General features: G+C 36.9%; 1 protein-coding gene across 7 annotated transcripts; it reads left to right on the forward strand.

Moving 5' to 3' along the window:
- The first annotated feature begins 17245 nt into the window (after positions 1 to 17245).
- On the forward strand, positions 17246 to 113822 carry LOC133527226 (limbic system-associated membrane protein-like). Of its 7 annotated transcripts, none has more exons than XM_061864132.1 (10): positions 17246 to 17824; positions 18262 to 18559; positions 47684 to 47811; positions 65483 to 65690; positions 92163 to 92336; positions 98609 to 98737; positions 104239 to 104377; positions 108971 to 109119; positions 110434 to 110490; positions 113562 to 113822. In XM_061864132.1, exons 2-10 carry the CDS (start codon positions 18487 to 18489, stop codon positions 113666 to 113668), a joined length of 1164 nt encoding a protein of 387 aa, XP_061720116.1. In that variant the 5' UTR covers positions 17246 to 17824; positions 18262 to 18486; the 3' UTR covers positions 113669 to 113822. The 7 variants fall into 7 exon arrangements, with proteins under 7 accessions (XP_061720116.1, XP_061720118.1, XP_061720119.1 ...); XM_061864134.1 differs by having other exon boundaries at positions 18307 to 18559; XM_061864135.1 differs by having other exon boundaries at positions 18358 to 18559.
- Positions 113823 to 144179: the final 30357 nt, after the last annotated feature.

Consider the following 144179-nt stretch of genomic DNA (forward strand, 5'->3'; position numbering starts at 1 on the left):
ACATGGGCGTTGCCGACCCTAAACCCACCCCCCCCTCGTTGAGCTCTGGCAACTTTACTCACCGGCAGGAACACAACACTATGAGTAGGGTCTAGTGTTATTTGGCTGCTGTTTTCTGTAAGGTGGAGTTACTTCCCCAGTTGGGCTCTGCTCTAGATCTGGAATAACATTCACTGGCTGTGCCCTACCACACAAAGCGAGATGACATTCGCAATGCCCATACCTCTCTGTTTCACAATGTCCAACTAAAGTATTGGATAGCTAATTAACAAATAAATTAACTGTCAAATAAAACTTTGAACATTGAAGATGAACTTTATGCCTATTTTCATTAGGTACAATCGAGCACATTCGCGGTGAACCACCTTAAGGGCTAATACTTGCAGGCGGTGAGGCGATAACATAAAAGTGATGACCAATAGCATGGCACTTAAAAAAGTGGGTGTCAAAAAAAAGATTAGCTCGGGTAAAATTTATTGTCGTCCATTGTCTTTGTGACGGCCGTAATTCGCAAACTAAGATAATAAATCCTATATGCATCCTTATAGGTTATTTTTATGGGGAGGCGAAGTTTAGCCTAAACAACAACTAATAAACCTATCCTTACTACCTATTTTTTGTCTCATTACTTGCTTGTACCCTTCATTATTAAGATAACTAACTAACTAACTGCTTTGGCTCAGCGATCCAAAACGAATCTTGGCCTCCGAAACGAGAGAACGCCACCTGTCCCGATCCAGCGCGGTTTCCTGCCATGAATTGGCATTCAGCCGACGCAGGTCCGCCTCCACGACATCACACCAGCGGTACCTGGGGCGCCCGATCGGTCGACGGCCGGTTGATAAAGAATTCTAAATGCATCGTAATCGGTTATCTCAATGGGAGGCGGAGTTTAGCTCGCTCCTAAGGATCGAGGCAAAAAATCCTGAAATAGTTCACCGCGAATGTCCCGATTGTAAGTACTTCTTAGCTATCATAATGTCTCCCTCAAGGATTTTTGATGCAGTGGAGACAAAGATTTTCAATGAAGATGACCCGTGAATGTAGCTACAGTCAGCTGCAGAGAATAGTAATCCCCCCCCCCACTATAATTTTGTATGCAAAGGTGCTAAGCGAATAGTATTGCGAAATACCCTGCTCTTTCAGGTTCAAGGTTACCGCTCTAAGTATTAAAACCTTACTATTTCAACGAACATTGACGATAGCATACGAACAGAGAACCTACCTGAATAAAAAATAAATATGTTAATGTTTTATTTAATATTTTAGGCGGCTGTAAATTGAAGTAACATAGCTGTTCTACTCTGTTTTAATTCCAATGTATCACACATATATGATATCGTTCAAATTATCAACGCTTATATTTGGCGGTAAGTTTGTAATCCCGATAAAATATTTGTTTTATTGGCTGTTGAACAGACGAATACTCTCCCAAAACATATTATTTTAGGTTACTTTTAATAATATCTCATAGGTAGTAACAAAAACGTAAATCACTCAAGTCTTCAAACGTCGCAAAATTAATCAACTCAATCAATATTACGGCTTTCTTCACAAAACAGGCAAAAAGAAAATGCATACAGTTTCCCCTTCCCGAAGGAAATATAAATACAGTATTGAAATATCGTATAATGTGTATCGGAATAACCTCCCAAGCATATATAACGGTCCAATTTACGTAGACCTGCCTCGTCCCTCAAGATCCCTTCAGATATGATATAATAGCGGTATTTGTATTGGTGTCGGGAGCTCTGATTAGAATGGTGGCAGTAAACGTTCGATAGGTTGGAAGCTACTTATGACTATGAATATTTATAACGTATTAGCAGAACGTCGCTGTTGCTACCGTGAATGTTAAGGCGCTTTGGGTGTAAAAAAATGAAACTTGATAGAAGTTAAACTATTAAATCCCAGGTGGATTAGCTGATGTTAAATAGTAGATTATAATTATAAGTACCTGGGCGACCGAGCTTTGCTCGGTTATAACTATTTATTGTAATATGGTGGTGATAATCTTAACTAAATTTTGTTACTAAATTAAACTTGTCTAAAACAATAAAAATTAAAAAATTATATATAAACTTGAACATATTATAAAAAAAAACAAAAGTTAGTCACCGGGCGAGATTCGAACCCGTAACACTCGTTTCTAGCCGTCGGCGTCTTAACCCGCTGGACCAGACGGACAGTGGCCGGCAACACGAAATTAGCGACCATATTCTGCGTCGAAAGAAAAACGCATGAAAACTCGAAAACACGCGTTTTCCCTAAACATAAGACTAATCTAGATCGATTGTATACCCCCAAAAACCCCCATATACCAAATTTGAGCGAAATCGTTAGAGCCGTTTCCGAGATCACAGAAATATATATATATATATATATATATATATATATATATATATATATATGTATATATACAAGAATTGCTCGTTTAAAGGTATAAGATAAGGGCATTTAATAACCTCGACCCATATTAGCGCTCGTTTACGCTCAAATAAAATGTGCATTTCTGCCAGAGTTATATGTACTGTGCTTTTAACTGAGATCACGAGAAGAATATACAGAAATATCGAATATTATACCGTTGTTTTACACTCTTTATTTAATACTAAGGAAATGAGTACTCAGGCACGCGCAATGCATCGTGTAGATGCAGCAGTGGTAGTTTGTTCGGCAGATTTTTAACTTTATTGCTAAGTAAATAAGAGTAGTAATAAATAATTTTAATGTATGCATTAGAGCATAAAAAGTAACTTTACGTCGCATAACCGTGACTTAAACACCAACTTTACAAGCATGAGAACTTGAAAAGTGATAAAGTGTTTTTGGACTTTATTGCTAAGTCAATAAGAATCTTAATAGATTATTTTAATTTATGTACTAGAGCAAAAAAAGCAACTTTACGTCGCTTAACCGGGTCGTAAACACCAATGTTACAAGCATAAGAATTTGAGGAGTGAAAGAGTTAGGTATACCTATTCTGTTTTTGGTCGACATCGAATGGACACTTACATTGAAATACAGGAAAGACACTGATAAGCGAAGCAAATAACACATTATTTTATTTATTACTATTTCACTTATCATTGTCGGGTTCCTGCCGGTCTTCATTATAATTAAAATTCATTTAATTGCTCTAAATTCAAGAACAAGTTTCTTTATTGTTACCACGTCAATGGCAAACAGGCATATGGCCAGCTAATGGTAAGCAATCACCGTAGTCTAGGACGCAACTCCAGGTTACATGCGTGTTGCCTTTTAAAAAGTAAGTATCGTAAGTGCTTTGTATGTGCTCTTTATTATACTTACTTAAGTATTCAGAATCACAAAAGAATTTCAATTTAATGTTGGTATTAATAACTTGAAGCCTCTTTTTAATAAAGTAGGTTCGCATGAGAGATTTTTTTTTGCCACGAATAAAACAATTTTCTGACATAAACTCGAAATTTAACTTAATAATACAAAAATATGAAAGATATTTTAAAAATATATTCAATAAAGGTCATTTTTCACTCCCTCTTTACATATCAGACACTATTTATTAACTCTGAATTTCAACGCAAAGTTTTCAGTCCATATTTCACCAGCTCGCGCCAGCTGCCCCTTAAATGCAAATTATAAATGTTTATAAAGAGTTCAATTTATATTCTAATTCGATGGGCTCCCGCTAGAGGGCGCGGATTCCTTGGCTAAATAAAGCCGTTAAATCTAAACCCGGGAGCTTTCTATGCGTGTAACTTTGTTACTGTTGGAATATCAATTTTCTAATTAAGATATTTAACCACGGTAAGAGACGATACGGTACAATTTCGGTAGAAGGCTGGATGACAAGTTTTTAGTAAGAGGGAAGAATAGCTTTGCTACCCTAACGAAATAACGGTAGGTACTTTATGTATTTAATTCCATTTCGGAAGAAAACGGTTCCCAATACCTAAATCTTAATAAATCACCTTGATTTTGATGTCGACTGCTTCAGCATAATATATTCAAAGTATAAAGGCTTCGCTTTTTTGAAAAAAAAAAAAAATATTTTTTGTAAATAAAAAAAACCTAAAAACCTAGTTTTTCATTGTGTTAATAACATACCCAAAAATCATGGAGAATGGAAAATATTTAGAAGTGGAAAAACATTATATCTTTTTCTATGGACGAATACGTGCTATTATATCCTTCTTGAAGGTATCAGACGTTCAAGGTCGTTTTGAAGATCAAATGTCTTTAAGGGATCCATTGAATTAAAATAATACAATACTCAAAAATGATAGTCAAAGTCTTACAATCGTACAACTCACTAGCAAAACGGCAAGTGATCGTGACATTTCGATGGTTTGAGAAGCCTCTCGAAGTATCAAAATCAAGGAAATTGCGATTGTGATGGTGAAATATTGCATTTATGTATACTATAGGTAGTTGCTGTACAAATAACGAATAGAATCAGGCGTTATTAATTAAAACACAAAATATTACTTTGCTCATCCGCGATAAGATCACGTGCTAGTCAATCTGTGCTAATCCGTTATACTTACTTGCGTATTTTACAAGCAATTAATGTTCCAACCCGGGAGGGAACCGTAAAAATAAATACGCAAATAAAATAAATATAACAATCCACCACCGAAAGTACAAAACTCGACACGTGTTTCGCCTCTCTGCGAGGCATCCTCAGGAGATGTTGCCGGTCCGAAGTCCGATCAGTCGTCGGACTTCAGAAATCTCCTTTAAATGTAAGGATTCGAATGGTACCTTTCTTTTTAACGTACACTTTGACATCAAAATAATAGGTATACAGAGTGAAATTTTAACCACACTCTGCGTTGTCACTTTACAGGTCATACTGAACAACTTTTTTAATGGGTACCTAAATGCCGAAATCCCGAAAAAAAAAAATTGGCTGTCCCATAGAAATTGTTGTCGGCGCAGCTTGTATTTTTCCTCCATACCTCTCTGTCGTTCGTCATTTCACCATTCACCTGTTTCCTTTCCATATCATGCCCAGTACGTTCAACTGTGCTCGATAAACGGTCGCAATAGAAGCCCCAAAGTAGTTTACACTTGCAGACTGTCGGAAATGTTTCGAGGAAGTGTTAGGGGTAAATGCAGTGACGAGTTGATGATGGAGACTGTAGTCTCTTAAATAGTCTCTAAAATTTGGAGGTAACCGTGGTAAAGGAAAATAAGGATAAACTACAAGAGACTGTCCAGAATGTTATTTTTTGTCAATGGACAACAGATAAAAATAAAGCTAATAATAAGAAAAGATTGAATGCTGCATGGCCTATGCTAAGTTTAGACGAAACTTAGCATAGGCCATGAGACGAGTGAAAAACAATAAAGCAATAGGAGAGTAAAGTCAGCGATTCTAGGCAGGACAAATTAAATGAGCTTCAGCGATATAATTGGTTTTTAATTCATTTACTCATAAAAAAAAGTACACAGAAATATTTAATAAACTTACTTTTTCGCCAAATTGTATTACAGTTTGTTAGCGAACGGTACCACTCAAGTTCAACATTCTTTCTTAATCTACTGTATAAGTGTAGTTACTAAAAGCAACACACTTACCCGACCAGTTGTTAGCCCTTATCTCATTGCAACAAGGTTCAAAATTGGTCAGAAAACTGTGACACAGATAGAATATTTGTTTCTGGGAACATGCTTAAAATACTCATATCTAACATTATTCTATATTATGATAATATGTATATATTATTTTCATAAGCTACTTAAACTAATAACAATTAAACTGTGTGTAATATCAGCCTATGCAGAATCACGTAACATTTTTGGTTATTCACGTTTATGATTGGAATGTCAACAAGACTACCTACAGAGCTATTGAAGAGAGTTAGTTTGGTTCTTTGCAAAGGTAAATTGCCTTTACAAGCATAGAGGATGCCATACATAAAAGACAAAAAAAAATCGAGCCAAATAATTTGTATGAAATGTTAGAAACGCTAACCTTGGTTAGTGTCAATGTTTACCAGAGTATGTACTGCGATTTCTTTACTTACCCCCACCATGCACTTCGCACAGTGCGTGCCAATAACGCTAGTTAATATATTAGGTATCCGTCTTTATTTTGTATGTATCTTTCATGTCTGGTGGAAAGTAACAGGTGAAGCACAAAGATATTTACTTAAGTAGTTCCACATTGTAAGCTTAAAAGAAAGTAGGTAAACATTTTAGTATTTATGCAAAGAATAATAAATAAGAAAAGAGGGAATTTTGGGGCCCGCAAAATATATGTAATATTAAGAAAATATATAAAACAGGTTTTTCATAGAAACGGGATTAAGAAATAAATATAAAATGAGTTTGCGCCAGTAAAAAAATAAGTTTTAAGTCAACATCATTACGTTTTTACGTAAAATTTGTTCTTTGTAAGTAACAACATTCTGGGTATTCTAGGAAAACGTTAAAATAACATAACATTCTAGGTATTTAAATAAATAAATAGTATAGGACATTATTACACAAATTGACTAAGTCCCACAGTGAGCTCAATAAGGCTTGTGTTGAGGGTACATAGACAACGATATTTATAAATACTTAAATACATAGAAAACACCCATGACTCAGGAACAAATATCCATGCTCATCACACGAATAAATGCCCTTACCAGGATTTGAACCCGGGACCATCAGCTTTGTAGGCAGGGTCACTACCCACTAGGCCAAACCGGTCGTCAAATATATATATTTGTTTAGGGACTTATTGCTTTTCATTATTAAACGGACAATCTCTTTAGTGATATACCAATATACAATCGAACAAACTGATTTGTGACTAGCAATGGGCAATTTCCGAAACATTTCACACATTTCCTTAACGGTGACATATTTCAACTGTTGAAAATTACATCATTGAGAGGAAAGGATTATCATAGAAATGTTACCGAATTTTCACTTAAATTTACAATACAATAGTACATTACGATACAAGTGCGAAAAATAGGAAATTCGAAACGATTGGCGATAAATTAAAACACGACCGAAGGGAGTGTTTTAGATCGACACGAGTTGCGAATTACCTATTCGCACATGTATCGTACAACGTTTTACAGTACATATGGCTCTTTAAATGTTCGACACAGTAACGTAATATGCTAATTTTCGCACTAGTGCGGTAAAGTAGCACCATATGTACTGTAAATACTCTTTTTTCTTGGTGGTGGTAGTATTATTGTAATGTAATTATATTAATTACATTTTTATATTTTTATTTATTATAAGAAATTATTATGGAATTGCTATTGAATTAATTTCGTGTGTTCAATTGTTTATTAAATGTTTTTAAATGACTAGTATGTAAGCGCTTTGGTACAATACTGTAATGCTTATGTATGCTGAAATAAAATGAAATGAATGTACTTCCTATTTTACCCACATCCCTTATATTATTATGACCCATAAAACAAATACAAAATTCATAACTTAGACTAATGTACAGTTACATCTAGAGAAAAACATCCAATAAAGTGCTTGTTTCCAGGTTTATATGTCATTTCATGTTGCGAGTGTGGTCTTAAAAATAAGGCACGTACTACACTGCAGTAAACAGGCAGTCGCAGGAGACAGGAGACGAGTAACAAGCCCTTTAGCGTTTAAGGGATAAGTTGGGAGCGGAAATAACTAATTCTATCAACGTCTGTATGTTCCGCTACTGTTAGCGGCAAAAAACTTAATGATACTGGTATTTTTTTGCAGGAATTAGAATAATTCATTCTTAAAGATTGGAAGAAACAAACAATGAAATTCTTGCAATCGCGACCACGCGACCAAAATATTGTAAGCGCCGTAAAATTCATGGCGCTTACGCGTTTAGGTCGCGAGATTCACGCTCCACTTCTATAGTTTGTTGTCAGTCGACAACAACTCGTGGCACACAATACTGGCTCTCTGTGCCGGTTCTATACCTATTAATAATAGTTGAATGTTCTTACAAGGTCTAATTAGTTTCCTTTCCGTGTTTTCTAATGGTGAATTGGCGATGTCCATAAACGTTTGTCAAATCCAATAGACCGTTGATAATCGTTTGTCCCTTCCATCATTTTGACATTTCTATTTGTTTTAGAACGACTCAAAATTTAACACAGGTTTATAATAGGTTTCGGTCATTTGGAACTTCAAATGACGCCCTCCAGACTGCACGATCTTCCCCCATCCGGACTACGTGCCTGAGCCAAGCCCTAGGTACTGCTGGAGAGACGAAGTGCAAAAAGACCTACCTATGCGAACTCGGCGCCGTCGATTGGACAGAAACGGCTTTGGACAGAGAAGCATGGCGGTCTTTGGTATCGGAGGCCAAGATTGACTTCGGGTCGCTGCGCCAGTGCAGTAAGTAAGTAAGTTATAATAAATAAAGGTTGCAAAGTTTTATAAATAAAGGTGTAAATCTGTATTACCGGGACAGTTGGCTACTTGACAGTTTTTTCTAAATAATGTCAAACGATCTTGATTTTCCTGAGGATCAAATGTCTATATGGGACTCATGGCATTTAAGTAACACAAAGGTCAGAAATGAGAATTAAAGTCTGACGCTAACGCCTCTAACAAAATGATAATGTGATGTGACGTCACATTATATAAGTCTGTCCTAAATGTATGGAAGATCAAAGAAATTGCCATTTTGACTCTGAAATATTGCGTTTATGTTTATAGTTGTTATACAATTTATTTGTCAATAAAATGTAAGGAATCGAATGGTACCATTTCTTTTTCTATTTTTGAAAGACAAAAAAAAATTTGGAGCCTTGTATTTTTTTATAAACTCAATATAATTTTTTAAATTCCACTTTTTATAATAGATGGCTCATTTTCTATCCATTTAACAAAATGTTATAATATTCATCATATGTCAAGTACCCAAGTAGAGTAATCGGTGGATTGGTGTCGTTCCTTAATATTTCATTTTCATCGTAAACCGCCCTAAGTTCATATTATTGTGATATCACATTGGGCCCCACCTGCTTGTCATTTGCGGCCGTAACGGTCTCTCCGCACTTAGAGAGTTGCCCTGCGCTAATGACTAAAGTTTCAACTTGATACATGTGGAATTACCCTAACAGGGCTTGTTGTTGCAGGGGCTTTATGAAGGACTTGTTATATGTTTAAAGTGGATGTATGGTCAGGTTTATAAAAACTAATTAATTTTGTTTTTCGTTTTGCATGGGTCTTAAACATTATGCATGCTTATCTCGTTTGCGTCTTTCCAGTAGACATCGCAAAGTTAAAGGAACTTACTTACTTAATGGTGCAGAAACCCAAAACGCCAGTTGTCTCGATCCTGTGCCATCTTCCACCAGTTATCGCCTTAGAGATCATGCAAATCCGCTTCAACAACATCAACATAGCGATACTTGGGACGTCCTTAGGAGACCTCCACCCTACCGGGCGCCCCAGGTATACCCTTTTCGCGCCGCGATCACCCTCCATTCTCAAAACGTGTCCGAGCAACGCATGATACAAGTGCAAAAAGTAGGAAATTCGCAACGAGTGGTGATGAATTAATACACGACCGAAGAGAGTGTTAAATCGATACGAGTTGCGAATTATCTATGTATTCGCACGTCTATCGGTACATATGGCCCTTGTTACGACTTGTTACATTTAAGGCATACGGCCCGCCTAATGGTAAGCAGTCACCGTAGCCTATGGACGCCTGCGACAGCAAAGATGCGTTGCCGACGCTTTAAAAACCTGTTGTTGTTGTGTTTTGAACTGGTTTTGACATGACCTTGATGACGGTTGACGATTGGGTTAAAATTATTTACGTTACTTGTTTCTTGTCCTCAAAAAATGTGACAGAGTGTAGCTTTTTGTATGATATGAATTTTAGTTTTTGATTTTTCTCATGGTAAATGTAATCTACAGCTAAAATAAATGCAATATTACTTGTTTTTTTATTTATTTAAATAACAAATATTATAGGACATTCTTACACATATTAACTAAGTCCCATAGTAAGCTCAATAAGGCTTGTGTTGTGGGTACTTAGACAACGATACGAGTATATATAATATATAAATATTTATAAATACTTAAATCCACAGAAAACACCCATGACTCAGGAACAAATATCTATGCTCATCAGTCTCATCACACAAATAAATGCACTTACCAGGATTTGAACCCGGGACCATCGCCTTCATAGGCAGGGTCACTACCCACTAGGCTAGATAGGATATTTGATAAAATACAGAAATACAAACGTGACAGAGTGTTCAAAAACAAGACAACAAAATTAATTTCGATCTGATTAAGGGGGTCCCGAACGCCAATGACCTTCGATCAGAATCAATTAACAGCAACGGCTGTAAGCAATATAGTATATCATATATACTTCAGTTCACTGTCTTCGAGATATTTGGCATCAAAGTAGAACAATTTTAGGCCAAATAACTGGTTTACTGGCCATAACTTTTGTGTTAATTAGTTTAAAATTAAAATCTCTGGTTTAGTTTAGAGACGTCAAAGATGCACCCAAATGTGTAGATTTCGTGCATGTAAAATCCTTCACAGCAATCTAGTAATGGAAAAAGTGTTTTTTAGACAAAATATATAAAAAAATTGTTCATTTCTTTCAAAATCCGGCAGACCAGAATGGAGATAAAATATTGAAGAGCCGATAGCCGTTTGTCTTAAAATTCTATCTATAGTGCAAATGTAGGAGTAACGACTCAAAACTAGTCAAAAATTGATGAAAACCGCGTTTTAATCTGATTTTATAGATAACGATACTTTATTTACCAATTTCAATATCATAAATGTAACGATTCCCTTAATTTTAAATAATTAATATAAACTAAAGCAATTTGTGTTAATTACTACCGATCAATTACATTAAATCAATTACTTTGATTAATAGATATCAATTATGGAAATTACATTCTATAGCTATGTCTTTTATTGGAATTGATAATCAATATGTGTTATTACGGCGCCGTGAGTTCAGGGTGCGTAGCCAACATGCCAATCGTTTTCGCTCCGTAGCGAATGAAATGCAACTGTCGCTAACGCTCCGTAGCGTGGCGTAGTCATCTCTTTCTATTGTTTATTGTTTATTGTTTATTCATGCAACACACAAGCTTACAGTTCAGGCACCAAAGCGCTTACATGTTAAATAATAATATTAATAATTAGAATTATTTACAATATCCACAAATAGTTAAACATTACAAACTAGGTACAATCACTCAAAAACATATATAAAGCTGTGGAGAACGATCCTGGGGAGTCATAAAAGACATCAACATCAGGTCTTTGGATTGATAGTTCGTTTAGGAGTGAGAGTGCCCGATTGGTGGGAGCATTGTTGGTTTGACGCGTACGCACCCCGCCCACGGCGAACAGTCTTCTCCGGCGTCGCGGAGGCAAAGCGCCGCCCTCACTGGCGCCTACTACGCACGTCCTCGGCGCTGGAGCGAGCAATCCTATCCGCTCAAGCACCTTAACATTACTGATTCTGTTTCGCAACAAGTTATAGTAATGGATCACTAATAATATTTTACGTCGCAGTTCTAGCGTATCCAATCCCACCATTCTATCACTCTTTCATATTAGTGCGACTGTGACAGTTGCGTTTCCTTCGCCACGGAGCGTGAACGATATGCACGTTGGCTACGCGGACTGATAAAGAAGAGTGATAGAAAGACTTAAAGCGTTTCGTTATCGTAGCGCCAACAATTGTCACCTTGGGCATAGGCACCCAGGTTCTTCTCTCACTCTCACTGAGCGTGAGTGTGAGTGAGACGGCTGTGCGTGCCCGGGATAGCATTATTTAAAAAAATAATAATTTAAGGTTAAAAACAAGTAATCGAAGAGTTCCGTCAGTAATAAAATTGCGTATCCCTAGAAGCAATTTTCATATTATTAACTTTTGTAAAAATCGAAAAATTTTACGAAGGGGCATAGCAATTAATTAAGTCATTTTAATATTCGCTGTACTGTACTAACACTATATGGATCTCCCTAGATTCGACACAAATAAATAATTGAATTGAATTGACTTGAATTGAATAGCTATTGTAGAACCCGCGACCACGATCAGTGAAACGTTCGTAAATATAAAGTTATAAATATACGCGATAGTAAAAAAAATATACGCGTCGACTTGAGAACCTCCTTCGTTTATTTCGTCGGTTAAAAATAATTTCTCTATTTTTTTTTAATGCTACGTCGGTGGCAAACAAGCATACGGCCCGCCTGATGGTAAGCAGTCTCTATAGTATGTACGCCTGCAACTCCAGAGGAGTTACATGCGCGTTGCCGACTCTAAACCCGCCCCCCCTCGTTGAGCTCTGGCAACCTTACTCACATGAACTCACCCAGCTACACCCAGCTCACTCGCTATTTTTTTTTACATATGTGATTTAATATTTATTCAAAACTCTAAAGTTTTTTTTTAATACCACGTTAGTGGCAAACAAGCATACAGCCCGCCTGGTGGTAAGCAGTCACCATAGCCTATTAACGCCTGCAACAACAGAGATATTAAATGTGCGTTGCCGACCAAAGGGTCGCCAACTCGGTAAGGACCTCTCGGGGTAAGGGCCTTTTAAAAATCGGACAAGTGCGAGTCGGACTCGGCCACCAAGGGTTCCGTACGTTATTATAGTCAGTATAGTAGTGTTGTTATAGCGGCAACAGAAATACATCATCTGTGAAAATTTCAACTGTCTAGCTATCAAGGTTCATAAGATACAGCCTGGTGACAGACGGACGAACGGGCGGACAGACAGACAGTGGAGTCTTAGTAATAGTGTCCCGTTTTACCCTTTGGGTACGGAACCCTAAAAACTAACTAAACTTAGGTTTTTTTTTTACTTTTCAAATGTTATAATTAACATCCAGTTTTATAAAAATATTTTCCATAATGTCAATGGAAAATATTTATACGGAGAACCGGTCATACCCTTTCATTTTAACTATTTGCTTTTAAATATCTTCATTAAACAGATTTTCGCATCCTTTGTTTATTCAATCAATATTATTAAAGTTAGAGTTAGATGTGAACAAAAAGTTGTACATCTCGTTATATACGCGTATATCATAAATATATGTGTACGTCACGTAATTTAATCAGGCACATTACGAGGTAAAGTAATGTCTAAAACATAGCTCCGCAGGCGTGTAATGGATACGACAAGTAACGCCACAGATATACATGGTAAATAGACGTCGCATGTAAAGGAAATTTTGTGATGTGTGTGCAACGTATACGCCATCGACATTTCATTTGTATGAATGATGGGTTAAACTAGACGTACCGTAAAAATTAGGCTAATTGAAATACATGCTAATGTTTGAAAACAAAAAAAAAGTTTTAATGCATACATTTTCTTTAATAGTTGTGGTAAATAAATAAATAATAAATATTATAGGACATTATTACACAAATTGACTTGAACGTTAGAAACGTTTATTTTTGTCTGACAATAATGTATGTGAAGTTGGTTAATGGTTGCAGTAACGCCGAGGAATTCACACTCACGCGTCAAAAATCAAGATTGATTCACTTGAAGACTAGTGCAATTTAACTCTGTCCTATTTCTATTCAGATTTTGGTTAATTGTAGGATAAGGAAGTAGGAAGGCAAGTAGGTCTTTTTTAAATCCATGTTTTTCAAGCTATATAACATAGTTTTAGGCCTTTGTTTTGCATGAAATTTAGATTTAGGGTTTTCGGGGTTAATCGATTTCTAGTAACAAATACCCTCCTTGCATATATCTATGAAGGTAAAATTTTCATTATTTATTTTTATTACGACGATGCTGTAAAATACAGATATACGGTGTATAGTAGTGCCCAAGGGACAAAAATCTACCTTACACGTCATATACCTAGAAATAGAATATAGAAGCATTAGTTACGTTTCATTTGTTTTAAGCAAAATGTAACAAAGAGTTAATTTGTGAAATTTAGGACTGTTATTGACACTTTTATTCATGCCTGTCCGCGTTACCAACATGCCAATCGTTAACGCTCCGTAGCGAACAAAACGCTACTGCCACTTTCGCACTAATATGGACTAATAATAGAGAGAAATGACTACGCTACGCTACGGATATTTAAAACCATATATATACCTACAGAGTATTTTTTACATCACCTGCAATCATTTATGGGGTAAATATATAGGTCATTGTGAGCAACTTTTACTATGGGAATAATACCGAAATCGTGAATAAAAATTTACTTTCCTATAAAGGCCTCTACCGAAAAAAAACTGTAAATATCAAACGACTGTAATTTTGTTTCCAAGCAAGATGACTATGACGTTCTTACCGCAACGCAATCAAAAGTCTTATTATTATAATATACATTCCAATAAAAATAATTCTGGTTTTACGCTGTGGGACGTTACACCGGTAAATAGAAAAGATTACTGAAAATTGGTCTTTTCCAAAAAGTAAGAAAATTTGTAACATCCTATGTGCTTGATTTTGGAACACTTGAAATTACATTGAAGTTTCGTGCATTTCATAATTTTGAACAAAGGCCTCGAAGCGGCAGACCTCTAGGAGCAAGTGACCCTATTGACCCTAGTGGCCCATCAGAAATATTGCTAATAGAATTTGCAAAAACGAAGCAAGTCTGTCATATTTATCGTAAAAACTGAAGTACATATGCAGCTAAAGTCGAACAAACTACGACGAAAGTCAGTTCAGTTCTTCGTACGAAGGTTAGGATAGCTAAAAAGCAATCGAAAATTTACGTTATTTAATTCTAGACCTGGTCAAAAATGATATATGTAATTTCCTTCGTAAAAAAAAATCGCGTTTGGTAATTGTCGAAGAGCAGAGTAAGATCACCAAATGTCCTGCAGTGCCGTTTTCTCAATGATTATTAGATTCAAATCAAAAGTGTATCAAAGGAGAAGAATGAAACAGTCAAAAAACATTAACAATTCCAGCAGATGATGAACTGATGCAGGAAAATATAAAAAACGGGTCCGTAAATAGCTGCCACTGAATGCGCTAGGAAGAAGCTGCCTATCACACCTACAGAAAAAAATGTAATAAAAAAAACTGTCAATTATCTAAATTAAAAGTCGTTTTTTATCTAAATTAAAAGTCGTTTTTTATTGTAGTTATTTTAATAACCTTAGTTTGATCACAATCGAATTAGTTTTTTTTCTTTTGAAGTTTACAGTTTTATTTCGGTGCACACCTTATACAAACTATCAACATCAGATCAGCCAACATGTATGAAACAGCCAATTGTTTTTCGCGATTTTGGGGTTGCGCCTTAAGTAAAAGTTGCTCAGTATGATCTATATATTTACTCCTTAAATTATTGTCAAACTGAGCTACCAAAGCTTACCAAAAGCGTGGGATTTTTTCTATTCCTTCCTTTCAGTTATACGCCTTAAGAGAAGTTTACTACGTACCGTACTCGTCCATACAAAAATAGAAAATATTTTTCCACTTCTATATATTTCCATTCTCCATGATTTTATAGTATGTTATTGCTACAATGAAAAATTAAGTTATAGGTTTTGAAGAAAGCGAAACCTATTAATCTAGAATATATGTATTATGCTGAAGCGATCGACATTAAGATCAAAGTGATTTATTAAGATTTAGTTTGTGGAAACCGTTTTCTCCCGAGATGGAATTCCATAGAAAAAACACCATTATTTCGTTAGGATCGCAAATATATTCTTATGTCTTAAGGAGGTACAAAGCGCCCACACTAAACTATTTTAAGCCCTTAGGTATTCTAGATAGAACAACAATTAAATTACATTCTTATCTATTTCATTATTTGTAGTATTCAATAAAGCTGTACAATACAAAAAACTAATAATCATAAACTAATCTACATGAACATACATTACTAGCTGAAAAATAAAATAAACGGCTAACAATGTCAAATAAATAAATAATTCAAACAAAATATATAAGTAAAAAAAAAGGATTTAAATTACTCCTACTTCTACACTAGAAAGTCACCCCGCGACCCCCCCCCCAAATTGCAAAAGTACCCATGACACTCACTCGATTATTTATTCAATTGAATTATAACATAAATGATTGATAATATTACGTCAATCATGCTTTGAGCACAAGAATTAGGTTCCTTTGTCTGGTCTACTTAGATATGTCTGTGGAGAAAGCAGATATACGCGTAAATATTGTGCACAAACAATCATCCATCATGCTAACTCTTTTACTTGGGAATGTTCCGTACGAATATTATTTATTTATATTTTATCACTGTTAATGTAAAGGATTCGATCCATTCGGATCTAATTTTGATTTTACGTTGGTAATTAGTTTAATAAAACGAACTTAATCGTAAACTGTATTCAGCTTTTTAAATTTGTTACTTTTGGATGGATCTGATCAGAACATTGTTTTTTATACCACGTCAGTGGCAAACTAGCATACGGCTCGCCTGATGGTAAGCAGTCGCCGTAACCTATGTATGCCTGCAACACCTGAGATATTGCATGCGCGTTATCGACACTTTAAAAATCAGTACACTGCTCTTTTGAAGAACCCCATACTACAGCCCCTCGGGAAAACCTCGGCGGGGAGCTCATTCCATAGCCGTAGGAGAAAATTTCTATTTGACCGCACAGTACGCGACCTTTTAGGATCTTATTATATTTGTAGCAAAGGTTTATGGTTGAAGTTCAACCAGAAACCAATATCACTGTTGACACCTGATAGATCATATCCATGACCGTTTCATGACAAGAAATTATTATCTGAATAGGGCCCCATGGGTTCACACATTTTTCCTCTTTATTTTACACGACGTGTCTGACCGGCCTGGCAGAGCGGGTGCAATCTGTGTAAGAATGTCTTTTATTATTTTTATATAAGTATGAATATTTGTCACGTTGACTAATAACACACAAATGCTGCGTATTCATCGATAGTAGAGGAAAATTAAATTTTGTCTCAATAAAAATAAACTGGTTACTAATGTATATGACCGGTTCCCGGTTAAAATACAGTACAGTTATAATCATAGAGAAATAAGTATGCTTATAGCGATTACTCCATATATAGATAAAAACCCGTTGCGAAAACGTATTATAATAAGGTTAAATCTTAATAAGTATAAGTTTTAAGAAAGTTTAAAACTTATTAATAATACATTTTACCAAACAACTTATTATTAAGGAACGAAACTTATGGATGGAGTGAGCACTCTACGCTTACTTAATTTATTTATATGGTAATATGTAGCAACGATTGTAGGGAAACTTACAAACTGCACTTGCAGTTAAAAGTTACAAATTAAACATTTTCACACCCCTCTGTTCGCATTGGAGATTGGAGAGCCTCTAAAAGAATCCTCAGAATAAAAACGATCGCTTCTTCATCTAACAAAACGTTAACAAGAGCCTTTCACACTCCCAAGTTCCATAAACACGACGACGTATCAACGGGAATCCAAACACGTTCTTTTGTTCCACAAAAATGGAACACCGGGGAAAGGAAACAAAAATACAGTCGTATTCGTATTCATGCAAAAAGGCGCCTTCTAAACGTTTGAGTGGCAACCTTTTCATGACGTAACGTGTCTACGCCACTGTGTGCTACGAGTGCTACGAGCTGGCCCGTAGCGGATCAGTGTGCCCGTAGAACCGCTACGGAACGGTCGTGCGGCGCTGCTAACTTAGCGACTTGTTGCCGATGCCGCGATTTTTTGTGTGAATTCGATTTTTGAAATTTTGAATGTGCCAGTGTTAATAAAGTAACGTTGTGATCTTTAACGTATGTTTTCGAAAATTGCTCTACGGAAAACAATGTAGTTGTTAATTGGAAATCAGTCTATAATAATATTAATAATAAAACTATTCGTAAGTGATTCTGAATAGGAATACCAAGCGGATTTGATTTCTTACTGAGATTTTGCTTATATTCTGAGGAATAAGGTGTTGTTCTGAATGAAGATGATTATTATGTTTTAGTTTAATTTTTGTTGTTCATGATTGTGTTATTTTCCATATGTTGATTTATTAATATAAATTCAAACATAAAAGATAATTCATGTTTTTATAAGAATGGTATTAAAATTTGGTAATCCACCATATTACCACAAACCCATTTTTTTGATTTATGCGAAAAGGAATGAATTTTCAAATTTTAATTAGATTGAAAAACAAAGGGAAATTATATAAATATTTAACTTTAAACCCTACTAGCAAAATTTAAGTAAATCTATAATTTTAAATGTTACATCTCTAATTAATATAATCAAATGAATATTGAATACGAGCAAAGCTTGAATTTCTAGCGATTCAATAAATTATGTACATGAAAACATTAAAATAATACCCAGAGAGAAAAGAAAAAGATACTGGCACATTACAAATGTACACAAAATTAAAAGCGCGATGAAAAATAAGTGAGACGGAAAAAAAAACAAAAGAGCGCTGAGTCTCAAGCGAAAATGACTGTTGAGTACTTTTGATGAGGGAAAATGTACTGTTTTTGCGTGAAATAGTGAATAGTTGGCGGGATGAGGATCGAGAGGACTTGCTTTTGGTCGATGCTGCAGGCGTTGGCGTTGTTGCCTACTATGGCTTTGAAAGGTGAGTTAAGTACAATTAAAACACGTGATTTATTAAAAGATTTCAATAAAAGTTTAAAGGATTTATGGATACATGGCACCACGTACCAAACTGTAACCTGCATTGCATATAAAGTTACTTTTTTATTATTAATATAGGACATTATTACACAAATTGACTAAGTCCCACAGTAAGCTCAATAAGGCTTGTGTTGAGGGTACTTAGACAACGATATATATAATATATAAATATTTTATAAATACTTAAATACATAGAAAACACCCATGACTCAGGAACAAATATCCATCAATCTCATCACACAAATACATGCCCTTGCCAGGATTGGAACCCGGGACCATCGGGAGCTTCGTAGGCAGGGTCACTACCCACTAGGCCAAAGCGGTCGTCAGTTACTGTTACTACAGTAACTTTATACATTTAGCGTTTGCATCAAATCCGGTAGTTCTGATTTCTTGTAGACTTGTTTATAATGTTGACTTGTAAAAGAACCCTTGAGGCCTACTTGCAGAATTTTATGAATTTTGACCCTATGATTAATCCAAGTTTGTGACCTCGAACGCCGAACGCAACTTTGCCAAAAATTGAGATATACGCGAAAATTTCGTTTTTATTTCATTTTATTTTAAGACTAGGTTTTCATGGTATATTTTCACGGCAATTTTAAAAAAGACTAAATTTGCTACGATAGGAGACTAGAATTGTCTCTGTAGATCTAATAGTTTCCAAGATAAAGCCTTTCAAAATTTAAATTTTTTGGATCTTGAATTCGTAGGCTAGATAAGAATATGCACTTTTGTCTCAGGGGACGCCGCTTGATACAATTGTTCCTCGTCACCACGTCACGTCAAAGCTAATTTGGCCCAGTAGACACGAGATCTTACCGTGCCTACTCTCCAAAAAAAGGGGGGCACATTACAGGTCTTGTTTGGACTCGTGTAACTTGTGAACTGTTTTAATTAGGGCTATCATTTTGATGTCAACTTTTAGCTGATATCCTGTTCTATCATTTAACAATAAAAAATGCAAGTCAATGACGTTGTTTTCGAAAAAAAGATAAAATGTAAAAAAAAGAAAATTTTTGAACACGTTATTTATTTTTGTTATTAATTATCGAGTAATTGTGGAAAATTCTTTATGACATTTATGCTTCAAATTTATGCCTTAATTCATAAGCTATCAGATGATTATTATTTTTTAGATGTGCGATAGGTAAATAGGCAGATTGGTACATTAACCAAGTGCCATAGTGTATGGCACCATCAAACTTTGAAATGGTGCAGTTTTAAAATGGTTGAGAAAAACCTAGACATGGGTGGTGATTTGTCGATAAAAATTATAGTACTATACATGGTTAACGGCTCCACTATACGTGGACAAACACATTGTAGAAACTAGCAATTCAGAGATTATAATTATATTCAGACCTAGGCTAGCTACAGTCAGAGCCGCAATAGTTATAAATACCATCAAAGTTAAACCATGTCCCGGGTGTCCCCCTTTAGGACAGTGGTTCCCAAAGTTAAAGGCAAACTAGGTTCCTCTGAAGATTAAACAATCGAGAACGTTCCGAATTCCGATTCAACTCCTACACGAACTAGGTTCACAAATAGTGATTCAAGTCTAAGTTCTACTATTAATATAGTGTTATTAAGGATTTACTTCATCGCTTGGCAATGATTATCGCTTATGGTTTCTGGCAAGTAATGTAATCTGTGACTTTCGCGGATTGAGTAAAAGGCAAATTTGAAGTTAGTAGTAGTAGGTAGTATAGTTGTTGACGTCTTCAAAATAATTTATATCGTTGGCTAAGAGTGTAAGTGTCTGCAAAATCCATTATTGAAAATAGTTATTTTTACCTATTTTTGTAGACAAGTTAGAAATAAATTTGAAAAATGGATTTAGTAGGTGTACACACTTTACCGACGATATAGTTTTAAATAATATATTTGCATTCCATTCTGCGGGGGAATGTTTCGCTCAACGGCTAAGTCTAGCAATCCAACGCAACGGGAAAATGTAGCAAGCGTCCTGGGGACGATGCCCCAGACAATTCTATTAGGTTTTAGAGACAAAAACTGTATATAATAAGTATAATACATTTTGCAATAAACTTTTTATTTACAATAACAATATACATAATGGATATGACCTTGAGACATTGTACCAAGGATGCTGGTGTATTGCAATGCTGATACGTTGTGCGAGGAAGCCGCCAGCTCTTCGGTCACCAGTAACGTCAACTAGACGTTTTGCAATTTCTGCAAAAAAAGTTGTGCGCGCTGGGACCCCATGGACCCCATAATTTTTTCATTCTAACGAGTGTAAAAATCCTAGATATATTCATAATTATACATATACCAGTATCGTATCAGTATTGCGATACAACGAGGAAATGCCGCCAGCATCCTTGGTACAATGCCTCAAGGGCCTATTTTAGATATAAGCTAGTTATAGTATTCATCTGTATATATCCATTATGTATATTGTTATTGTCAATAAATAGAATTACATAATTTGTGAGTAGGTTTAATAATATTATATTAGTAAATAATACTATAATAGTACGTATTACAATTATTTAAAGTTCTACATATACCTACTAATAATGTTTATTTACTTAGATTATAAATTGCACTTGCACTTTATGTAGAAAGGCTACGATACTTTTTTTTGTAAAATGTATGAAGGTCTTTTTATTTATTTACGCCATGTTTATCAGTTTCTAAAGTGAAAACAGTGTCATGTAGATAATTAAAATAAAATAAATATTTGGTGATTAAATATATAAAATAGATAGACGTATGGCCCAATTCGAAGTTTAAGATACGTCAAATATTTGGTCTAGATACGATACGGATCGGATATACATATGTTAGTGTCAAAAGTGACGTTTCTTAAAAAAACCTTACTTTTGACATTGACATACCTATCCATATCGTATCTAGACCAAATATTTGACGTATCTTAAACTTCGCATCAGGCCGCTAGCCCCAAACTAAGCATAGCTTTGGCTGTGGGTACTAGTCGACGATATAAACACTATATTACTACATAGATAACATCCATAAATCAGGGACAAATATTCGTGATAAACATATATAAAAATGCCCTTTACTGGGATTCGAACCCAGTAGGGCTAAGATGATCAGCTCTTTATCATTTGTCACCATGCCTGTCACGTTCTAACAAATTTGTAAACGCGAAAGTGACAGGCATAGTGACAAGTGATAAACATGGAATCATGCTGCCACTGCAGAACCGCCTGCTTTGTAGGCAGGGTCACCACTCACTAGGCTAGGATTATTAAGCTAAAATGTTGTTAAATGTACAGTTTCTATTTACGTTAGTGTGCCATTAAAAGCCAGTAATCTTATATTATAAAAAACCGGCCAAGAGCATGTCGGGCCACGCTCAGTGTAGGGTTCCGTAGTTACTCTTCCGTCACAATAAGCTAAACTGGAGTTTAAAGTATAGTAAATTGTTAACCAAGGGATGAAACGGTACCTTTCACCCGAGCTAAACAAATAGGCAAATTTGCATAATCAGTACCTAATGAAAGTAAGTCTTTTTACTATGAAGGGAAAACTTTTTGCGATAACTCAAAAACAGCTACACTGATCATGTCCGCTATAGTTTTCAATTAATGTCTTTCTTAAGCTCTACTTCCACGATTTTTTTCATATTTTTTGGACCTATGGTTCAAAAGTTAGAGGGGGGGGGACACCCTCTTTCGGAGCGATTATCTCCGAATATATTCACTATATCAAAAAATGTTTCTTGAAAACCCCTATTAGTTTTGAAAGACCTTTCTAACGATAGCCCACACTCTAGGGTTGAAGCGAAAAAAAAAATTCACCCCCACTTTACGTGTAGGGGAGGTACCCTAAAAAAAAGTAAATTTTTAGATTTTATTGTACGACTTTGTCGGCTTTATGGATTTATATATCCATGAAAAATTTTAGCTTTCTAGCACTAACGACCACGGAGCAAAGCCTTGGACAGACAGACAGACAGACAGACGGACATGGCGAAACTATAAGGGTTCCTAGTTGACTACGGAACCCTAAAAAATAAAGAAATATCTGTCAAAGTACTGAATCATCCATCGACTGTCGAAACTCACCGCAACATGCTGAGTATAAAATATGCAGACCAGTAAAACATTTTGTATTATGACAAGGAGTATTTGTTTCGGAAGCTTGTACATTTAGGTACTATTTATTTGTGCTTAACACAAATATGTGTGAGTAATTAAATGTTTGCTTAAATGTTAACTCATGTATTTGTATTTCATCATACTCACGAGTTACATACCAAAAGGCAACAGTGGCATATTCATTACTAAAAGGCACCTACGCATTCATCGCGAGCGCGAGCGACGCTCTACGCTATAGGAAGTATAGGTACCTACAAAAAACGTTTTTAAGGTTCCGTAGCCAAAATGGCAAAAACGATCCTTATACTTTCATCATGTCTGTCTGTCTGTCGATAGGTATATAATTAAATTTTTTTGCAACTAATAGGTTCATTTTGTGAGCCACTGCTTAGTTTAAAAGTTAAAATACATGTAATAATGAAATGTAAAAACATTTTTTCTATAAAAATCAACGTGTAGCACATCATTCAATTTTTTTAGTAAGTCATTAATACGTTTGAAAATAATCGCGATGATAGTCCAAAAAATATCCCACTAACTTTAAACCGGTCGTACAGTCAGCATCAAAAGTAGCGGATGAAACAACGCGCCAAAAGTATCTGATATTCCGGATAACTTTTCCAAATATAGATAAATTTCTAAAATTCGCGCTCAAAAGTATATCTTTTACAGTCTTAGTTGTTCTATATCAAAGATATCACTTTTTGTTAAGCCGTTACAGAATGGTAGATACTTATGAAACGTTATTTGATCCGCTACTTTTGATGCTGACTGTACAAAAAAAAATATTAACGAACGTAAGTGAAAAAGCCATACAAGATCGGAACCCTACATTATGCGTGGCCTGACACGCACTTGTTTTTTTACTGTTATTTTTGTAGCTCCATATCACCTATATACCAAAATTCACGCAAATATACCCAAAAAACGAAATCCGCTCATAAAATTCCTCGTGTACTGTGACGTGACTTATTAAACCCAAACTTTTTTCAAGTCAAGTTATTAACGGCATTTTCTTAGTCGTGAAATTAAGCTACATTCGTGACGGATCCCGAACCACCTAAAACAGCAATAAAATTGTTATAAAAAATAAGCCTTAGCATTGGCAAAGAGAAGTAAAGAAACAGAGTGATAACCACTATATAACGCGTGCCTTTTGCGTTGAAGCTTTGTACGAATGAAAAATTGCATTCGTTGCTATTTATAATTATTAGCTGATGGCTGTCTCAAATACAACATTACAATAAACATAATATAGTATTTTGTGCAACAGGTACATAATAAAGGTTTTTAAAATTGAAGGGCCGACCATCGAAGCTAAAAAACGAAACGAAGTTGAGTTTTATAAAGACAGAGCCGAGAATCTTAAGAACGAATTTACCTTACATGAAATAGTGAAAAAATATTTTACTGTACATATTATGGTGCTACTTTTCCACACTAGTGCGTAAATTAGCACATTATGTAACTATGTCGAAAAAAAGGGTCATATGTACTGTAAAACGTGGTGCGATACATGTGCGAATAGGTAATTAGCAACTCGCGGTGATTTTTAAACACTCCCTTCGGTCGTGTTTTAATCTATCGCCACTCGTTACGAATTTCCTATTTTTCGCACTTGTATCGCAAATAACTGTTTTATGTTAATATCCAGAGAGAATAGTCGGGAAAACGTTTATATGAAAAGACAGTTTCACGCGTTCGTCCACTGTCGTTTTAACACTCTTTATTAATTTAACTTCTCCCTGGTATTGTCGAACAAAAATATAAGTTATATAAGGGTCGGTACGGTACCGATCGCACCTGTCACCGAATGCTAATGCTCACACAGAAACGGCGTTTCTTTCGCTTTTCGTACGGTTTTATGTGCCATGAGAAATGGGCCTGAATTGCATTAGAAGTGCGAGGTTCCGTGTTATAGAAAAATTAAAAATAGTTAATAGTGGTGGGAAGGGTGTGTTTTCGGTTTTGTATTGATATCGTTAGATTTTTACTTTTTGTCTCGCTTAATATGAGATGAAAACTTATTTAAAGAGTCGATTTGACCGCATCAACGAGATTTTTTTTATTATCTGCGGCCAAGTCATACAACATTAACTATAATAATAATAAAGAAATCGCAGTAAGCAACCTTAGACTTGGCACGACTTTGTCTAGATTTCATTACTTTTTAGAGATAAACAAGCAGTTCCATCGAGACTTGGCTAGTTTTTTACAGAATGTTTTTGGTGGGTTATTGATTAGAGAAACAAAGAGTATATATATTTCTTATAGCCTAAGAGAGGCTCTATTTGTTAACCATTAGAACAGTTGTATGTTAAATCTGGTTAATATGTAGAAAATACAATTAATTTTTCTCGTGGGCATGTTCGACATTTATTTTTTGAATAATCAAGTTAAGTCTGTAGCTTAAATAAAAACAATACAATTTAATAATAAATATCATTTCTATAATACTTAGTACTATTATTATACATTTTAGGATTATATTGACTTAGTACAGAAAAAGAACGGAGAGATGGGGGGTTTTAAAACTTGTGTCATTGTTCGCGTCCACACTTCCGTCAATTACTTTAATATAAACTCTTCTTCCTCGCGTTGTCCCGGCATTTTGCCACGGCTCATAGGAGCCTGGGGTCCGCTTGACAACTAATCCCAAGATTTGGCGTAGGCACTAGTTTTTACGAAAGCGACTGCCATCTGACCTTCCAACCCAGAGGGTAAACTAGGCCTTGAATGAATGAATGAATGAATGAATGAATGAATGAATGAATGATCGTTTATTTGCGTTAAACAAGCGATTATTATTATTATTATTCTTTTTATCTTTTTTTTTTCTCGGTTTTCACCGGCGTACTGCTATGCACGGGCCGAAGCCAAGTGCATCTCAGGTAACTCTATGGTACACCTTCATTTGTTTGTTGTGTAGCTGGTTGTGCAGACGTAGGGATATTTGAGGTTTCATGTGTCGGTATCGTTGAGGCAGCGGTTGATTGATCAGTTTGCAAAAATTTCCTTACTAATCTGCATGTATTAAGAATGACTGTTTTTTGGAGGAGGTTGTATATGTTCCCCGGGAGTTTTAAAGTCTTTAAAGATTGGTGGAGTTGTTTTGGTATCACGCCTGTTGTAGATAGGACAATCGGTACTATTGTTACTTTCTGTAAATGCCATATGCGGGATATCTCGTCTTTTAGTTCAATATATTTTGTTAGTTTTTCAGCAATAGTGCTTTGTAAATTGTGTGTATTAGGGACGGCTATGTCTATGAGGAATCCGGTTTTAGTAGTTTTGTCTATCAGCGTAATGTCGGGCCTGTTATGATGGGTGGTTCGGTCGGTGAGGATGGTTCTATCAAAGTAAAGCTTGGTTGAAGAGTTGTCTAGTACACTTTCAGGTCTATACTTATAGTGGGGTTCTATAGCAGTAATAAAGTGATGTTGGTGAGCGAGTTTTTGGTGAATAATATTTGTCACTTGGTCATGTCTGTGTTTATAGTCAGTCTGGGCTATTGTTTTACACGCACCTGTAATATGCTGAATAGTTTCCGGGCAGCTATTGCATTTTCTACATGAGTCGTTGGTCAGGGTTTTTGTTATGTATCTCTGGTAGTTTCTGGTTTCTATTACCTGGTCTTGTATCGCCGACATGAACCCTTCAGTCTCCGGGAACAGTTCGCCACGCCTCAGCCACGCGTTCGACGCCTCCTTGTCGACATTAGGTTGGCAAAGGTCATGACGATGTCTGCCATGGAGAGACTTCCTAGTCCATTCAGCGATTTTTGTCTTGTCGTCTGTAAGGTTTTCATTTTTTTGCGTTGTACTATCTTGTAGGTTTAGTGGCGTTAACTTGCGATCATTCTGTAATGTTGCTTTGTGTAGTGTGGAACATTCGGCTTTAGTAAAAAAATAATGTCTTAATGTTGTTATCTGTCTGTTGTGTAAGTTTGTTATGTCGATAAGTCCTCTTCCACCTTCTTTCCTCGGTAGCGTCAATCTCTGAACACATGACCTTGGGTGATGTTTTCGAAATCTGGTCATTGTGGTGTGAATGGTACGTTGTAATGCTTTGAGCTTATTATTATTATATATATATTACGCTTATTAGCGATTTGTTAGGATTAGTCCGGTTTCCTCACGATGTTTTCCATCACCGAAAAGCGTCTGGTAAATATCGAATGATATTTCGAACATAAGTTCCGAAAAACTCATTGGTACAGTCAGCATCAAAAGTAGCGGATCAAATAACGTTTCATAAGTAACTACCATTCTGTAACAGCTTAACAAAAACTGATGTCTTTAATATAGTACAACTATGACTGTAAAAGATATACTTTTGAACGCGAATTTTAGAAATTTATCTATATATGGAGAAGTTATCCGGAATATCAGATACTTTTGGCGCGTTGTTTCATCCGCTACTTTTGATGCTGACTGTACGAGCCGGGGTTTGAACCCGCGACCTCCGGACCGCTAGGCCACCAGCGCATTTTTACCAAATATCACGCGAGATGGCGCTGTACCGGGAGCGGCGATTTCTACACCACGTTATTGAAGTGTTTATAGGGATTATATATAACGGTTTGGGATTATTTTTAATATATATTGGCTTTATTTGTGACTGGTTGTTTATTTTCATAGTCAATCCTCCTAAAGTAAAGAGCGCCCTTTTTTAAGAGTTAGAGGAGTGCATACAGTCATAATGAAAAATATACCTTAATTATTAAACTGTTCCAATCTATAGGCTTTAGTCTTGTAATAGACACATTGTGTTTCTACCTATCGGCATATTCGTCAATCGTCCAAAACGTCACTTTTGACATTGACATATCTAATCCGTATTTTTAGCAAATATTTGACGTATCTTAAAGTTCGAATCGGGCCGTATAAGTATTAATGCCATTCAGTGCTAATCACGACACGTTGTCGTTTTGCCTCTAAGAAGCATTTCCTCTACATACCGGGAAACCTATGTTATCGGCTACGACGTAGCGCTATAACCTTAGGTTAGCAGTGAATGTATTAACGGTCTTAAAGGCACCCTAGCCTAGACGGTAGCCTAGTCGGTAACCCCTCACAAAGCAGATGGTCCTGGGTTAAATCCTGCTAAGGGATTTTATTTTGTATGATCTTGGTATATGTGATATATTTTTAGTATAACTTACGTTAAACGTAGCGTTTAACTACAAATACTTATAGAAAACGTGTCTAGTGTAAAACTGATCCCCACTAATTGACTTAATCCTATCTGGATTCCATTGAAATTTGCTCAGTGTTAAATTTTCGGTTTTATCCAATAAGTCTCCTGACAGGATCACTTTATTGAGTAACCGCAGCCGATCTTTACGGATTGCATTCAAGAGTAAAACTCGTTGACGGTTCAATTTACTCTACCATTTGAGATAATAGCTGAACGATTATTTTGCCCAGAAAATACCCCGCAGCAAACGTAGGAAAAGAATGGTTTCAGTCAAATCTCACGAAATTTTAGTATGATGTATATAGATTGAAATCTCCTGAGACTGCAACCTTCTTCCTCGGTCCCTCACTGCTGAAGATATATGCTCCTTCACCATAGTGTGCGGTCAAAGGCCATATCCATATGGGACATGCAATACATGTTGCCACCAACCAACCCTCTTCACAGCATCAGACTATCTCGCGCACGATTGCCGTTCATTTGACTCAAGATAATCTGCCGTTAGAGGTCATGCTTCTTAGACCGCATAATATCATCAAAAAAGCTGAGATCAAAGAAGCATTTTTGACATATTGTAGAGAGCCGTGTGATGCTTTTCAACTCCTCTAGGATGGACTTAATAGTTCTCATAGCCGTCTAGGGTATGCGTAGGAGTCTTTGCCAACACCACATCTCACAAGCGTCGATTTTTACCCAGTAGTGACTTTTCAAGCTCCATGTCTCGGCACCGTATACAAAGATCGAGAAGACCAGAGATTGAGTCAAGCGCACCTAGATTGAAAGACGAATGATTCTGTTCCTCCAGATCTTGTCGAGGTTCGCCATAGCATTCTTGGCCATGCCAGATCTACGGCGTATTTCGCCAGTGCAGACTGCAACCATCTTTTTCTATCTTTGCTGCGGGGTCAGCGGGGTGCGAGTACCTACTTAAGGACTTGAAATCTTAACTCGCTTTAAACGGCATGTTTTAATGGTCAGTTGTACCTACTAAACTGTTTGTAATCGTAAAAGCGTTTTCTAAAATTTATTGAATCGGAAATTTCATTGTATACTTTCTAGAGCTACGTTAGTCACTGTCAATTGTGCGTAGTGCAAACCGCACTAAATCTATCACAGCGTTGTTCTTGTTACAATGTACAGCGATCTGCAAAATTGCATTGACACAATTTTATGAATAAAATCTTTAGGGCATTTAATTTCTATTTTCGGTTACCTTCAAAGAAACGTCTAGTTTATTTGAAGGTGCAGTAATAGAATATAACAAACTAAAGTTTGTCAATACCAAAATTTATCTTATTGCTTTTGTGGTTTATGCGTGAAGAGTATGACAACATACAGATATACATAATAACTTTCATATTTATATTAAATAGAAGGGATGTTTGTAACTTATGTATGAGACTGTAAATTTGAAATAACTAGAATTAAATTTACAGTCGTCAAATACTCCACTGCCGACATACTGCATACATGAGTCATACATTCTGGGGCGCACAAGAACTGCATCTTCCTCTTTCCATCATCGGAAGTCCAGGCGCGGGAAACGTTGTAAACATTCCATTTGTCAGCATGAAACGATTTTCCTCGTATTTTTTGGTGCGGACTGCGTTATGCGTTATGGTCAAAATCAAATTTAAAAAAATTCAAACCATTATAGCCGTGTTTTAGCAGACGGGAAATTATTACTATATTGTATTTTACTTTTAAAAAACATGTATCCACTAAGAAAATCGCAAACAGTCAATTAATATAGCCGCGGGCTGCATCTACACGACCCTCTCAGCATCATTTCAAGCTATATGATAGAGTCGTGATAGACTGTCGGTTAAGATCGTGCGAATACTGCTTAATAAAATCAAAGACTATATAACCTTTATCTATTTTTCAAGGATCTCATGCGTGCAAATACAGCTTATATTGTACAATTATATTGAATGGTACTGAATGGCTGAATACTTTAACTTTAAAAAAATAAAGAGGGAAATTGTTTTTGACCTTTTTGATGTGAAGTTTCGATTTGAGTGCTGGTTGACGCTTAAATTATGATTATTTTACCTCGGCAGGAACAAAAATTCGTGGATTCGTCTTCTTTGTCCGACTCCGCTTCGCGTCGTCCGACAAAATTCAAACTCATCCACGAATTGCCCTTTCCCGGCCTCTGCAATAATATACTATTGCGTTGTGGCGACAGGTATTCAACCAAATTGCAAAGCCGAACAGAACCCTAAAAACGTCATTCCGCGTAGCCGTTCAGTATGAGCCATTTATTTGCCTTGCTGTTTGCCGATTCGGAAATCGCTGAGCCATCATTGTGAACGTTTTAGTTTAGCTTTGAATGTTTTGGAAAACATTCTGTCGTTCAAATGTATGAATAGATGGCCTGGAACAAAATTCGAACTTTTGAATTCCAACTCGATTTGTTATTGTTGTGATTTTGACATGACTTATCAGTGCTTGCGTGCACTAATGAGGGGTCATTTTGATATCTCTTAAGTATATTGAGGCAAGTGAAAAATCCGGATTTTACAGGAGAGTGGTCCAAAGTTATAACTGCACGTAACTTGAAGGCGTACATAGGCTACGGAGACTGCTTACCATCAGGCGGACCGTATGTTTGTTTGCCACCAACGTAGTATTTAAAAAAAAAATTACGTAGTTCCATACAGTTTTGGATTTACGTAATCTACAAAAGTTCTTCAATATCAGCATCTCAGTATCCTTGGGATAGGAGGTATCGAATTAACTGCGACTTTAGAATTTGTGACGGTAATTTGTGGCGATGATATAGTCTTTCTTGATTTGATTTGAAATTTGTATGGAATCATTGAAAATCGTTCACACGGCGTCTATGCGTGTTCGATACATATTTTTCACCGTATACCGTGGAGTTTTGCCATCGAGGATATGAGATTTTCTAGATAATTTTATCGAACGCGATTCTCAATGGTGCTTGTATTTTATTGTGTGTGGGGCGTGAAAGGAGAACTATCTGGTCTTGAGTATACGTTTAATTACGTCTTAAATAACAAGTACATGCCATTGTATACTAAGCTATGCACGTGTGTAGGTAAGGCGTAGTTAGTACACATACTACAAGTTGTTTTGTTCGCACGATTCTCCTATACGAGACGCGCGCGGGTCTGTACCCGCCTGCCTGTGCAGTTGCTACTATTCGGGCTATGGTGGAGTATGCTTGATCCCATGGCGCTCTCGCAAACGGCAAAGAGGGCGAATGGCAGGAGAGAGGGGACAGGAGCGGCGCGTCTCACACATCTCCCATCATGGCCTTCCCGTGGCCGGGGGGACGATGCGTAAACGCATTTGCCCACTCCATGATCAAAATAAAAAGTTGCTTGTATACGGGAAGACCGCATACGTGAAAAAAATCGTGCCGTGTGAAGGATCGTCTCGTATACGGTGATATTGAATCGAATAGTCATCGTGTTTGGCTATATTGCTGTTTTAAACATTGGTATGTGTCACAAGTTAAGCTGGTTTGAGAGCGTTTAGTCGCCTACCTTAGACGCACCAATAGAGATCAGACAGCTATTCTGTTAGAATTCTGTATTAGTTCATAATGAATCTTATTCCGTGCTCAATAGAGTAGTAATTCAATAAACGCTACCTATGCGGCCTGCCCATTTTTTCATAGTGGCACGCGCCTTTGCGGTTTTTAAACAATAGATAAGACGATAACCCGTAGAAGCTCACGGAGGAAAATAGAAACTATAACAAACATGATTGCGCTCAAATGCGGGTCGTGGCTAATTTAATTGCACTGTGACTTGATTCACAATATGATTACATACCTACTTAATTTAGATTCTCAATAATCGTCTATTTATGTTGACATGGAATTACTTATATACATCTTTGTAATATATACGTGGACCAAAAGCGCCTTCAACGGAAGTCTCGACCTAAGCCGTCCTACGCATACACATATAACGACCAGGGGCAGCTTTATTGTGCACAGTGCGACCGGGCATTTAAGACTAAGATCGGTTTTGCGAGCCATACACGTGCTCATCATAGGAAATTATAAAGGTCGCCGTTGTCAGACGCGACATAAAGGACTATACCTATATGTTATATTATTTAAGCTGCCTTTTGCTAAAAGTAACACGTTTTTTCCCGTAATTAATGAAATTAGCACAACAGCTAAGAACCATCAAGTAGGTACAGTTAGTTATTAACACGTTCACAGACACAGCGCCATTCTCGTAATTTCCTATTGTGGCACAGGTAAATCCCATACAAGATGTTTTCCCGTCTATGGACGTTACAGCCGTGGCCACATATTGACCGCTCAGTTTACATCTTCATACATGTCAGAGACTCGTGATACGGCATCTCGTCTATAGCCATAACGTCCTCATCAGCAGCGTCGCGTCATGGCCTTATACTGATGATGCATTAACGTCGATAAGTCACTTTGAAGATGTTGCTGTGATACTCGAAAGCCTTTTGATGTGTTTAAAACAGCACAAGATACTTGTCTTCATTATACTCCTATGAAAAGTCGTCGTCTGTGTATGGGATAGCGGTTTTATCAAAGTAAAAATTATCGGCTACAGACGTGGTGCCATATCATGAGGCTCTCCATTTACGTTTCTCGGCGGACTGTCCGTGAACGTCTTAAATAATGCTCCAAAAGTATCTGCCATCCAGGATTTTTTTTATAAAATAGAGATTTTTCTCTACAGGTCACAGTCATTTTTATTGTTTGACATACAGGGATTTATATATTTTTGTTAAGCTACTAGAGAATTTTAGATACTTCTGACGCGTAGTCTGATCCATTACTTTTGATGCTGCCTGTTAGTACAGGCACAATTATTCTAGTGAATACGTAGTATTGTGGCTTTGTGCATTTGTAACCTAATTAGGACTTAGTATTACTAAGTCCTTATTTTAGGTTACAAATTCATATTAGCCTCAATTCGACAGCAGCCAAAATGTATTCCATTCCTAATTGCTACATAATTAAATGAGTTTATTTCAAGACTTGACTCAAAGGAGCCAAATTAAAATAAATGAATGTAATTAAAATATAGGTTAGTAAGGAACCAGCGGCATAGGTAATGAATTCCAAGTGAAAAGAGAAAGGCCTTTAACGGAAATTGAGTCTTAAATGTTACAGATTAGAGTATATATTCAGTTGACGTTGATGTAGAAACTTGTACATGTGAAGTTGACGGTTTTAATTATATTTTTATAACTGTAAGGCTGTTATCACACTGCTCCGCACTTCGGACCGACGTCAGGTGCTGCGATTTTTAACTTTGTACTGTAGAATCTTGATTTGTATGCAAAAGCCTTCGAGCAACACCGGTTTCAAACACGTGGAAACTAGTGGAAAGGGAGGAGCCACATACATCGTTCTGCCATGTTTTGCGGGAGAAACCTGCACACAGTCGCACTTCACACTCACCATGACACACATATATATATAAAATCACACGTCAAAGACAAATCTTGCACACCTCAATTCTCTTCTCGTGTACGGACGAGTCAAAACACGCACCGCGCTGTGCCCATTTGGGCATGTGCTTCGGCAGAGGGGAAATAGCGCAAATGCCGACTCCCTTCCTGGTGTTGCTCGAAGGCAACACATTTGCCCGTTACACCTGGTGTAACACATTTGCTCTGTAACACTCTAATTATAATTATTTAGTAAATAAGCGTGGGCTGACTAAGTTACTCGTATCGATTTGAGTATACCCCACTTTTACTTCAAACATCAAAGTAGGTATGAAACAATAGTAGATTGTTAACCAAGGGATGAAAGTAGGCATTACAGATGAGGTTAGTTCGGCGCTCGAACGCAGTGAAAGCACTAATAGTCCGAGACTAAAATGGTGCCTTTCACTCTTTTTAAACACTCTTTTTAAACTTTTAATTTCGCATAAAAAATTCAGGTTTAGTTAATATGGTTATTTTTATTTTTTTAACACTAAATGGGCTTCAGTTAAAGATTGAATCTGCATCTAAATTTGTCAACAATGTTCAACGAATGCACATATATACGGCCCGATTCGAAGAATGAGATACGATAACGATAAGTTCTGGTTTAGATAAGTTCTCATTTAGATATCGTTTGTATGTCGTAAAATTGACAGAAGCAGCTCGATTCGGGCAACCAATGTCACTTTGACGCTAGAAATATCGTAGATAGATCTTATTGGGATCACAGCGGAATCGAAATAAAGGTCAATTTCGATATGTCGTTTAGTTATCGATCTTTTACAGATCTTTCAAAAATCTTAAACGTGTCTTAATCATTCTTCGAATCGGGCTGTTACCTCAGCAAACACTTCATTTCTTTTCATTACCTGTTTGTTATATAAGGCATGACGTAATTAACATAGCATACCTTTTTTCCCCTGTTTAAATAAGCATCTACAAAGAATAATTAACTGTTATTTTTCGAAGCATATGTTCCTTGGCTGTGCATTACGTTAATTTTAATTGTACTATTAAATGTAACATTATATTGTATAGTTGTTTATTATCCCTAAAATAAATAAATAAAAATAAAAACCAAATTTTAAATGCTTGTTGTATTATATTTTTTTAATTATTATTTTTTTGTATGTTTGTATTTTTTTTTAAAGAAAAATGTCTACATCAAGTTCTGCGTATATCCAACATATACAAGCAAAAAATGAAATTAAATGCTATAGTGCCAAAACTAACGAATAAAACTTGCGCAAGGTTTGTATGGAGAATGCCTTGCCCTACCCTGCGCCTTATATAAGTGAAAAAACCTATTAAGATTTTTTTAATACTTTGATTTTAATTTATTTCAGTGGACATATACACAATATATCAGCCACGTACGTCGATTTCTGAACCACTACTATAACTATAAGCCGAAACGGACTAAAAGTGACTAAAAGCTTCAAGCTTTTTAGCGATAAGACTCCCTGTTGTTTACCTCTGCTTTTGTTTGTTTTCTTATATTGAGCTGTGCAATAAAGAATATTATTTTGTATTTTATTGTATAACATTTTAAAGTAAAGCAACAAAATTCTAGTCACAGCCAAGGCGGCTACATATTTGTGAACTCATTTTAAAATTCCATCACGGCGCTAGTAAAAATTACGATGCCGTAGAGTCGAGGCATTGCGCATGTATGATCAATCAAAATTCACCGGCGGAACTATGCAATAACTGAACTCGTACCAACTTTACGCATATTTATAGAGGTCGCTGACGTGGAAACGTGATTAATTTATACATGCTAAGTTTTTAACACTATGATAAATGGATAGGTACGTTAATAGACGAAATTCTTCAATGTCACGAACCTGGAAATAGCCAAAAAACGTGATAGTTTCGTAGAAAATATGATAAGTTGAAATATATGATTTTTTATGCAATTTCGGGTTTGGTCTCAAAGGAAAATGTACGTTGGTATTACTTACAGGTCATATGAACGTAAAATACAATGGATTTGCCTATGGGATACATTCCGTATAAGAAGTATACTTAGTATACATATAGGTATAGGTATTCTTCGTATAGTGTAGCCACCAACTCGAAGCCAAAATGAGCGTAAGCCCAGGGACCCAGGAGGGCTAAGATGGTCGGCTTTTTATCATTTGTCACCATGCCTGTCACGTTCTAACAAGTATGTAAGCGCGAAAGTGACGGGCATAGTGACAAGTGAAAATAGTGAAAAATGGAACCATACTGCCACCACAGGTGGAGTTGGTTTGACTTAAACATCTTTTGCAACTGGCCGGAGAAGCAAACAACCAGAAGCTACGTAGGTTAAAAGAATAATAGACTTATACACGTACAAAGGTATATATGTCAAATATGTGACAAAACTAATTGTGGTATAAAGCCGTAGTAAACAGTAATTTTAGAAATGGGAATATCGATAGCAATAGGTGATTCAGATTGACATAGTTTGGCTTATCGTTTTTGCTGGTCCCCTTGCAGCAGCTGCTAGTGCTAATTACTCGTTCCGTATTTCTAATTATGCAATACACCTTTTAGCTTCTTCTTTCCTTAGCTTTTTTTTCTTTTTGTTTTTTTTTTTTACCTTTTTACCGATAAAACGTACTCCCGTTGTCACCTGGTTTCCTTTAAAAAATATTTGTAGTTTTACATGTATGTAAAATGTATAATTGTCACGAACGAATTGTGTTGTAACGGGGGGAGGGGGGGGGGGGGTTAGGATCGGCAACGCGCATGTAACTCCTCTGGAGTTGCAGGCGTACATAGGCTACGGACACTGCTTACGGCGGACCGAAATTTTGGTGCAATAAAGAATATTTACTTACACTTAATGTTTCTTTCATGAGATTAACATTGAACTGTAAAGTATTGTTTCTTTAAACGAATACGATGACACTGGTTGTTTAGCAGTTTATTCATCCTTTTAGATGATAGATACTAAACACTAAAAGTCGTCGACTGACTTCAAAAGTCTCTTTCTAGGATCTCCATGTGATTTTTGTGTAAACTTTTCTCAAACTCTAAACCGCTCAAAAGTCCCTATAAGATCCAAAGCTCTCATCGTCTCATCCCCTCTCCCGAAGACGCCAACACACTTCGGCTATCAGGCGGTGAGCCTCAGAGCCCCTTGGCCCCGCGGTCTCTATTGCCACCGGTACGAAAACCATATCTTGACTCCAGGGCGGAGTATTTAGTATGGAGTATGTGGGTGGATTCCGCCGTTGAACCAGCACACCGCGTGGTTCGCCTCAAGTTTCGGCACTGCGGGGTAGCGTAATACATCGCAAGCATAATGTGATTTCTAGTGTTTACTACTTACTTACTCCGTTGGCTCAGCGACCCAAAATGAGACTTGGCCTCCGACACAAGACAGCGCCACTTTTCTCGGTCCTGTGCAACCTCTCGCCAATTGTCGACTCGAAGCTCGCGCAGATCCGCCTCCACCATGTCGCTCCAGCGATACCAAGGGCGTCCGATAGGACGTCCTCCTGCTAGGCGACCCAGGTACGCTCTTTTTACGTTCCGATCTTCGTCCATTCTCTCAAGGTGGCCCAACCAACGGAGTCTAGTGTTTAGTTTTAAAATATATTGTTATGATATGTATGTTACTTTTAAAGTATTTATTTATGGGCCACTAGTTGCCTGAAATAAAGATTTTAATTTCAAGTTTCAAAGGACGCAGCACAGGTGCTTACACAAGTCGCGTCCCACAAGAGACAGCGTCCTCTTCGCCATGGAATCGAGGCCAGTCGGTTCGGTCTTTTCCCGTCCGCACGACTTCTGCCAGGTGGCTGTAGTACGCACGGCTAGCAGCCGTGTTTACCCTCCCCATGTTTATTTTGAGATACCGATCAATAATAACTATTATAACACGCGTATTAACAGATGCTCTAAACTAGGATACATCATTCATAATTAATAGGATAATAATAGGTTATTAATATTGTATTACCCTGATTAGTGACGCTTCAAAATACGGGTAAGCTGGGGTGTAGATATTCTGCTTAAATCGGAAAAGCCGCTCTAGCAAACCAGTATAAAATACGCTCTCATTATGGACTTTTTGCCTTGTAATGAATGAATCACATTGACTACGAATTTCAAATTTTACTGCTCCCACGTTTGCTGTTATAAAATGTTATATACTTAACACCGCGTGACAGGGACAACATAATAAAATACTATCAATATTATAATGTTGTCCCTGTCACACGATGTTATAAACATTTAATAACAGCCAATGTAGGAGCGCCATTAATTGAGCAAGATCAATATATGTAGATGAATAAGATTCCTCAACATCTACAACACCTACCTTTTTTAATTAAATGCTTTGTTTCCGCTATCCAAAGGTTGTTTGGAAGGTTGTCTGTCTCTAAAAGGACAAGACCGCCTGTTGCCTCTACAAATTGTTTTTTCTTTAAGCTGTATTTTTACTGAGCTGTGCCAATAAAGAGTATTATATATTCTTCGATTGTCAAAGTCGAATTATTGGCTATTGTAAATGTGAACTTTATATTCTATCATTGCCCCAAATTAAAATTTAATTTAATTTATACTTACATATATAAAATGGCAACTTAAGGCAGAGATAGAAAATATAATTTCGGCTGATTAGAGTATGCGTGCCAACGCAAGAGTAATAAATAAAACAGCTCGTTGACGATCTTTCCTGATAGACGGTCTTTGCCACATTTACCTTAATTAAAAGGCCAATTCCAACAATACAATGTGATACTGAGTTAACATGGATCTGACATCATTCCAATATGAGATGGTTCCAATCTCTTTAGAGGAACTGCTGAATTGCGAATTTTATCAATCTTCAACAAAAAAACGTTACTTTTCACCCTGAGAAATCAGTATCATATTGGAATGAGAATTATTATCTAAAAATCGAATTGGCCTGTATGTCTTAAAGTATTATTTATTTATCTATTGCTACAAATATCGCAACTTATACTGGAGTAGGTTTAAAATACTCGCCTATGCTCTGTTCGCAACCGAAATGAGTTCGAATATTACACAGCAGTTAACCATCTATAATGTTTGTGTACGATTTATAACATGCTCTTTGATGTTACGCTAAATTTGTGAAAATTCAGTGAATTTTATTTATGTGTATAATTTACTATATGGATACTTAATTTATTCTACACGGATTCCAAAATCTAACTAGTTTTCCAAAACACAGGTTTAAACATTCACGATTTTTATACATTATTATTCACTTGGACGGGATTTAACTGCATATACCTTATTAAGTTTTCAAAGCGCAAACGCTACCAACATTCGCAAGTCAACACTGGTAATCAAATCCATCTATTAATCCATCTGTGCTATTTGTAAAGACTAAGTACCTACCACTTATCTAAAAGTAACTCTTTGGACATTGGCTAATTCATTATAAAGATGAAAGTCATTTCTTAAACGAAGATGTGAAATAGTCAGTCTTTCAAGATCAATGCCACGAGAATGATATCTTCCAAACGTTAAAGGCAAGTTTAAAGCTAGATTACAGTTTCCAATAAGCTCTTACGGCTGTTATATGATACTACTACGTAATCATTCCACATATTTACATTGACTGAAATATCCACATTTGCATCAGTTCCGGACGTAACGTTATTGTTAACTATGACGGATAGGAGGAAATCGCATTTGACTTGCTAATTACCTTTCCACACATGTTGATGACCTCTATATTGTGTGAGAAATGAATAAGACAGTGTGTTTTAGTACTTATAATACCTCCAATGCCAACTGTATTCCAAACTATAGATATAACGAGTGTGGCCTGTAACAGGAGAAATAAAGTAAACTGTAGGCTGGATCCGCAAACTGTACCCCTAGTGTAAATTTATTCGATAGGGAAACGTGACGTATGCGTTTGCGTTAAGTCTCATTTAGTATGGGATTTAGAAATAGCGCGCCAAGCGGAACGTTTTGGAAACTCAAAATCGCATACAAAATGAGACTTAACGCAAACGCGTACGTCACGTTACGCCATCGATACATACATATTTGGGGCAATAAAGTTTAATTAAATAAATACACTTGAAAGTTTATTCTAAGACGAAATATATTACGTTTTTTTTATGTAAAGCGTGACATGCAATTACACTGATGATAGCGTAAATTGAAATTAATCTTTAATATGTATGAAAAAGAAAAAATCTTAAAAAATATTTTTTTCAAACTTTTTAATAAATATTTTATCGTTTCAGGGGTACAATCTACGTTTTATTTATTTGTTCGTGTTGTAGGGAGACATAGTATATCCAAAATCTTATATATGAACACTATCCCTTATTAGTGAAAGCGTTTTATTTTGTCTCTTTCAAACAAACACAGATTTCAATATGACAGATAGGGACAATACAGACGATTATAAATGGCTCGATTTGACAGACTTTTAATAGGCGTATGGCGTATACTATATTTGTATGTTCGTTTGATTCAGATGGTAAATGTAAGTAAGTTTTCATAAAAAATATGATTTTAACGATATACTTAGCGATAATTTCAATAAATACTTGCATCTGTTGGATACTCCCGCTATTTTTTGTATTAATTTATACTTCCAATAGGACTCGTGCAAAGATAAGCTCTCTATAGTTCTATTCATATCCTCAAATCGATAGTCAGTACCAAGTACTAATTTATCACTTCCAAAAGAGCTGTGGAATTGCAAATTCATTCATTTGGTTTAATTTGGTACCTGCTTTGCCGTATTCTGGCGTAAAGTCAAACATTGGCGTTCTTTTTTAACTGCCTTGTAGCCTAGTCGGAAGGTAATTTACTGAAGGTAGCAGTCCCGGCTTCGAACCCTGGTAAGGGCATTTTTTTGTGTGTTCATCACATTTTTTTTAAATAAATGTATATTATAGGGATGTTCTTACACAAATTGACTAAGTCTTACGGTAAGCCAAGAAGGCTTGTGTTGTGGGTACTCAGACAACAATATATATAATACGAGTATACAAATACTTAAATACATAGAAAACATCCATGACTCAGGAACACATAATCTTTTGTCATCATAAATAAATGCCCTTACCGGGATTCGAACCAGGACCATCGGTTTCATAAGCAGGGTCGCTACCAATAAGGCTAGACCGGTCGTCTAATATATTTGTTCCTGAATTATGGTTGTTTTATATTTATTTGTATTATATTGATATCGTCGTTTAGTGCCCGCAACACCACAATACAGGTCTTATTAAGCTTACTTTGGGGCAAGATCGATTTGTGTAATATTGTCCCATATTTTATTTTTTAGTTTTTTATTAACATGGTACTAAATTTATGTACTGGTGTTTTTGAATTGGTATTCCCTGACAACATTTTATTTGGGCTTCGCGATGTTGTGGATTTTCATTGGTACAATTTTTATTACGGACAAGGAGATTTTTTTAAAACAGACGTTGAACGTCATAGTATTTCACCATTGTTAACAAGAAGAAAATATTTCGTAATTACCTACAAACGATTATAGAACAAAAAAACCGAAAAGATTGTCAGAGATGCAAGAAAAAAAAATACTACAGTAAATCATTTACATAAATAAAAAGGACGAAGGATTGCTTAGCACAGTCCTATCAATGTGTTGAAATTAGTCATAGAGATGACCGGTTTTGACATTTTTTTTACTAAATATACGACGTACTTACCCACATTTATTGCCTTATATGTAAGGTAGAAGTACTAGTGTTCGACGCTGCACTAGTACTCGACATGGGCACTTTATGTCAAAGTGACAAGCATTAAGTTCGAATACAGAAAAATCTTCGTTGTTCAAATTTAACCTATATTTCCATGAAATAAAGTGCCCATGTCGGTGACTAGTGCAGCGTCGAGTACTAGTACTTCTACCTTCTATCAGATACTGTTGCGACACTAACTCAGGGCCAAATAGAGTCTTCGGGCTTTCATTTCTCACTCGACTACTGTAAAGTAAAGCGGGCCACTCACACACCTGCCGCAGGGGCAATATTGGAATTGGACCCTTAATTGCCTCCTTAATAGTGATGTGTGCAGAGAAGCAGGGGCAATTTTTAGATTGGGCCTGCAGCAGGGCGGCAGGGGCGCAAGACCTTCCTAGCTCCCTAGATTGTATCTACCGCCCTGCTAGGTTGTTACATGTGTAGTACGATTGGGGCAATTCCAGTCAGTTCATTGGCGACTACTGAACCAAACGGAGGTCACTTGTCACAATGAATAAAGAACGTGAAATTTTGACACGGAAAGTGCACGGTAGCACAGAAAGTGCCAAGGCGATACCAATCCTTTGGTGCTTTGATAACACAGGAGTCATTCTCGTCAAAGTGCGTTCAGCGGGACTATCACTTACACACTGAGTGGCAGGCTAGTGTGTAGAAAACAGTCTAAAATTGCTCCGACCGCCGTGCGACCGGTATTGCCCCTGCGGCAGGTGTGTGAGTGGCCCGCTTTACAGGAGGGTTATGATTCTGCCTTCTTAAACTTGTATCTACGTATATGGGTAGGTATGTATGTATACTCCTTCATATTTGACGTAGTAGGTACATACAAAAGTTAATTTCTCCAACATTCTCAACAACCCGGAATTAAAAACTAAATATTTCTTTACAAATTAAACGTTAGAAATTGCCAGTAAAATTTGTAAAAAACAGTCATCAATATAAACAGAAAACAAAGTTCTTTATGAAGTCAATTTTTCATTGTTAATTTTTCTTAAAGGCCGGCAACGCACTTACAACCCCTCTGGTGCTCCAGGTGTCCATGAGCGGCGGTAATCGCTTACCATCAGGTGATCCGTCTGCTCGTTTGCCTCCTCTAACATAAAAAAAAACTAAACAGACGAAAAAGTAAAGTATTGTAGAGTAACTAGAGACTATTGCGTTTCAAAGAAACTTTAGAATTAATTACCTATACACTCTAGTAGAATATCATATTTAATTAGGTAATTATAAATACGCAGTGTACTTTAAACCGAAAGTTTTAACTTCAGTCAAAAAACGTAACGTTAATACAGCCTGAAAGCGGCTGCCAGCCAAGCTTTAGAATGAGACAATTTAGAAAAGTTCATTTTGGTGCCAACGGGGAATACTTGTAGCTCTGAGCTTTTGCACAATAAAGCTCTAGAGAAATATTAGCGACTACGTACCCTGTAAACGAGCTTTACTCACATAATGAAGCTGACACGCGAAAATAACTTCTCGTCTCGGATTCTTTTGTCGCTGGAAATGTCAATGATAGTGTTAATTTTCTATAGCTAAATGCAAACAAGTATAACTACAGACAAAGATATATATATATAACTCCTAAAAAAGATGGTATGGAATGGTGGACTGTAACTAATATAAAGGGAGGAATATACCTTCGATATTATTTTAATAAATACTTACAATAATCAGAAAATCACATCAACGACACAACCAATCAATATAAATATGTAAGCTGAAGTAATCAAAATGACAATTTCTTTTTTAAGTCAATTTTGAATTTGAATTTACAATAGACTAATAAGAAAAATAAGCCTGATGCTGCAAAGAGTGTGCATCAACTCCGTATAAGATAAATAATTGTAAGAAAAAAACGTGCCTCGAAAAATTAAATAAAATTTATGTTCCAATAGATGGCGATGTACCTTTGATCTATACTCGAGTAGATGGCGACACCCTTTGATATTTAACAACTGTGTCGAAAGATGGCAGTATATATAGTTGACTACAAGATTTACACACACACAAAATTCACAAAGGAGGAGTTTTGGCCGAAGGGTGTCAAGTTTCGGCGGTTCCGCGGCCGGCTCCCTGACACAACTGGGTTGCGAAATGCATCGCAGCCAAAGTGTATGTTATAGTTTTTAAGATACATTTTATGATATGTATGCTAGTTTTAAGGTATTTATCTATGGGCCCATAGTTGCCTGAAAATAAAGATTTTCATTCATTCAAAATTTACTTTGACAATATGAGGCGTATACTAAATTACGAGGGTGGGAGGGGGTTAGGGTCGGCAACGCGCATGTAACTCCTCTGGAGTTGCAGGCGTACATAGGCTACGGATACTGCTTACCATCAGGCAGGCCGTATGCTTGTTTGCCACCGACATAGTATAATTCTATTTGCTTAACGTGTGTGCCCGCGAGGAACAGAACATAGGTACAGTCACGGACGTTAATCGTTGAGCCATTTAGGCTTTAATTTACATTGGGGATGTCATTGCGTTAGTATTGAGAACCAAATTAGCTTGAAGCATAAGTGGGTCAGCAATTAAAGTGTCTGACCGTACGCAATGCGACGAAATTCTTCATCTTCTTCCTCGCGTTTTCCGGCATTTTTGCTACGGCTCATGTCACCCTGGGGTCCGCTTGACAACTTATCCCCAGAATTGGCGTAGGTTGCAGCTATGTGACGAAATTAAACGTTTAAAAATTTCTGAGCAAAAACAATTTAAGCAATCTAGTCGGGTTCGTTGTTGCCCGCCAAGCTTTGGTGGGGAACAACTAGACATGTACTGTTTTGACGTGATACGTAGGAATTTTTAGTGGTAGGAAAAAATTAGAAGAAAAATTACGACAAGTGTAAACGATAACAGCGTTTTCTCTGCTACACCTGTTGAAAACTTCATAAGACTATCCCGTTGGTTATTATGTAGTCATATTTATATTATACTTGCTGTTGGATACAATCATGCCCCTGCCGCAGGAAATGTCGTTTATCAAGGAGATTGATAAAACAATTGAATTGCCGGCAGCAATGCGGCATGGCTATGTGTCGAAGTCTAGTCAAAGGTCAAAGGTTGTCGCTTACCAAAAGGATGAGATGTTCTTGTATATTTATAGGAAGAAAGACTACTGACTAGGGAATGCTAACCGGTTAACCGGTTAACCGGTTACCCGGTAATTTGACCAATATTACAGTCGGTAAAATACCGGTAATTTCCAGCCGTAACCGGGAATTTACCGAACGTTGTATAGGCAAATAAAAATGTAACAACCTGTTGAATTAGCCCATCTATGTCTTCGTACTTACAAAAAAAAAACAATTACTACGGTTTACGATTACGAAGAGACACCTAAAATACTTACTTTTCTGCATCTTATGATCTCGTCGGAGTAGGAACTAGGAAGCAATGTTTTGTGACAAATGAGTGGTCGCTAATCCCTCGCCCTTTCCCTTCTCGCCACCCCTACCCGATCCGCCTTACTATGTTCAGTATCCTTTGTTTTAGTCTGTAGTGTCAGACAAGTGTGGAATGCGAAAGAACATTTTCTACCGCTGGTTACTTGTGTTCAAGATATCGTTCACGAATGTCTAAGCAACGTTCTATATTTTATATATAATTAACAGAATGATTTGATGATGACATGTTCTTGATTCCAACTCCTATCTTAAGAGCCCGGTAATGATTTTAGAGCAAAAATTTTAAATTGAAAGATTTAGTCGTTGGAATTGTACACCTTTTGTTACGTAATATCTAAATAACAAGTATTGGTTTCTATTAGCACGTTTTTTCATCTTGCCTTTTAATAATGAGGTCGCAAGCGTGCGTCCCCGGTAATAGGTGACGAGAAGGGATAGTTTTTAAAAATTCATATAAATTATGGTAGTAAATTATACAAAATGATGTATAAGAACAGTTTCAGCAAATGTTGTAGATTGTTTAAGTATCAAAATTACGTTGAAATTAAGTCAATTTTCAGAGAAATTGTTACTTGTTTTGAAGTAATTTCTGGAGAAAATTGATTTCGTCTAACTTTCATTTACACTACTTCAAATTTGTAGTAACAAAAATGTAGTTTATTAAAGTTGAAGTAGGTACAGGATATGTGTAATACAAAATTACCATTTTTAGCAGTCCAAACTTAACGAAATTTACAAATAAGATCGACAAAATCACTGCTTTTCGCGCGTTTACCTAAACGTCCATCAGAAAAAAAATAATTACTAATTAAGTGAGTCTATTTAAAAAAAAATAATATTATAATGAAAGATAACAAGACGTGCTAATAGAAACCAGTACTTGTTATTTTTAATAGTTAGACATTTTTGCGACTAAAATCGATAACGGCCTCTTAAAGTGCAATTTTAAAGTAACTAGTGTTAAAATGATATGAAACTAATCTGTTAAATATTTTTTTTCTTATATTTACTAGATTTTAATGAATGTTGATTACGGTTTTAGTTACTTTAATAACAATATTATATTGATAGATGTGTAAATGCAAACGTGTATGACATTTAAATGACGACTGTCACTTTTTTGTTACCCTTTGATTACTGCGATTTTTAAAGAATTAAATTTTTTAATGTTGCTTATTTAATGTACAAGTTCATTTCGCTTTGAAATGATACATGTTTGATTTTTTATTCAATATGATTAGTAAATATATCTTGTTTAATGTTTATAGTTTATTTTCATTATTTTGTTTTGTCGATGTTTCTATAAAGTGCTGTTGATTACTTTTAAAGGTTACTGACGAAAATAAGGACACAATCAATAATAATGCAAAATCAATGTTTTTTATTTCATAAACGTATAACCGGTAATTTACCGGTTAACCGGTTAGTGGGACCTCGCGTCGGTAAATTACCGGTAATGAAAAACGCCCGGTTATTGCATTCCCTACTACTGACAAAGTAGTCTTATGGAAAGCAATAAAGTGGGACTTTAGCTTGGAAACGTCATATATAGTCACAATTGGAAATTTATCTTATAAGTGAACTGCTTCCTAATTTCTTATCTCTGACGACCGGTCTGGCCTAGTGGGTAGTGACCCTGCCTATGAAGCTGATGGTCCCGGGTTCAAATCCTGGTAAGAGCATATATTTGTGTGATGAACACGGATATTTGTTTCTGAGTCATGGGTGTTTTCTATGTATTTAAGTATTTATAATTATATATTATATATATCGTTGTCTAGGTACCTACAAGACAAGCCTTATTGAGCTTACTGTGGGACTTAGTCAATTTGTGTAATAATGTCCTATATTATTTATTTATTATTATTTATTTATTATTATTTATTATTATTATCAAAATTATTTTAATATGTTATGTGGGCTAGAAGTAATAGAATAGAAATAATTTTTCACTTGGGCTGGTGTTGTGAAAAAAGTTCACCTTATATTAGCTCGGCTTCATATTACTTTTTTTTATATAGGTATATACTCAATAAAAAAATACACAACATAATTCATTATACATATTTTTTCACCAAACTGCATGACAGTTTGTTGGCGAACGGTAGCACTCAACATTCTTCCTTAATCTACTATGTAAGGTGTAGGTACTAACAGCCACACATCTGACTAGTCATTAGGCCTTATCTCATTGCAATAAGGTTCAAAATTGGTCAGAGAACTGTGACACTGATGGAATATTTGTTTCAGGCAACATACTTAAAATACAATCTTAAACCTATACTCTGTATCTTTAGGTATTTAAGTAAAAGTAAATAAAACAATCGTACATTTTCGGGTAGTTTTAACATTTTACTGGTTAACCAACCAAATAAAAAACTGCCTGGATCTATTACTGAACGACCTTACTTTAACCTACATTATTTGATCATGTAATGTTTTCATTTACCCTCAACTAGCTAGAGCCATTTTGTTCACTTTTATTAAATATCTAAAGATACAAAGTATGGTACTATACTATAACTATGTTGATTCTAAGGACATAAATGTTAAACGATAGCCCTCGGTGTATTATCTGAGTGGAAATGCGCCATATTTACTTCATTAACCTTATGTCGGCTTTTGCGTCCCATCGGGTCAAGGCTGACATGTCTTTCGTAAGCTTAATAATGTTGACATTGTTTTATATTTGTGTGCTCATAATATAAAGATCGAAAAGAATAATATACGGTAACGTTAGTATCTGTTATTATTCTTCTTGAAGCAAAATAGTTATTTGTTTTGCAAGGGGGCAAAGTTTTTGTTTAACTGCTCCTGCTAATATTGATACTCGTTAAGCAAAATATTCCAAAATTGAACCACGAGCGTATCGAGGGGGTTGAAAACTGAAATCTTGAGCGTTGCCAGGGTTTCAAGGCACGTACGTAGGTTAAACAAATTTGGCCACCAAGTGAAACAAATTTTTTTACCACACTGACGCGAGGAAAATACTACATAAATATGAAATAAAAACATCTGCATTATAAAACCACTTTCTTATTCCTGCCGCATTCCTGACAAACGGCCAAAATTCCTGACGTCTGGTAACCCTAACCGCAAGTCTAGTTAAGTTATTGCAGTGCATTTAAAACAGACTAATAATGCTTTCTATTTGTCCTTTTTCAGATGCTCAAACAACCACAAAGAAATTTCCCGATGACCCGGAGTTTGAACGGCCGATTGGCAATCACACGTTCTTCCTAGGACGTGAAGCAGTGCTAGGATGCGCTGTAACCAACCTGGGCAAGCATAAAGTAAGTTTGTACAATAAGTACCCACTGTCTTCTTCTTAGTCGTTTCACTCTTGACAGTGTGGTCATGGTCATCAGCGGATGGTGACGTGCTTCATATCACGCCGCTATTCTTCTCTGATGGCTGCCTTCCTGGCAGCTTTGTGTGTCAATTCATTCAGAGTAGCTTTGACGTGGCCCATCCATTTTATTGGTGTTTTTTTTCGTGGGCTGGTGCGACTCCCCTGGACCACACGTTGCTCAACAGCCGCATCCCCCTGACGGCATACATGTATTGTATCCTAACTGAACATGAAGAACATGCTGTGAAGTACATGAGTGTATTCTCAAGTACTGTAACCTTTCATGTATGTGGTGGTGTGTTCAAATCTAGTTTGCGCTGTACAGAGATGAAAAAATCGTTCTTGAAAAAATTTTTTTTATATACTACGTCTATGGCAAACAAGTATACGGCCCGCCTGATGCCAAGCAGTTCCGGCAACTTCAGAGAAGTTACACGCGCGTTGCTGACCCTAACACTCCGCACCTTCGTTGCGCTCTGGCAACCTTATTCACCGGCAGGAAAACAACACTATGAGTAGGGTCTAGTGTTATTTGGCTGCGGTTTTCTGTCAGGTGGAGGTGTTGAACCCCCAGTTGGGCTCTGCGCTAGATCTGGAATGACATCTGCTGTGCTATGTCCTACTGCACATAGCGTGATGGCATTCACAGCCCATACCACTTCGTATTTTAACGGTCCAAATCGAACAATGATTCTAAGAAGTTACAGTGATACTCCGTTGGCTCAGCGACCCAAAATGAGACTTGGCCTCCGAAACAAGACAGTGCCACCTTTCTCGGTCCTGTGCGACTTTTCGCCAATTATTGTCCCGAAGTTCGCGCAGATCGGCCTCCACCATGATGCTCCAGCAAGCGGGGCGTCCTCCTGCTAGGCGACCCAGGTATGATAGTAACAAAGTGACATTTCTTCAACCATCACGTCACTTTTAACACTGAAAAATGGTTATCGTATCGCTGTGACTTCAGAATCATTGTTCGAATCGGGCCGTAGGCTCTAGTTTAACATTCGTTTAACACCAATACTGTGTCAGGGTCGTGTCGGGCGGCGCTATCTCCGTTCTTGTACAAAATGTGACGGTTTCTTAACCGTCAGCGTTTATTCAAGGTAATAGTTTAACAATCTAGTGTCGATACGAACCCGACAGGGTTTCACGGCAGTTTTCTGTTACTTTGAATGTATGATTATAATAAAGAATGAAAAATTTGGACATGTGCGAGAGTCGGACTCGCCCACCGAGGGTACTTTTTAGTATTTGTTGTTATAGTGGCAACAAAAATACATCATCTGTGAAAATTTCAACTGTCTAACTATCACGGTTCATGAGATACAGCCTGGTGACAGACGGGCAGACGGATAGCGGAATCTTAGTAATAGAGTCCGGTTATGTTATAGGACTTGAATGAAACGCGCATATAATGCTCAATAATTCTGTTTATATTCTAAACTATAACTTAGTGTACAGCCTCCATATTTTCATAAAACAAAAAGCCATCACCCACAAACAATAGACCTGTGGTCATAGACAATACTAGACTTGATAGTAAAATACTTTATTGCTCACAACACCACCCCTCAATAAAATATTTTACATTTTACACTTCACATTAATAAACAGTTATAAGTCTATGACACTCAACAATAGACAGTTAAAGAAAAAATAACTCTAATCAAACATTGTCTTTAAACAATTACACAGCAACAAGTAAACAATCGTTAACATGGTACAATTAAATTAAACACCTTGACTAAACAATAAATGTCTCAACTTCTTAAAAGCTATTCCACCCAGAGCTTTGGTAAAAATGTCCGCTACTTGCTCAGTAGTGTTAATGTACTTTAACACAATAATACCTTTATTTATCTTTTCTTTAACAAAGCTTTGTTTGATATCAAGATGCTTCACTCTAGTAAGACACCTCGTCATCTGAGCCATCTTAATTGCTGATTGATTGTCTTCATACAATACAATAGGTCCTACATGAAAACCAAAGAATGCTAAAATATCTTTCAGCCAGCATGCCTCACTTGTTGCATGACTCAAAGCACAAAATTCAGCTTCGGTTGAAGACAGACTCACAGATTGTTGTTTCCTTGTGAACCACATAACTGTGCAACCCCACAATTTGAAGCAACAACCTGTAGTTGACCTTCGATCATCACTTCCTCCCCAGTCGCTGTCAACATAGCCCACTACACTTTCGCTACATTCATACTTCAAACAGTAATCTCTAGTACCTGAAAGGTACCTTAGAATATTACACAACAGTCTGTACAACAGCATAGACGCACAACTCTGGTATCTGCTGAGTATAGCCACAACTGCAGTAATGTCAGGTCGTGTACCAGCAGCTAAATAAGCCAAGCTTCCAACCAGGGTTCTGCACCTGCTTTCCAAGCTTACACTCTCTGGAGACTCTCTGTTAAGTACACTAAAGTCAAAGTTTTTGTCTATAGGCAAAGATAAAGGTTTACAGTCATTCATACCATAGTTAATTAACAACTTATTTAAATATTCTTTCTGAGATAAAAAAGTACACTGTTTCTCCAAATCCTGATTTACTTCAAAACCTAAGTATTTATTTATCTTACCCATATCCTTCATTTTAAAGGATTTGCTTAACATGTCTCTCAGACTTACAATCTCATTTGGACAGCTACTAAAAAAGAGTATGTCATCTACATACAATAGCAACCATGTTTTGGACCTTTCATTACACTTTGAGAACAAACAATAGTCCTTTTCTGACTGTACAAAACCCTTGGACTTTATTACATTATTAAAAGTTTCATACCAATATCTGGGTGCTCCTTTGAGCCCATACAAAGATTTATTAAGTTTAACAAACTTAGCACTACAACCTTCAGGCAATCTCAAATACAGCTCCTCATCCAAGTTAGCATTCAGAAACGCTCCACAAACATCCATCTGATTAATTTCCAGGTTCATTTTTGTAGCTACTGCAACAAATATACGAAAAGTATTAAGTTTAGCAACAGGGGCATACACATTATAGTAATCATCACAATCTTGCTCAAAACCTCTCGCTACTAACCTTGCTTTAAAAACATCTTCACCTTTCTTCTTGAATACCCATTTTGAACTCACTGCGCTTGCAGAGTCTGGTATTGTTTGGACCTCAGTCCAAGTGTTATACTCTTTCATTTGTGCAAGCTCCGCTTTGATTGCTCCTTCCCACTTGTCCTTGTCTTTTGATCTCATAGCTTCACCATAACTTTTTGGATCACTTTCTTGTCCAATTGCTAATACCATGTCATCAAATCTCTGTGGCCTTTTGACTTGCCTACCAGATCTGGAGTATTGACCCTCCTGTGCATTGTCTATTGGGATATTTGGGACTAAGTGACCTCCCTCATCTTGAGGTTCTGGTATTATCACCTCATCTGTAGAGCCATTACCTTCACCTTGCGCTTCAGACATGGCCACTTCATCTGCACTCTGGTATTCATCTGGTTGCAATTCATCATCCTCTTTACTTGTATTTTGCACCTCTGGATCATATTGTGTCTCTTGTGATTTAGCCCTATCCTCTCTGGCAGGATGAGAATCCAAAAGAATCACCACCTCTTCCTTTTCTTTATCATGGGCGGGAACACAGGAGCCTTTATTTGACAGTACAACCACATCTCTTCTTATGTCAACAAACCTTTCTTCTGGATAATAAATCCTGTACCCTTTTGAGCTTTCATAGCCTACAAATATGCCCTTCTTTCCTTTAGGGTCCCATTTCAACCTCTTCTGTTTAGGGATATGGACTGCCACGTCACTGCCAAATATCATTTTTAAATTACTCAGATCAAACTCTTTTCCTTCCCATACCTCATAAGGCGTTTTTCCTTCAACACGACTCTTGCCAGTTCGGTTAATGACATAGACTGCCATATTAATGGCTTCTGACCAGAGTTCCTTCCCGAAGCCATTAATCATGGAACGTGCAGCCTCCACCAGTGTCCTCATCTCGCGTTCTGCCCTAGAGTTCTGTTCGGGTGTGTATGGGATTGTGGTTTGATGTATGATGCCCTTGGCTCCCAGTATCTCCTTAAGTTCTCTATTTACGAACTCTGTCCCATTGTCAGATTTCAAAATTTTCAATTTCTTGCAGGTGTATCTCTCGGAGGTTAGAATATAATGTTTGATTTTCTCTGGTACCTCTGATTTGTGCTTTAGAAAATACACTACCCTGTAATTTGACAAATCATCTTTGAGAAGAAGGAAATATCTTGCTCCTCCCACAGATGCAACCTCCATAGGGCCCGCAACATCAGCATGAACCACACCAAGAACTTCACTGGCTATATTTGAGTTATTTGTAAAGGGCATTCTAGTTATTTTGTTCAGCACACAGTTGTCACACTTCTTCTCACTGTCCACAAACTTTATGTTCTTTCTGTTAAGCACGTCTTTGACATATCTCTTATTTTGGTGACAAAATCTTTCATGCCAGACATCCAGTGAACATATTAACGCACCCACGCCTTCCTTGTTATTATTTTTCACGTTTAGCAAATAGTAATTTCCTGCACGATTTCCCAAACCACATAAGTTATCGTCTTTTGTAATAATACATTCGGTATCCGTAAAAGTCACAACATACCCATTGTCAACAATTTTCTTCACCGAAAACAAATTCCATTTAATGTCCGGCACATACAGGACATCACTAACAGTTGATTTAATGTATTTAGTCCCATCATAGACCTCCAGTTCCGTATCACCAACCCCAACAACGGGCAAACACCGTCCATCTCCAACAAGAACAAAATGGTTTAAGTTTGACACTTCTTTATAATTTGTCAGATTTGACATGTCTCGCATAATGTGCTCACTCGTGCCGCTATCAATCAACCATTCATCTCCATTGAATGATAGTTCTTCTTTTTCACTCCCAGACATCATAGCTGTCACAATAAAAGCATTATTTGGCCGACCTGAATCTGGATTTTTCCACGATTTATAATGCTGCTTATTTTTCAGTTTGGGGCAGTCTGCTTTTAAATGTCCAGCCTTATCACATGTCCAACACTTTCGATTGTTTTTATCTGTGTCCCTACACTCTTGAGCGAAATGTCCACCTCGGCCACATTTATAACATTTCTTATTAGAATTTCTATTCTTGAAGTTTGTAAAGAGTGCTACGTTTTCATTTTCCGTTCCCCTGGCTTTCACTCTCTCCTCCTCTACCAGTAGCCTAGCTACCAAGTCTTCATAGTTTTGTTTACTTGTTTCCACAGATTCCCAAGCCGATATAAAATGACTGTATCTGTCTGGTAATGACATTAGAACCTTTGTCATCAAAAACTTGTCAGATATTTCTTCACCACTTTGTTTCAACTGACTTCTCATTTCTTGAAGCTTTGACAAAAATACCGATAGGTCACCTCCTTCATACTTGAACTGTAGAAACTGCTGTTGTAGCATCAGTGTTGTAGTAGCCGACTTTGGCTCGTATACTGCTTTTAGTTTTGACCAAATCTCTTCAGCTGTTTCACAGGTTAAAACATGAACTAGAACTGCTTCGCTCAACCTTGACACTATCATTGACTGCGCCTTAGCGTCACTCTTTTGCCACACCACCTTGTTCGTTTCTGTCTTTGTTTCTTCTCCATTAACTACCTTAAACAGATCAGCACCTTTTAGAGCTACTGTCACTTGAAACTTCCAAGTACTCCAATTCCTGGGCCCATAACCTGTTATAGGACTTGAATGAAACGCGCATATAATGCTCAATAATTCTGTTTATATTCTAAACTATAACTTAGTGTACAGCCTCCATATTTTCATAAAACAAAAAGCCATCACCCACAAACAATAGACCTGTGGTCATAGACAATACTAGACTTGATAGTAAAATACTTTATTGCTCACAACAGGTTATACCCTTTGGGTACGGAAGCCTAACCCGGGCGTAAAGTCCTTAAGTTAGAAGGAAACAAAAGATATAGCTTGCTACGCAAACTTGTGAAGGAAGATTTGAACATCGCACGGGTTTATATCTCTCAGCTCAATTACTTACTCTGAACATATACTTCTGCTTAACATTTTGCTCGTCAGACATGTCTTTATTATACAAGGTGCTAATTGTTAGAACCTTATATATTAATTTATATATAAATTTCTCTATTGCGTGTAAGAATACAGAGAACACTATTCTAAAGGTATTTTTAAATAAAAATTTATTATTCATATACACATGGGCCGTTTGGCAATTAACTAAATAATTACCGATAATTAAGTTTTACTTTTTATACCACTTTTAATAATAGTTATCATCCACAATGCTATTAAGTCAACGTAATTTTTATGTCTTTGTTCCTTATGTAGGCAATAACCATTAGCATTCAAAAATAACATTAAAACTTACATTCCTGCTTAATGACCAATACCGTAATAGTGGCCATTACTGGGTATCAGAAAACTATTCCAGTTTTCAGCGTAAAAGGCTCGTTTGGACGGAACGATTTGCTCGACTAACGCTAGGGAAATGGAACTAGTCAAAATATTTTAAGTAACAAGCTGTAAAAAAACCGACTGCTTAAATACGAGTACGTACAATGAAAAAGTGTTTGATATGATACTCGTAAAAATATATTTTATTTGTCACTTACTTTTATTTCATATCCACCCACATTGATAGCAATATGGGTGCCATAGAGTAAGAAAAATAAAACTAACCCCCCTTCTCCCTTTTTTCATTTGCGGCCGCTATTTTCAAAATGTTTATAGCCTAAGTCACTATCGCATTCTGACGAATTCAACGACCTTTTATATATCAAAAACTTTCCAGCCGATTGGGCTGTAGGGCGTGCCAAAGAAATGGACATACATACATTAATTTAGCTCGAAAAACATTACCCTCCTGACTGCGTAGGGAAAAATATGCTGGAACTAGTCCCAAGTATCTCGAAAACGTCGTAATGTAACCTCAACTTGCGACCACTGGTTTGCGATTGCCATTTATAAACCGCCCTGCCCTAGCTGACGACAGCTCTATTGCCACTTAAGGCAAATTTATACGACTCCATTCCTGTATAAATATATACAAGATTGGAGGAGTATAAATGTAAACAAATACAGGTTATGGGAAAGTTTTACACAAAATCACATTTTAGATCCACGACACTATTTAATCATACGACTAATTTAAATTCCTCTATCATTGACTCAGTCAGTCATTCCAGTAACTCGCACTACCACTAAACGGGGCACGAACTTTGCCACTTCACGTAAAATACGAGCGCGTCTAATTCCCAAGATGACCCAAGTTGCTCCAAGTCCGAAATTCACGCCAATTTATACGCCAGGTGCCAACATTTATAACGAATTTTGTTAAGAAAAATTTAAATTGAAGCTAACTAAACTAAAAATTTAAAATAAATCCCCAAGAAAGAAAAGGAATTTAATAAAATGGTATCCTACGTAATGAGATTAAAGGTTATATGTATATAGATATGCTCACCGTTAAATTATGTCAGAATACTTAAATCAACATACGAGTACGTCAACGTTTCAGGCTTAATTAACACAAGTTCGTAATTCTTGTACCGGCCGTGGTACACACAATTATTTTCATCACACTGAGAAAAAAACTAATTTTTAAGCGAAATAATACTTAAATACGGTGATATTTCAAACGTACGTCAGCCGTTTTGTCATTTTTGACAGGTTAGGCATCGAAGGCGCAGACAAATATTTTAAGTGGCTATTAAATTAATCAAATTAAATATTTATAAAAATACACAAAAAATAAGTTATAAACGTCAGTATTTTAAAAGTAAAACTCATGCCCAATATGCCCATGACCTAATGATTAAAAAAATATATTACGGCCGTGGGCATAATATAGATCATTCTATCTCAGTATGCTGGCATAAAATAACATCGTTTACAAGTAAGTGTGATAAAAAGTAGTGTGTATGTGATCAATACTTATGTTCTTTTATTTCAGTACCCCTAGTGTAAATAAATTCGATTTTGAAACGTGACGTACGCGTTTGCGTTTAGTCTCATTTTGTATTGGATTTAGAAAGAGCGCGCCAAGCGGGACGTTTTGGAAACTCAAAATCCTATACAAAATGAGACTTAACGCAAACGCGTTCGTCACGTTGTGATGTCGATAAAATTTACACTAGGGGTACAGTACTTTATGTCATACTGTAAATATTTATGTAAAACAAGTCAACGTTTTAGGAAATAACTATACGTTATCATTGATTATACACTTAATTGAATAACGGTCAGCGGCACCAAGATCTTGCTTCGTTATCCCGTTGACCCCATCTTGTGCCCATAGGGTGCATGCACACCACAGTTAATATTTGTGGATCAACATGGTAAGGGCGTCCACTAGGTGGCGCTGGCGATGAGCGGGTTAACTAAGCATAGGATGAGTAACGCTAACTGGCGCGAACCCGTGTGACGGATTGCATCTAAAATGACACTAGAATGACCAGATCTGATTTCTAGCTTTACGGGAAACCTGCATTGAAAATACGGGATTCGAGTTTAAAATCCGGGACAGGACGTTTTTTTTACCAAAAAAATTTACACTAAATTTTGTAACCTATATTACAGTTTCTAAATTTCTTAATGTAAGACTTTAAAAACAATATTTAATCGGACCGCGCCGTGTTCGCTGCTGTGTGCGAGAATATAAATATTGTTCGAATACCTAGATTTTTTTTATACCACGTCGGTGGCAAACAATCATACGGCCCGCCTGATGGTAAGCAGTCACCGTAGCCTGTAGACGCCTGCAACTACAGAGGTGTTACATGCGCGTTGCGGCCCTTTAAAAGCCTATACACTCCTTTTTTGAAGAACCCCATACTGTATTTATATCCTCTTGAAAACCTTGGTAGGGAGCTCATTCCACAGCCGGAGCGTCCGCGGGAGGAAATTCCTCTTAAACCGCACAGTGTGCGACCATTTAGGCTCTAGGGTATGAGGATGAACACCCTACCGATCGCGAGCGGTGTGGTGATAGAAAGTGGTCATTAATTGCCATTAAATCATAAAATTACGAGACAATTTACTTTCCCGTATTGATTTCGCCAAATTACAACACTGAAAAATCGTACCTGAAATACGGGACATTTGGTCAAACTAAATGGCACCCACGTACGTGCGCCCGCTCCATGCACCCGCACCAGTTAGCGGACGCCCTAACATTAGGTATCTTACCTAGTTATAATGACTGCTATAGTTATTGGCCACTCTTAATAATAAGACTTAAAATAGGTTCTTTCTTTCTGATTCGTTAGAAAGACCCTACGCTAGCGTCTTTTAAGCGTCGGCGTCTAGTCTGCGCTATAAAAAAAGGCGTCGCTGCGCCAACGTTGCATCGAGCAGCAGCCATAGAGATGGTTAGACGCCGACGCTCCGGAGACGCTAGTGTGTGGTGGCCCTTAGGAGGGACCAATTACTATGTAGTGGCCAATAACTATGGTAGTCATTACATGTTGTTGCATTGTGTCACTCAACGTTTCCCCACACAAGGCATCTGGTGGTGTGGAAGCACATTTAGCTTATTGATAAATCGTTTTATGGAGAAGTTATTGAATTACAATAAAACACTTATTGCTATGAAATTATTGCTTACGCGTAGCAATGAAGACTGAATTCTCACCTTGCCTCAAGCCTTGGTTGTTTATTCAGCAATTTTTCTACTCTTCAGAGGTTGTCTGAAGGAGATTTATTATAGTCGCAAATGTTTCGTCGAAAAAAAAAGGATGTCAGAATTTAACGCTTATTTAATTATTACAAGTATTCAATTATTTTAGGTCCCTATAGGGTTGTTTTTTATTTAGGCTCAAATTGCTGTCTTGATACTCAAGCTACACAAGTTTTTTAAATGTACTTTTTGCGCGCGTAGTTAGTGCGCAATTTAACCTCGTTCTGCCCAAGATTTTGAAGATCTTCTATATTCTGCCTTATAGTGATTAAGGACACTTTTGTTCCATTTTTGGAATTCCTGGGCGGCAATCGTAAAAAAATAATTCGAAATGAATCGTTGCCAAAACGAAAACTTCTTAATACGTTTGTATACAGGGTGATTCAGGAGACGTGAGCAGGATCAAGCTTGAGCATTCAGTAAGTTATAAGCAACTGTTTCGTACCAGTATTTGTGAGATTAACGTTATTTTATTTTGTACTGTTCAAAAAAAATGTTATAATTTATTTACGCCATGTATGGTCACCCTATTTGTTTTATCCATAACAAGTGACAAATTGAATGTCATCGGAGTCTGGTTACTTTTGAAAAATCGTATCTCACTCAAGTGTGACATTTTGTTTTCTTCATAATCAAACTGCTGTCATAACGGTTAAAGAGGTTTTATCTTTCTTAATTAAGTGTTGTAGGGTGTCCATGATTGTAGATTATCAAATTTGTCCTTCCCAAAAAGTTAAATAACAGAAATAAAGCGAGATTGTTTTACTTAAATATGATGATGAACGGTTCATTAACATTTACTGATTGTGTAGGCTTAGTCCTACTCACGTCTCATGAATCACCCTGTATAAATGAAAATTTTCCATTCACGCAGAGAAGTTTTTGGAAACTTTCCGCAACTTAAACAATTGTAGTTGTTGGTGAGTTTTACGATATGAAAAAGCATTATGAAATCGCTTTCTATATATGAAAAGTCTAAGTGTAAGTCAATTTGCATTGTGTATTCCACCTCAAAGATTTTTATGAATATAATTTCAGGTTTCATATAGGTTATTTATTTATTTATTTAAACTTTATTACACACTTAACAATATACAGTGACAAAAGGCGGACTTAATGCCACGCGGCTTTCTCTACCAGTCAACCTTTAGGCTAAACAGAGAAGCATAGTTTACACATATTTAATTTTCAAAAGTTAATGACCGGCTACTCTTCACTCCATTGATAAACAGTCGACAGATGAGCATCTAGTAATAAGTATACAAACTACTTGTAACAAGTGTTTTTCGTTTGTCTCACTTAACTAGCATGGAATCACCTTTGATTTGAATATTTAGTACGAACCATAATATACTGTTCTACCTTAGAGTTTGCCAATGGTCGATTAAGGGATCAGGATTTCAAATACTTGAGAAAATTCTATCCAAGAACTGGGTGAGCTGGCTGAGCGGTTTTAGCGAATGCAGAAGACGCTGGTTCCATTCGAGGTCTCGGTACTGAAAGCCTTGGTCACTGTTTCTTTCATATAGTATGACATCTATTGCAGTTTGGATTTGTAGAAACCTAATTAGAATAATTTATTATTTTCTCTATCGTCTAACACATTAAATCAACCATATTATTATATTTGGTTGTCTTTTCTGGTACAGTCAGCGACGTGTATAGCGTAATTCCAGTGTTTATGACACAGTTGAATAAGACGAGGAAAACACAAAACTACAAATCGAAAAAAAAACAATAGACAAAATGGCATATCGAATAGGTACAGTCATCATCAAAAGTAGCGGGTCAAATAACGCTTCATAAGTATCTACCATTCTGTAAAAGCTTAACAAATAGTGAGGTTTTTAATATAGAACAACTAATACTGTTAAAGATATACTTTTGAAAGCGTATTTTATAAATTTATCTATATTTGGAAAAGTTATCCGGAATATCAGATACTTTTAGCGCGTTGTTTCATCCGCTACTTTTGATGCTGACTGTACCTACCTATTATTATAAAATAAAGTAAAAAAGCCATTTAATCCTTAATATCGTTGCAATATGCAAATGTGAATGCATGCATTATTAACATTATTAATTTTAATTCATAGATAATTTACTTATGAATATATTCTAAAATTCTAAAATTGTTTACATTATGTCATTAATTTGTTATTTAATTTGATTGAAATATAATTTGAATAACTTAATAAATATTAATTGTCTAATGAATATATAACTTACGTCTCGGATATTAAGGACCTCTCTCGAGTATAGGCCTCCTCCAACTCTTTCCATTTATATCTCTTATTTTGCCTTTTTCCATCCATTGTTGTCCTGCTTTAATAATTTCATCTGACCATCTTTCTAATAGTTTTCCTTGCCTGCGTTTTCCCGCTGGACCCGGCCATGTTGTCACCGACTTTGTCCACTTGTTGTCGTTCATTCTTGTGACATGACCAGCCCATCGCCATTTCAATTTTTTGCAATATGTCAGAGCGTCAATTACTTTTGTTTTTTGTCTTATTTCTATGTTTTTCTTCTTATCGACACGTTTTATATTTAGAATACTCCGCTCCATGCTTCTTTGGCACGTGTTGATTTTATTTTTTGTGTACGAATTGAAAATACACATTCTATCCATCTAGGTTTCTTGACTATGTTGAAACCTACATCTACCTATTATTAAGTAACTGTATTTATTATTTTGTACCTGGTATTCGATAATTAATGTTGTTATAGGGATACACGTATTTAACTATGTACCTAAAGTAAGATTAATTAATCAGAATAATTGTACAGGAAAAAACGTACCCCCTTTATTTTGAAGAGAAAATTACTTCATTTTACTTTTAGAGAGTACGTACTTTATTAAAATTTGCAAAGCAAACTATTTACTTTAATAACGATGAAAAAAAAATATGCGCAAGTTCGCCCCTTTAGAAAAAACGTAATCTAAAAAATAAACACGTTATTCGCGAATTTACTTACCTTTAATTTTTTTCTTATGTAGCTTTAATATAAATAATATGAGTAGCAGTAGAAAATATTTACTGAATTTTCAAACAAGTATTTGGACCACCGCTGCACATTAAAATTCATGCCACGCTGCAAGGTGCAGGCTGATTCCTGTGCATTGTTGTAACGTAGGCATGGAGCCAAAACTAGCTCCCAAACCCAAAACATCACAACTTGTATACAACTTCCTTGGACTTACATCCTTTTGACTTTGATGACTCGTAGAGTAAAAGGGTGACAAGTCTCACGTAATTTCTCAGGACATACGTCCGTTCGGTTTAAAATTTAGAACGCGTGCTTCTAGAGAATTCTAAAAACGAAACTGTAATTAAGTGTAATCTGTGTGAATTTTTGTGGTTTGAGACTGGGCTTCCATTGTGAAAGGAAACTAAGGTACACTACAAATTGTTAGCTCGTGCAGTTTGTTTGGGATGTAATGAGCTTTGTTTCAGATAGAACAAATTGAAATGTAAAGGAATTTGAGCATAGTAGCAGTCTAGCAGTAAAGTTGTCCAACAAGATGCATCTAATGATATTGTCATTGAACTACGTATAGTACCGGCACAGAGAACCAGTATTTTGTGCCATGAGTTGTTGTTTTGCCAACAAACCATAGAAGCGGACCGCAAATCTCGCGAGTCGCGACCTTACGCGTAAGCGCCATGAATTTTTCCGGCGTTTACGACGTTTTGGTCACGTGCCACAGGTTGCGATTGCGATAATTTGATTGTTTGATATGCTCTAATAGCAATAAAAACTCATGTATAGAGGAACACCGCCATCTATCACTATTACGACGAGCCGTATGGGTTTCTCATAACGTCTCTGCTCGTCAGTATTTCACAGAATACATTATACTAACACTACCCTGTGTACTTATTTAACAAACAGCGATATTTACCCACACAAACACAAACAAATTTACCGTGAAACAGGTAAATTCAAATCGCCATCTGCGTAGTAACAAGAATGAGGGCTGCCTCGCATCTGTGCCACATAAAGTTAGCGAAAAACGAACGATCAGCCTATGGCATGTATACACAACCTATTTACACACTGTAGGTAGTCTATCTAAAAGTATCAAGGATGCACCTTTCATAGTTTAAAAATTTGATTAAAATATTGGTTACTTAAATCACCGTTTTATGACATAGATGTTTTTTTTAGCCAAATTGTTTGTGTACCTAGACTAGTTGTTCGCCCCAACCTGAGAACTCGCAGTTTGCCAAAAACTATATAGAGTAGATTCAGACACCTATTTTTTGAAATAACAGGATAAGTTAGATTCTAGCGAAATAACGGTATTTTTTCTATGAAATTCCATTTTGGGATAAAACGTTTTCCACTAACTAAATCTTAACAAATCACTTTGATTTTGATGTCGATCGCTTCAGCATAATATATTATAGGTTTATAGATTTCGTTTAAAAAAAATTGTTTTGCAAATTTTGTAAAAAAAGGGGAAACTTTAAAACTTGTTATTTATTGTGTCAATAACACACTAAAAGATCATGGAGGATGGAAAATATTTAGAAGTGGAAAATCATTTTCTCTTTTTGGTTGGACGATTGCATGGTATACTTCCCTCTTAATCGACTTTGGCCGATCCAAAATATACCCACAGTGTGTAAATTAAATACGGGCTAATATTTAAAAGGTGGTTACCATAGTACCCAAGTAGAAAAAATAATAATTGAAAAAAAAATTGAAATTGAATTGATATTGAAATTGAGAAACATTTTGTCTAGAAATACAATGAAAACATTAACTGTACAAATTAATTCGGCCCGCAATGTAAAGCAACACACAAGTTACAAGATATGAGCTTTTTTAAGTAACTGTCAACGCTTGTTGGTTACTATAAAAAAGCTCGTATCCCGTAATGTCATGTAATGTTTACAGTACATTGCTGCTCGGTAATTTTCCAAAAAGTAATTACAGGGTCATAATTTATTGTATCTAAACTTAAAACATGTAATATAAGATATTCATACTGTATACTGTAAAAGTGATTCGTCTAATGGTGGTGGAGAAATAGAAACACTCGTTGTAGTTTTCTGATTTCATATATTATTTTTTCAATCAGCAAGATGACACAGTCATATCGACTACCCTTAATGACTGCCACCTTCGGAATGCTCGCCTGCAGATATTTTATTCATCTGGCAGGGCGATAGTTCTGAATTCAAAGACATAATTGTTGCCAGTTATCTTCAAAAAGACTGCGAAGGTTTCCAACCTTCACGATACCTACCTAATGGAAAATGTTCAATGAAGATTTACGAGTATCTACCTATTTTCTAAATGCGAAGTAATTTTACATAATTTAGGAATTGCCACACCTAGAACCCGAAAATATATCCTAATTCATTCAACGTTTATTCAGCGTATTAGCTTGTTAATGCTGCCTTTCTTGCAGAAATTGGCAGGCAAGTTTAGGACTACAACACACCGAGTCTTTAATAAGTTGAAACTGAAAACGAGTGCATAAGCGTATACAGTGTATATTTTAATTACGACCACAAAATAAAACGAGACGTAAATTCAGTGTTATGAAATGGTTTTAACAAAAAAAAAACACCTTAATTAGAAGCACGTAGTTAATTTTTGAAATTGTTTATAGCGGCAACGTATTGCGTTTTCATCAGTTCAGACAGTTGAGACCTACTGATGACAGATGGCGTGCTGGATTATTTCGGAAATAAAACTCCCAAATAGGTAATAAAACATAACTGTATTAATTATTTCTATTTTTTTTTCTTATGAATACTTACAGCTAGAGTAACAAAATAGGTTGCAAAATAGAAACAGTAAGCCAATTACAAGTTCCCACAGTTAAAAACTGCTTAAAATATATGACGTAAAATTTCAAAATGTATAATATATCTACGTACCTATTTATTATGACTATAGTTATGTTGCTTGACAGTGAGAATTAGTTCAAACAGTTTTAAATCCTTAACGATAAGAACAAAAGAGAAATAAACCAGATAGAATTACATAAAAGTTAACAGTGGGAGAAATCGTGGCTCATTAGTTTTTATTGAACTAAAGCTATCGCAAAACAGGTCGATGAGGTCATGATGGTTGCAAACCTGATTAATGGACCTCGCAGGCCTTAGAAGAAAAGTTTTTTTCTATAATTTGTATGAACGAAGGGAATATGGAACGTTCGTTTGATGTGAAAGGATATGCGTGAGGGGACTGACAATCATAAGTTCTCTAGCAGATCAGGACAGTCTACATGGTCCTGAGCAATTTTGGTGGTCTGGTGGTGGTCTTAAAAATACAGCTAGTATAAAAAAGCGGCCAAGTGCGAGTCGGACTCACCCATGAAGGGTTCCGTACCATTTATGACGTATTTAAAAAATTACTTACTAGATCTCGTTCAAACCAATTTTCGGTGGAAGTTTGCATGGTAATGTATATCATATATATTTTTTAGAATTTTCAATCTGTTATTTTAGAAGTTACAGGGGGGGGGGACACATACATTTTATCACTTTGGAAGTGTCTCTCGCGCAAACTATTCAGTTTAGAAAAAAATGATATTATAAACCTCACTATCATTTTTGAAGACCTATCCGTAGATACCCCACACGTATGGGTTTGATGAAAAAAGATTTTTTGAGTTTCAGTTCTAAGTATGGGGAACCCCCAAAATTTATTGTTTTTTTTTTTTCTATTTTTGTGTAAAAATCTTAATAGAATACATCTACTTACCAAGTTTGAATAGTATAGCTCTTATAAAGTTTCGGAAAAAATTGGCTGTGACATAAACGGACAGACAGACGGACATGACGAATCTATAAGGGTTCCGTTTTTTGCCATTTGCCTACGGAACCCTAAAAATAGTCTTCTCCATCAAGTTGCAAAATATCTTGACAGAGTATGTGAATAGGGTTCAATAACAGCAATGATAATAAAAAGAGTTCCGCCATTTTTGCGCTCTACGCTACGGTGGCACGCACTTCGCGAAGCGGTTAGCAAAGTGTAGTAGAAAAAGTTCACATGATTCCCACCGCAGTGTGGATGAAATCGAAGTGGCAACTCTAGAGATAAAATAATCAACTTCTTTACATTAATTACATGAATACATAAATACAACTAGTTTATTGAAGCTTAACTGGACTTTATTTAGAGGTATATTCAAACGTGCATATCACAATGATGTATATATGATGACATTTAGTTATCATTCGCGCGTTCATTTCGCTTTTTCGTGACTTTTCTGTACACGGGTGAATGTCAGGTGTGAGTTTGAGAACCTCCACTCTGTGTGTTGCTAGCTTTACTCATATACCCTTTTTTCATAGTATTGGCCCGCTGCCAGAACACAAAAAACTTGGTAGCAGTGACTTGCGTCAATAATGCGAAATTTATAGCCGCAAAATGATTTCTTATTCGTATAATAAAATGCTCAGTAATGTTAGCAACAAGTGGGAAGATTAAAGAAATGTAACTGGGTATATTAAGGAGAGTGATCATGACTAGGTTTGCCAATCTTAGTGCATAGATTTGCGGTACATTTGCGATCATATTGCGGGATTTTGTTATAAAATGGGGGACTCCTTTACCCGGCCTAACTGGGTAAGGTATATTGTAGCCGCCGTGCAGGTCAGGGTCTCGACGACTCAAATAAAACTTCGATTTATAATTAAGTGTTAGGTATAATCTTCCAAAGGGTTCTTGCCAAAACGGTTAAATGTAGAAAATGGGTGTTGATAGTATGGAGGATGATGAAAGAGTGATTTTGCAGTATTTTACATTAATTGCGTATTTTTTGTTTTAACCCCTCTTGTGTTACAAGTGTCCAAGGATCACGGTAACTCCTTACCATCAGGCATTCGTCTGCTCATTTGCCTCTTACATCATTAAAAAACTTGTAAGTCAAAATTTAATAATAATGTCTTGTTCGCAGGTGGGCTGGCTCAGAGCAGAAGACCAAACAGTATTAACCATGCACGACCGAGCGGTGCTGGGCGCCCGCTACTCCGTCAGCCGAGATTCTCCTCGGACTTGGCAGTTGAGAATTCGGCCTCTTAGAGCAGAGGACCGCGGTTGCTACATGTGCCAGATCAACACACAGCCAAGCATGAAGTGGCAGATCGGGTGTATAGATGTTTTTGGTAAGTACTTGCTTCAAGGTTTATGTTCATTTAGCGTGCCGTATTTGAATCGGTAAAATAAACTTTTATAGACTGCTAAATTTACTTTTTGCGTCTCACTGTCAAGATTTTTTTTCCCAAGAACGTGTAGAGTTTAAATTGACATCGTATCACACCATTATATTTTGGTCTGTCTTGAGTAACAATAACGTGGAAGCCACAAGGAATTTAGTTTGAAAAACAAATCAAATTCCATAACCGTACGAGTATGTATTTCCATTCTGCAGTGGCAGCATGGTTCCATTTTTATCACTTGTCACTATGCCCGTCACTTTCACGCTTACATACTTGTTAGAACGTGACAGATGATAAAGAGCCGACCATCTTAGCCCTACTGTGGGTGATTTGACATATAATATACAATTTTATGCTAGCCAATTGAATCTTCAAAGCTGCGGACGGGGTATATTATGGAGAAGGAATACTTTTAGTGATATGCGTCAGATAAAATTCAGTAATATGGACAGTTTTTCGATGTCAAATATGTACTAAGGGCTGCTACATATCGTCGAGTATGAATATGTTTGTGCCATACGCCACATACCTACATTGGTTTGCAAGGGAGCGATTTGTACCTTTTTTGATGTGCAGTAAAGTTTAAAATGAATAAATAAATATGTAATTTATTATTTACTGTTATTTATAGTACAATACAGATATTATGAATATAGTGGTAATCATGAAACAAAAGCATTTTTTTTAATGCCATATCCGTTTTTGATGAGTAAATGTTAAACGTACAGAGTGTATGTTATCCTATATAAAATGCGGATAGCTCAATAATTTTTGGAAATATATTTTTTAAATCTATTACTGTCAATTATAGCTTATTTTTTTGTTCTTTTAGGATTCAGTAGGATAGGACCATTCCTATTGAATACATATGTGCCATATCCATATATGGCACAAATGTATTCTCAGGCGACGATAATATACTTAAAGGTATAGTTACGAAGTAGGAAACCTTAATTTGCACTAAATCGAGCTCACCTAAAGACAGTGGCGATTCCGGGCTAATCCAATTAGAAGTTCCGCCGTTGCTGGAAATGAAAGACAAAGAGTACAAGGGGGATTTCTTGTAGTGCAGGAAAATTATGCAGTGGCAGCTAATTTACATTGTAAAGAACTTTCCCATATATTAAATTCGTATCAAGATTATTTTAAGAACTCTACAACTTTTTCGTTCCCGTGTCGACCCGGGGATCGATTCCCGGGGATCCCGGGGATCCCGAGGATCCATTCCCGGGGATTCCGGGGATCCGTTTAAGGATATGTTTGGTATCGTGTTTTTATTAGAAAAAAATAGAATTTTTTTTTACGCAAAAAAAATCTACTGGGCAGGTCGTCCAAGTCAGCCAACCCTCCATACAAAGGCCAAGAAAAAAATCGCATCAAAAAATATTTCGTTTACTTTTTGTTTAACATAACACGTTACCAAATATGACCTTAAACGGATCCCCGCTATTTTTGGTACACCTTGTATTCCTATACGAGACTCACTTTTTGCACAGACTATCATATGACACGTACACGTAATATTTACGTACATATACGTATTACGTATACATACTTATTACGTGTATACACATGTAAATAATAAACTGTTATAGTAAAATTTTATTTTATTTCTTGGAAGTTAGATTTACCTAACTAACTACTACCTAAAATACCTATTCGAAATTCTAAATATCAAATAACTTTCGCTACTCAAAGGCTATGGCGAGTGGCAAATAGTCCTATCATAATACAAAGTTTACAGTCAGGTACGACTATTTGTTTTTGGACTCAACGAGTCTGTCAAACAATTCCCAACTGTTCGCAGGCGTGTAGAGTTGCCTGATAGAATTTAATAAAAAACTAGCGAAGTGCCTGTGGGGCAGGCATAAATATTTTCAAGCAAAATGGCATATTTTCAGACACTTACTTTTGGAGAAAAAAAAAAATAGTTATAAGGCTATTTGTGATGGTTCTAATGTCACCTCATTAGTTAAATTGCCCTGCATTAGGTTATTTATTGTCCTTGTAGAAAAAACATGCTTTAGGTCCTTTTATTACAAAGTAACCAATTAGATGGTTGGCAGTTCTCAATAGGGTTGTTTCCAATTTTTTGAAACGCTTGTATTACGTTCTATATTAACTAAAAGTGGCCCTAAAATTCAACTTTTATACTAAAAACGGCTTTAAATTATGTTAAATTAACAAAATATATTATGACAGATGCTTTCGCGCCCAAAACGCTTTTTGAAAATTGTGTGACGTCACAGTTTACGGTTTGACACATAACTACATACACACGTAGAAGATACGAACTGTCAACTGACTTTTGTCATTTTTTGTTTATCGCCTACCTGTCAACAGTGTCAATCCGAGACTTGTGACGTCATCAGAATCTTCAATGTCGTTTCGAGTTTGGTCACGTGACGCGTGCCAAAAGATATTATAAATTCAATATTTACAAAAATATGATCATTACAGGTCCCCTAAAAGTAGTTTAACATGTTCTTATAATCCAAAAGAATTTATTGCGATACAATTCTGCCCTAAGATTTGTAGATGGAAACAACCCTATTGTGCGTTCCTCCAGAAACTTCCTGCCTCACACAGCTAAACTATGAAATTAACTGTCGACCATCACGACCTTTAAAGAATAGAACGTACTCCCATTTTAACCTTTTAACCGCCGTTGTCCGTAATATAAGACATACAATATCCAGCTCATTTTGCCGCGTAAATAAAACAAAACTTCGTGTAGCTTCGTACCGGCGGCGACACGAGCAGGCTCGTGGAAAAAATCTAAGTAATTTAGCACTTATAAAAACAAGAATAACAAAAAAAGGAAAACATACAGACACAGGTACCTACTGGAAATAAGATGATGATTTCAATATTAAATATTGAAATCATCATCTTCCTCGCGTTGTCCCGGCATTTTGCCACGGCTCATGGAAGTCGGGTTCGCTTGGCAAATAATCCCCAGAATTGGCGTTCACAGAAAAACGACTGGTATAATATCAAATGACATTTCGTACATAAGTTCCGAAAAGATAAACTCATTGGTACGACAGGTTTGAACCCACGACCTCCGGATTAAAAGTCGCGCGCTCTTACCGCTAGGCCACCAGCGTTACATTAAGGCGAAAATCCAGGGAGGAAAATGTCGAGAACGTTTGTAAGGAAAAATTACCACTAATGTTTCCTCTTATCGCTTCCAATGTCACCTCAAATTAGTTAAATGTTAACTCCAACCCTAGGAAAGTCAATCGGCAATGTCTACCGCACCCCTTTATTTGCCACTGATTTCTGGGGCACTGATCGATAGCCCCACCTCGACTTGGTTCCGTAACTAACTCCTTTAAATTGTTCACCTTTGTTTATAATTTATCAACTGGATAAGAACGGAATGAGGAAGTTAAAATGAACATTGAACGTTTGGGCTACAAGGTTTACGAATATAAATACAAATTTCTATGTTTTGAGATAATAATAGATCCAAGAATGGACCTAGTAGTACTCATTAACCGTCGTAAAATGGTGCTACTTTGCTCCAATATTTGCTCCACTTTAAGGACATTTTGAATATTTTTTATACTATTTATTAATAAATATTCAGACCATCATTGATATCAAGCATGATTTAAACATCTTAAAAAAAAAATATCTTACATGTTTTTATCGGTAAATCGACGTCATGAAAAATTGTTTTATAATATATTTTGTATATCTGAAGCAATGAATAAGGAGCTGATACCCATAGATTAGGGTAATTTTGCTCCTACCCATAGTTCATTTAGGGGCGCAATGTTACCCCATTCTGCTCAAATTAATAGGCCCCGGCTAAAAAGAAAGATTATTTTATGACTAACGAAGCAATTCAAAATATATATTCATATTCGTTTTACCTGAGTAATTGAGTATATAATAATATTGACATATTATATTTGAATATATTAGACGTTATGTAATTTTGCTGAATTGGAGCATAGTAATCCAGCGGGTAGCAATGTAGCACCATTTTAATGGTAATTTAACTAAAAATCTAAAAATAAATGTTAGTAAATGCAAGTGCCAATTCGAACGTAAGTACGAGTACAGTGATATGAGAATGAGATCTAAATGATGTAATTTAGTTATCGTGCGTTTCGCTCGTATTTGTCCGCACATATATTGCCGCGAGCGAGACGCACGATAACTATATGACATCATAGAGGGGGAGAGGGGGACGCGAGGCCTTCGGGGGGAGGGGTTCAAGCCGAATCTCACTAAATCTCACGTCGCGTCGGGGAAAGGGAGGGTTTTGACGAATATCACGTAATCTATTTCGGGCATAATATAGTGTAAAAATTTGAGAGAAAAAGATCAATTAAGAGTAAATCATGTCTCTAGACTAAAATATGCCAAAATCGGACACTCAAGATGAGTGTCCGATTTTGGCATATTAAAATACATGAATAGATCATGTATCATATATCAATAAATACAGTTATTTCATGTATCATATATCAATAAAATATATATTAAAGATTCGGTCCCGTCGGCTGTTCGGCCACGAAACTTGAAAGATCTCACGTGAGATTAAAGGGTGGGAGGGAGCGGTCGAGACAAATCTCACGAAATCTCTCCATACTAGCGATCGGTCGTGATACATTATCTCGCTCGCTGAGATGCACTGTAAGTGGTGTGAAGATTTTATCATGACAATATCAAAACTTTTATAAATTGTGTCGTGTAAATATTGCTCGTTGTTCCTTTACTATTTACACTACCAACACCAACAATTAACATTTTTATTCTTTTATTCTGATAGCCACATTTTTATATAGGAGCTAAAACACATTTTCTTGGAATCAATCATTACAATATGTGCAAGAAAAAATATATTGTATTGATGCGATAAGTGTGACAAAAATATAACCCAAGCTTCGCCAATGCGATTAACACGAAATAAATAATTTATTTACGATCATAATTATGAGTAAGTAGATATAATAGTAATATTATACTATTATAAAACCATTATGTTCAAGTATTAAATTATACTTCAAACAAACATTTGAAGTTTGGCCACACAGCAGCCGCAAGTTTGGTAACGGTATTGTAAAATTCTGACATCATTTTTTCAGATCCGATAATAAAGCGCTGCCGTTACTTTACTCCAATGGCCCACAAAATGCCGATAAAAAATAACATGATAGCCCACTCCCACTCTATACACTAGAGGTTTAAAACCAAATGCGAATCAGGACAGTGTAAACCGACTGTAACAGTCCTGATGAGTATTTGATTGCCAACGCGCAGCGGCTGTGGTAGTGATGTGCCGTGTCTGGGAATCCCGGTGTTCCCGATTCAGGAAAATATTGGGGAATTTTTAAAATTCCTAGGTGCCTAAATGTAACATATTCGTATAGAAATCATTCGTGAATAGTGTGGCTTTTCATTTTTTTATAATTATTGAAACATTCCTATATATATCAAAAAATTTTCAAGGTGGTCGTTTGAACTTTTTGGCATTAGCTGATTCATTCGATCAAAAAAATAAAATAACAAACAAACAAGATGTAAACAAATTAAACTAGGCTTAAATGTGGTTATAATTAACAATATAATTATGTAATTGTCTCTAACACATATACATATAGTAGAAATGAGTTAAAAATTGCAACTAATAATATCTTACTTAACCTGTTAACCACAAAAACAGTCATATTTAAAACACGTAAATAAAAGAAAAAATACTACTAACTTTCAGTAGTGGTTTTGACATTATATAAAATTACAATATAAAGTATGGTAAGTTGTGGCGTTCTTCATAAACATCTGTCAAAACTAACATACCGTTGATGAGCGTTTGTTCCTATCCGTAATTTTCACATTTATGTTAGAAAGAGACAAAAGTTTAAATAGAGGTGTAAGTAGTATGTAGTAGTATTTATCAATATTGTTGATGAATTATCAAATACACAAATTTTCACACTTTAGGTAAACAATGTTGTTACAAACAGTACCCGTACCATGAGTCGCTGACAGTGTCAAACCTGACATAATATGTTAGTTATTATACGCTATCGAGTACTTTATTTTCTATACATATCACTCGCACTTATATACGTGTACGAGCGAGATGCCGAATACCGAACTGGTGGTAGCCACACTGATCCCGCGCGTTCCCTGTTTTAGCGGGATTATTTTTAAATGAATGTCATCACATCACTAGTCCGTGGTTTACTTTGCGGCACAATCCAGCGGTTTATTGTTGACAGTTTTTGTATTGTGTTAAACATTGGCTTATTTACGCATTCACTGCTGCGCATTGTGGATGTTGTATTGTCATAAATTGAAGCTGTGTTGTAGTTGAGTGTAGAATGATAATGTGCTCTTTTGTTGATCAATAGCACCTTGGGTAGGCGAGTCCGACTTGCACTTGTCCATTTTTTTAATACGATTATTCAAGTGGTAGCGTGCCGGTGAACGTAAGGAGAAAAAGTTAAATTGACAATATGGTTACCTTGCGGAGTTAACCATATTTTTAGTTCGGTATTAAAAATGTACAAGTAAGATTGTTTCCACTAATTGTTAGCTACGAAATTGTTTCCAAAATGAAACGAATTAAGCAATTCAATGTTAATTCATTGATTAAATGTAAGTGAAGAAAACCTAACTTTTGACGCACTTCTTTCAAAAACAGAATACTTTTGAAAACAATCGATGCGAAATTTGGAAACTACAACCCCCCCTCCTCTTTTAACTTTGAACCGGGCATGCAATACGTATGACAAAAATAAATCCGAGAGTCCGAGACGCACTTTGCCGATTATTTTGTCTGTATATATTCTGCTATTCATTGCCATAAATATTATAAATAATGACCTGCCTTCTTTGGGTACAGAACCCTAAAAACAAACAAGAACATAAAATTATTGAAACATACGTTTTACCAGAGTTTTACTCACAAGTGCTTATTATACATACTTTATTCTCGCAGTAAGTGTTACTTCCGTGAAAAGCCAAAATATCAGGGCCTTGGAATACTGAAGACACCTACGTACTTTAAATAAGTAATACATTACCAAAGACATATCAATGTCAGTGCCTCCTTCTTATACCAATATATCAGATATTGATATATATTTCTAGAGCCTCAGGGTTTGAGTAGGGCAGACGGCAAACGACGGATGGGTTAACGCTGGTTCCTTGGGCAAGGAGGCGTAGTCTCATTTGGGATGCGACGTGCGTAAGTAGGTACATTCGCTCCGTCGCATCTTAGCCTCCCAGTGCGGAAAGCTGGGGCTGCGGCAGAGGGTGCAGCAAAGCTCAAGCATTCAAAATAATCGACTACAGTTTACGATTTTGTCCCGGTTGCAGTGGAAACTGATGGACCGTGGTGTTCTGAGGCGAAAACTTTTATTAAAAATCTGGGGCGGCGGTTAAGAGAGCGAGCTTTGGATCCCCGTTCTGGCTCATACCTGGTCCAGCAAATATCATTGGCGGTACAGCGTGGTAATGCGGTCAGTATTTTTGGAACATTTGCGCAAGTACGTGTCGTCTCGGGGATTAACGGGGAGGCGTAGGTAGTTTTAGGTTTTTGGACAAAGCTTGTTGCGGATTTTATGTTGTACCTACATTTATGACGAAGCCTGTGGCGGTAACTTACTCACTCAATACTTTCGCTCCGTCGCATTAAGTTTCGGTTAAGAGAGCGAGCTTTGGATCCCCGTTCTGGCTCATACCTGGTCCAGCAAATATCATTGGCGGTACAGCGTGGTAATGCGGCCAGTATTTTTGGGACTTTTGCGCCGGGTACGTGTCATGTCATCTCGAGGATTAACGGGGTGGGTCACACTACCTGTTAGGTTTTTGGACCAAGCTTGTTGCGGATTTTATGTTGTACATTTTTCACGAAGTCTGTGAGCGGATTAGCACTAATGTAGATTGGACGAAGTTTGTCACGGATTCTGTTTAGTACCTATGCTTTTGACGAAGCCTGCACTGTGGATTTAGATGATGGTTATGGTTTTAATTTAGTTCTTTTTAATAAAGGTTTTTAAAGCTTTTATTAAATTCTCTATGTATGTATGAAAAGCGTGGTAACCGTTAAAAAATTGATGCAAACAAGCCGAAGTAGGGATCGGTATACAAATACAAATGTTGCATTACGGCGGAAATCGTTTTAAAAAGATCGTATTAAGAGTGTTTTACTTCATTAAAACCATCTACGAAAATGCCACAAGTGAGCGCCAGCTTTTGAGGCATCAGGTGTTTTTGTTAATAACGAGTATAAACTGGGGCGTAAATATATGAGAAGCTTAAATACTTTACATAGGAACCTGGCTTGAAAGCATGACTTTGTTCATTATATAAGTAAATATTGAAATTAAAGAATGCAAAGTTACATCCATAGAAAAAGCCAGATTATAAGTTAAAGAGAGAGAGTACCTACTGTATGTTATTTTATGTTTTTTTTTATTCCATATTAATTTAAATTGTAGTTTTTTTTAAAATTGTAGTTGGTTATAAAATGTTTTGAAAAGATGTGTCCCGCCGAGTTTCTTGCCGGTTCCATATTGGGATACTCTCCTACAATTTAGAAAGTATTTAAATCTTCTCGGGTCAGAGGTGTAGGGTTAGAGCCGGCGTAGCTTTATTTGACGTTCATAAGCGCATTGTAATATGCGTACTTGGAAAATAAACTATCTTTATTTTTATCTTTATATCAAGTATTATTTATTTTTCTTTTAAAAGAATCGTTTTCTCGTACGATATTTATTTTCAAGACCGTATTATTATGAATTATTAAAGTAAGAATATATTTACTGAAATAAATACATTCGGTTAACCAAACTCAAAGTACGTTTTAATAATATAAACTTGTTTTTATTGAGTCGCATTCCTTCAAAATTATTAAAGAAATAACAAAGTAGGGAAAATCCTCTTTCAACAATATTATTAGGGAAAAACCTAATATTCTTAAAGAAAGAACCAATCATATTAGCAAAACATTTCTGTCTTACAAAATACACTGGTAATATTAGAAAAAAAGATTTGTTATTTTGTCATTTCGGTATCTACTTACTTGAAATAGAAAATTCCAGTCGCATTTTGTTAAATATTACGTTCGTTATAAAGACATACCATTATTTTGTTCAGTATTAGACATCTAAGCTATATTTGTAATTAATTCTGGTTTCCACTAGTTTTTCTTAATATGCTAGTATTTTATGAATACTGATGTTATATCTGTATATATACTTTTTGTTAATCTAATTGTCCATCCAAACTTCAATCGATAGACCGTTATACTGTTCACTTTTTAGGGTTCCGTAGTCAACTAGGAACCCTTATAGTTTCGCCATGTCCGTCTGTCTGTCTGTCTGTCTGTCCGAGGCTTTGCTCCGTGGTCGTTAGTGCTATAAAGCTGAAATTTGGCATGGATATATAAATCAATAAATCCGGCAAAGTCGTACAATAAAATCTAAAAAAAATATTTTTTTTAGGGTACCTCCCCTACACGTAAATTGGGGTGAATTATTTTTTTTGCTTCAACCCTACAGTGTGGGGTATCGTTGGAAAGGTCTTTCAAAACTAATAATCTTCAACAAACATTTTTTGATAAAGTGAATATATTCGGAGATAATCGCTCCAAAAGAAAAAAAAATGTGTCCCCCCCCCTCTAACTTTAGAACCATAGGTCCAAAAAATATGAAGAAAATCGTGGCAGTAGAGCTTAAGAAAGACATTAAATGAAAACTATAGCGGACATGATCAGTTTAGCTGTTTTTGAGTTATCGCAAAAAGTTTTCCCTTCATAGTAAAAAGACTTACTTTAATTAGGTACTGATTATGCAAATTTGCCTATTTGTTTAACTCGGGTGAAAGGTACCGTTTCATCCCTTGGTTAACAATTTACTATACTTTAAGCTCCAGTTTAGCTTATTGTGACGGAAGAGTAACTACGGAACCCTACACTGAGCGTGGCCCGACATGCTCTTGGCCGGTTTTTTGTTAATCTAATTGTCCATCCAAACTTCAATCGATAGACCGTTATACTGTTCACTTTTTCTACAATAGCCCCAATGCCTGCTGCGACCGGTTCATGGGTTTTATAAGCCTGTGAACGGAGTCCAGCAAGCGTTCTACATGACATTAAAGCTCTCTAAGAGGCCTCTAGGTGTTGGACCTATATCCCCACTCTACGCAAGCCTATAAAAAGCAAATTCAAACCAAGCCTATAAAGGACCGGGATTAATAGGCCCGTGAAATCCAAACAGACTATTAAAAATAAAATAAAATCACATCAAATTAATTTAAATTTCAATTTATTTGCATCAGATATATTAGGCCATAGACTAATAATGACCAGATTGGTGGTAAAACTTTGGTAAATTCCATTTTTAGATTGTGGCAATAAAATGTCTTAATTTTGTTTGATTGGAATCCGTGTTTAACAATTTGTTCGATTTTTTTTTTTAACAACTAGGTCAACTAGTGATATATCAACCATATTATTACGTCTACTTGTTTTAAGTTAAAAAATAATAATAGGACTGGAGAGCGGAGGTGGCCGAGTGGATATGACGTCACTCTTTCATTCCGGAGGTCGCTAGTTAAAATCCTGCCTCGTACCAATGAGTTTTTCGGAACTTATGTACGAAATATCATTGGATATTTACCACTAGCTTTTCTGTGAAGTAAAATATCGTGAGGAAACCTGCATACATCTGCCAAGAAATTCAAATGTGTATGTGAAGTCCCCAATCTGCATTAGGCTAGCGTGGGGACTATAGCCCGAGCCCCATGAGAGGAGGCCTATGCCCAGCAGTGGGATGTATTTATTATTTTAGGTACTGGACGAATCCGAAATCTGTATCATCTATTACATTTATAATTGAATGTTAGAGTGAACTTATGAATATATTGTCATTTTCTAAGTCGTTTTCAAGTGTTATGTTAATACGAGCAATCGAAAAACGAATACGATCTGAATAAATAAGTATGTCACAAACAACTAACATACTTCCTACAATAACAGCTAGTTTAGTATGTGTATTTGTATTACCTTCGTGTTGTTTTCATAACGTGATGAAACTCCATTTTAGATTCCTAGGTAGAATATGTTAAGAAAACGTGTACAGGTATATGGAGACTGCATCGTGTAAACACTTTAGCTTCTCTTACTAGAAAGAGATTTTCGTTTTTTAAAAGGTCTGAAACTTGCATCGAGCGATACAGATTTTATGACAAAATACGTGTCTATAGGTCGAGCACTTATCTCAAGTGGTTGGGAAAGAAGGTGAGCGGTAGTTTTTCAGTAGAATCGCTTCAAAATTAAAAAAAAAACATTTTGAGACTAATAATAGTTAATTTTTTTTTTACATTTTGCATATCGTCGGAGATAGTGAAGGTCCGCGTAACTAGCACTGGTAAACCTTTTCCTTTTTACACAGAAAGTATTGAATCATGTGTTCTACAGGCGTTTATCAGGTACAAAAAGGAAAAACTAGCCTTAAAAGTAATAAAGTTACTACGTTTATGTTTCATTTTGTAACGTTTGCTGTTGTGTAGCTAGACCAAGATAAGTTGGCAGCGATTTTGACAGCCCAGACAGTGCAAGTGTTATTTTTAAACGTCAAACTGCTATGAAATTATGACGTTTACAAACATAACACTTGCACAGGTTGGGCTATCAAAATCGCTGCCAACTTAGCTTGGTCTGACAGATACACAGTATTTACTAGTGTTAGTTACGCGGATTTGCAATATCCCCGACGATATTACAAAATAAAAATCAGTTTGAAGCTTTTGTAATAAGCATATCGTATGCATAAGTTTTAAATTTTTACCGTCTCAGTTAAACGGTAGAACTATACTAATTGTCTAAAACCTATAGGTACCTATAAATATACAGGTCTTAAGAAGCCGCACCGATTAGTTTGACAGCGGCCTACTTACTTAAGACAAGTAAGTGGGATTAGGCTACTCGGATTAAGGACGATTTGCGATAAGCGTTCGATGCGTGGGCGCGCTGTTATTAATTGTAATGACCGAACGTAACTACCAAATTTAAAGTAGGCGTATTCTATCAGTTTAACAATGTTTTAAGATGAAATACCATCTGAGCCCCTTTGCAGATTTGAGAATTTTAGGTAAATATCGACGTCGCGCTAACGCTGGCCGCCCCAAAAATTTGTGCGATAAGGACTACTGCAGCTTAGGCGAAAAACCCTGCGTGAAAACCACAGAAGAAGATTTCGTACTCGACATTTTTCTCCTCCAAAACTTAACTAATAGTAACGAAATTTCGGGACCGAAATGAGAAAAAAATTGATTTGTACGTTTATTGTTAATTTTATGCTAGGTGTCTGGTTATGGCCGTTTTTTAGCGTTTTAGCGCTTTTCAATGAAACCTATCTTCTTATAAAAAAAAAAAAAAAAACAGAATACAAAAGAAGCAAAACGTACACAGGACACAGGTAATGGTATTATTGAAGTCATAAAAAAACATCTAGGGCCAAAATCTAGAAGAAAATGTCGATATCGTTTGTAAGGAAAGAAAAACCACTAATAATAATGTTATGTCTAACCGCAGGGCAGCTTGTGGCGAGCTGTTGGGGAGTAACGACCCCACGGACCCGAGTACTCCCGAGAGTCGGTCAGGGTCTCCGTCTCCGGCGTGTCTTCGTCGGTCGGAGTGGACCCCAAGGGGACCCGCAGGACTCTCAGCTCTGGCTTGCCTTCATTGGCCGTCCAGAGAGGAGTCGTTAGAGCTAAATGCTCCAGGGGTGGAAGTGAAAACTTGCATAAGACGCGAGTTGGCACAGTGGCTGTTATCAGCCACTGGGTAGAAAGCGGCGTACACCTCTCGACACACCTGAGCCGCTCACACCGGTGTTGCTCCTGGTCGTCTTCACGACGGCATTTTCAGGGGCCCATCTAGTGGGCGGCGAGTCACCGCCTGCCTCGATAACTAGTGAAAACATTGTTATGGCAGGTGTCCGGACGTCTTTGCGATAACCCAGTCTCATTGTCCTCCCAAACTTCAATCCATAGACCGTTATACTGTTCACTTTACTACAATAGTCCCAATGCCTGTTGCGACCGGTTCATTGGTGTCTATTGTTGCGCCCGTGAACGGGTTCCAGCAGGCGTTCTACATGACATTAAAGCTCTCCAAGAGGCCTCTACGTGTTGGATCTATATCCCCATGCAAGCCTATCAAAAGACCGGGATTTATAGGCCCGTGAAATCCAAGGAGATACAATAAAATGTTATGTCTCTGTAAATAGTAAGGCTGTACGATAAGTTTAAATAGACAAACTTTTAGTTTAAGGTGAAAATGAACAAAACTTTCTATGACTGCAAACAGCAATTTTCTCCCCATTCCAAGTAAATAGTGTTAATTTATAATCTACTATTTCAAGCCAGCAATTTGTTCCTAAGCAAACGTTCAAAATGGCTAGAAAACTCAATTTAGCGCAACGTATCCATTAGGACTCATCTAAACTGTTGCAATAAATTCCTAGTCAGCGCAATGAGGATTGCGGCACGTAGTGGACCATTTTATAGCGTTGTAGATGTTTTATATTGCAGGGGAATTGATGTAATTAAAGTCATATAACTTGTGGTCATTCAAACTGAAATAGATATTTTAATATTTATTATATTGGGCGCTGCCTCTAGTACTCTCAACTATGTAGGGTCAGCATCAATAGTAGCGGATGATCCAAAAGTATCTGATATTCCGGATAACTTTTCCAAATATTGAAAAATCTCTAAAATTTACTATCAAAAGTATATCTTTTAACGTCTTAATTGTTCTACATAGAGAACCACCACATTTTGTTGAGCTGTTACAGAATGATTGATACTTTTGAAACCTTGTTTGATCCGCTACTTTTGATGCTGACTGTACAACACGTGCCGCCGCGCTCCTATAGAAAATACTAAACGGGCGCGGGGCACGGGGAGATAGGGGAGGGTATACTTACCAGTTTTCATTAATTATTTAGGTTTTACAGTAAGAAAGTATTATTTTAGATGACTGGTAGAAAAAGTATTGTATACGATAGTGATATAATCAAGTTTTTCAATCTCGTACCTTACTTAGACAACTCAGCAAGCTTCGTTGCCTAAACACTCTGTACTCGACTGAAAAGCTCTCTATGATATCACGATTGTATAAAATACTATAGTATGACGGCGCTATTCGTTAGGTAATGTAAAAAACATTTCTAAGAATGAACATTAGTATACTGCGGCTGTGTAGTGTGTAGTCTGTAAAGACAGCTAGATCATAATAGGTATTTGTTGGTGTACGACTGTCATATAGACTAGACCGCCTGCGCAGTCTAAGTCGAGGGCAGAGGCTATCCAACTATTTATGATTTTAATCAATGTACCCTAAATGGGTAAAATAAACATCACTGAATCACTTGTCATCGCAAGTGCGAACTTGTGGCCGAAGGTTATGGTGTTTCGGTGATTCCGGGGCAACCTGCCAAATTCTACGCCAAATCAGCCTACGCTACGGAGCCACGCTGTTACGTCGTCCCCAAAACCAAATGTTTAATAAGTATTTTTCTCCTTGTATTTCCTTTCAATTTGTAGTTTCACAGTGTCTTGGTTTTATCGTAATGCTGTGTTACTTATTTGAACAATAATATAAATAAATACTTAATCATAAATTTTCTTTTCCATTAAATATTTTCAACCATTAACGTTCCACAATGACGTTCAAAAAACTGGAGCTTAAACCGCCTTTTCCCACCCCATTAACAACCAGGTTGAACCGAGATCAATCCACATTTCAACACTTAAGTGTCAATAGAGGGGTAATTTAAAACTCGGGGCAAATCCCGCATGATGGATTGGCACTTGATCCTCGCGTTTTCAAATATACCTAAATAAAACGTTGATCTATGGAGGATCAAAGGGTTGGTGGCAGCCATTTTTGATTGGCAGTTGGCACGCATGGGGATAATGTTGACATGAAGTATCAAAGAGATCAATGCCGCGTTCAAAAGATTTAAAAGAAAATTGGATGGGCGCGTTCGGTTTTTAAATTATTTTTCCATCACGCTGGGTTTGTACTCATGAATAGGCATGAATTTTCGTTCTATATTTTTCGGTTGCTAATTAAAGTGATTTATTTATACATACAAACAAGATGTTTTCGGGTGAAATATTGTAATTGGTTATGTTGGACGAAATAGAAATTGAAATATCTATTGGACGAACTGCGTATTGGACGTACGGCTAACAAATATGATTAAATACGTGCAGGTATTATACCTACGCGAAATAAATACAATCATTCTAATTAATTATAAACTATTCAAGTTCCTAACGAAACAATCTAATAGTTTTCTAAATCTATTATACTTACTTAACTGAAAATTACGGCTAATCGAATTTTATTTTAATATATAGACTAGGTATTATGTACCTACCTACGACGTTGTGACGTCCTTGATCTTTTAAATAGATATATTTGCCCAGTACCTATAACTGTACAAAGTTTGCTTACATTAGGGCTAGGTCGATGTGACTGTATATTTATTTTGCCCTAACATTTACTTATTTAATTAAGAATGAATAAAGGTTACCTATTTATAATCCATATACCAAGAAATCCTTGTAAGGAAATGGCGATGGATCGGACACACGGTCCGTAGACCGGACAACCACCTGTCCAAGCAGGGTCTCCGTTAGCAATCGATTGGCAGTAGACGGTCAGGGAAGCCTCGTACCACATGGAGGCGATCAGTTGAGGAGGCTGACTCGACTGGACTCAGCTGGAAAGAGCTGGAAGTAGCCGCCCAGGATCGCGCCAAATTGAAAATTCTTCTGCGAGCCCTATGTCCCTAATGAGGGATAACAGGATTACATCATCATCATCATCATTTATAAATAAAAATTAATACTTGTTTAAATCCATAACCATCATCCAAATCTACAGCGCAAGCTTCGTCAAAAGCATAGAATACAAAACAGAATCCGCAACAAACTTCGTCCAATTTACATAAGTGATTATCCGCCACAGGCTTCGTCATAAATGTAGGTACCACATAAAATCCGCAACAAGCTTTATCCAAAAACCTAAAACTACCTACGCCTCCCCGTTAATCCCCGAGACGACACGTACCCGGCGCAAATGTTCCAAAAATACTGGCCGCATTACCACGCTGTATGCACTGGTGAGGCTCGCAAATCGCACACCCTAACCTCAAAGCCACCCCGATGCTAAAAGACTCGTTATCTAAGAGAGTCCCTAGATGCGACGACGGCAGCGAAGCTCTAGATTCTGGCTCCCCCACAGCTCTCAACCGGGCAGCATCCACACCGACAGCACCCTCCAATAAATTATCATAGGTCATTTTACTAAGCAAGTCGTCCCAGGACCTCTGCGACTTCAAATTATCGGGTTGTGCATCACTTGGACACCTAAGCTTCCACTCCACTAAAGCTTCTTGCAAAAACGGGATTTCGAAATTGCCACCATCTACGGATAGAATACGAGTGACGAGATCCCTAGAAGCATACGCAGAAGCAACAAAGGCGACAAGCCCTACAACGCACACAGGACGAACACCTGACCCACCATACCTGACAGGTAGCGCAGCTTGAACCCACTGTGACTCATCAAAGCTAACGTTTAAAATGGCCTCAAGGCCACGCTGCAATATTTGGTCCAAGTCCTTAACCGACTGCTGAAATAACCATGATGGGGATGTCCGCAAAGTATAAACCATACGTCGAAAAAGCGCGGGAAACGTGAAACGCGGCGGTCTAGTTTTTTGTTTCTCGTACATTATTTTTATTGTAATATCAGGAAATCGGCAATTTGTATATAATTTTTCACATATTTTGTATATATTCTTTTATTTGTATATATAATTAGTGGATTTCTTCATAGTTGGTAAGTTTTTTCTAGTAAATTTTCTATGGGGGACGACGATCCTCCTGATCCTGGAGGTGGAAACCTCCAGGTCGGATGTAATGTGACCGTTGATTCGGCAATGGATACTGACACTTCTGTGGGTAGCAGGAGTGAACGTAAAAGAAATAAAGTACAAAAAAGATGCAAAAATTGCAATAAAAAAAGAAGGAAAAATAATGGCGGGGAATATTCGTGCGATTGCCAGGAAAACATACAAAACTCCCAAGCTCTTTCGAGTTCTAGCACGCAGCCTACCATAATCCCCTCTGACAATTTAAATACAAATATAAACAATAGCGCTATTAGCACCAAGGTTGGTAGGAACTTATTTTCAAATTCAGATGTTGCACCCTTTATGGTTCACGTCCAACTCAAACAGACTGAAGCAAGCTCATCTCTGCACCCGGTATCTTTTGGGAAATTCATCGTCAAAAAGGCCTTCAGAAACATTATTAACGGAAGTGTTAAGCGCATTGGCAGAACTCGCATAGCAATGTCATTCTCAAATTATTTAGATGCAAATTTATTTGTAACTGACCCGTGTCTCGAGTTAGAGAATCTTACTGCATACATACCGTCTTTTTCTGTGACCCGTATGGGTTTGGTTCGCGGCATTCCTGCACAGTGGTCGGATGAAGAAATTTTGTCAAACATTTCCGTGCCCATTGGGTGTGGAAATGTTCTTAAAGTGCGGCGCTTAAACCATAGAGTTACGGTTAATGGTTCTGTTTCGTGGCAACCCTCTGAAACAGTTGTTTTAACTTTTGATGGCCAAGTTTTACCAAAACGGGTATTTTCGTGCTACAACTCACTGACTGTTGAATTGTATATTTTCCCCACAATTCAGTGTTATAATTGCACTAAATTCGGACACACCAAAACTAATTGCAGATCAAAACCAAAGTGTTTTAAGTGTGGTCAAATGCATTCCGGTCATACCTGTTCAGTGGAGGAAGAAGATGCCATTTGCTGCTTATGCAATGGTTTTCATTTCGCCACGAACAGGGCTTGCCCGGAGCATAAGAGACAGAAGGATATTAAAATAACTATGGCCAATAATTGTATTTCCTACGGCGAAGCTGTCAAACTACATCCTGCAGTTTCTAAATCATTCGCCGATGTCCTTCTGACACAACCACAGTTACAGTCCCAGCCAAATTTACATCACAGAGTCCATAATTCAGCCCCGAGCACAACCATGCAGTCCCATAGTTACAAAAAAACAACTTTTTTGAAGCCACGTCCAGTAAGAAAGACCATGACAGGGTATGATGTAGCAGCTCATAATGCGCTAGTTAATGAGTATACCATTCCATCTCCTCCAAATGGCTGTGCACTACAGCAAGATTCTCGCAAAGAGAATACATCAGTAGCTGACGAAATTCAAGCCCTAATTAATCATTTATCTCAGCCCAATGTAAAACTACCGTCCCACGTTGCCCCCATGCTTGATGTACTTGTTACAACTATTAAAAATAATGGCCACAATTATTCAGTGGAATTGCAGAAGCATAATAAATAAAAAGCAAGATCTAATACATTTATTAAACAAATTTCAACCTTTTGTTTTTGCCCTCTCTGAGACATGGCTAAAGCCTGGAGCTCTTCTTAGAGCTACTGGATATTCATGTCTCAGAGAGGACCGTCCTGGCGGATGGGGCGGTGTAGCTCTACTCGTCAGGAATTCCATTTCATTGTCACCTTATAATCTTCCATCCCATAGCGATGATTTTTCAATTGTTGCTGCCATTGTAAATAACATCTGTATCATTTCTGTATATATACCTCATCCATCATCATCCATTTTTGATGAGCTTGAACAAATAATTTCTTCTCTCCCTAGGCCCGTGTTAATTTTAGGAGACTTTAACTCGCATCACCAGTTTTGGGGTTGTTCATCATCTAATTATAATGGAGATCGTCTCATACATATCTTAGACAAACACAACCTTTGTGTTTTAAACACTGGCTCTCCAACCCGCCGAACAGCGCCAACAGAGTCAATTAGCGCTATTGATTTATCTATTTGTTCGGTCGATCTTGCATCCTCTCTCTCTTGGCATACCTTAGATTCAACATATGGGAGTGATCACTACCCTATTATTATTACATTTCCATCTTCCATTCCTCCATCTCCAAAACCTAGCCCTAGGCTTAAGTATAATTTAAGTAATGTTGATTGGAAACTTTTCAAAAGCCGCGTAGAGGAGAAATTGTTGTGTTTGCCCACTATAGATGCTAGTAGTGTAGTTAGCTGCTCAGTTGCCTTAGCCCAGACGATTACCGAAGCAGCTGATGAAATTTTCCCTGTAAAAAACAGTGTATCAGGTAAAATACCTTCTCCTCCTTGGTGGGATGATGATTGTTCTCAAGCAATCAGAAACCGCAAGGAGGCAGAGAGAAGTTATCGTCATTCGATGACAAATGAAAATTTCGAGATATATATACAAGTTGCTCGTGAGACTAAAAAATTACTGCGCAAAAAAAAGTTCGAAGGCTGGAGACGATATTGTTCATCTCTTAGTCCTAACGTGAAACCATCCATAGTATGGAATAATATTAAAAGATTCAGACATGCTTTCAATGAGCCATCTAGACAGACACTTCCTCCTAACCTTGCTAATCAGTTCATGGACAAATTAGCACCAGCATCAGTCCCCGAAGAACATGTTTTCCACCCCGCTGCCTTTTCATTTGACTCTTCCTATTATACTGTATTTAATGGGCCTTTTAAAATAGAAGAGTTAAAAGGTATACTAAGTAGTTTAAGAGATACTTCACCTGGGGATGATGGAGTCCCATATTCCTTTTTAGCAAATGCTAGTGATGGTATTCTCTCTTATTATCTGAATATAATAAATTTTGTCATCCAATCTGGTACAGTCCCGGATTCTTGGAGATCTCAAATAGTTATTCCTATATTAAAACCCAACAAACAAGCAACAGATGTTTCTTCTTATCGTCCAATTGCCCTTTCTTCAGTATTTGTTAAAGTAGCAGAACATTTGATTAAAAACAGATTAGAATATTTTGTAGAAAAAAACCAATTACTTTCTCATAGTCAGTTTGGATTCCGAAAAGGTAGATCTACCTATGATAGTTTGGGTATATTAGTTGCAGAAATTAGATTAGCATTTTCTAGAAATGAGTCTGTAGTAGCTGCTTTTCTTGATATAAGTGCCGCTTATGATAATGTTTTAGTCTCAGTATTACAAGCAAAACTTCATAGATTAGCTGTACCAATAATGTTAAGCAATTTTATAATAAATCTTTTATCAGAAAGGTCCATTAGCCTTCTTATAGATGACAACAATAGGATTTCCCGTTTAGTTTGGAGAGGTCTTCCACAAGGTTCCGTATTAAGTCCATTGCTATATAATATCTACACATCCGATTTAGAGTCATCCTTAAATGGCACTGTCAGAATTTTGCAATATGCTGATGATTTATTATTATATTCACCAAACCTTTCTATTGAACAGGCCAGTAGATCCATTACTTGTTCTTTGGGTTTATTGAAGTTATGGTTAGATTCAAATGGTCTGGAACTCTCAGTTCCTAAAAGTGTTGTAGTTTTGTTTACTAGAAAACTGTTTCCTCCTCCAATCAATGTGCAATTTAATAACTGCTCCATTCCCATTAAAGATAAAACCAAGTTCCTAGGTGTTATTTTAGATAATAAATTAACAGGTCTTCCACATTGTGATTACATAGTTTCTAAATGTGAAAAAAATATTAATATCCTTAGATGCGTTTCAGGAGTTTGGTGGGGTTCACATCCTCTTTGCATAAAATTAATGTATAATGCCTTGATAAGAAGTATTCTAGATTATGGAACATTTTTGTTAGAGCCAGGATTTGTAGCAGGCTTCCAAAAATTAGATCGTATTCAATCAAAAGCCCTGAGAATGATATGCGGTGCCATGAATTCAAGCCCTATCAATGCTATGCAAGTTGAGTGTGCTGAGCCTCCACTCCATTTACGACGCCAATATCTTTGTGATAGGTTTATTTTCCGCTGCTCCCAATTTTCTAATCATCAACTCTGGGTTATCTTGTCTAACCTCCTGCTTCAAATAACTACTTCTAACTACTGGAAGCACAAGAGTCCTCCATGTTTGATTAAAAGTTTTCAAAAACTGAAATCTATTTCAGCTCCCACTGTTAGCTCTTCAACACTTCCCATTTTCCAGTATGAATATGAATCTGTAATACTTGATCCTCCAGTTCTCCTTAATATCGGCATTTCTAAGAATGATGTTGAACAAAATCAACAATTCCTGGGATTCATTGGAACAGATGGCCTAGCTGCTGATCATATATACACAGATGCTTCTAAGATGTCTGACAATGGGTGTGTTGGCATTGGTGTACTTCACACCCAGTCTAATATTTACCAAAAAATAAAGTTGCCTCCAGAATCCTCTGTGTACAGTGGCGAGTGCTTTGGAATTCTGAAAGCAATAGAATTCATCATTATAATGCATCTTAAAAAAACTATTATTTTCTCAGATTCTCTAAGTTCACTTCAGGCAATAGCTAAATTTCCTTTCAAATCTAAATCTAATAACCCAATTATTTATCAAATCCGTAGCCAACTGTTAAAATGTCGTCTTAAAGGGTATTCGGTTTCCATTGCCTGGATCCCTGGACACAGAGGTATTAAAGGCAATGAAAGGGTGGATGACTTAGCTCGAGATGCCATTAGTTCTGGGGACATGTTTCCGTTTAGGAATGTTGCTGAAGACCTGTTGGCACTGCCTAAATTATATCTAAGAATGGAATGGACAAAATTATGGGCATCTGGTGCGGGTGCCGCTGCGTTACATTATCGTAGCATACAAACAACAATTCCTGCCAAACCTTGGTTTGCTAAAATCTCTTTGCCAAAGCCTGCAACTAGTATGTTGATTCGTATGAGATTGGGCCACGTATGTACACCGGAACACCTGAAACTACAAAATCGTGTGGCCAGTTCTGCATGTATTTGTGGAACTGATCCCGCTGATCTTAATCATATCTTTTTTTCTGGTAATTGTAACCTATATGACCGTTCTATATTATTAAGACAGCTGTCAGATTTAAAAGTTCCGTTTCCCACATCTATTACAACACTCCTGTATATTAATGATTCATCTCCATATATATTTAAATCATTGTATTCATTTATTTCACGTCACAACATTAAACTTTAAATTATTTGAATTAACCTTTTCCTGATCCTTTTCCAAAATTCCGTCCTACCCGTTTTAATGTAATCCTTAATTCCGTTTCCCCGTTTTACTCGTCTGGCTGAATGCGCCAGGAGCGCGAAGCCATTAAAAAAAAAAAAAAAAAAAAACCATACGTCATCGTCGATCATCATTTATTAAAATATCGGTATAACAAACTAACAGAAAACATTAATTTAGAACAATAAGGCTATTGTTCCTAAAGATCCTATAAGCCTAAGTTAAATAGTTAAAATTCGTTCGTGCCTGACTGTCACATTCAAATGCCATTTCACACGAAAATACCAAGCGCACCAAGAGGTTTATCGCAAGGGTTACGAACCCCTGTTCTAGTTAAACGTAAAAGTTTCGACCATAAGTTTTTGAGCTATAAAAGGTGTATCCTACGTAACAATACCCTACAAGCGGAATAGTCAAAGTTTTCATGTCCGATGTAAAGTACTTTATATGATAAAACTTCTGCTATTCTGTGGTCCGTAAAAGTTTTCGGATTACTTTATTTTATTATTCTCTTCGGCGAAATATGTCTAATCGAGAAAATAAAAGGGGATCGTGTGGAAATACTTTCAAATCGAGGTTTCCTGAATACATGGTTTGGAATTCGTAATATGATTGTAGGAAATTTCATTTTAGGTGCTGGTACAAAATGTATTTTTAACTTTGCAATGTTGTTTAAAAAATGCTAGGGGAGACCGAGGTTAGTTAACACAAAGATAAGTTGACACAGCGTCCATATCTCGCTAACTACTTATAGACGCTAGAAATATGACTGCATGGAAAAAAGGAGTCATTTTCCATTCTAACCGACTTCATCATTTATGGCTTAGGGCTCAGAATGAGCAGTTGAAGTTTAAGGCTAGAAGCCAAAATATTGCTAAAAGTAACTTTCTCGACTTTTTTTCAAGGTAATTTCTTTATCAGTTCAATGAAATTGACTCATATGATTGACGTGAATTGGTAATAGAAACGTAACTAGATAAACGATTAATATATATCTAAAATTATCATTGGTAAAACCAAATTCAATACATTTTTCCAGCTAAATCACCCAGTTTCACCCCACTCGGTACGAACACACTAATGCTAAACGTCCAATAAAACAGTTTCCGTTCGAAAACCTCGCAAACTCGCAACAGCTCGCTTGTCGCACCGAGTGACACCCGGCCTCAATAAAGAACCGAACAAGTTCGAAATTGAAAAAGAAATCGCGGCCCGCGCCATGCAAATATCGGCAGGACTACGAAATTACTAAACTCGGCGGAGTTAGTTTTCGAACGGACCCAGTTCCTGCCATAAGTTGCTGGCAAGTCTCTGTGCAGTAAAAAAAGTTTCATTTTCAAATTAGAATGCGTTTGGCGTTTCTTAGGAATTATTTAAAAGCTGAAACTGTTTCGAACACTTCTCAGCTTAAGGCCAGACTTAGTTTTAAGTAGGTACATTTATAAATTCTGTTGGTACGGTCACGTCTGAAAATATCGATACGGACAAAGTGCTAAAAATAGTATACACCACCTTAATATTTGGGCAATAAGTGCGTGTATAGGTATTTTTGGCACTTTTTCCGTATCGATATTTTCAAACGTGACTTTATAAAATAAATAGATACCTACTTAGATTTTATTTGGGACATCATTTCTGTTTTTTGGCAAATAACTGCGTTTCTTGAAGGAATAATTACCAAAATGTACCTGTATAAAACTTAAGTTTTGTAACGGAGCGAGATTTTGCCGTAAGCTGCTGCCAAGTTACTGTGCAGTAAAACGTTTTGGTTTTCAAATTAGAGTGAGTTTACGATTATTAAGATTTTTTGAAACAGTAAAATTTAAAACTTAAGTATTTGTGCACTTCTCGGCAATTACAGGTACATAAAACCGGACTAAGGTAGGCACATTTGGGTTTTACTTGAGCAGGTTGGGAGGCAGCTTTTCATAAGAAGAAATTATATCTCGTGTAATCAAACCTATTATCTATTATAATATAATGTTACAGTTACTTAACATAAGTTACTACCTTACTTATTCCGTAGGTAGTGGCTTAGTGACCCAAAGCGGGTCTTGGCCTCCTATACGAGGCCAAGACTTCTTTCTGCGTTCAGATGCCAGTGCTGGTATCCTCTCGAGATGACCGAGCCAGCGTGTTTTGTGTATTTCCTGCGCAGATATGAGTTGTATGAGGAGGCAGGTATATGTTGTCAACTGTGCAAAATTCACATTGGTACTATTGGTAGTCCCTGAGCATGTTTCTGCAATCGAGCCAGCAGTACATAATTATGAGAGTACTTTTTATTTCTTCTTATATCCCTTTTTGTGTATCGGACGGATGAACCCTACTGTCTATTCATTATTAACTAATCTACCTAGTGTTACAGGTACTAATTAAATGAATGCTTGACAAATTATAAAACACTCTCTTTATTCATATTAAATCAGATAAATCCTCAACGCAAAACGATATGCACGTTTCATTTATTTTTCGTGGATCGCACTTTCGTTCATGCGTGACCGTGGGTTTCCGTCAGAGGTTTAATGTTATAAATAGAACAAATATTATTTAAGCGTGAGGTTTCTTCATATCAATTCGGCTTAGTAATTACGGGAAAAGACACTTAACGATTGCTTTGTAGAATATGTAAAAACCCCCTATTCATTATTTTTGTTGTAAATGCTGTTACATACAGAAAACGATAATTAATAAATGATATACCTCTGTTATTATTCTGTCCCGTTCCAGCGAGTTCTATGATTAGAACAAAATATCATTGATTTAGTTAAATTTTAAACTTATTTGTAATCGAATTTGAAATTTGAAACTTCTGTTACTAAATAAGGTGTTTTAAAAAGAGTTGTGCCAATATTCAATAGACTAGCCGTTAGTAAATGATCTGAAAATATTTTTATCCTTTTAAAATTAGATTAAAAAATTGCTGTTTACTTGATATTCCATTTATCCAGGTTTTGCCGTACCTACTAAACAAGAAAACGTGAAATGTAGGTCCCAATCTCGAATGCAAATGGCGCCCGGGCCAAACGTAAACGGTTAAAGTAAAAAAGTTTCCATGTTTCCTGGGGTACTATAAATCACAACAATATTGTGGAAATTTACTTTTTTCCACCAAATTTACTTTCCCCGTGTGTTTCGTAAAAGTTTCTGCATTAAAAAATTGGCAGGCTCTTTGCGGGGGGGTTAAACTGTTTTGTCCCGTCTTTTAGGAGTTTTCTTTCAATGGAGTTTGCGGCTTTGGCGTATGAATAAAATCTGTTGCATATTTTTGGTGGGGTAAAGTTTGCGTTGGGGGATTAGGGTAATTTTTGAGATGGTAATGGAGTAGCCAAATGTGCGCTTAGTGTCAGAAAATTCTGTTCACGGTGGAATATAGAGCTTTTTAAAATTGCCATGACTTGTCTAACCCTATTTCAAGGATTCGTTGAGATACACCTTGGCTGTAGGGGGGGGGTGTTGTTTCTTTTTATTTGAACATCTAATTTTGAAGTTTCCAACATCTTTAAAAATAATGTTCAAATAAAAATAAGACATTATTTAGCAAGACGTTTCACACAGTAATCACTAGTATCGTCAGTTGTGTGTTATGTGTAAAGAAATTTTGATATTTATTTATGCCAGTACACTTGTACTCGTGTATGTGGATGTATGTATGGTGTATGGAGGAAACAGTGTAGATGTGTATTTGTTCCAAATAGGCATTCAGTTGTGAAGCGTTTCCCTAGCTATGTACATTTGTTTGAAAACGCTCGTCTCATTGACCTTGACGCGAAACGTTAGATACGTAAATCCCTGCCGAAACCCTCCTATCATTATACCTATAATATATTTGGCCAACTTTACTGCCCCACCTGCGATAGTTTTTAAAAGTAAGTTCGGCTTTGCAAGCCATATTAGAGCTCACGCTCGTAATTAGCTAGGGTCGCCGTTGCCGATCATGGATATATATATATATATATATATATATGTTTGTATAACACATAGCCAGCACACGATATTTTTCTTGTGCCTCTTTTCATTTCTTTTTACATCTCTTAAACCGCACCATTTAGGTATTTAGGAACATCAATATATTATTTTTACTAAAACAGCCCCCTGTTCTAACATACAACATAATTTTGTTGATAGTTGTTATAAATAATTGAATGAATGCGCTTTAATTTAATTATTGTCAATTCTTTGTGACCGCGAATCGTTTCATTTTAATGTTCCCGTAAATGATTATTAACGTAACTGCATAAATAACCATTTTTTTTTTCTATTTGTCTACAGTACCCCCTGATATCGTGAGTGACGATACGTCCGGCGATGTCTCCGTCCAGGAGCTGGAGAACGCCACCCTCACATGCAAAGCTACGGGTCACCCGCCCCCCAAAATTACCTGGAGGAGGGAGGACCACGAACCGATTCTGCTGAAGAAGACGCTCTCAAGGGAGTTTGTTAAAGGTAGTATAATTATCAATCTTGTACTATCATCTGCCCAGGAGTTAGGCAATGCAAGGCCACGGGTCACCTGCCCCCAAATATTACCTGGAAGAGGGAGGACCACGAACCGATTGATGCTCTCAAGGGAATTTGTCAAAGGAAGTATGTCAATCTTGTACTCTCGTCCATGATATAGACAATGCCATACTCACATGCAAGGCCACAGATCACCTGAAAGGAGGAGGACGACGAACCGATTCTGCTGAAGAAAACGCTCTCAAGAAAGGTTGTCAAAGGTAGGATTATTATTTTTACGTCAAGAAGTATTTTGAAAGCTGAGTGAGAAAATTTTGGCTAACCTCACAAAGTATAGTGCTATATATATCCTCAATACTATAGAGCATGAATTTTATACCACAAAAGGGTGCCCACAAGGAGGCGTTCTTTCCCCTCTATTATGGACCCTGGCAGTGGACCAACTTCTTGCAATTATGTCAGGCCAAGACTATGACACACAAGGATATGCCGACGACCTTGTAGTCATCATCAAAGGCCCTTGCCTCCACACGATATCAAACCTAATGCAAGGAGCTCTAAACACAATGTTCAAATGGTATAGAGAAAATGACTTGTCCATTAATCCGAGCAAGACTGTAATAGTACCATTCACAAGGAAACGAAAGCTCGAAAAGCTCACAGAACCAAGACTTAATGGACAAACAATACCATTCTCAGACGAGGTCAAGTACCTAGGGGTCACCTTCGACCAAAAGTTAACTTGGAACCCTCATCTAAGAAATATTATACAAAAAGCGAAAATGGCCATGTGGTCATGCTGTCGAATGGCAGGAGCAAGATGGGGCATAAGACCCAAAATTGCTATGTGGTTATACACAGCGGTTGTGAGGCCCATAATTACCTACGCCTCCGCAGTCTGGTGTAACAAAACCAACCAAAAGACGGCAATAGAAACTCTAAACAGCCTGCAGCGCACGGCATGTTTAACAGCAACAGGCGCGTTCTCCTCGACACCGGGGGCGGCCCTAGACGCACTGCTGGATATTATACCACTCCACTTGCAGGTGCAAAAGGAGGCTAAGCAGTGCGTCTACAGAATATGCACGCTAAACAGGCCAAAATGGCGCTCTCAAGCATTAACCAAACTAAAGGCCTGGGTTTTTGCAAATAGAACCCTTAGCATGCCCACCGATAACATGCACACGATGAATGTCAGTTTACTAAACTGTACACAGTAGAAATACCTCCTAGAGACAAATGGACCAACAACCAAATGTTTGTCGAAGAGGGAAGCCATATTTGGTATGGTACACGGATGGTTCCAAGAAAGGCATTGATGTAGGATGTGGGATCTATGCTGAGAGACCTAAGCTCAGAGCCAGCGTCAGCATGGGCACACAGGCCTCAATCATCCAGGCTGAAGTCTACGCCATCAAAAAATGTGCGGAGATTAACCTGGATAAAAACCTACGACACCAACATATCTACATCAACTCAGACAGCCAGGCTGCTCTGCTGGCACTAGAATCCCTTGAGTCAAACTCAGAACTAGTCCAGAACTGTAAAACAAACCTCAATGCACTGGCAAACTCCAACAAAGTCACACTTAGATGGGTACCAGGGCACTCCGACATTAACGGAAACGAAGAAGCGGACGAACTTGCTAGAAAGGGCGCAGACACACCCCTGGTCGGCCCAGAACCGTTCTGTGGAATCACAAAACGGGATGCATATTCACTGCTCAGCAATTTAGAAAAAATAAGGGCAAACGATTGGTGGAAGTTCGTAAAAGGACAAGAACACTCGAAAGCTCTAATCAAAGGGTTCAACAGCAAATCTGCTAGGGAGCTTCTAGGGCTCAAAAGACACAAAGCCTGCGCGGTGACCAGAATTTTGACTGGACACTGTAAATTGAACAAACACATGTTTCAAATCGGAAAGAAACAAGACGCGACATGCAGGTTCTGCCATGAGTCAGAGGAGACTGCAATGCACATTCTCTGCTCCTGTGGACCACTAATGTCAAAAAGAAGTAAGTACCCACCTAGGGCGGCACGTATTGCAACCCTATGAGGTACAGAACATTACGGCCCAAAGAATCTGGAATTTCCTGGATTCAACGGGCATCAGTAATGAACTTTAAAGGGCTGTCACAATAGACCAATGCCTGGTCGACGTGGCATTCAAAGGCCCACAAACTACAATAATAATAATAGGTATAGTGCCCTACTTGTAGGACGACACAATGTGGTTATACATGGTTGCCCACAAGGTTGTTTTTGTAGGACAACTATTTATTATAAATATCATAAAAAAATATTGCAATACTTACTATATTTGATTAAATACTTTGTTTCCACTAACCAAAGGTTATCTGGAAAGGATCCCTCGTCAACGATAAGACCATCTCTTGTTTGCCTGTATCTTGACGCCTGATTCTATTCATTATTTGTTTCTATCTTATCAATTATCTTCCTTTGAGTAGTATATTTTTCTGAAGTGTGCCAATAAAGATTATTATATCTACCTATTAATTCTTCTGCTAGTAACCGTTAAAATCTCACTTAGATAAACTCTTAAATCTAAGTATATATCTTATTTATTGAATCGAAAATCCCTGATAAGTAATAAAAAGCCTATAAGTTATGAAACCTTTTATTGAATGTTTGTAATACAAAAAAGCACGAGGGCGTGTTCAAAGAGGTCGTTCATTCACCAGATTTTAATAATAAATAGCCAATCGCTTTTGATTGAAGACTTGTGGACAAAGTAACTATGTAAAAATAATAAAACGATTTTGTAAAGAAAACTAGTACGTACAGAATAAATGATTATAGGAGTTACTTTTTATTTCCCTACTATTTCGACATTACTGTCAGTAAAATTACAGTCCCACAGTAAGCTCAATAAGGCTTAGGACGTGTACCTTCTAGACGACTAGATTACATAGAAAACATAATTTAGGAACATTGGAACCCATACATGACGATGACGAGTTCTTCAAGGCGACATATTCAGATGGTGGAGGCTTAAGCCGGTCCCCCACCACGACCGCTCTGCGATCGTGGTGGGATGCTAGCATCGGATTCCCCTGGAAATATTTATTTATTGCTCTTACCAGGATCCGAATCCGGGACCTTCTGCTTCGTAAGCTGAGTAACTGCAGCTCGTTGCCGAAACTGCATCAGTTAGTTTAGTTGATAAATTGAGTGATGTAATGAACGTCATAATGGTGGTAGTAATGCAGTAAAACCTCACTCATTTCCTTAAGGAAATTGACAGATATGGCGGTGGCAACAATGACGCGGCAACAGTAATGTAGCTTTGCAGTTAACATGCGAAGGTTATCTTTATAGAACAATAGTATTAACCTAGGGATGAAAGGACTCACAGAAATGGGTGTTCTGTCGAGGTAGTTTGGTGCTCGAACGCAGCGAAAGCGCAAATAAACCGAGACCAAAATGGTGCCTTTCAACCGAGTTGAGCACTCTACTTTTAATTTCCAATGCGAGGAAAGTAAAATACATGACTTCAAAAAAACATGACTAAACTTTTATAGTATTTCTTGACGATACTTTAAATTAACAATTTAGGTAAAAGTATCGTTATTTATGCAATGAGAAGTTATATATCAGAATGGAAATATACAAGAAATCCATTTAAAACCACATTTTAATTGCTTATCGTAAAGAAAACGTACTACGAAAGTAAAATTCTCTAGTGCAGAAACGTATCATTTTCTGCACACTTCTTGAAACAACGACCCACCCAGAGCATAAGGAATGAAAAGTTTATAGAACACGACCGTTTACCTGATAAAAGATTTAAATGTGTGTAGTGTCTAGACTGATACAAAACTATTTTAAATATTAAAAGTACCTATAGAACACATCACCACAGACAATGTAGCTAAATAGATTACCCAAGCGCACCTACTTGTTAAACCGATAAGCTGTATAGATTTGTGGTAAAGTTCAAATATAATTTTGTCCAATGTCGTCGGTATAGCACGATCGTCCATCATTAACATCACGGTATTCATGGTAGGTACATTTACTGTTTTACATATCGATACCTCCTAAGTAGGTATGATGAGGCAAGTACAAAATCAGGATTTTGCAGGAGAGTATATATACTCCAGTATACGCGTATTTAAGCGGAGCCAACAAGCAATTGATCCAATATACGTCAAAATATATCTATAATAACGATAAAATTTGATAAAAAGTAGAAGTACTGGCAATATTTTGTAAGATTAATGTATAAGTCATACTGATTAACTTCTACCACAAAGTAAATAGCGGCGACGCGCGCCGGAGCAGAGTTCGCTCAGTACAAAGTGCCATTTTCGCCGCACGCACACAGATGTGACATTTACGCACGCAGAAGTCACCTTTACAGGCGTTCTCGGGCACTCTCGGGCAGAGCTTAGTCGGGCTGTGCGCGCGTTGCTCACTTGACGTCCCCGCCGCTACGTAGGTACCTACTGTCATGTACGTCAAAATGCAGTCTCTAAGGAATGTAAACATGATAAGATGTATGTATAAACGAATCGATGTATGCATGTCTGTAAACTTATATTACCTACTCTTTTTAAATTTCGAAATTAATACAGAAGCAACCCTAGTGAGTCGGGCAAGTTTAGGTATGTATTTTCAAGAACGGCGGGAACGGACCTTCTGTTTATTTTTTATTTTGTGCTTTTACTAAGTATGAGACGAAACCCGGAGTCACGAACAAAATTGGCTGTTACATAACATTTTGGTTGGTCAATGTTGATGTTTTTTTTTTATGGGAGGAGCCATTTTTTTGCGATTTATCCCATAATTCACACCCTAAAATATTGCCGGGAGTTTAATTATACAACCTGTATGTCTGTGACACAAACACTGAGTGGGTTGTATAAAAGGCAATTTTAATTTGTGGTTAGTAAAAAAAAATTAAAAGAACGATAATAAAATAATAATTACATCCAATACAGTTTATTCATGGTCTAGACTGAAAACTACCAATATTTATTTACTTTTCAAAGAATATTGGAGGTAATATAGTTCCTTATCTGTTAAATACTACGTTACGTTTAGTAAAGTCATGCTATATAGATTTAAATCGCAAAATGTGCCACAATTTCACAACCTTTGGGTAGCGGAAACCAAAACAATTAATTAAAAAGAGTAGGTGTTGCAAAAAAACGTTATGAAACCTACTTTTATACACACAATTTAGGTCAACAAACATAGACGTAGAAGATAATAAAATAGACATACATAAACATACATCATAAATATATTAGACACAAACCAAAATACACCAACTTATAACAGCCACATAATTTCAACCACAGAGTAAAAAATAACTATATATTTTAAGCACTAAGGGAGAGCTCAACGAGGGGCGGGAGGGGGTTAGGGTCGGCAACGCGCATGTAACTCCTCTGGAGTTGCAGGCGTACATAGGCTACGGATACTGCTTACCATCAGGCGGGCCGTATGATTGTTTGCCACCGACGTAGTATAAATAAAAAAGAGATAGGTAATGTTCTTTAAATAGTTTTTTGAATACAGCAAGAGATTGAGCGCGTCTAATGTTTGGGGGTAAGGAGTTAAGTAATTATGCAGTAACCGACTATCATTTCTAGCCGGCAGCTAGACGGCAACTAGTCGGCAAAATAAGCCGATTTGTCGGTGGGTACGTTTTGCGCTACATAAAAAACCGGAATATAAAAAATAAGCACTGCATCAACTTTTGTTTTAAAGTTGAAATACCTATAGTATGAAAATGAATGGAGGTTTTGAATGATGAATGATTTCGTGCTTTGAACACTAAGCACGAAATCATTCAAAAAAGTTTTTTTCACAAGCATTTATTTGAGAGATTCAATTGCTCTGAATAAACTTGTGTCCTGAATAGTAACCTTATTTTTTATTAAATAATGTTGAAAGTCACTTGTAACTGCGTTACTATGGCAATAAGATACACATATGATTTGTAAACAAATTATCTTATGTAACGCGCTTGTTAAATTACCAATCTTAATTCTTTTTCATACAGTTGAAAGAGATGACTTTAAGTAGCGGGCTTCCATAGCTACGAGAAACAAAGCATTTCATCCCAATAATCACATGTCACATTCATGTTCCATCAAGAACTAATCCTATTTTCATTGTCACATAGTCTAGATATACGTTAGCAACGAGCTGCGATGGACAAAATTCAAATATCTTAAGTAACATTAACGTTTAATCGAATACCAACCTTATTCTTTTGTCACACAGTTGAGAGTTACGTGGGCAGCTCACTACCGTTATGGCGAGTGGACCGCAAGCAGATGGGAGCATTTCTCTGCATCGCGTCCAACGACGTGCCGCCCGCGGTCAGCAAAAGGATCATTTTACTTGTAAATTGTAAGTATTTTTCTATCCAAAGCGATTCAGACATTTGTTAGACTAACAATTTCATTTAGCCCAGAACACGATGTCATCACTTCTATATTTTGTTTCAAATTAGTATAAATGTTATTTGAACATTCTACGTATGCCGACGACACGGCTCTGATTGTGCATGGGGAGGATTGGTCTAGCGCTAAAGAGGCATCGGAGAATGCACTACATCATGTGTCGCAGTGGCTGTCATCTAATCTTCTTACACTAAATGTAGATAAATCTAAGTTTATAACCTTTTCGCCAACATCTGTTTCGCAACCGAGCGCGGAGTTCTCGGAAATTATTGCCCACAGATGTCCAAGGCAATTAGCTGAGTGTACTTGTTCCTCACTATCGCGTACTTACAGCATTAAATACCTGGGTGTAATAGTTGATAGCAACCTCCGGTGGGAAATACATATTGATACACTTAGTAAGAAAATTAGGAAATTAATCTATATTTTTAAAAACCTTCGCTCAGTAGTCGACCAAATGACATTAAAAATGGTGTACTTTGCCTTGGCGCAATCACTGCTAACCTATTGCATTAGTGTATGGGGTGGTGCTGCGAAAACCTTACTCTTGCGCCTAGAAAGAGCGCAACGTGCAGTCTTAAAGGTAATTTTCAAGAAACCCTTCAGGTATCCCACCATTGATCTTTATAGGGAGAGTAAAGTGCTGTCGGTACGAAGTCTATTTTTCCGCCAAGTCATTTTAAAAAAACATAAGACCATAACCTTTGATAAAAATCTCACGAAAAATAAACGTCGAGTTCGTGTCTGTGGTATACAGAAATTTCGCTTGGCAGTTTCAGGACGTCATGTTGATTACCTTTGTTCTAAATTGTACAATAAGGTTAACGACCTTACCGATATATATATATATACTCTCACACTAAGAGAATGTAAGCAGAAAGTCACTGTCACACACACACACACACACACACACACACACACACACACGAGCACATTTACAAATTAATCACACTTTCAACTCCTGTCTAACACTACTAGACATTGTGATACGTAAATATTGTTAACTCTTTGTTTATACATATTTTGTATTATTCCGATATTTTTAGTTTTATTTTATTATCAGTTCTGTTGTGCACTTGTAGATTTAGTACCAAAACCTATATATTAATATAGGTATACTTAATGTTTTCTCGGGGGTGAGAGCCTGGTGAACTGTAATACAGGTTTATAACTAGTTCAGACTCCAGTCTCTCACAAAGGATCACAACCTCATCTCGAATTTAAATGTTGTTATCATACTGTGAAATTGTTACAAATCCTTTGTGAGCTGATAAATAAACATTTTTATTATTATTATTATTTATTATTCTAGTACGAGTGGGATTTTAGGAGAAAAAAATGGCTGTGTAAATACTGCAAGTCTGACAGCTTCATGAGGTCCTGTAGGTTCAAGAGCGGGGTGTATGAAAAATCGTGCCGCTTGTTAGGGTTCCGTACCTCGCAAGGAAAAAACGGAAGCCTTATAGGATCACTTTGTTGTCCGTCCGTCCGTCTTTCTGTCTGTCTGTCAAGACCCTTTTTCTCAAGAACACGTGGAGATATCAAATACTCAGGTCTACTGTCCTGGAGCTGTGAAAAAATCAAACTAAACCAACGCAATCAAAAGATACTGCCGTTTATGCCGCAAATTTCCGAAAATTTTCGACACTCGCAAGGGAATCAAAACCTACAGGATACTTCCCGTAAACTCAAAATCTTGAAATTTGATAAGAAGCAACGTATTATAGCACAGATAAAGGAAAAATTGCGAAAACCTTACATTTTTAGTTACATCATATAATAATATATACCTACAGGTTTGTACGGAATCCTCAGTGCGCGAGTCCGACTCGCACTTGGCCGGTTTTTTTTAGATCACAATCCGATTGCCAAAAAATATGATTAACAATCTTGAGGATTTTCTCTAAAGACTTCATCGATTTGCATCCAGATAGAAAAAAAACATAGGTCTAAAACGCATTATATTTTTTTTTTACCATTTACGCGCATAAGTTAAAAATACGAAAATGGATTTTAAAATTGCGAACGTTTATTTTTGAGGGAATTTATCGGTTACTTTTTTTGTTAAAACTCACAACAAATTAAAATTCAAAAACATGATATCCGCGGTCACGATCCCGCGCATCCACCTCACAGGCGCGCATTACGTTCAGTTAGAGTGAGAGAAGGTCACGGAACAACGGGACCTTAAAGCGACATATATGTTGCTACACTCAGAGAAGGGTCTTTATACCACATATAAGTTACAAAATTAATATATCAACCAACGCCACTTATCAGAAAACTAGCCAGCTGGGACCTACTTACCAACGTTACTCTATGTCACTTTCTCGGGTCAAATAGAAACCCAGGTCGCATTACCTTTCAAAATGGCGTCCCACCCGCACCGAGCACGGGGACCTCGGTTACATCAATCACAGCTCCCTCGGTGCAATAAAATAACGTTACTTTCCTTGGTTGACAGGCCGCCATTTTCTTTCAATTTTGCGAGTGCATGCAATCATATTATACTAGTGGCTCCATGAGCTGTAGCGCGTATAACTTAAAACTGAATAAATGTATGGCTCCGCCATTTAAAATATCTAAAAACTGAATCGACAAAAATCTATTTTCACCTCAGCAACTCGAACAATGGTAATTTGCTGCTTAAAACAGTGAGCAATATCGCATTTTGCTCACGGAGTGAGACGAAATGACATTCAAGTGACCTTTATATTCGAATGTCATATGTGTATGTGTAAAAACAGTGAGCAAAATCGCATTTTGCTCACAGAGTGAGACGAAATGACATTCAAGTGACCTTTATATTCGAATGTCATATGTGTGGGGCCTAATACAAGTTCGAAATATTTGGATTCCATTGTCTCTGACCCTTTCTTGCATTGGAAAAAAGAAAAAGACAATAAAGTTCATACTAATTCAACGGTGCATTGACGGTTTACTAAAGGCCCCCGAAATAAGTCAGACCGCATGGTTTCAAAACATCCTACGAGCATTCATTCGTAATAATTAAATAATGAAGAAAAAGTTTAAATTTTAAAAAAATTACAAAGTAAATAATTCTTCTTTTCACGATCCACTTAGTTGAAAAATATGTAGTGGCACTAGCTATGCTCGAAAATCTATTATAGAATCTTTCGCTTGCACAGGACACAAAATAAGCACTCGAAGATACTTATATCAAACTTTGCTCTCTTGTTGTACAAATAACTATTAATCATCGAATCCGCTTACAAAATTTACCTTAAAAACTATAGGTAGGTACATAAGGATCACAAAAAAAATATATATTTCATTACATAGGAACCTGTTTTTGTTGATAAAATTTCATATCACACTTACACTTGTTGAACATAAGCTTGTCTCTTTCTCTTTGGGGAACTCGTTAGCACGTGCAGACGTGCACAGCTACAGTTTTCCTAGGCGTGACTAAAGACCAACTATACAATTTGTACAATTAAAGCTCTTCAATTTTAGAACAACTACCTGTACTTACTGGAATCAATAATCATACACACCATTCGTTCTATATATAAATTAAGAGCACGTGAATCATTTTCGATTTCTCAAAGAAATTAATATTTTAACTGTAGCTTCCCAATACATCTATGATGGTATTATTTATGTTGTTATGAATCTAGACTTTTTCACTAAGAATTCAGATGTCCATAACTATAACACTAGAAATAAAAATAAGCTTTCTATCAGAAAGTTTCGTGTCCGGAAAGTACAAAAGTCATTCGTTGGGCAATGCATTAATTTTTATAACTAGTTACCTGACGATGCTTTAAGATTACCCTTGCCAGCTCTTAAGAATTACTTAAAAAAGTCATTGATGTTGAAGGCTTATTACAGAGTCCAGGACTATTTGACAGACAAACATGCATGGTCCAAACCAGAAACTGTAAAAACAAGTAGCAATTAAAATAATTGTTTTATATGTATATGTTAAATCATTGTACTCGTATAGGTGACACAGCTCAGGTAAGAAAGCACATAAAATATTTTTTGTCGGTATAGCAATCTGTCAGACTTATATAATGTATTTTCTCATCTCATTATATATTTTTTATTATCCTTTTGTAAGAATTCGATACGTATTTGTATGTATTATATTTTTTTATCAAATTTCTATAAAGAAAAGTAGCTACCTACTGCATACAGTTAGCTACTTACTCGTACATATAAATGCATGAGTTCTATAGTAATCAAATTATAAGATGTACGAGTAAGGTTTTGAAAAGATGTGTCCCGCCTAGTTTCTTGCCGGTCCATATTGGGATACCCTCCTCCAATTGAGGGGGGATTTAAATCTTCTCGGGTCAGAGGTGTAGGGTTAGAGCCGGTGTAGCTTTATTAGATATTCATAAGCGCATTGTAATATGCCTACTTGAACATTAAACTATCTTTATAATATTATCATTTTGTACATGTGAACTTGTATTATAGGTATAGATCGCGTCATTCGCGACGCGTGCCTTGAATCGTATTGTCATGTCGTTAGGTCAGATTTGACAAATCTGCGCGCCATCGTGGATGGCACCAACTATATACCTGTCCTGGGTGCCTACCGCGAACCACGGGTGCCTACCGTGTTCGACGTGTTGCCTCTCTATCACACTTACGTACGAATTTACAAGTGCGACAGGGAGGCAACACGTCGAACGTGGTTCGCGTCGCGGTAGGCACTCTGTTTCTGTTGGCGTGGCGATACACATTGTCAGAGTATCGATTGTATAATTGAAGTGAGAAAATGTTACTGGCAGGTTTCGATTGTCACGTATTGTTATTTTTCATGAACTTGTGTTATTTTTAGTGTAAGCATACTGAGAAAAAGTTTTTTATTAAGTCTATTTACACATTTCATCCGCACGCACGCATTGTTCATGTGTAATGTTAGACTTTTAGATTAGATCAAGAACGTACTACAAACTACGACTACACTACTAATATAAATTTCTCGATAAAATGAACTTTTTGACATTTACTGCAGCAATGCAGTCGACTGCAACTGTATTGCAGCGAGATATTACTGCCAACTGCCGCAAACGCAGAAATCGATGTGGATTTTAGACATGTACGGCAGTAATGCAGTAATATTGGTGCGGTCTGAATCCGAACGTTACATTTAAAAATTGTTATTTTATAGAATGAATGAATGAATGAAAATGAAATTTGAAAGAGCGGACATGCATATATAAAATTTTACTACTAACATGTTTACAACTTATTGTTACGTTGGCACTGAGTTACAAGGAACTTCGATATTTGTACCTTTTTTTAGAGAACAAGAACTTTATTTTAATGAAAATGCGTATTTTTTTGTTATATGTAGAATATAATTGATACTTAAAAAAAAGGAAACGAACCCTTTTTGCAACGACACTCCTCATCTTTTTAAAGTTTATAATCGCACTAACATATATTTATTCATACTTTTTTCGACAGTTGCACCAACAGTGAAAGTGCCAAACCAACTTTTGGGGGCGCCACTGGGCACGGACGTCAAACTGAAGTGCTACGTGGAGGCCTACCCCAACACCATCAACTATTGGATTAAGAATAGGGGAGAGATGCTGCTGGACGGGTGAGTTGAACTTGAAGATGGCCTGGGGGCTTAGCCAAGATGACTTTTGTACTTCGATAAACGCCAAGCGAAAAGAAAAATGTATGACAGATACTACAAAATGTAACGTGACTATTGCCATCTTAGAGGAGTTAACAACTGGAGACGCCTTGTCTTTAATTTTCTGTGAAAACAGTCTACTGATTTTTGTGGGGGACGGGCACGTCAGATATATGGCTATTTGTACGTAACGTACGAATAATGGACCAAGTGGGAAATAATATCCCCTTGTACTAGTAATGATTAACTCTCGGGCAATATTTTACGATGTGCATATAGACCATACTGAGCAATTTTAATATGGTACCTTCGAGCAACACCGGCTTCCGACACGTTGGAAGGGAGGAGCCTAAACGATATCTTACCGAACTAATCATTCTGCCATTTTTTGCGGGGGAAAACGTGCACACAGTCGCACTTCTTACTCACTACATACAAAATCAAATCTGTAATGACGTTACAAATACATAGAAAATGACACACGTCAAAGACAAATCTTGCACACCTCGATCTCTTTTTGTGTACGGACGAGTCACAACATGCACCGCCGTAGGTACAGTTGTGCCTATGCTTCGGCAGAGGGGAAATAGTATGAATGCCGTCTCCCTTCCCGGTGTTGCTCGAAGTATGGTACTGTAAAAGAGTGCCGCCTAGTTGTGGTGGAAGACAAACATTCGACGTAGATTTCTGATTTTATATGTATATATTTTTGTATCAATCAGCTAGATCACAAACATCGACTACTCTTAATGATTGCCACCCCCCGAATGCTCGCCTGCAGATTTTTTTTTTCTCTAGCAGGGCGATAGTTCTGAATTCAAATGCATAATCGTTGCCAGTTACCTACCAAAAGACTGTGAAGGTTTCAAACGTCAACGAGAAAAAATTGTTTGTTTCATACTTTTTGGCTGCTCAGATGTTGATGTTTTTATGGGAGTGCCAATTTTTTTTAACGACTAGGCGATCATGTATTATTAGTTATTGCACTGCACTTTCGACTACTACACAACAATATGACAATCACAATGAAGTTCGAGAATTATTACTAGAGTAAAATGTAAATATATACATTTATCGCTGGTGGCCTAGCGGTAAGTGCGTGCGACTTGCAACCCGGATATCTACCAGTCGTTTTTCGGTGTAGGAAAACATCGTGAGGAAACCGGACTAATCCCAACAAGGCCTAGTTTACCCTCTGGTTTCGAAGGTCAGATGGCAGTCGCTTTCGTAAAAACTAGTGCCTACGCCAAATCTTGGGATTAGTTGGCAAGTGGGCCCCAGGCTTCTATGAGCCGTGGCAAAATGCCGAGACAACACGAGGAAGAAGATAGGTACAATACAAATTTAAACTAATTAAGAATTAAAAAACTGTATCTAAAGGGAGCCCTGGGGCATAAAATAATAATTTGTATATTACTTATGTTTAGAAGACGATGTTGGAATATAGAGATTTTAAATTAAAACCAGCGAAAGGGATTCCAAGAAGGATTTGAATTTGAAAAGGGAATTTAGAATTTGTATAATTATGTCAGAAATAATAGAGTAGTTGATAGTGTAACGTTCTGTTATACGCACCGTTACATGTTTTAGGTTTCATCATATCAGTCACAGGACGTCCTTGGACTACTGTAAAATTACCCATTTTCTACTACGATGCTTCTTTCAATATTGTCCTCTACTGATGACTTTTTTAGTATTTATATTTCATTAAATGAAACGATAAATAGGTAATTTATTTCAGTAAGGCTAAAATTTTAAGAAATTGCTTTTAAATATTATATTTAACGGAACTATATAATATAACGGAACTCTTAAGCCTAAGTTTTAAATTGATATTTTGAAAAGGAAACCTAGCGGTAAGAAGTGAATAAAGTATTGCTTACCTTCCTAAATTGACATCATTCAATTATTTCTTAAAACATAGTTTTACATGTTAATCACATTATTTCATCTTAAATAATAAATATTCATTTTGAATTTAAATACAAAACATCCATTCAACATCTCGCTGCAGAAACTAAACAGAGTTCAGGAGCAAAACCTTTGTTTTCCAAAGCTCATTTTTCCCTGTACAAGAACACTTAACTGAACCATCATATATACAAGAAAAGCAGGAGCATGCACGCTATTCTAGGTCTTACAGGCGAGATGTAATGTCCCGGATAAACGGGGGGAGTCATAATGATTCGTAATAAGGGGAAAGTTTGCCTTTGCTAATACAACTCGCCGGCGATGAGCAGGTTAGTCTAGTTGCTTATCTACTGTAGCTTGATTCAAATTTAACAATTTTTAGGGTTCCGTACCTACCTCAAACGGATAAAACGGAACTCTTATAGGATCACTTTGTTGTTCGTCCGTCCGTCCGTCCATCTGTCCATCAAGACCCTTTATCTCGGGAACGCGTGGAGGTATCGAGATGAAATTAAAATCATAATTTATTTTTAATTGATAAGGCCCCTACGAACATGTACACTTGCCTATTTTCATATTGTTTAGTGTTTACTACGAGTTTATATATTTACTGCTTAACGCAAGTACCTACTATCCAGTACCCCTAGTGTAAATTTGATCGACATCATAACGTGACGAACGCGTTTGCGTTAAGTCTCATTTTGTATAGGATTTTGAGTTTCCAAAACGTCCCGCTTGGCGCGCTCTTTCTAAATCCAATACAAAATGAGACTAAACGCAAACGCGTACGTCACGTTTCGAAATCGAATTTATTTACAATAGGGGTACTGAACTATCGATGTTCGAAGTGTCATTGATAATGATATGTCATAGTTTTAAATTGTTCGGTTGAGTTAATAGTACATTATGATACAATTGTGCTAAGTTGGTCATTAGTGTCATTACACACGAGGCGATATTGTGCGCGCGAGCTGTTATTCTTATGAATGAAAAATATTTTGTACAATAGTACCCCAAATAATTGAAATATCAAGTACCCCAAATTTCTAAAAGGGAACGGAATGTTAATAAGATGAAGTAATGGCTAGTTTTGAGATACAGGTTAAAGTTACACTACTCAGGTTAGGAAGGAAATGTAGCAGGTTAAAGTGAGTTTTAATATAAAATAATATATGATCTAATTTGTAAAATAGGATACAAGTTGAATGTAAATGTATAGCCATTATTTTTAGAATTCGTAGAATGGAAAGGGGTTCAAATAAAAATGTGTTATTTTACTAATGTGGGCGACGGAACGCTATTTTTAGTTTTGCGAAAGGTTATAGGTTTGTTTTTGAGTAAGATGATATATTTGAAGGTTGAAGGCAGCTTACGTCATGTTACATAATTGACGAAAATCAGACCTTTAAAATGTTATCTACTCTAAAGTAACATTAATAAAGAATAGGTCTGAATCAAATTAATTGTAAAAGTTTGTCAGAATAAATTACGTCTGAGTAATTAAATTTCAAAACTTTATATAAATGTAAACGTCGTTTTATTCCTTTTAATTATATTTTTCATTAGTTTCAAGTAAGGGTTAAAACCTTTCTTTAATTGTTTCTTTAGGTTACAAATCTTGTAATAAATTCATATTTAAACACATTAAGAGGAAAGGGGACGGCCGTTTCTCCATACAAACGTAGTCCCCATTTTCCTCTCTGGATATTGACATTATGGAAAATATTTTTACATAATTTGATGTATATTAACCATAGCTACATACGTTTGACTAGTTTCGTTTTTTTTATTATTAAAAAAGGCACAGTTTGGCTACCGCCATTGACACTGACATATTGCTTACGTCTTCTTAACTTACTTTCTGTACATCTCGCTTGCACTAATATGTCACTACGAAGCGAGATGCATATTAAAGTAAGTTACGTAGACGTGAGCGAATATGTCAGTATCAAAACTGATGTTAGCCGTACAGGTATCTGTGTCAGGTTGTCGTAAAATACCAACAGGTATTTTATTTCTTTATTTATACACCGTGTGCCAATTAAACCCGACAGATTTTAACCACGCATTCCTTAGTTCATAAGGAGCAAAAAATGATTTATGAATCTTGGCCAAATTCGCCAAAAAAACTTTTTTTTTTGCGTTTTCTGCACCCCACACGTTATTTATTTTTACTTTGGTGAAAAAAAAATCATTAACACGAGTAAGTAATTTGTTATTGATTACAGATAAAAATTGCGAGTTTACTTTAAAACTTTAATGTCTGTCAGTAGGTATGTCTAAACCTTGGCTTGGCTTGGCTTTTCTTGGCTTGGCTTGGCAGAGTCACACAGGTGTTTATAACATAAATAATTTTTCACAACAATTGTCATTATCTCAAAACACGATCGATTTCAGGTTTTTTTAAAAGACATTTTAGTCTCTAAATGCGGTCAAGAATACACCTTTAAAATTTATCGGTTTTAAGAAGCCCACGGTGTAGAATATATAGAAATCATATGCATAATGAAGTCCGAGCTTAAGCGCGTAAAATTAGACTCATAATACTGTTAAACTTCAGTTACTTATCAATAAGAGTTTTTCTTTATTGTACATGAACTCATATTAAAACTGCTCATAATAACCATAAACCATTTGTCGCAGGCCGAAATACACGATAAGAGAAGAAAAGTCCTCATACAAAGTGTCGATGTGGCTGACGATCCGGCAGTTCGCTCGAAGCGACATCGGGACCTACAACTGCGTTAGCACCAACTCGCTGGGCAAGAGCGAGGGCACACTCAGGCTTTACGGTCAGTGTAACATCATTATTCTTTTATATCTTTACTCATCACGTAATCATCGTACCTTTCCACGGCTGCTCTTGAAAGAGGGAAAGGTATGCCCCTAAAACTGGATGACGAATGTTCCGAGAGACATGAAGGAGGGAGGAGGAGGAGGCGCGGTAAACAATAAACGAATTCTTATTCTTCTTATTCCTAACTCCCGGCGCCCTTATCAGCGGAGCAAGTGGCACCTCAGGGTTAAGGAAGCCGACCTCATGTAATGGGAAGAGGTAAGAAGAAAGAAGAAGACTCACGGAACCATGGTATTCATTCAGAACGTTTGAGAGGTTTGCGCTGAGCCGAATCCAACACGTACAGGTCGTTTTGACAATATACGATTGCGAGTCAGACGACGCTACGGAGCCACGCTGTAACGTCGTCGCCCAAATCCAATGTTTAGATTGTATTTTGTTATTGTATTGTATCTTTGTATTTTTATATGTTTTTTAGTTCGCAGTGCCTTAGTAGTAATAATGTAATGTAATTTGAATTATAAATAATAAAATAAATAAATCAATAATGAGTGAAAGGAGTACAAGTTGGTCTTGTCATGGGACGCACGCAGAGGAAGCACCCTCCAGGGTATAAAGACTATTGGGAGTTGGTGGAATCTAAATTGAACTAGGCTATTGGATTTTTATTTTTTATTTTTTTATTACAAGGAGATAAAACAGAAGCATACAAGTCAAGAACAATATAGACAGTGTATACGTAACTAGTACAGTATAGATTATGATGATTCCTTAAACATATCTCACTGAGAACATAAGTGGTATCAGAATGTAAACCTAGCAACATGCAAACTCTAATTTAACTATTTCCGCTACAAAATCTATATGGATTTACAACGAATCCTACTTCTTATTGTTTTATTTTGTACAATTTTGTCACAGCAGCCTTGAATGAGGCACGGGAGCATGAGAATAAATCTACATTTGAAAGTAACTTGTTGTGGTGGTCGCAAATTCTGTGTATAGGAGCCCGTTTGCCTGAGTTGGAACGCGTAATCGGTAAGCTAAATAAGTGTTTGGACCTGGTCAACTTCTGCGGAGTGCGGAACTGTAAGGCTGCGAGGAGCTGCGGGCAGTCTACATCGGATGAAAGCAATTGACTAAATACTTTGCTATGAGATATAATACCGAACGTCTACCTAATAAAATAGTATTAATAAGAGAAGCAAAGTCCTCAGGAAGAATTTGTTACTATTTTCCTACCTATCACTATTTTATACCATTAAATTAGTGCAACAAAATGGACTTCAAGCATTTTTTTCTTCCACAGAAATCAAACTAAACTCTTACAATGAAGACTTCAGCAATCAAATCAGCGTAGCTGGAGGTATGTTTATATTATTCTTATATTATCAATAAAAAAAACTTACGTAGGTAAGTACAGTCAGCATCAAAAAGATAGTGAAGTGACGTCTAAGACTACCAACTAGATCGTAACGCAGGTGCGTGCGTATTTCTATGATAACAAAGGTATGTTGCAATAGAAATACCCATGTTTCGGTATATTCGACCATTTTTACCGTCACTCGGGTTTGAAATACGGATCCAAAATGTATGAAATTATCCGGATCTGGATCCAGATCTACGGATCTTCCCATACATTTCAGATCCATCGTGCAAACCCTAACCGTCACTATCTATCTGAGTGCCAACTACAAAACACCCAGAACCACAAAAATAGATATTATCGGTATCAGCATCGCTCGTTTCACTCGTTTTTCGTTTGTCTCTTATTTCGTACCATTCCTTATTAGTCACTCGTTCGTCATTTGTCTTTTTCTTATTTTTCATTACTTTCTTTGGTGTCTGTAACTAGTTCCTCTCTTAGTCTTTTCCGTTTTTCGTCGCAGCCTTGCTCAAATGCTGTCAATGAAGTTTCTTTGTAGGGTCTTCGATGATGATTCCGAACATTTATGTTAAATTCATATTTAATTTCCCATCCAACAATAATTATCTTTCTAAATTCATTAATAGTTCACCAAGCCACAAGACAGCAACGGATAACCATCCTTATTTTATATATTCAAGGAAAGCGTCTATTAGATCAAAAGTCGTGTAATAGATAATACGGAAACCCAATATTTCACTTACTTTGATTAACGTCCCTTAATCATTATTCAGTAGCTTCATGTCAATTAGCGTACCTTTACTGAATAATGAATGCCAAGCCCCGATTATCTTGATCTGTAGCCCGATTCTCAAGCCCTCCGATTAAACAAATTTATAAATATGGTTTTATCATGTTCATGTTCTAAGGTATCTAACACCAATAAATGCAAGCGATTGGTTTGTGTTTTTTTTTTAATTGTAAGACATCATTATTTTTAATGACCATGGGAGTATCTTATCCTAAAATTTCGGGAGCCCTGGTGGATACACTTTGACCTATCGGGATCTTTTGTGTACTTACCTCCTTAAAAATGACCTTTCCCCTCCTCAAGAGCTTTTCCGACCACCTCCATGTGGCGGATGTTGAAGCTCATAGGCAGTGCTTTGAATTGCTTTAGTTCCAGATAAGTAGCCTGCTCTAAAGTCCTTCATTATTTGTCTGGCAAGGGCATGACATTCACGCATTAGGTCTACTATATCTTCCTCTTTGTCATACATTCGATAATCGGTGTTGTCTTGTCAGAGTGACCCATCTTGGACGAGGCTCATTTGACCCCCTAATGGCCCGTGTAAATTTACACCCATTTAGAGTTCACTTTTGCTAATATTCTATAGCTTATTGCTCCAACTGGAGTCTACTCTTTGCATAAAGAGCTTTGAGTGCTCTAGACCATGCTTTTTCATGTTTGATGACCGTGGAAGGAAATATACACCATTGTTTATTCCTAAACCTATCCTATCAAGTTGAAAGCGGGATTATTGCGAAGTAGTCATCTTAAAATAATATGAAAACTACATCAAAATGTTAAGGCAGAATCGGGTTCCTGCCCTACATAGTAACGATACAGTAACAAGCTGCAGTTATGGCGGTTATTTATATATTTAATCGCGCTTCAGGGCCATCATTAATTACTGAGGTAGCTTATAAAGTTCCAGCTTAGTCAATGTAGAGGCCAATTCGAACGACGTTACGAATGCCAAACGCGACTCAAACTTTAAGCTCGTTAAAATTGAAATGTAGAACGTACGTAGCGACGTTAAACCAGCCACTTAATGAACTTTCACGTTGCGTTGTCTGTCATTTCATTAGTATTCTGTTAAGTACAAGTCAAGAGTCATATTCAACCGTACTAGTACCAAAACAAGGTTGATTTTTGATATTTTTTGCGATTTCTGAGTTTTGGTTGTCCTGAAGATGGACGGCGGTTGTTTTATGCGATAAACGTAGCGTTAAACGCGATGTATTTGCCGCCCGCCGTTTTACATTAGATAATCTAACCATCATTGTCATTAGACTATACATAGTTTTACTCGGTAAGCGCATTGTCATTTTTCCTATATTCCGTTGATCGCATGCATTTATTTTACGCACGCTTTAATTTGAGTTGATCGCGCTCCATGACGAGTGAAACCTCTCTGTTTTGCTTTTCTGTGTCACATCTTAGTGTAAGGTAAACCCACCTTTGTGGGACTCTAGACTACGCTACGTCTTTGATTACGGAGTGGGGTATTATGTTCTAAGTTACTGCAATGCCAGCCTTACCTTAGTTAGGTTTCCTTAGTCATTTGTGAAATCCGCTTATGGTAATGGGTTAGTGATAGCATTTAATTATGTTAGTTAGATACTGTTACTGTTACTCGTAAATGGGATTATTTTATTTTTACTTTTTGTATAGGCTATACTTTGAGTTACTTTTTTGTCTTGGTTAGGTTAGTTTTTTTTTTTAAAGTGTACCATGATAATGTTCTTATTAATGTACTTACCTTTTCTTTGCAAAAAGAAAAACGTCGTCAAAAATACGTGTTTTATAATATACATGCAATAAAAGTTTAACATCAAACAGCATCCTGTATAAAAAAATATAAACAATTAATTACTTATACTTGTCATCATAATCTACAAGTATATGTTAATAAATAGCATAGTCTAATAAATATTCATGATGGACACAACACCACGTTATTTGTTTTAAATTTATAAACATCTGTATGGTGGCAGTTTTCATACTCAAATAACTAAATTGTAAAAATAATATTTGGGTAATGTCGTTTTCAACGTTAACGATTGTCGCAACGTTGTGTGGGGGTTGGCAGTTTCTTTATTTTCACTAACACAAATTGATCCAAGTTGGTCGTAAATGAATGAATTTATTTATTTATTTACTAGACTCTGCCAGTAGTTAAACCGAGTTACCTCTTATATTTTTTTAGTTTTATCTCTAAGCCTTTCTCATGAAAATTAAGTACGAGTAATTTTCATTCTTATTTAACATGTATTTTCTCTCACAGGTCTCACAGAAGCAGCCAAAGGAAACTCAACGAGTAAATTACTATTCAAAAGGACTTTGTTAACCATACTGTTTTGTTACCTAACAAATGTTTATATGTTCACGTAGTCGTTATATATGTAAATAGGTGTTATGTCGTTTAGGCATGGGTGATTATTAATGTAAAGTCAGGTACAGGTAATACATGAAATATTTCACATTACGATTATTTTAATGGGATCTGAAGTATTAAGTTGTTAAGATTGGATGAAGAAAACATGAAATATAAGGCTCAAAATCATGGTTTCTTGTCAGCTGTTAATGTTACATTGATGTTGCCCGAAAAGGGTAGCGTTGTGACTCTGTATCATTTTAACATCTTGTTTGACACGATAAACAATAAACGAATTCTTATTCTTATTCTTAAATCAAGTGAAAATCCAAGCCCGACGAGGATTTGAATTTCTTATTGTAAAACTAAAACTAGAAACAAGAAACGCACATGAAATTAAAATGTGAAAAGAGCTCTAGATATCGTTTAAACTGCTATAACTTATCTTTGATTGGCATTTTCGTTTATATTACATATTTGTTAGTTATATATGTTAATCACGCATGCGATTTGCAAACCGGAGGTCGCGAGTTCAAACCCCGGCTCGTAGTGCTCGTACCAATGAGTTTTTCGGAACTTATGTACGAAATATCATTTGATATTTACCAGTCGCTTTTCGGTGAAGGAAAACATCGTGAGGAAACCAGATTAATCCCAACAAGGCCTAGTTTACCCTCTGGGTTGGAAGGTCAGATGGCAGTCGCTTTCGTAAAAACTAGTGCCTACGCGAAATCTTGGGATTAGTTGTCAAGCGGTCCCCAGGCTCCCATGAGCCGTGGAAAAATGCCGGGCAACGCGAGGAAGAAGAAGAAGATATTTGTTAATCACACGGTATATTTTTGGATGTCTTAGTTAAGTACAGTTATGCTCCGTGACTGTTGAGCCATTTAGGGTTCTAGCTAAACTGGATATTCCATAAGTGTTGAACAACCAATTCAGCTAGGACCCTAAATGCTCAACAATAATGGAGTGTGAGCGTACCTTCATTATTGTGAACATGTGAAACTTATATATCAAGCTTATTACTATGCAAATATGACTTTTTTAAATGTTAACTGGAGTTACTGAAGGAGAGTGCAGTCAACATTTAGCCGGGCATGCCGCCGTCCCGGAGAGTCACTCAACCATATTATATTATCTCCGGCTGTTCTCATTTTGCATGACATAAACTTAGACAAGATTAACCATCAACTTTGTACAAGTATTAGTTTAAATACAGTTGGTATGAAAGAGAGACGGCCAAAGTGGTCAAATATATCTTACAATATCTTTGGATTTGTACCGATATATTTGGTCACTTTCAACGTTCATATCTATTATACATTATTATTTACTTTAACGGGACTGAATCGCGTATGCATGAGCTTTAAAATTACCTCCGAGGTTTCGAGGACGGCACTGTCTCCTCAGTGGTCTTAGAGAAAGACTGGTTCACATCTTAAATTATTGACATCAACATTTTTTAGCTGCGTGAAATTTTTGAAGTACCCGCAATTGGCCTTGTTGATGTCATTCGGTTGACGGGTATTTTCATTTTAACATCAACCAATGCAAAGTTCTTTGTTTCTGACAGTGTTTAAGCGAAGTTCGTATTCAAATAAGAGAGTTCATGCCCTCTGACGGTCTTCAACCAAAAATTATATATGGCGTCTTCTCTACATTGACCTTAACTCTGATTTCTGGGAATTAAGTACGGACTTGGTGGATGGGGGCTAGGCAAAAAAAGTGTAATTTTTTTCCGTCACAAAGATAAAGATAGTTTATTATTCAAGTAGGCATATTACAATGTGCTTATGAACGTCAAATAAAGCTACACCGGCTCTAACCCTACACCTCTGACCCGAGAAGATTTAAATCCCCCCTCAATTGGAGGAGGGTATCCCAATATGGACCGGCAAGAAACTCGGCGGGACACATCTTTCAAAAAATTACATCTTATAATTAACATGCATTCATTAAGAAAAAAGAAATACAAATTAGATTACTATAGAATTAATGCAATTACATAAAGTTGCTACTTTTCTTTATAGAAATTTGATAAAAAAAAAACAAAGGGAAAAGAAAAATAAAAATAATAAAGAAATGAGAATATATATTAAATAAATCGGACAGATTGCTATACCTACAAAAATTATTTGATGAGCTTTCTTACCTGAGCTGTGTCACCTATACAATGATTTTACATTATACACATATTACGATTACAATGATTTTAATTGCTACTTGTTTTTACAAAAACCCCTTTCTTAACTGCGTTCCAACAATTGAAAATGATAATGAGAAAGAATGAGGATGAGGATGAAGAACACGGACATGGTCACGGACACGGACACTGACACGGACATAGACACGGATACGAAGACGAACACGAACATGGACGTGAACATGAAAATGATTTCCTCATTTATGATGTGAAAACCAGTATATGTCAACTTCCTTTCTTAACTTCGTTTCAACCGAGTGCTCCACGACACTCACGCATTTTTTATTTAGTTTTTTGTGGAGCGGATAATTTCACCCCGCAGTTTTGCAGCACAATGTCGCCTCTGCCTAAACGACTCCTAAGATAATGTATGCTTTAAAAAAACGTAATTCAATTACATGGTTTCAATTTGTGTAAATAGTAAATGTAAGATGTAATTATAAAAAACAACGATTCAAGTAACAATTGTAGCTCGTGTAACCGACTTTGCTTAGAACCGCCAAAATAAAGTATTATTATTTCTACTTTCATGGGTTTAAGCAAACACTGTTGTATTAATAAGTACTGTATTATTAAGAGTTGCCCTGTAATTGGCCTATAATTAAGCTAATTTTACGGCTTGAATGACGTGTTTCTAACCGGACACCCGCCACCATGCTTGCTTTTAACGACAGCGCAAGATTTCCCCCAACAGGTTCATTAATCGCGCGCGCAGCGTGCGACGCAGCGCGCAGCAGTACGCGAAGTGCGGCCATAGTGAACGATATTCGTACTGTTAGTGCTTGAAAAGGGAGACCTAAGCTCTTCAAAACATGTCGCGCTAGTCACTAGACACACGTCAAGCCGTAAAATTAGCTTGATGTTAGTATGTTTCATGGCAGTTTAAATTAGGCTACCGAACAATGTTGAAAAATGTATTACAGGTATTTTTTGCTGGATTTGTTTTGTTTTTTTTTTTTTTAAACTTTGGTCGCAGATCTTACAAGTATGTCGATTGCGGTGAATTTTGACTTTAGGTACTTAATTACCATCGTCCACAGATAGGAGGATAGTTGATGACCGCTTCTCCATCCAAAACTTGTTACAATTTTCCTCTTCGGATATTTATATCGTGGAAAATATTTTTTTCACAATTTGATGTATAATCGCGTTCATAATTGGATGGACACAACTAGGTCGACTATCGTATGCGTTCGCTTGCGCTCCGATGACGTGGGCTGTTCAAATAACAATCTATTAGCATAGCTATTAACCATAGCTATTGTAGAAAGTAGCCATAGCTAGGTATTTTAAAAATTAGGAGCGAAAAACAGATTTCATATACATTTTTAAATGCTCCTTACTCCTATAATAAATAAAACTCGAAAAATATCAATCTTAGTGGTATAGCTGTGGTTGATATACCCGGTGTGGCCTGTAACACGAGCAAAACAGTGAACCGTAGGCTGTACTCAAACTGACCAACATTTGTTCAGCGAATTTGAAAAATAACTTGTATTTAGATTTTTAGCATACTTTAAAGTTTATTCTAAGACGAAATGTATAGCGAATTTTGTTACGTTTAAAGCGTGACAAGCAACGTCAATTGCACAGATGACAGCGTACATTGAAGATAATATTTAATTTGTATGAAAAGTAGGAAGTCCATAATTTTTATAATTTTTTAAAGTCGCTGAACAAATGTTGGTCAGTTTAAGAAGTACAGTTTCATTTTTTGATCATGTTACAGGCCACACCCGGTATAATTAATTGTGTCAAAATGTTTTCAATAATGTTAGTATCCAGGGAGGAAAATGAGGACCACGTTAGAATGAAAAAGCGATTTCGCACGCGTCCACCATTTTCGTGTTAAAACACGCACTGCCAGCGCGAGATACGCGCTACCGTTCGTAGCAGATAACACGTTATTACGCTTTGTAGCAAATCGACTACGAAGTCTACGAACAGAGAACACGCCTAGCGAATCGCTGGCAGTGATTGTATTCTCGTATGTCTAAGCACTGATCAGCGCATGACGGTGGCAAACAAGCATACGGCCCGCCTGATGGTAAGGAGTCACCGCAGCCTATGGACGCCTGCAACTCCAGAGGTGTTACATGCGCGATTTAAAAACCTGTACACTCCTTTATTGAAGAACCCCATACTGGAACCTCGGGAAAACCTCGGAAGGGAGCTCACTCCACAGCCGGAGCGTCCGCGGGAGGAAATTCCCCTTGAACCGTACAGTCATCATCATTGGCCTTCGAGTCTATTACAGACTATACAAGCAGTGTCAGGCAGGGCGACAATGTTTTTCATGGCTGTGTAAGCCAATACGGGAGCGGCAAACACGCCCACAAGCCTGGCAGGTGTAGTTTGCCCCTGCCGAACAAGTGTCAGGCTGATGACGCTTGGCCCGCTTACTTGCGAGCGACCATTAAATGTAAATTTGATTAATTAATAGAATAGATTTAATTAAATTCGTTCGCCTTTGCACTGATCAATGCTTACCTACGTGGTGTTAATAAAAAAAATGATTACAAAAACTCAATTCGTAATACCTACTCAATCATGATGGCTATCTTTCTTTCTGCTGTATCTGTTTGTACCGTACTTTACTTGCTTACTTTATTATACATTATATTATACATATATTTTAATTTGATTGCATTAACAATGTATTATACACTTTTCAGATTCAAATATTGCACACAAAGGTATATTTAAGAGTTCTTCTGTGAAATTAGAAATTGATTACGTGCTCAAAACTCTGTACAGATTTTCGTGTACGGTCGGCGCCCCAACTTAAGTAACCAAGTGGCCATACTAGTTGCATAGAAAAGTGGATACTTATGTTAGGGACTGTACAATTTCATGTTATTCCATGTATTTTACAATAGTGTTTGTAAAAACCAGGATCTGTAAATCATCGCTCGATAATAAGACTGTTTACAACAAATAAATAATATCAAGATATCTAGTAGTGATTGTATTATTTTTGCGCTTATAATATATACATTTACATACATATATATTTCAACCCCTTGCCTACTTCTCCTACTTTTGCTCTCCTCCTTTTTAGGGTTTCGTAGTCAATGAGGAACCTTTATAGTTTCGCCATGTCCGTCTGTCTGTCCATCCGCGGCTTTGCTCCGTGATCGTTAGTGCTAGAAATCTTGAATTTGGCATAGATACATAAATCATGCATGGTGGCAGAACGGTAAAATATGTAAAAACTACAATAAATATTCTTTGGATTACAAAATGTTTTTTTTTTTTTTTTGCTTTAACCCAATGCTGTGAGTTATTGTTGGATAGGTCTTTTAAAACGAATAAGGGACCATTTTTAGGGTTCCGTGGCCAAATGCCAAAAAACGGAACCCTTATGGATTCGTCATGTTTGTCTGTCTGTCTGTCCGTCCGTATGTCTCAGCCACTTTTTTCCGAAACTATAAAAAACTATACTGTTGAAATTTGGTAAGTAGATGTAATTCTGTGAACCGCATTAAGATTTTCACACAAAGATTACAAAAAAAAACAATAAATTTTGGGGTTTCCCCATACTTGGAACTGAAACTCAATTTTTTTTTTTCATCGAACCCATACGCGTGGGGTATCAATGGATAGATCTTCAAAAATGATATTGAGGTTTCTAATATCATTTTTTTCTAAACTGAATAGTTTGCGCAAGAGACACTTCCAAAATGGTAAAATGTGTCCCCCCCCCCCCCCCCCCCCGTAACTTCTAAAATAAGAGAACGATAAAACTAAAAAAAATATATGATGTACATTACTATACAAACTTCTACCGAAAATTGGTTTGAACGAGATCTAGTAAGTAGTTTTTTTTTAATACGTCATAAATGCTACGGAACCTTTCATGGGCGAGTCCGAAAACAAATGATTAGTGATCGAGGCAGACAACAGGAGGATGTGTCATATAAATGGTCACCGGTCATGTCAACGGCAAATTTCATAAAAATGTTTAGGTAATGGAATGCTACGCAATCCTTTGTTTTTTTTTTTTAAGTAAATCCTTATCATATTCAATATAATTTTTCTTGCATCTTTGAGAATTTTTGTGGTAAAATCGTTTATGGTTGCGAAATCTTTTCTTCCTTGTCAGGCTGCTTGTCTGTGTGGTTGTCTGGAAGAGATCGCTCTTTAGCGATAAGACCGCCTTTTGTCTGCCACTATCATTATTCGATCGTTTTTCTTTAAGCTGTATCTTTTACTAAGGTGTGCCAATAAAGAATATTCTATATTTCTTATACCGACATACCGAATATTTATACCGACACCAATTTGCTAAATAAGAACAAAACACCTATAAATCCATGTTTTTCATCGTCTAGCATAATATAATTTTATTATTATCCTGTCGTAGTCAGTTTGTAAATAATATCCTATTCCACTTCATATTGCCATTCTCATCCTTTATTATTTAAATAGAAAACAACTATTAATTTATTTCACGACAAATCACTCCACATTCCGCACACAATTGCACGTGCATTCAAATAATTTAGTATTTTCCCCGACAACGCAAAAGGAAGTGAAATTTATTTGATAAAAAATTCACTTCCCGTTTTTGTTTCACCCTACCGGTGCTGCAGAAAAGTGCACCTGCGCCCCGACTCTGGTTATTGTCGTGGGTATTGCTCCATTTCAGTTTTTGTGCAGTTTTGTATTAAAATAGTTTCCTGTTGGGAATTGCTGGACTGTAAGTTGGAATATCGATTGTCTTTCCGAAGTTGAAACTAGATATGTGATTTGGAATGGGAATTTCGAAGAACGATCCAGATGTTCACAGCACTAAGAAATTGATAATGCATACCTTAATTATTGTGTAACTGAATTGAGTGCCGCTGCCGTGGTAAGTTTAACAACAATGCAAGTACATTTAGTTTTTTTAATAAACTCACACGTCAGGTATCTACAATAATATTAATAAAAAAATGTTCACATAGATAGACATAGTCCCAAAGTAAGCTCAATATGGCATGTATTGTGGGTACTAGACGATGATATGTACGAGTATAATATTAATATACCTACAAGATGTAACAAAAATAGTGGGAATCCGGGCAAATTTGGTATCGTGTACGGATTAGGAAAAAGTAGAAACACTTTAACGCGAAAAATTATTGGCCTTTGTCTGTGTGTATGCCCCATAGAAAAAAAAAGTTTTTTCGCGTCAAAAAATATTTTCTACCACTTTTTCCTAATAAGGACACGATACTGAATATGTCCTTAAACGGCTCCCTGTTTTTGTTACACCTTGCATATAAATACTTACCTATGCGCAGAAAACCCCCATAACTCAGGAACAAAGGGTCGGCAACGCGCATCTAATATATCTGGTGTTGCCTTATATACTACCTCGGTGTCAAACAAGCATACGGCCCGCCTGATGGTAAGCAGTCTTCGTAGCCTATCTACGTCTGCAACTCCATAGGAGTTAATGCCTCACCTGTAATATATGATCACGCGCCATTTTGCGGAATTTTACTGGAACTATTTTTTTCATACTAAACTGAACTGTCATCCTACACATGAGAATAACAGCGCCCTCTTGACAATTATCATACATTACTGGTCAGGCTTTAAATATACAGGAAATATAAACCCTCAAGTCTGAAGAGAGAAATCTCGTGTTGTTCTTTTTTCAAGCAAAGGTGTATATTATTTTTGTGTACGTCAACTATCTAGATTAAATATCGGCAAATATCTTTTAGTAAACAGTGACAAACATCATCACAATATCGGAAAACTTGAACTACGTCCCCCGATCTATTGTAGTTCAAGCCATGAATGAAATATAAAGGCGCCGTAGCGCAGGGCTCAGGCGACAATACACTTCATATTTATTAGAAACTACATTTTTCCAGCGAGAGTTGCGTTTGCAGTAAATACGTAGGTACCAGTACCCCTAGTGTAAATATTTTCGACAGCGAAACGTGACGTACGCGTTTGCGTTAAGTGTCATTTTGTATGAGATTTTTGACTTTCCAAAACGTCCCGCTTGGCGCGCTGTTCAAAAACCCATACAAAATGAGACTTAACGCAAACGCGTACGTCACGTTTCGCTATCGACAAAATTTACACTAGGGGTACTGATATATAAATGATATAAAGTCGCACCAATCATCCAGAAACTCACCGAAAACCGTCTCAGATGGTAAGGACATGTCAAAAGAAGAAGTGGGGACCATGTGGTACAGCTTGCACTAGATTTGCCAGAACAAAAGAAAGGTAGAGGCCACAGGCGCCTAACCTGGTGGTCAAAAATACAAAGAGACCTCAAGGAAGCCCATTTGCCTGAAAAAACAACCCAGGATAGATTAGCCTGGCGCAGAAGAGTGAGGAGACCCGACCCCAAATAATGGGAAAAGGGCAGGACGAAGAAGACGTAGGTACCAGATATTGAACTTGTCTTATAGAAAATGACGCAGTTGCTAGTGATCCTGTAGCAGAGATATCGCAACAATCATACTTCCAGTCATTTACTTAATAAAATTAATGACGTTCGCTGCAGCATAACTGAGGGCCTACCGCGAACCACGTTCGACGTGTTGCCTCCCTGTCACACTTACGTACAAATTTACAAGTGTGACAGAGAGGCAACACGTCGAACGTGGTTCGCGGTAGGCCCTCTGCTATGATTAGAACGTTCAATCCTTCACTCATTTTGTGGAGTGTGGAAATTAAGAGTGACAATTCCGCAGCATTAATTTTACAAAAAAATATCAGTTATACAGCTGCCATCTGAATGTCCCCTTTAAAATATATTTTCTCTGTATTCCAACATGTAGATTTTTACAGTAATTTAATTAAAAAAAGTTTTTGTTGCCAAAGACTTTATACCTGGCTCTTAAAGTGCTGCATGTCATAGATACTGAGTTAATATTAATGAGAATTCAGCCTAACAGGCGCTGCGCCCTTCACATGATTCAAACACTAACTATGCCCGGGAGGCGACTCCATAAATTGCCAGCCATCCGTATAAATCAAATCTAAACAAGCCGGCACGCAGGACGTATTTGATTTTAGAACATTTTGGGAGTTTTAGCTGTTGATACACTTTTCTGATAGTGAGATTTAGTTTTAGATACCGTGAGGGCGATTCTATTTTAACAATTTGTTATAGGTTTGGACTTGTTTTGACACGACCTTCAAGATCACCTTGGTGTCCGGTGCGCATCTCACGCAAGATGTTCACTTTTCGCATGCACGATCAGCGTGAACGATTTTCAAGGCTTCAAAATAAGTTCAAAACCTTAATAAATTGTTTGTTACGTATTTTGTTGAACCGAGTGTGACATTTTGGCAGTATTGCGGCGCCATGTTCACATGTACTGTGTATCCATATATCTTTACACGCTGCGTACAATCATTATCAGATATATCGGAGCGGCTAAGGAGCTCACAAATATTTGCACATGCACTTTAACGTCTTGATAAGAGGCTTTGTTATAGTATTTTATGCAACCGTTGTATAAGAAGGGTAAAAAAAGGCGAGTGGCGTGAGTTACACGCCTTCGGCTCCGGCTCACATTGTAAAGGAATACACCACGAGCATTTTTTGACCCACACAACGTTGCATACAATACTTTTCCTACGAGTCAACAAATATAAATCTTAATTTAGGTAAACAAAGCAAAAGTATATAGCTAAGATACGCGAGCATACCTTGTTACGCGCCCGGCCCGCCCCGGCCCGGCCGGTCACTCGTAACTCATGAGGCCCTGGTACTTGCTCTTTGCTAAATAAAATTTTTGGACTGTTTTTTTCTCGATTTTGGACACACTAGCCTATGTAGACTAACAAGCAACGCTAAGCGGTCTGCGTAGTCTATGGGAGTTGCTATATTACGGGTGTCACATGCGTGTTTCTGACTTATGAAGCAATTGTTTCTACTATGCAACCAAATTAATACTTTGTAAGTTGGCAGCAATTCACTTAGTTTGATACTGTATTCGTTTTGATTTTGTTAGTATGGTAGCCATTAATCGCAGAAACATTATTGCGATTTTAAAGCACAAGTGCTGTTATGAGGAATAGACATTATGGACTTTTCATGAAACCTTTTATGTATGTTCTTATATTCGTGTTAATGAATGTATAAAAGACATATTACAGTGGCAACTGTGCAGCGTCACGTTCTATAGATTTGATAGTGTTAAGTGTCACGTTTTACGGAGTGTGCTGCGTCAGCCATATAATTATTATAACAAGGTGTTATTCATTTTAATCCAAATAATATGTCAAATATGAAACGTCTAAAAACATTTAGACACAAGTATTTTCTAAATACAATCCAATTTAACAAATAGTAATGGCATCAGTGTTCGGGAAATCTTTAAATTTGTGACATTCGAGACCAATCACGAACATTGCATTCAATATCCAAAAATCTGCTGAAAATACCAGAACTCATTTTGCGAGTATCGTTATACGTGTTTGCTATATCGGCTGATGGAATCATCAACTATTTATAGTGAATCATCGAATCACAAGCCCGGATGAACACCTTTTTTGCGTTGCCGCATTGCCGGATCCGATTCGGCCAGCTCAGACCCGTATCCTATTGTATACAATAGCTTACCGGGCATTCGACTCATGAACAAATATAATAGGACACATACTTAGCTGATTATTTTGAAATGGTAGCCTCAACGCATTAAAATCTGAAAGTGCTATATAGCGACCACGCACAGGGAAACGCTTAGCATGTCAACCCTGAGAAGATGAATGAACGTCATAAGAATTGCTGGATGCCACTGGATGTGGGCATCGGACCGCACTCTGTGGCAAATAATAGAGAGATCTTCAGTAGACATGACTGCATTGTTGATAAATATAGAGGCTGATAGCCTTCAAAATATCTCACTTCTAAAATAATTTAAACTACAGAGGAAGCAAAGATTTAGCTGTCAATTGAGTTGAATATCATATCAGCCATACATGGATTCGTATGCGGTTAATTGGAGAATTGGATATTTATTTAGAGTTATTTGGGCAGAATGCACTAATATCTCTAGAAACTTATTGTTAAAGGGAAAGCTGAAGGGAAAAGACCAAGAGAGAAATGTTAGCTGGACTAACTAAAGTTACTAACGCAGTTCGTGATGTCGAGAACAGGCAAAAATTATAACGGAACATCGTACGGGACAAAACTATGTCCTGATTGGTGATATTCTAGAATAACTAATGTATAGATCGAAAGAAAAGTTATAAATTAACAAAATATAACAAGAAGATACTCGATACAATCGAGAAAACTACCTTCATGATATCTTTCTTCTTCGTCATGTAATTTTTTACTTCAACGGGACGTCCTTAAAATTCTGCTTTGAAACCCATCATGTTATCAGTAATCGCGCGTTCGCGTAAGAAGTATTTAATTATATGAATAGTTCAATACGGCCGTTTATTATTACAGTCGTCCGTCAAATTCAAGTATGACGTGACTCTGACTGTGACGTCTATTGTTGTCGGAAATATATTCATGGCTGGATTTTCCAGTTAAACTTCCAAATGGCGAAGTCGTGTTAAGATTTTTTTGGTCTTTTGTCATAAATGTTGTTTCAAGTGTTATATTAATAGCTTATTATGTAGTTATCTAATGTAAAAGTATGCAACTAATGAAGAATTAGTTAGTCTTGAAACGCGTTTACTTAACCATCGAATATGATATTGATATGATATGGATCGGATATGTCAGCGTAAAAAGGGACGTTTCTTCAAAAAAAGTCACTTTTGATAGTGAGTGATATTTAATGTATCTTAAAGTTCGTATCGGGTATGGAAGGTAGAGGCAAGGAACAGAATCTCCATATACCAAAAAGTGTCCGACAAAAAACCATAAAAAGGTGGCGCTACAATACCTAGAATACTTGAGAAAAATATCTAATCATAGACAGCGCACTTCACTCCGTCAATAACGCCTAGGTTCTTAGCTACTCTAGCCCTACTCTGGAGAGATTTGGAACTATTATTTATAGCTGACAGCTGGACATTTTGCAACAGTTCTGCCTAAGGAGATTCTGTTCCTTGCCTTTACCTTCCGTAGTACCGGGCCATTAGTCAACACCCGGCAAATCCATCGTGGCTATTTCTAAGTCCAGCTATCACTTTACTAAAAGCAACTACCGAACAACGTAATTCCATTTACCAGTTAATATTGTGTTGCAACTACTATAATATCTGATACGGATTGCGAATCTTAAAGCTGCATCAAACTGAATGCAGTAAGGGCTGCTCTTTAAAATTTACTAATAGGAAAACTATATAAATAAATAAATAAATATTATAGGACGTTATTACACAAATTGACTAAGTCCCACAGTAAGCTCAATAAGGCTTGTGTTGAGGGTACTTAGACAACGATATATATAATATATAAACACTTTATAAATACTTAAATACATAGGAAAACACCCATGACTCAGGAACAAATATCCATGCTCGTCACACGAATAAATGCCCTTACCAGGATTTGAACCCGGGACCATCGGCGTCGTAGGCAGGATCACTATCCACTAGGCTAGACCGGTCGTCAAATTGTATAAGATGACAGATCTGCTGCCACCGTCATGTTAAACGTTGATTTAGTTTGTTTTTGTAGTGATTATTATCGCTTACGCTTAATTATAACTGTAGTGTGCAAAAGGGAAGACATCATGTCCATTTCAAAAGTGCAAAAGAGGCAGACTACAAATAAAAAAATGTGATTTATTTTTAGTTTTATAGCGGCCGCCAACGGTTGCTTGAATAGCCGCGTATCCACTAGAGGCAGACTTGAGTCGAGCGGCTTCCTCGCTCCGAGGCCGCGCAAATGGAGATGCTGCCTCAACCTTAAGCTAAACCGAGGCAGCCGCTTGCCACGAGACTGCCTCTTTCTAGTGGATCTATATATACGTGGCTAATGAAAAAAACGAAAGCTGTATTTAGTTGATACGGTTGATGAAATGTATTGTTACAGAAGCAAATCATTTACGCAATCATATAACATTTATGAATTCAATACTTCTAGTGACACTTGACATCATTTCGATTTTGGTTGCCATTTGATGTTTGACAGACAAACTTTTACATTGTAGATCTGGGAATGAAACTTGGCGATGAACGAAGAAACGAAGGCTTTAGACTTCGAGCAACACCGGCTTCCGACACATCGGACGGCAGGAGCCAAAGCGATATCTTTCCGTAAAAATCGTTCCGTCTCGGAAATGTGCACACAGTCGCACTTCTCACTCACTACATACAAAATCCAATCTGTAATTACGAAACAAATACATAGAATACACACGTTCAAGACAAATCTCGCCCACCTCGATCTCTTCTTGATCTCCAGTTGGGCATGTGCTTCGGCAGAGGGGAAATAGTGCGAATGCCGACTCCCTTCCCGGAGTAGCTCGAAGCCTAAAGCTTGTCAAGCATTGGCAATACAGGGCTCAGTCGTAATGGAGGCATAAATAATGCAGTTTCTGCATGTAATCATATTCTTCAATGTAAACCTTTTCCCCATTATCTGGGGTCGACTCTCCTTGTCCTCTTTCGCCACACAGGGCGATTTGTTGCAGTTCCGGTGACAATATTTGTGTTTTTCGGGGTGTTGTAAAAGTTAGTACCTATCATGTCTCTAACATTTAAAATATTTGAAGTATGAGTTTGTGAGTTTATTACAAACAATTTCGAAATGCATTGTCTATATATAAAATTTTTGGATTCACAAATCCTACAATGACATTTCACTTTTATTGTGGTAAAACCTATGAAATTGCTGACGGAATTCTTATTCAGAGGCTCGAGTCCTTTTGAGTCATATAAGACTCGATTTTTTTTACGTAAAAACTAATTGAGATATTCAAATCGTGACTCAGAAGACTCGAGTCCTACTAGCACTGATATATATATAGTACTGATAGCACTAGCACGTGGCTTCGCAAGTCAGGGACTGCATAACCCAAAAATAAAGGTATGAATCTCTGCCGGTATTACGTCATACCGTTTAATTTATATTTATAACGTATAATTATTATAATAATTTGTTTCCATGGAGATGGACGACCGTGTACCGCGATTGTCTGAAGTATTGTGAGACGATGGATGATAGGCCTCCCACAGTCACTGTACAAAGTGTATAATACTACTACTGTTATGTGATGTGTTATTTTCTGTTCTTCCTGTGTATCTTGTACCTACTTTTGTGTTGTTTTTCTTAAAATGAAATATTTTGTTAGCTTAAGTTGAGTTTCTCGGGCTATTGGTATTTTTATGTTGTAATTAAATGCCGTGTAACCATACTTAATTGCATTACATAAATAGCGAAATTTTTTATTTCGGTTCTAGCGGAATATAACGGTACCACTTTCCGGTACCTTAACCTTTATCATAAAGGTATTGTTTTACCTTTTTGACAGCAACGTCACCTATCAGTAGATTTCATTCGGTGTCGCTTTGGCGACGATTGTTTTTTTTCGGTACCGAATTAATACCGATTTAATACAGGTATAAATGTAGCATTTTTTATACTGGTACCGTACCTTTATATTTCAACCGCTATAGTTCTACATTTAAAACTAATCGATATCGATAAACAATATCGGTACCGTACCCTTAAAACCGTAACGAAATCAGTCTCTGTTGCAAGCTTACATATTATAATTCTCTAGAGGTGAGGCGCAACAATATCTTGCTGACTACAGCTTGTCGCATATTGCGCGGTGACTCGGACTGCCCGGAACTGGTAGATCGAGTCTTGAGGTTGTACGTCCCGGATATTCCTCGAGTCTTCTTGAGGCCGCGAACGCGTCCACTGTTGGCCGTACCGGCGGCGCGCACAGTATCGCGCAGGAACTCGCCACTCCTCCGCGCGTTATCGCTGCTCAATGCACTCTTGACATCAGCACCAGAGTGTGACTTGTTTGCGGGGAGATGGGCGAATGTGTGCCAGGAGTGTCTGAGGTTCTGTGAGATGATGGATGATAGGCTTTCCAGCACTTGCATGTGATTATTAATGAATATCTGTTTTTTATTTTATATATGTTTTGTATTTGTATAGTCTAATTATTAGGTGTATTGGCATATGCTGTAATGCCGTGTAAATATTTGAAAAAATAAATAAATAAATAAAAATAAATATTCAAGCTCCAAATTCCACTTTATACTATGGCTCGCCAGGTATTTGAAAATGTATATAGATAGGTACCTATAGTATTTCAAAAAGAATAAAGGCCTTTAACGTATCGTGCCGGAGTTAATTCTGTTCCGATAATAATGACAGTTGTGAGTAAATGGACACTGCATTATTTATGCCTCCATTACGACTGAGCCCTGTATTGCCAATGCTTGACAAGCTTTAGGCTTCGAGCTACTCCGGGAAGGGAGTCGGCATTCGCACTATTTCCCCTCTGCCGAAGCACATGCCCAACTGGAGATCAAGAAGAGATCGAGGTGGGCGAGATTTGTCTTGAACGTGTGTATTCTATGTATTTGTTTCGTAATTACAGATTGGATTTTGTATGTAGTGAGTGAGAAGTGCGACTGTGTGCACATTTCCGAGACGGAACGATTTTTACGGAAAGATATCGCTTTGGCTCCTGCCGTCCGATGTGTCGGAAGCCGGTGTTGCTCGAAGTCTAAAGCCTTCGTTTCTTCGTTCATCGCCAAGTTTCATTCCCAGATCTACCATGTAAAAGTTTGTCTGTCAAACATCAAATGGCAACCAAAATCGAAATGATGTCAAGTGTCACTAGAAGTATTGAATTCATAAATGTTATATGATTGCGTAAATGATTTGCTTTTGTAACAATACATTTCATCAACCGTATCAACTAAATACAGCTTTCGTTTTTTCATTAGCCACGTATATATATATATCCACTAGAAAGAGGCAGTCTCGTGGCGAGCGGCTGCCTCGCTCCGAGGCCGCGCAAATGGAGATGCTGCCTCAACCTTAAGCTAAGCCGAGGCAGCCGCTCGCCACGAGACTGCCTCTTTCTAGTGGATATATATATACGTGGCTAATGAAAAAACGAAAGCTGTATTTAGTTGATACGGTTGATGAAATGTATTGTTACAAAAGCAAATCATTTACGCAATCATATAACATTTATGAATTCAATACTTCTAGTGACACTTGACATCATTTCGATTTTGGTTGCCATTTGATGTTTGACAGACAAACTTTTACATGGTAGATCTGGGAATGAAACTTGGCGATGAACGAAGAAACGAAGGCTTTAGACTTCGAGCAACACCGGCTTCCGACACATCGGACGGCAGGAGCCAAAGCGATATCTTTCCGTAAAAATCGTTCCGTCTCGGAAATGTGCACACAGTCGCACTTCTCACTCACTACATACAAAATCCAATCTGTAATTACGAAACAAATACATAGAATACACACGTTCAAGACAAATCTCGCCCACCTCGATCTCTTCTTGATCTCCAGTTGGGCATGTGCTTCGGCAGAGGGGAAATAGTGCGAATGCCGACTCCCTTCCCGGAGTAGCTCGAAGCCTAAAGCTTGTCAAGCATTGGCAATACAGGGCTCAGTCGTAATGGAGGCATAAATAATGCAGTGTCCATTTACTCACAACTGTCATTATTATCGGAACAGAATTAACTCCGGCACGATACGTTAAAGGCCTTTATTCTTTTTGAAATACTATAGGTACCTATCTATATACATTTTCAAATACCTGGCGAGCCATAGTATAAAGTGGAATTTGGAGCTTGAATATTTATTTTTATTTATTTATTTATTTTTTCAAATATTTACACGGCATTACAGCATATGCCAATACACCTAATAATTAGACTATACAAATACAAAACATATATAAAATAAAAAACAGATATTCATTAATAATCACATGCAAGTGCTGGAAAGCCTATCATCCATCATCTCACAGAACCTCAGACACTCCTGGCACACATTCGCCCATCTCCCCGCAAACAAGTCACACTCTGGTGCTGATGTCAAGAGTGCATTGAGCAGCGATAACGCGCGGAGGAGTGGCGAGTTCCTGCGCGATACTGTGCGCGCCGCCGGTACGGCCAACAGTGGACGCGTTCGCGGCCTCAAGAAGACTCGAGGAATATCCGGGACGTACAACCTCAAGACTCGATCTACCAGTTCCGGGCAGTCCGAGTCACCGCGCAATATGCGACAAGCTGTAGTCAGCAAGATATTGTTGCGCCTCACCTCTAGAGAATTATAATATGTAAGCTTGCAACAGAGACTGATTTCGTTACGGTTTTAAGGGTACGGTACCGATATTGTTTATCGATATCGATTAGTTTTAAATGTAGAACTATAGCGGTTGAAATATAAAGGTACGGTACCAGTATAAAAAATGCTACATTTATACCTGTATTAAATCGGTATTAATTCGGTACCGAAAAAAAACAATCGTCGCCAAAGCGACACCGAATGAAATCTACTGATAGGTGACGTTGCTGTCAAAAAGGTAAAACAATACCTTTATGATAAAGGTTAAGGTACCGGAAAGTGGTACCGTTATATTCCGCTAGAACCGAAATAAAAAATTTCGCTATTTATGTAATGCAATTAAGTATGGTTACACGGCATTTAATTACAACATAAAAATACCAATAGCCCGAGAAACTCAACTTAAGCTAACAAAATATTTCATTTTAAGAAAAACAACACAAAAGTAGGTACAAGATACACAGGAAGAACAGAAAATAACACATCACATAACAGTAGTAGTATTATACACTTTGTACAGTGACTGTGGGAGGCCTATCATCCATCGTCTCACAATACTTCAGACAATCGCGGTACACGGTCGTCCATCTCCATGGAAACAAATTATTATAATAATTATACGTTATAAATATAAATTAAACGGTATGATGTAATACCGGTAGAGATTCATACCTTTATTTTTGGGTTATGCAGTCCCTGACTTGCGAAGCCACGTGCTAGTGCTATCAGTGCTATATATATATCAGTGCTAGTAGGACTCGAGTCTTCTGAGTCACGATTTGAATATCTCAATTAGTTTTTACGTAAAAAAAAATCGAGTCTTATATGACTCAAAAGGACTCGAGCCTCTGAATAAGAATTCCGTCAGCAATTTCATAGGTTTTACCACAATAAAAGTGAAATGTCATTGTAGGATTTGTGAATCCAAAAATTTTATATATAGACAATGCATTTCGAAATTGTTTGTAATAAACTCACAAACTCATACTTCAAATATTTTAAATGTTAGAGACATGATAGGTACTAACTTTTACAACACCCCGAAAAACACAAATATTGTCACCGGAACTGCAACAAATCGCCCTGTGTGGCGAAAGAGGACAAGGAGAGTCGACCCCAGATAATGGGGAAAAGGCTTACATTGAAGAATATGATTACATGCAGAAATAGCAATCCAAAAGGAATGTTACGGGTGAAAATTTTAAATTACTAGAACACAAATCGAATAAGCATAACTATAGTAGTCATTACAGCTAACTAATGACAACGAATTCGTGTGTTTGTCACTGTACGAACGGCACACGGATATCTACAGCATCATTAGTAACCTTCATAATCACAACATCTCGTTGGCAATGGACTTGCTTTCGTCATTCGTCATGGCGAAGATTGATGGATGCGAAAGATTACGGAGGTAGATGGGGTTCGTGTTTTGCCGTTTTAGATAAACTATAATCATCTGTGATTATAGGTAGTTTGGATTGGTTTTGCAAAGTTGAATTTTGCTTGCATAAAAAAATTATTATTCCAATTCAGGCTTTTTTTGCAAATAAGCATCCGGCCCCCCTGATGGTAAGCAGCCTCCATAGTTACATGCGCGTTGCCGACCTTAACACTCCGCACCTTCGTTGAGCTCTGACAACTTTACTCACCGGCAGGAATACAAAACTATGAATAGGGTCTAGTGTTATTTGGCTGCGGTTTTCTGTAAGGTGGAGTTACTTCCCCAGTTGGACTCTGCTCTAGATCTGGAGTGCCCTACCATACAAAGCGAGATGACATTCACAGTGCCCATATCCGTCTTTTGGACGTAGTTTAAAGACGTACCCGGGTCCACGATAAGATAAAGTCTAAGAGGTAATTTTATACATATGTAAAAAAAAGAAATAATAGTAAAAAAACAGATGAATCAACCATTATTTGCTTTCAAAAGCATTCTCTATCTCCGCATTTTTGTAACAAAATACGAAAATAAATAAACAACAGAACTTTCCACATAAACTAAGCACCCCTGCCCCATCTATCCAAGTTTACTCACCGGGTGATTGCAAAGATTGATGAAGACGACACGGCGCGCGTCTAGTAAACATATCCAGGTCCACAATTAACGTTCCGTAAGATTACCCGAAACCGGGACAAATGAATGAAGTGAATGATTACGCAATACTGGATGATTCATTTCGCCAATTTATGTGATCTCTTTTGATCCAAGTAGAGGAAATATTGTGCCTGTATTTAGATGTCTTTTTTATGTAAACAATTTAGACCTAAATAGGCACTTTAAGTAGATATAAGACTACAACATAAATATTGACTGTAATATTGATTAAGGTACGATGGGGCTGACATAATCATTAAGGATTGTAAGTCCCTAAATAATAAAAGAATAAAAAAAATAGGCACTTTACTTACCTACCTACAATATTATTGTTGTAAGATGAAAACAATAATATTGTAGGTAGGTAAGTAAAGTGCCTATTTTTTTTATAAGTATCTGATACTTCAAATGGATTGGATATGTCCGTAGCAAAAGTGAAGTTTTTATTTGAAGAAACGTCACTTTTGACACTGACATATCTTATCCATATCGTATCTTTAGCAAATGTTTGACATATCTTAAAGTTCAAATCGGGCTGTGAGACGTTAATAAGTTTTTTGACAAAAATATCAATATGGATGTGATAGTTGAACTACCTGCAAGTCGACACTCCGTTGTCAGTGTCATGGCGAGAGGATAGCTGGTCGCAAAGCACAAAATCACAATCAGCATTTACTTACCACCTTGTCATACAACGGAGTCTAGCCGTCACAATGGATACAAGCTTTCTTCCTCTTCTTCTGTGTATATTATGGCAAACAAATAAACGGATTATCTAACTATCTATCTATCTTCAAGCTCAAGCTTCGTAACAATGCTGAGCCGATCGAAGCCGAGAATGCCCGAAAGGATCAGCTTCATCCTCCTGGCACGACGCAGGTATTATTTGCCATAATATTTCCAGCGGAAATCTTTTTCATTCCAAATAACTAATTACCTACAAATATAGCTGTGTAAGACACGGGAAGTAAGAAGTATAAGTAAGACAAATTGGCCGAATAGTGAATGAAAGAAATTACACACTCAGGTAAAAAGAGGGGCTGTATAAGGGACGGCCGCAATGGAGCACGGGAATTTACCGATTCCTTATATAAGTATGTTTTTTTCTTTATTTGATAAATAAAATAACCTGCGATTACAATACAATATATTTAATTCGTCATCACAAAATGTTGTTGATATACAGTGTGTCCCTAGCCATTGGACAAAGCCGAAATGTACATATACATTAGGGTATTTAGAACCAGTGTACAAAGTATCATAACAACCGGTGTAGCGGTTTCGAAGAAATTAGCAAATTACCATTATTTACTTTGGAGCAGCCTGTATGTGTTAGTAGCTCCTAAGGTAATATCCTCAAAGAATAGTATGGAACCTTCTTCGACCTTTTTGATTATCTTTTTTTATTTATGACACTAATAAGCTTCTGACTTTTGAAAAATGTCATCATTATCAAATATTTCGAACAAATTGTCAAAAACACTGCCAAAGATTAACAGAGTGTGTTTCTTTTTGTTGATGATTATTGCAAATAACTTTTGTACGAATTTTTTTTTTAAATCTTTTGTTCTAATTTAAAAAATATTAACGTCAGAGCATTCCTGAGAAGTAGCCCTACGTGGGATTTCAAGGTTGGTCGTTGTGTTGGTTTTTGTATGCTGAAATGACATACAGAATGATTTTTCAACCCTTAGCGAAGTAGTGCGAGGTGAAAGCATGCTTAACAACTCTTAAATTTTAAATCGCAAAAAAGTATTGGCTGTGTTTTCTGACTCTTCTATCGGACAGCCAAAATATTTTTAACTATTTATGTATGCAATTAGGAGTCACACAGTACCCCAGTATGCCAGTTACTTTTTTTTCATTTTAATTTCTAAGTTTTTGTATCATTCCAACTTTTCAATTCGTAGTCTATTATTTAAAAAAAATAAGATTTATGTAGAGATATAATTATTTACAAATGAAATACGATTTATGTTGAAAAAAAGTTTCATCCCCTCATGATCAGGTCATCTAAAAAGCAAAACGCTTAAGTAGCAAAATGCCTGAAACGGATGTCTAAGAAGCTTTATACCTAAGAAGTAAAATACATTACAATCATAATGCCTAAGACTTAAATCATCCAAAACGTCAAATGTCTGAGTAGCAGAGTCACAAAATATGCTGTTGCCTAATTTATGTAATGTCTAAAACGCAAAACAGCTGAATGGCAATATACTTTAAATTAGATTTACCTAAATTGTAGTATATCTGATAAGCAATTGTCCTGTATACACCAATAAGTAAACTATCTTGACGTGTATTTTACAAAATAGGGATCTATAATACGAAAATTTTGTTGCTGTGGCATCATTATAGTAGATTTTTTAGTCTTGAATTAAAAATTGGAGTATAGAGCCACCCGGCACCCGCTACAATTGTAGTGTTATTGTGACAATTTGACAAGCTCTTCGCGAAAGTAATATCTGTTTATTGGCGAAATTATTAAGTTTTTTTAGCACACATCCCGCCCGAAGGTAAGTGGTAATTGTGGCCTATGGACGCCTGCAAAGCCAGTAATGGACACTTTCACATTTGTCGCACCTGTCACCGTGGTGAAATAGGCCCTTGGAGGGCTTAAATCCTTAAAAGTTAGCTTGTTTTAATTAAAGGAAACATTCCCTTATTTAAATTAAAAGCGGCCAAGTGCGAGTCGGACTCGCCCATGAAGGGTTCCGTAGCAGCAAGTAACATATAACATAAAAGTTATTTATGACGAATTAAAAAAAAACTACTTACTAGATTTCGTTCAATCCAAATTTGGGTGGTAGTTTTGATGGTAATGTACATCATATATTTTTTTAAATTTTATCGTCCGCTTATTTTAGTAGTTCCAGGGGGGGCACACAGGCGAAAAATCAATAAAAGTCGGACAAAACCTAAACATAAGCCTTTATTTGGTTATAAAAATCATGGTCTGATATTTTTGAGTACACTGACCGCTTCGATATATTTGATGGCGACCGTACCACGCGTTTGGCAGGTAGTGAAATTTAAAATGTAATTTAAAGTCAATAAAATAGGCTTATCACAATTAATATCTTATAAATTACTTTTATTAATTTGCATATTGCTGCTGCTGGTATGTACATTTTTGCTGATTGTACAACACTGACCGCTCCGATACATTTGATGGCGACTGTACAGTCAGCGTCATATAGTTCGTAGCAGTCAAAGTGTCAAAATAGTCACACCATACAAGTTGTAGGGATGAACTATATCGCTGACTAAAAGGTAGGTAGGTTACCTGTTAGACGACATGGTGCGTTTCTGGCATTTTGCTACTAGGTCCTAATGCGATTTAGGTAATCAAAAAAGCAGACATGGTGCGTTTCAGGCATTTTGCTACTAGGTCCTAATGCGATTTAGGTAATCAAAAAAGCAAACATGGTGCGTTTCAGGTATTTTGCTATTAGGTCCTAATGCGATTTAGGTAATAAAAAAAGCAGGCATGGTGCGTTTCAGGCATTTTGCTAGCTAGCTGTTGTGCGTTCTAGGAATTTTACTACTTAGGCTTTTGATCGGTGAACATTATATATCGTCCACTACACATTGTTTGAGTTTTAGAGCGCAGATTCGAATGTCAACTTAATACTTTAGCTCCCTGTATTCTACGTTTCAACAACAATAAACTTACACATGGTTTACATACATGCAACATGGATATTAATTGTAACATGAAGCCGGAAGCCCGGGCTGGTTTTTGCAATTTCCGCTCACTGAATATTAGATACGATACAACGTTCGTTTAAATGCCACGATATGGAAAGGTTTTTCAATCCATTTTTACCAGACTTGGTAAAGTGTAAGTCAACCATTAATTAATTTTGAAATTATAATTTATATATATTATAAATTCAAAACGATAATTAGGTGTCTACAAAACGTTTCACATAGGAAAGTAGGTAGGTACCTCCCTTGTTGTGACAAGCCCGTCGTTGCTATGGTGTTAATTCAATGCATCGGCGGACTTAACACCAGCAACCCTACACCTACACCACGAGCCGTTATTTCTATTCTGACGGTCCCCCCGCGGACCGACCCCGGTCCCCGTCGCTGGCTGACCGGTCCGGTAACGTGACGGTGGACATCATCGCTTTTGCAATGGAGTTAGTTCAATACATGGGCGGGCTGGTCACCAGCAACCCTACACCTACACCACGAGCCGTTATTTCTATTCTGGCGGTCCCCCGCGGACCGGCCTCGGTCCCCGTCGCTGGCTAACCGGTCCGGTAACGTGACGGTGGACATCATCGCTATTGGTATGGAGTTAAACCGATGCAGCGGCGGGCTTGTCACCAGCAACCCTATACATACACTGTGGCTGTGCCTGATAAAACCTCTTATTATTGATCCCACTTTGTATGACTGGTTAATTATTATGAGAGTGATACGTAAGTATAATTGTATAGTTTGGAATATTTTGGCTATTAGGCTTACAGTTTTTCGTTAAGATTAGCGATGCAACGATACCGATATATCGGCCGACGTAATCAGCAGGCCAATATCGGCATCGTCTATTTAAATACACCCGATATGACAGTTTGAAAAGTGCGAATACAAAATGATTTGCGCACAGATTATCTGCTAACAATTTGAATAAACTTTCTACCTAAAGTGAACCTTAATTACTATTTTCATTCCCTGCTTGATAATTACCTAAAAATGTTTTCTTTGATTTTGATTTCCATTTTTCTTTGTTTCTTATTTTCAGTTTTTCACACTTCATAATACCCTATTAAACATAAGTTTTATAACCTAAACTAACAAACCTAACCTAACCAAAACCTACACGTTTTTACTTCTCTAGAGGTCACGTTACCTACATTTGATCTCAATTCTCATTCACGTGAGCAATGCGAATAAAGACCTACTTCATGCATGTATATTTTGGGGCCGTTTTGCATCCGCTGGTCCGCAGTCGCGAGGAACGGCAGAATTCTTGAGTAAGATAAAATTTTAACAGTTCCCGAATTGAAGCACACTATTGTAATCTCGTTGCGGTGCAATGTTATACAATCAGCAGCAAAAGAAGCTACGCGGGTGAAGTGTTCAAAATGATCTACACACAATGATACAACGTAATCCCACTGCGATCATTGCATTGACTTTGTCTGGTGGTTCTGGGATCATTGCATTTTAACGGAGCTGAATACATAGTATAGAGTATATCTTAAAAACTAAAAAACACATTATGGCTGCAATGCATTTCGCAAGCCCGTTGTGTCGGGAAGCCGGCCGCTTAAACGCCGAAACTTGAGGTTGATGTTGAGTTCTTTTTGTTATACTGGTGACTATAGAATGAAGTTGATCTGGGGTTAGGGAGTGACCAGAGGTGGTCGTATGAAATATCTCTTTAAAACACTATTCGACAAAATATTGCAGATATCTTTTACACTCATTAAAAATCGCTTGTTGCAGACTGTCAGATTCAATGGTCCCATATTCATAGCTTTTAGCTATGTACACCGTGGGCCAATTAAACCCGACAGATTTTAACCACGCATTCCTGAGTTCATTTCTTTATGCTCCTGCAAAAATAGTAATATGAGTTTTGGCAAAAAAATGCGTTTTCTACATACGATTTATTTTGACACCTTAATGAAAAAAATATGACAACGAATAAGTATAGTTTTTTATTTATTTACAGATAAAAATTGCGAATTTTCTTTAAAACTTTAATGTATGTCAGTAGGTATGTCTAAATAAAGTTACACAGCAGCGTCACAGTTGAAAAGGCGCTTTTTACTAAGTTATAAGAAAAGTTTTCTCAAAAATTGACATTATCTCTAAAACAAGGTCAGGTAAGACATTTTAGTCGTTAAATGCGGTCAATAATACACCTTTAAATCTGTCAGGTTTAATTGACCCACGGTGTATATATGAGACACTATTTTAAAATCTATTTAGCTACTCGTACGAGAATAAGAATGTAGGTCATGATCATATTTTCAAAATGGGAATGAGCATGCAACGCGCATATCGTCAGAGCGCTCATTTGCACAGTATTCAGTATGACCTGAATTATTTTTGTTTAGCCTGCAGCTTGAGTGGTCTCTGAAACCACTGAAACTATGAATAGACACTTGCGACATATAGATCATACACAAATTTAGGTTCTAATTAGTCTTTTTAGGGTTCCGTACCCAAAGGGTCAAACGGGACCCTATTACTGAGACTCCGCTGTCCGTCCGTCCGTCCGTCCGTCTGTCACCAGACTGTATCTCATAAACTGTGATAGTTAGCCAGTTGAAATTTCTACAGATTATGTATTTCTGTTGCCGCTATAACAACAAATACTAAAAACAGAATATAATAAATATTTCTTTCCAATCTCGAGGTTCTCATCCAATCACCGAAGTTTAGCAAAGTCGGGCGGGGTCAGTGCTTGGATAGGTGACCGTATTTGTAGATAATGGCACGGAACGCTTCCTGTGCGAGTCCGACTCCCACTTGGCCGATTTTTTCAGATTATAGACCCTGGTGAAATTAAAGCCTACAATTTTAATAGAAATTAGACTCCAGCAAATAATAATATAATAATTCAGCCTATATACGTCCCACTGCTGGGCACAGGCCTCCTCTCATGCGCGAGAGGGCTCGGGCTTTTGTCCCCACGCTAGCCCAATGCGGATTGGGGACTTCACATACACCTTTGAATTTCTTCGCAGATGCATGCAGGTTTCCTCACGATGTTTTCCTTCACCGAAAGCTAGTGGTAAATATCAAATGATATTTCGTACATAAGTTCCGAAAAACTCATTGGTACGAGCCAGGATTTGAACCCGCGACCTCCGGATTGAAAGTCGGACGTCATATCCACTCGGCCACCACCGCTTACTCCAGCAAACTGAACTTAAACGGAAGGGGCTTTTTTTCTGTTAGTTTATAATTCATACAGTTATTATACTAGGGTGTTAGGCTACAGTACAGTACAGCTAGGGTGTTAAGAATCCCCGGCAAGCTCAACGAATTTCACCTTCCCATACAAACGGAGTTTCGTTCTCATTTTAAAACTATGTATTGGATTGTAATGAAATTCAGTTCACTTTAAGAAAGCAGTCGTGTTTTTTTAATTTTTTAATTATTTTATTTATTTTGCATAACGGGTTCTGTGGAAATCGTAGCGTCCTACGCCTCGGCCCGGGCAGAAATGTTAGCAGTGCAACCAAAAAAATTATAAAAAAAAAAATTATAGGGACATTCATACACTAATTGACTAAGTCCGGAAGCCAGGAAGGCTTGTGTTGTGGGTACTTAGACAACGATATATATAATATACAAATACTTAAATACATAGAAAACATCCATGACTCAGGAACAAATTTCTGTGCTCATCACACAAATAAATGCCGGGATTCGAACCCAGAACCATCGGCTTCATACGCAGGTCACTACCCACTAGGCCAGATGGGTCGTCAATTACTTTTATCTCACGCAAAGGAAACTTAATGTTACCTGACTCTAGTTTTTTCAAAGTTGCTCATTAGTTAGGAACGGGCTGCGAAGCGAAACAAGCTTTAAACCTGTTTTCTAGTTTAGTACCTAATGTTTGTTTTACAAGACTATATTATTATAAAGTTGATAAGTATTGTTGGAGATGAACCTCCAGGTCTATGTTTCTTAAGTATGTTAAGTACACTATATTGTACTACAAATCCATATACGAAAACTCGGGTGTCGTGTAAACGACTGACTGACTCAGACAGGTCACGGGCGCTGTATCTACTTTCACCATAAATGGGGCTGGCGGAACTCTGCGCTCTGCGACTGTGGCGAAGAGGTTCAAACCAACAACGAGCATATTATACAGCGCTGCCCTTTTCACTCTTTTCCAGGCCCCCAGGAAGATCTATTTAAATTAACACCTGACGCAATCTCGTGGCTTGAGACCCTGAATGTGGATTAATAATTATTTTATTTAGCTATGTATTGTTTGAATTGTTTATGTTAACTACAAATTCATTTGTATATGTGACTATTTTTGTTCTTAATAAAAAAAGATGCAAATAATCATGATTGATACCGCGTTCCTGCCGCGTATATAATATCTGGTACAGGTAAGTACGTCTAGAAATACAACTGAACAGTCTTATGGACACAAGCCTAACTTTCGGCGAATATTATGTGATTCTTAACAGAATTGTTATTACTCAAACTAAACTGGAACTGGAATAAGTCACACGACGATATGAACACTAATCGTTTTGTATATATGAAGCATTTTCGGTACATACTGGAGTCACCATGTTATTGACTACGCCATAGCGTACGATCGTAGCTTATCGGCGAATGAGATATTTTGTGCCGTGTTTTAATTACAGCTACGGTTTTTTTATGGGCCAACAAGTAAATATTGAGGCTACCAGCGCCCAGAAATGGGTTTCTGGGTAGATAGGTAGGTACCTAGATAGATAATGATCAGTGTCAGATGTCAATTATTAAAGTGGTGAAATAGGCTCAAAAGTATCTTTGTTGAGCTGATAGATTACATCCATAACCGTTGGCATATTGGTTACGAAATCCAAGTCTTTACCCTCAAAAGTGTTGAAAGTGCAATAAATCAGCCTGTCCTTGTAACAAACTGTCTTTCGTCCTTATAACTGCCTCCGACGCTTGCAATATCCGGGGCAGGTCACTGCAACTTGGTGCTGACTAACTAGAAAGACGTATCTGACATTAATAGGGAAGTATAGCACGCGATCGACCATACAAAAAGAGAAAATGTTTTTCCACTTCTAAATATTTTCCATTCTCCATGATTTTTTAGTATGTTATTGACACGATAAAAAACTAGATTTAATGGATTTCCTTTTTTTCAAAATTTTTAAAACAAAAAAAATAGCTAAAACTGAATCCTATAAACCTAGTATATATTATGCTGAAGCGATCGACATCAAAATCAAAGTAATTTGAAATAGTTAGTGGAAACCGTTTTCTCCCAATGCAATGCAACCTAATTGTGTTTAAGGTTTTTAGAACTGTCTCAATGACTTTTAGTTGCCTGTAGAAAGAAAAGTATAGTCAGCGATAATAGCTTGTACCAAAAATATTTTTTGCCAAAAACTTATTGTTCAAGCCAACATGTTGAGCATGGTAGGCAATGTTGACCTAGTTTACAACTATAATACAGTATACGAGTACATATACACACACTAGTTAGCATATAACGAAGTAAAAATGTCTTGACTAGGATATCGTTTACCCAGTTCTGTTCTCTATTACTAACCCCACTCAAAGACGGCTATAATAAATTCCTCTAGGCGATCAGTAAATATTATGGTTCCTAGTACTTTCAACTTCAAGCGTTGGACGAACGCCAATATTAATAAGGTTGTCACCGCGTATTTACTTAGTATATACCTGGCCAACATACTTTGTTCATATTCTCGGTATCGGCATTGAAGTATCAGGTCGATACCGTGTTTCTAGGTCACCAGGTATCTAAGACGGTGACCCGATGTGTTGAATTATTTGTATCTGATTTCTTAGTAAATAACGTCCTCAGTTGAAGTATTGATAATTGCTCATAATTTATAGAGAACAACATTCCTTGCTTTCTTCGTATTAATGAAAAAATATTTAGTAGAATAATTGTTTAATCTTTCGAATAACTAAATCCGTAGTTTTCACGGTGTTATGTTTTTGACTTAGACTTTTGTATTCTATTTTACTAGTATATAGAATTTGTAACGCAGACCTGTGGTAATTACAAATTCTTTAAGATATATACATGTTTTTGAACAACAAGTAAATTGTATTAAGACTTTTTCTTTCCCTTCATCTTCGTGCTTTTAATAGTTATTATAACTACTTTTAATATACAAGTGCGAAAAATAGAAAATTTGCATCGAGTGGTGAATATTAAAACAAGACCAAAGGAAGTGTTTTAAATCGACACGAGTTGCGAATTAGCTATTCGCACGTGTATCGTACAACGTTTTACTGTACATATTATGGCCCTTGAAATTTTCGGCGTAGTTAGGGAACGTGCTTATTATAGCTCCTGGTGTCATAATGTAGCACCAGATGTACTGTAATAATGTATTATATATGTGAGACGGGCCGGGAGTCGCACATTAGCATTGCACAGAGCACTCTTAATATGTAAGTGCCAATGCCTTTAAAGACTTTGAATTTAAACCTTCCAATTCCTAACAAAGCAAACACTTTATTCTTATACCTGTATTTAATAAATATACTCTTATCAAAGAAGCTAAAATTACACGGTTTTAAACAGAAAATCGGTATGAGACTCGGGACATATTATTAATATTTAATGCCAGTTGTTTAATCATCGATAATTGATGAAATAGCTATTTCTACGTTAGCGAGTACTTCACAACGGTCGCAGTCAAAAAAAAATTTGATGACAGGTATGATGAATAGTATCGTCATAATTTTCATTCATTATTTTAGTTTACAAACCTTTGGTAGCCTAGCGGTAAGGCCCTGATTGCAATCCGTAGCTCAAACCTCAGCTCCTACCAACCATATTGTCGAGTTTTGCAGAACTCATGTAACTGATATTAACCAGTCACCTTTCGGTGAAGGGAAACACTGCGAGGAAACCGAACTAATTCTAATAAGGCCTAATTTTCCTCTTAAGGTTTGAAGGTCGCATGGCAATCACTTTCGTAAAAACTAGTGCCTATGTCAAGATATCAAGCGGACCCTTAGCTACCATGAGCCCCGGCAAAAAGCTGCGACAACGAGAGGAAGATGATGATTTCAGTTTAAATTAGCGTTCTCTTCCCGGCGTCTTTTCTGTAGATATAACGAAAGTTAACGATTTGGATACGTTTTTTATCATACCGAATGTGGCCACGAGCAAAAAAATAAAGTGTAGGCTGTACTACCTACTTAAACTGAACAACATATTTTTTGAGCGACTTTTAAAAATAAGTTGTACATATTTTGATTTTTAGCACACTTTTAACTTTATTCCAAGACGCAAGGTATATT

Source organism: Cydia pomonella, chromosome 17 (assembly GCF_033807575.1).
Source record: "Cydia pomonella isolate Wapato2018A chromosome 17, ilCydPomo1, whole genome shotgun sequence".
In the NCBI taxonomy this organism is placed as follows: Eukaryota; Metazoa; Arthropoda; class Insecta; order Lepidoptera; family Tortricidae; genus Cydia; species Cydia pomonella.

What these genes read in the sequence shown, in the direction of transcription:
- LOC133527226 (XM_061864132.1), top strand. Translation starts at nt 18,487, where the DNA reads ATGAGGATCGAGAGGACTTGCTTTTGGTCGATGCTGCAGGCGTTGGCG. An exon ending in GCCTACTATGGCTTTGAAAG is followed by an intron (nt 18,560 to 47,683) that starts GTGAGTTAAGTA and finishes GTCCTTTTTCAG; the next exon opens with ATGCTCAAACAACCACAAAG. An exon ending in CTCAAGGGAGTTTGTTAAAG is followed by an intron (nt 92,337 to 98,608) that starts GTAGTATAATTA and finishes TTTGTCACACAG; the next exon opens with TTGAGAGTTACGTGGGCAGC.